This window comes from Schistocerca cancellata, chromosome 1, assembly GCF_023864275.1.
Source record: "Schistocerca cancellata isolate TAMUIC-IGC-003103 chromosome 1, iqSchCanc2.1, whole genome shotgun sequence".
NCBI lineage: Eukaryota > Metazoa > Arthropoda > Insecta > Orthoptera > Acrididae > Schistocerca > Schistocerca cancellata.
This window is the reverse complement of record NC_064626.1, coordinates 640298167-640442345: the sequence shown is the minus strand read 5'-3', so window position 1 is coordinate 640442345 and position 144179 is coordinate 640298167. Positions and strand designations below refer to the sequence as shown.

Genomic DNA, 144179 nt, shown 5'->3' with positions numbered 1-144179 from the left:
AAGAACGAAGTGCTCGGATTCAAAAGTAAGACAGAGATGTAGTCTTTCTACCCCTATTTTTCAGTTTGTACATCGAAGAAGCAATGATGGAAATAAAAGAGTCAGCAGTGGAACTAAAATTCGAGGTGAAAGGATATCAATGATAGGATTCACTTTCCTGAGTGGAAGTGGAGAAGAATTACATGAGCTGCTGAATGGAAAGAACAATGTAATTAGTGCACAATATGAACTGAGAGTAAATCGAAGAAAGACGAAATTAATGAGAAGTAGCAGAAATGAGAACACCGAGAAACTTAACATCAGGATTGACGATCATAAAGTAGATGGAATTAAGGTATTCTGCTACCTAGGCAGCAAAATAACCAACGAACGGAGCAAGGAGGGCACCAAAAGCTGACTAGCAATGGCAAAAAGGGCATTTCTGGCCAAGAGAAGTCAACTAGTATCAAACATAATCCTTAATTCGAGGAAGAGATTTCTGAGAATGTACGTCTAGAGTACAGCATTGTATGGTATTGAGACATGGACTGTGAGAAAACCGGAACAGAAGAGAATCGATGCATTTGAAATGTGGTGCCACAGACGAATTATTAAAATTATGTGGACTGATAAGGTAAGGAATGAGGACGTTTTGTGCAGAATGGGAGAGGAAACGAAAATGTGGAATACAGTAATAAGCATAAGGAACTAGATTACAGGACATCTGTTAAGACATGAGGGAATAACTTCCATAGTACTGGACGGAGCTGCAGAGAGCAAAAACTGTAGAGGAAGACAGATATAGCAAATAATTGAGGACATAGGTTGCAAGTGCTACTCAGATATGAAGAGCTTGGCACAGGAGAGAAATTCGTGGCCGGCCGCGTAGCCTGTTTCTGTTCCTGTGCTCTTTAACAACGTCGTTGGAAATCCTTTGCTCTTGCTGATGATTCTTATCTGACCGATTAAGGTCCCAGGAGATGAACCATTACTGGACCACTGAATGAACACTGTCGGTCTCTCATGGTCAGAGTTACGCCTAATATCGTTTTTTATATCTAGCTCAATGGCAGTTTTGACTTGAAATCGATCGATTTACGTTTTCGTTCTTTCCTGTAACTACAACTTCCTCATTTTTCAGGTCCAAAAAGCAGATATTGTAGTTTCTTTATGTTATCAGCTACGAATAGAATATCATCTACGAAGCACAAGTGTGTCAATCAGTTTACTAGAGTGTGCTGAAAATAATGCCTCCGATATTTTAAAATGAAAACTCTTAAAGCTTTTTAAACAAAACATATTTTACTGACGTTCTCCATGTTTATTCATCATGTCTACATGTTTGCAGTTCTCTGCTGCTAGATGACTCCGAATTCCAGCGTGTAACATGTCGGTTCGTAAGAAACGGAGTATACTGTAATTGAATTTCGAGTATGGAGGTTTCGTTCACACACTGAGCACCCTCTGCCTCAGCGTGACAATGCCACATCACACGCGAGTCCTGTTGACATCTGCAAAAATCGGACACTTTTGGTTCATTTTCACCCATCATCCTCCAAACAGTCTTGGCTTCAGCCCATCCGATTTTAACCTCTTCCCCAACCTTAATGAACACTTTCGAGGACTTCACGCCAGCCGTGGTGGCCGAGCGGTTCTAGGCGCTTCAATCCGGAACCGCGTGACTGCTACGGTCGCAGGTTCGAATCCAGCCTCGGGCATGGGTGTGTGTGATGTCCTTAGGTTAGTTAGGCTTAAGTAGTTCTGAGTTCTAGGGGACTGATGACCTCAGATGTTAAGTCCCATATTGCTCAGAGCCATTTTTTTTGTCAAACCCCTCTTCTGTGTTATCTAATTTATCGTTCAGTGTACAGAATGTATTGCTTAACATTTAGTTTTTAACTCGCTTTCTAAGTTTGTTGTATCAGGGTCTTTAATCTTCGTTGCTGTTTACTGTACAGTTTCATTCCTTGGTAGAAAATGATATTTTGGTTTTTTTCTTTATCAATATCATTGGTCACCGTCGTAAAGAAGCAGTCCTCATTAGTTACATAATCTACCCATCTATTCATCAGCATTCTTCTGTGGCACCACTAGTCGAAAGCTTCTATTCCCTGCTTGTGTACACTCGTCCATGTTTCATTTCCATACATGTCTACACTCCATACAAATACTTTGAGGAAAGACTTCCTTCAATTTAAATCTACACTCGATGTTAACAAATTCCTCTTCTTCAGAAACACTTTCCTTGGCATAGCCAGTCTACATTTTATATTCTCTGTACCTCGACAATCATCAGTTATTATGCTCCCCAAATAGCAAAACTCCTTTACTACTTTAAGTGTCTCATTTCCTAATCTAATTCCCCCAGTACCACCGGACTTAATTCGACTATATTCCATTATCCTCGTTTTTCTTTTGTTGATGTTCATCTTATATCCTCCTTTCAAGACACTGTCCATTCCGTTCAACTGCTCTTCCAGGTCCTTTGCTGTCTCTGACAGAATTACAATGTCATCGGCGAACCTCAAAGTTTTTATTTCTTCTCCGTAGATTTTAATTCCTACTCTGAATTTTTCTTTTGATTCCTTTACTGCTTGCTCAAAATACAGATTCAATAACATCGGGGAGAGGCTACAACCCTGTCTCACTCCCTTCCCAACCACTGCTTCCCTCTCATGCCCCTCGTCTCTTATAACTGCCATCTGGTTTCTGTACAAATTGTAAGTAGCCTTTCGCTCCCTGTATTTTACTCCTGCTACCTTTAGAATTTGAAAGAGAGTATTCCAGTCAACTTTGTCAAAAGCTTTCTCTAAGTCTACAAATGCTAGAAACGTAGGTTTGCCTTTCCTTAATCTTTCTTCTAAGATAAGTCGTAGGCTCAGTATTGCCTCACGTGTTCCAACATTTCTACAGAATCCGAACTGATATTCCCCTTGGTCGTCTTATACCAATTTTTCCATTCGTCTATAAAGAATTCATGTTAGTATTTTGCAGCCATGACTTATTAAACTGATAGTTCGGTAATGTTCACATCTGTCAACCCCTGCTTTCCTTGGGATTGTAATTACTATATTCTTCTTGAAGTCTGACAGTATTTCGCCTGTATCATACATCTTGCTCACCAGATGATAGAGTTTTGTCATGGCTATTAATAGTTCTAACTGAATTTTGTCTACTCCCAGAGCCTTATTTTGACTTACGTCTTCCAGTGCTCAGTCAAATTCTTCACGCAGTATGATATCCCTCACTTCATCTTCATCTACGTCCTTTTCAATTTCCATAATATCTCCCTCAAGTACATCACTTTTGTATAGTCCCTTTGTATACTCTTTCCACCTTCCTGCTTTCCCTTCTTTGCTCAGAACTGGTTTTCCATCTGAGCTCTTGATATTCATACAAGTGGTTCTCTTTTCCCCAAAGGTCTCTTTAATTTTCCTTTAGGCAGTATCTATCTGACCCCTAGTGATACATGCCTCTACATCCTTGCATTTGCCCTCTAGCCATCCCTACTTAGCCATTTTGCACTTCCTGTCGATCTCGTTTTTGACGCCTGCTTCATTTACTGCATTTCGATATTTCCTCCTATCATGAATTAAATTCATTATCTCTTCTGTTACCGAATGTTTTCCAGTAGCCCTCGCCTTTTTACCAACTTGATCCTCTGGTGCCTTCACTATTTCATCTCTCAAGGCTTATCATTCTTCTTCTACTGTATTTATTTCCTCTTGTCTTGTCAGTCGTTCCCTAATGGTCTCCAGGCCCCATCTCCATAAATTCCCACCTTTTTGCAGTTTCTTCAATGTAATCTATAACAATAATGTGCACTAGGTATAAATCAAATGAGGCAGCATTGTTTTAAGAAAGAGGCCTTGTATTGGCGACAGTTGAGGCACTAATCTACATTGAGCCAACATGTTTAAGGTTTTCCATGGTTTTCCTAAATTAGGTAAATGACAGAATGGTTCTTGTAGTATCGTCTACTATCGACACCACACCAGTCAGTCAACTTCGAGAGGTAGACAGCAACTCATGTGATTGGCATGCCAATAGGTGGCCGGCTCGAAGATCTACCCTCTAGAGCATGTTATGTCAGCGCGACCTCAGAGTTGGATTGAGAATACGCCGCACCGAGGCCAGCCTAGTCGGATAGTTCTTTCGCTGCATTAGAGGCCTCGTAGTTAGTCTCACCTCTCTGTTATTAAACACGATGAACTTGCCTGCCTTAAAGAATTTTAGAATACAACTGGTCATGCTGAACCGAAGGTTAAGTAACCCACAGGAAAGTTTTTCCCTCTACCGCAGCACCCATCTAACCCTCGGTATCCAGCTCTGGACCGATCCGTTAGTTCCATTATAAGAACATGGTCGACCACTTGTCCCATCCTTGTCATATTAGACTCTTAGGTTTGTAGGGTAATCTGGGAGAGTTGGAATACTGCTTGAGCCGACCACTGGCAATGTTCATAAATGCACCGCTGGAGAGCAGCTCCTGCTAGTTTCAAGTGAGCTCGTTTGTGAACAAACGTGATGCAGAAGTATTCCTGTCATTTTCGTTTTAGTTCTGGACGAAAGTAACATACCCTGCTCTGGTAAGTCGAAACGTTTTATCGCATGTTGCATGGTTTTAGTATTAAGGCTAAGTTTGCATAATATTGATGCAGTTTTATTAATGCAAGCTTTACCAGTATATGTAGGCGCGAAACTTACGTAAAATGGCCACCAAGCTCGCTACCTACAGACAGAAGTCCGTGTGGTGCATTTCTACTAGACAATCGGGAGAGATGGACCAGTGTTATTTAGGAGAGATGGATCTTTTTTTTTTCTGTGACAGAGATGAAGCACAATTAAATATAGCTTGAAGGCATGTACAATAATCTCGCAGACTATACTTTTGCAGAGATATCCGCAAAAGTTAAATTCTTTCACTGACCTAACTTTGGACTCCACTCCTGCTAGACCTAAATCTTTCAAGATTACAACCTCAAAGCTAACCACTCCTAAGCCAACACAGACAAAATTTTTGGAAGAAATATCACACCTCTTGCTTCTATTGATAAAATCATGAAATTTAAGAGCAAGGCGGCAGCAGTATCCAAAGGGCTAAACGCTACTGGAAATATTGAAACTGTAAACAAAAAGTGGTACAAACAAAGAAAGGAATCAGATAAAGGGACAAAAATATCATCAAAGCGAATAAAGTCGTGAAGAGGAAAACAGACTAAAGAAACTCAATAAGAAAAATCCTAAAAATAGCTCACTGTGTTCATCAGATGGAGACATTGTAGAAGATTATGAAAATAGCTTTGGTGAGTGAGCTGAGCGTGAATGTGTTGGCTGTAGTCAAATCTACTACCAAACTAATAAGAATTACGGTTGGGATCAGTGTGTTGCCCGAAGATTTATAATAAACTGATAAAACTATTTTGGAGTACAATATTTAGTAGAATAATTCTGTATTCATTACAACATATGCCAAACAAAAAAAAAAATGAAATTCTAATTGACTCTTTTCTTCACGTATAGATATTTTTTTATGGTCCAACTCTCCTAGTACACTGGTCCACCTATACACCTAAAAATGAGATGTGGGCTTTTCATGTATATTTTCATTTTATCATGTATCTTGTACATTAAGTGTCAGTACCTCAGTGACAAAAATGTTTCAAATAGCTCTAAGCACTATGAGACTTAACATCTGAGGTCATCAGTCCCCTAGACTTAGAACTACTCAAACCTAACTAACCTAAGGACATCACACACATCCATGCCCGAGGCAGCATTCGAGCGTGTGACCATAGCAACAGCTCGGTTCCGGATTGAAGCGCCTAGAACCGCTCGGGCACAGCAGCCGGCTCCCTCCAATGATATACTGTAGTTAAGGTTATGTGACGCTCCCTACGAACATGCTGCTAAAGTCAAAAAGGCTGAAAAACACACAAATTTCTTGCTGAAGAAAAGATGAAGTCCAACTATCCCACACTTACCCTATAATCTATACATGTGAATTACTTTATTTTTGTAGTTCTTAAAATTTACACATATCGTGTAAAAACAATTAGTGAAACATACACTGGAATGAATAACGGCCAGCGATTTCAACACCATTAAAGGCAATATATTACGCCATAAGAAGTGAGTTCTGCAGAATTAGTGAAATAATGTATAAGATTATTTTAATACATTCGAAGAAAAAAAGTTGTGGAAACCTAATTTCACAGAGCCAGTGAGATATTCGCAGTACATGAGGTCTTCAGAAAGGCAGCAGTACAGCTGCTCCGGATTGTCAGCAGGGAAGTGGGGCTGTGGTTCAGCTTCCCAGTAGCAACAGCGGACGTGATGGGCGGGAGGGACCCAGAGACGGCGAGTGCGGCGCTGAGGGAGCCGAGAGGGAAGACACCGCCTGCCCCTCCCTGCAGTGCACAGTGGCAGAGCCTGGCGGCAGGTAACCCAGTTAGCGCCGCTGGTGTGCGGCGTGCCGCAGCAGCGCCTGGGGCGAAACCAGGGCCTCCCTGCTGCAGGAGTGAGGAGCTGCGCCGCTGACAGCGCACAAACACCGGTCCACGCGTCGGCGAGAACCGCCAGTAGGCCTGCAAATGCCGTGCTCGGAGAACCTGTTAGCACCCGTGTTTCCCTTTACGAAACACCTACTACGGTTACAAAATACTGCAGAGGAGAAGGTGTTATTCAGACCAAATATCGACTAAACTATTAACGTCTGTGTTGAAAATACCCATTTATAAGGTTCACCGAAAGGAAAGAGGGTTTAGAATGGAAAACCATTAAAAAATTTGCGCTTTGTGGATGATATTCTGTTCGTAGGTTGTAACATAGAGAAATTATTAATGTGGACTTGCCCTATAATCAAATGTGATGTGACGCTTGAGGCCTGTGATACGTCTTCCTTTTCTTCTTCTTCTTCTTCTTCTTCTTCTTCCTCCTTTCTTCCTAGGGCAAAGGCTATTTTCTTGAGTACCCATCAGTCAACCCTGAGGCTGTCTCTCCATCTTTTCTTTGGACAGCCTGTAACGTTCGCGCTTGGTACACGATACTCTTTAAAGCCTGTACTATGGTAAGTTGACGGGCTTCACCTTATGAGAAAGGATTTTTGTATAGATATTGACCGCGTGTACCTGAATGGAGGCAAATCAGACTTACACCCACTCTGTAATAACAATGATACTTCAAGTAAGTCCGAAATGCAACTACACGTTAGGACGGACAAAAAGAAACACAGCAGATGCTACCAATTTGTTAATAAAACGGTCGCCAGCCTGATTAGGCATTAACTGAATTTCTTCCCTGTACAAGTTGATGTACGTTCATGCAAAACAACACGTAGTAACACTGCATAATATGGTAAATTTTAGTACCATAAAATCTACTGAACTGATAATTTTACTTTCTGTAGTGATATGGATAAACCATAAATACATAACACTGCACTATAATGTCTACTACAAAACTTCGTACTGTCTATTGATCTGATTAAAATTGGGCATAGGTTACCCTACAAATAGTACCTTCCAATCACACACACAATGTCAATTATCATAAAGATATTGACTTTAACTTTGCTGGTCAAATCAGTTTAGAACACTTCAGAATTCAAATGAATAAAAAAAGTGGGGGGGGGGGACCCTGAAACTGTTATGATCACTGTATAAAAAAAAAAATTTATTACTGAAATCATTATGTGCTCAAGATTTCCAATATATGAGTTACTACTCTTTTCATCTTATTTCCTGCTCATTTAAATACCATTATATCTGTCTCGAAATAATTAAACTTCATTACTAATTCGATATTAAAGTTATCTTCCAACTTTGTCAGACCTCCGTTATTCATTAACTAGTTCATTAACAAGACAGTTCTTTAAACACCATTCTAACATAGTTAGGTCTGCAGGTAATTATTATTAACACAAACATTAATTATTCATCTCGGGACACTCGGATTGCACAACATGTGGAAAGGACCCTGTCTAGGTTAGTTGTAGGGATAATTAAATGATAGGACAGTTCTGGTAAAATTTAAGTTCTTATTGAACAGTATGGAACAAAAGTAATACTGGTCCACACAAATACAGTACTAAAAGTTTCAACCTGTTCGTATCGATGCGGCGGTTGGCGGTGGCGAGATGGCGAGGCACAGAGCACACGTACAACCACAGCTATGGCTTTTGATGTATCGGCACTTTAATTCTACTTATCGTCGCAATGCTTTTCCATTTAGTGCCTATGGAATTTTGCCATGCTGTATGGGCGTTGTAACGGCATACCCGAGGCTCAATGAAACCACGTCTTCCAGGAGAGCCTCCTCGATCCAGAACGTGTTGCTCAGACCAAAAAAATGGCTCTGAGCACTATGGGACTCAACTGCTGAGGTCATTAGTCCCCTAGAACTTAGAACTAGTTAAACCTAACTAACCTAAGGACATCACAAACATCCATGCCCGAGGCAGGATTCGAACCTGCGACCGTAGCGGTCTTGCGGTTCCAGACTGCAGCGCCTTTAACCGCACGGCCACTTCGGCCGGCTGCTCAGACCAATGCCCAACTCCGACTACTACTGCTGAGCCCGTTATGCCGTGCAGTGCCCGTGCGCATTTTCCCGCGCTCGCTTGCCATCCACCTTTTACCGCTCCCTTACAGACAGGGTATTCACCCGAGGTTTTGCATTCTACATATCCTAATACATTGCCTATGTATGGACCAGACGCACAGTTACAATTTTAACATCTTACAACAGTCTCAACGTTTGTTACTTTTCAATTCTGTTACAATATTGTTTGATATTTGACATAAACATTAATATTCACATCGAAATTTATTTACAGTTTTCTTAACACAATGATATGAAACAAAAAGGAAATGAAATCAGAACATCGATTACACTAATTTATCGAAAATCAGAAGAAAAAATAATTATATGTGTACAATAGTTCAGCGTTGTTGTTGTTACAAGCCATCTACGAGTTCGTTCCATTCATACCCACTCATTAATGAAGTCCACTTAATTCCTTTTCAAATGCTTCCACTTCCCTCTGTATCTCTGAGGGCCTTGCCTGTAATCCTTTGCAGAATTTTCATTTACGCAGTTTCCTGAAGTCTCTTTGTTTTTAATGTTTCTGGTCTTGCTCAATTGCTTACGTTGTAATTGGTCTTACTATTGTTTTATGTATTCTTGCCTTTGCATCTTTTCCTAAATGCTTGTTTTTCCAAATAGTATTCTTTAAATACCCTGGCACTTTGTTTCTTTGCTATTTGTTCTGTGAGTCCCTTTTCGACATCTACACTGTTGAACAGATCCGCAGTAAAATATTTAAATGTCATTATCTCGTGAATAATTTTTCCATCCATTTCCAGTTTGTGTCTAACTGGTTGCACAGAAGTAGTGAACATCTGGTTTTCGAGTGAATGTGACCATAGTTAGGTTTTTGGCTATCACATTAAACTCTTGTAAAAGTTTATGCAGGTTGCCTGCTCTGTTTGCCTGTAGAACTGCATCATCAGCATAACAAATGATCTTTATTTCTTCGCTCTCCACTGTATAACCATTTCCATTCAGTAACTTCCTTATCACCTCGTCCGCGACTGTATTAAGAAGTAGCGGGCTCAAAGAGTCACCCTCTCTAATACCACAATTAACTGCTATGTAATTAGCTAACTTGGAACCAATTTTCGCCTGCATGAAGTTGTTGGTTTAAATGTCTTCAACTGTTTTATTAAGTTGGCAGATCTCCCTATAGAAGAACTGGTTTAACACATTTGTTAACTGAATCCTATCGAAAGATTTCTGTAATTCAATAAAACAAAAATAAGCTGGTCTGTTGTATTCAATGGACTTCTCTACAGCCTGTCTAAGAATGAATACTACATCTGTACATGATCTACCGGATCTGAAACCATACTGCCATACTGTTCCTCTGCAAGAGTTGTAATGCTTTTCATTTTATTTCCTGTTATTCTTGTTAAGGGCTTAAGACTTGAAGTCAGTATCTGTAGCTCTCAGTAGTTGGATGTGTCTTTATTATTTCCGTTTTTGTGCATAAGTATTGTAATAGTAGTTCACAATATGTTATGAATTATGTTACTCGTTATAACCTTGTTAATCAACGTGATTACTAGTGAAAAAGTTACATCTTCGTTTACTGTATATGGATCTATTATCTCTATTCGTTTCCTGGTGATTTTTTTTATCCTTATACAATTCGGTTAAATATTTAATCCATGATTCTTCATTTACTTCGTCCAATTTCAAAATTTCATTTAATTCTTTTCTCTGCTGTCGAATCGTTCTCCATATTTGTATCTGCAACCCAAAGGAGTAATATTCTAAATTTTTAGAAAATGTTTCCATCTGTTCCCTTTTAAAACGATTCACTGGTGATTTTGTCTCATTACGATTTCTTTTGTAATATTCATGAGACTTGTGTTTTGAGTGTGTTTCATATTTCAAATGGACACCCATGTTTTCTACATATTTCTTTATCCACTCTACGAAACCATGGTGTTCTTTTTGTTTTGCTCTCTTGCTTTAAAACAGGTGTACCTTGTGCTTCTTGAAGAGCTGCTTCAATACCTTCTTTGATTTTTCTCCCAAACCTGATCTACGTTATACTCTGCATTAAAAAAAATGGTTCAAATGGCTCTGAGCACTATGGGACTTAACAGCTGTGGTCATCAGTCCCCTAGAACTTAGAACTACTTAAACCTAACTAACCTAAGGACATCACACACATCCATGCCCGAGGCAGGATTCGAACCTGCGACCGTAGCAGTCGCATTAATGGGTTTCTCTTTTATGTAGCCTGGTTATCGTTCCTAAAATAATAATTTTGTAGGTTCCCTCTGTAATGACTCTATATTAAATTTTTCATCTTGGTTCTCCTGCAGTCTTGTTCCTTAATATGTGCCGTCTGATATTCACCATGAATGGGCTGTGATCATCCCCTATATTGGTAGTTAGGATTTTACACTACCAACATAGAGGATAATCACAGCCCATTCATGGTGAATATCAGACGGCATATAGGAAGGATCAAGACTGCAGGAGAACCAACCTTCAGAGATGAAAAATTCCTAACGTCTAGCACTGACTGAGGATGGATGTTCCTGTTTATAACAACGTAATCTGTTGTGGATTTATGACCACTGATGTTCTCAAAAGTGTATTTACACAGCTCTTTGAAGTCATAGAATGTACTATTTATTCCCATTTCCTTGATTGAGCATAAGGTGGCCATAATCTCACCATTCCCATTTAGAAAGTATTCATTAAATCTTTCGTTAACTCCAAGAATGGCACTATTTCCAATAACAGCGTTATAGTGCCGCGTTATGACTATAAGTTCGTTTGAAGGCATCAGACTGATAATTTCTGTACCTGCTCATAGAACACCTCCTTCTGTTCTAGCTTTACAATCCGTTGGCTCGTCGAGGGAGATCATGTTGAATTTGTGATGAGACAATTTCAGTTTTAGTAAAAGTAATTTCTAGAGATGTATTGGCACTCCATAATAAGATATTGGTATTTCTTGTGGATAAGTATCCTTGCTCCTGCTTTAGGTTACAAACTCTGCTATAAGTGACTTGGCACTGCTCATATTTCTTCTGCTCTTTGCCTTTCTTTTTTGTCGTCGGATATTACGCATTGAGATTTTATAATGTTCGAAATCTTCTATAAGCCCTTGGCCTGTTTTATTGGAGGATTTTAAATTCCATGTCCCAATTCTCAGAATATTTTTTATTTTTCACGTCTTAGACCTGCTCCTAGCCTTGGTCACCGTTTTCGTAATCTGTCCTTTCTGAGGCACAGTACTGGTACTCTGAGCAGGGAAATAACACTTAAAGTTGCTGTTGGCCTGGCTGTTGGCAGATTTGTTTTCAGGATATTAAATTGCTTCATCAGCCTTTACTTTGGAGTTCTGGCATCTCCTGGTTTCTGGTGCTCCAGCACGAGAAAGGCAGTAGGATGCACTGATTTTCTATACATGGTGTCCGTAAATAAACTTTATACTACAATTTCAAGAAAAAAGTCCTGATAACAGGTGGTTTTCTTGAAGATAATTCAGAAACTTTTTTTTCATATAAGCGATTTAGATTTGACAAAAAATGTAGACGCCACAGTAGAAAGCCCAGTGTGTAGCATCGGTCGTAGAATCCTGTAACAAATGCAACGAAAATTTCGGATGTAATATTAAACTGAAACAAGAAACAATTGTCGCTACCAACTATTTGAGCTATACATACGTAACGGGGGGGGGGGGGGGGGGGTCGGTCGGTAAATCATCTGTTTGAGACGCCAAGAAGGTACTGCAGCAGTTTGCAAGGAGTCGGACGAAATGAGTGTGCAGCTGTCCACCTACCTTTTTTTTATATTTTGAGTGATCAGGTTTCTGATTGGTCTGATGTGCCCATCAACGAAATCTTCTCCTGTGACAACCACTTTGTTTCACAGTAGCACTTGCAAACTATGTCTTCAGTTGTTTGGTGGATATATTCCAAACTCTCTTTATCGATACAAGGAAAGAGAGAACAGGACCAATAGTAATGAATAGAGGAGTACAGCAAGGATCCAGTCTCTCACCGACATTATTAAACATACACTCCTGGAAATGGAAAAAGAACACATTGACACACTGTGTCAGACTCACCATACTTGCTCCGGACACTGCGAGAGGGCTGTACAAGCAATGTCCACACGCACGGCACAGCGGACACACCAGGAACCGCGGTGTTGGCCGTCGAATGGCGCTAGCTGCGCAGCATTTGTGCACCGCCGCCGTCAGTGTCAGCCAGTTTGCCGTGGCATACGGAGCTCCATCGCAGTCTTTAACACTGGTAGCATGCCGCGACAGCGTGGACGTGAACCGTATGTGCAGTTGACGGACTTTGAGCGAGGGCGTATAGTGGGCATGCGGGAGGCCGGGTGGACGTACCGCCGAATTGCTCAACACGTGGGGCGTGAGGTCTCCACAGTACATCGATGTTGTCGCCAGTGGTCGGCGGAAGGTGCACGTGCCCGTCGACCTGGGACCGGACCGCAACGACGCACGGATGCACGCCAAGACCGTAGGATCCTACGCAGTGCCGTAGGGGACCGCAACGCCACTTCCCAGCAAATTAGGGACGCTGTTGCTCCTGGGGTATCGGCGAGGACCATTCGCAACCGTCTCCATGAAGCTGGGCTACGGTCCCGCACACCGTTAGGCCGTCTTCCGCTCACGCCCCAACATCGTGCAGCCCGCCTCCAGTGGTGTCGCGACAGGCGTGAATGGAGGGACGAATGGAGACGTGTCGTCTTCAGCGATGAGAGTCGCTTCTGCCTTGGTGCCAATGATAGTCGTATGCGTGTTTGGCGCCGTGCAGGTGAGCGCCACAATCAGGACTGCATACGACCGAGGCACACAGGGTCAACACCCGGCATCATGGTGTGGGGAGCGATCTCCTACACTGGCCGTACACCACTGGTGATCGTGGAGGGGACACTGAATAGTGCACGGTACATCCAAACCGTCATCGAACCCATCGTTCTACCATTCCTAGACCGGCAAGGGAACTTGCTGTTCCAACAGGACAATGCACGTCCGCATGTATCCCGTGCCACCCAACGTGCTCTAGAAGGTGTAAGTCAACTACCCTGGCCAGCAAGATCTCCGGATCTGTCCCCCATTGAGCATATTTGGGACTGGATGAAGCGTCGTCTCACGCGGTCTGCACGTCCAGCACGAACGCTGGTCCAACAGAGGCGCCAGGTGGAAATGGCATGGCAAGCCGTTCCACAGGACTACATCCAGCATCTCTACGATCGTCTCCATGGGAGAATAGCAGCCTGCATTGCTGCGAAAGGTGGATATACATTGTACTAGTGCCGACATTGTGCATGCTATGTTGCCTGTGTCTATGTGCCTGTGGTTCTGTCAGTGTGATCATGTGATGTATCTGACCCCAGGAATGTGTCAATAAAGTTTCCCCTTCCTGGGACAATGAATTCACGGTGTTCTTATTTCAATTTCCAGGAGTGTATATACTGACGATGCCGTTAGACAATGGAAAAAAGATGTTAACCCAGGAATAAACCTGAATAAAATATGATGACCAAGGCGAGGAATATGTCTAGGACGTGGAAAATTAAAGATATTCTGAGAATAGGAATTTAAAACCCTTTAATAAGAAAGACCAGGGGCTTATAGAAGAATAGGAACATTATGAAACTTCAATGCTTAGTATCCGAAGGCAACAAGGAAAGGCAATGGGCAGAATAAATATGAGCAGTACCTACTCATTCTCTGGTTTCCAGCCGCGTAGAGAGATTAACATTACACGCGCTTTCGGGCAAGTACTCCCTGACCATTATCAAGTGGTAAGCTGCTAGTGGGCTGCTGGTCCCCCTTATATACCTAGCTGCCGGTTGTGACGTCACTGGTGCTCGCGGCATGGCCATGTGTGGTCATACATTGACTAGGCCTCTGATGTGCCCGTTTCAACCACGCGATCGCTGGATCCCACACCTTGCTGAACTGGAGGCCACCATCTCTATTTAGAGCGTTATTGGTAGTTTTTATTTCAATGGCGTCTTTAATTAAGCAGTCCCAGAAGCCGTTAGCGCGTGCCTTGACGAATTTTCGTCAAATTTTATCCGGTGACCGTTTTGTAAAGCTTACTCAGCTAAAGCAGATTATTCTGGATACATAGGCGATAAAACCTTTTATGCTCCTTCCTGTGCTGTTCCACAGTGTGTACAGTTGTCCGACAGAAGATTGGGCACGCTAACAAAGGGTCCTGTAGACTCCACGTGTTCCGAAATATGCTGCGTCTTTACCTGGTCTCAATAATTGACGGAATTTTTGTTGGTGGCCTAAAGATCGATTTGACCTTGTGTCTTTTCAGCAAGCGGCTTATCTTTCGCGACACATTCCCACAGAACGGCATGAAAAAAAAATTTCTTTTTCTGCTCTACGTCTGTTGTCTTCCTGTGATTTTTGCTTGAAACCACTTCATTTATTTTATGAACATTATAGCCATTGTTCCTGAAGACGTAAGTGGCTCAGGCCATGGGACAGATTATCAGCATATGATATTATTCTTGCGCAATGCACCAATGTTTGTAAGAGAGTGCGATTCTGTGTTGGGTGATGATAGTTGATGGTGTACAAGTACAGATCGGTGTGGCTAGGTTTTCCAAAGGCGCTATGGCCAAGGAATCCATTTCGTTTGCGGTGGACGCAGACGTGAATGAAGGGCAGTGAATTGCCTTTTTCCACCTCCATGTTGAACTGGATGTTACTGTTAATGCCACTGAGATGATCAAGGAATTCGTAATGTATCTTGCAGCCTTGAAGCCAAATGATGAAGCCGTCGTGAACATATCGACAGAAACAATTACGCCTTAATAAGTCTAACGTAATATCGTCAAAGTTCTCGATGGCGAGGTTTGCAGCAGCTGGAGCTAAAGGGATTCCCACTGTAACGCCGTCCGTCTGATGGTAATACTGGCCGTTGTACAGAAAATAAGGAGACATAAGAGTGTGCCCGAGTACCTTGACCACGTCAGTTGTAAAAAAACTTGAATAGCAGCTCTAAAGAGTCTTTGATAGGCACATTCGTAAACAGCGCCACCACATCAGAGCTGGCCATAGTGTCACCCTAACCAAGCCGAAGACGGCTAATTCGGCTGATGAAATGTGTTAATATTTTACTATGACATTCGCAGTGTTCCACATGTGGAGTGGGGAGATTTCGCCAGCTTGCATGTTGGTAAACCAACGGTGAGTAGGATAAGAAGGAATGGCGTCCCATCTTTGTGGATCTTAGGTATAGCACAAGCAGGAAGTTGTCTAGATGCGAGTGAGAGAAGATTCTTGACCACACAGTCTCTCACGAAAGAGCGCTTGAAAAGTTCAAATGTCTTTCTCATTATTCTAGATGTTGGGTTGCGTAGGATTTGTTATAGTCCGCGTATTTCATAATTACGGTTGCATTCCCCCTGTCAGCAGGAAGGACCATAATTGCGTAAGGCTCGCAGGCCATTGTGCTCAGACATGGTACTCTCTGTTTTGTATCTCATTGTTCCCTCTAGTTTCTTACGCATATTGTATACTAATCGTCTTTCCGTATAGATTACTCCAGTTTTCTTCAAATTTTGGAACATATTGCATCATTTTGCTATGTCGAATGCTTTTCCCAGGTCGACAAATTCCATGATCGTGTTTTGATTTTTCTTCACTCGACTGCCAGAGAAATGGAAATGCCTCGATGAGTAGTGCCAAAGCTCTTCCGTAATGGATTATGTCTTTGTGTAATCAAGGTTCAGCCGCTTCAATCATGTCGTGAGAAAGGTATCTGTCTACAACATCTGACATCGAGGGAGCAAGTGAGGTGGCACGAAAACTCACTTGCATTCGGGAGGTCCACGGTTCAGACCGCCACTCTGTCATCCAGATTAGGTTTCTCGTGATTTGGACACAGATTTGCGGGCAAATACTGGGAAGACTCCTTTCAAAGCAGACCGCGACTTTCTTGTCCCACTTTCATCAAACAGAATATCTCCGCCAATGATTTCCGAAGTCCGTCTTCCTTCTTTCCGACACAAGAGGACCCGTACTCCGAAACATTTCTTGCTTCATTGGCAATGCACTACGCACTATTGCTTTATTAAAAGTGCTTTCCGGACACCAAACACCACACAAGTCAGTTATCGTGATTGTGTGTAAATGCGTCGGATATTTGAGTTTTGGCATCTATAAAAGTGAGTATATACTCAAGCTCCATAAATGCATCGTAAGCTACTGTACAGTACATGGAAAAGGATACCGACATCTTCGATTTTCTTTCGTATTCCATTCGCATACTAAGCGAGGGAAAAATGATTATCTATATGTCTCTGTATGCCCCATAATCTCCCTTATTTGTTTCGCAGGATCCTTGCTTGAAATAGGAGGCTTGTCCGATAGTTAAATTTTCCTATTTTATTAAAGAATTACACACAATTCATCAAGTTGAAAAATGTTATTAACACTGCTCAGTGCTTCTGTTACATTTCTACATAGTCACCATGGTTTCCGAAGCACTATTGCAAACGTGACACATGTTTTTCAAAACAGTTGTTGCAGTAGTTCGTGCCCCGTGCTCGTGACCAACTGTTCACTGTTGATGTGACTTCACCATCGGTGTTGGAGTGCTTTATTCCAAGATGACGTTTGACTTGTGAGAATATGTGCAAATTACTTGGGGGAAAGTCTAGTGAATACCGAGCACTTACCAGTTGAATGTTCCAAATCAACGTTGAACCATTTGAATGTTCATACAGCCTTCCCCAAAGATACAGGTTAACTCTCGTTGGATATTAACAGCGGATAGCTGTTTTTCTGCAAAAAAAAAAAAAATGGCAGAGAGCAGCTCACAAATGGTCACACTTTGTAACGGTAATCACATACTAGCTGGCATTATGCTGGAGACGTACTGCGGTTTGCATCGAAGTGAACATTCTCAACACAAAAATGGTTCAAAGGGCTCTGAGCACTATGGGACTCAACTTCTGAGGTCATTAGTCCCATCACACACATCCATGCCCGAGGCAGGATTCGAACCTGCGACCGTAGCGGTCTCGCGGTTCCAGACTGCAGCGCCTAGAACCACACGGCTACTTCGGCAGGCTTTCTGAACACATACCAACCGAAATCGCCAGCCCTCGCGCGTCATGAGCACAGTTTATTTCGCAAAGAAATAAAATAGGTAAACTTATTTACTGGAGGACCCTTATAAAAGACGGTTGCAAAATAAAGATCTCACAGTCGTCTTCGAACACAGGTTCTCAAACCACCACGGCTTCGCGGGAACTGCGTCCTTTTTTTTAGTCCCCATTTAGATTTCTCGAGGAATTCCATTACACTTTCGTTCTGCTATACCGTACAGTGACCAGTCCAGAAACGATTCGCTGAATTCATTTGACGCTTTTAATAATGTCGATTTGATAAGTGCACGAAAACTTGAACAATATTCTAGAACTGTTTTCACCAGCATCTTGGAAGCTATTTCAGCAAGGTGCTGCAGTTTCCCAGAAATCATCCGGCAAATCTAAGTTTTCTATTCGTCTTCTCTAATAGTAATTTTAAGTGACCCTCAAAAAGTGCATGAAATAATGTGCTCAAGATGTTCACTAGTAATCCTTCATTAAAAAACAGCCGGTTCTTTCGCTTCAGTAAAGGCATTCATCCTCATTTAAAGGGAACTGCCATATATTATAGCAAGTGGAAAGTTTGTCCTTATTTCCGCACTTCCTTCCCATCGTTGAACGACCACACTCACCTGTAAACATCTGCATCGTCATCGAACTCCCTCACTGTGCCGCTCATCATATCTGATACATGGTTTACATATTTTGAAAACATTAGAGGTTCTATTACGCTTCCTACGGACACTCTGGACGTTGTTTTGTTTCCTAAGATTCGCTGGCCACGTGAATAAACTTGGTATAATAGTAGCTTGTAGCAGACGATGTGGTACAGTGCTGAATGCCTAAGAAATCTAGGAAGGCGGAATCTACACATTAATCTTCATCTAATGGTTGATAGGCGTCGGATGTGAATAAAGCAAGTTGTGTTTCACACACCGACTCATACTCCGCAAGCCACCTAATGGTGTGTGGTGGAGGGTACTTCTGGTATCACTAATTGATCCCACCTATCCTGTTCGATTTGCGAATGTCGCGTGGGAACAATGGTTGTCGTCAAGCCTCTGTAAAGTTTCCAATTACTCAAATTTTCTCGTCGTAGTGATCAAACGAAATGTACGCGGGAGGACGTAATATGTACGATGCTGCAGTACCTGTGTTATACGGAAATACGACTCAGAGTTCTTTCGGACGTGCATGGATGTCCGAATTGTAATTCGGAATAACATAGGCACTGCAATATCGTATCATACTCAAGAATCTGTCAAACAAGCGCCATATAAGCCCCTTCCTTCGAGGATGAGTTAAATTTTATTAACAGTCTTCCTTTGAATCTCCGTATAGCTTTTACTTTTCCAACTGTTTGTTTTATGTGGACATTACACTTACGGTCGCTCTGGATAGTTACTCCTAGATTTTTTTCGGTAGACGCTGTTTCAGCACTTTCTCATCGATAGTATAGTCGTATAGCAGTGACTTTCATTTCCTATGTGTGCGCAATATGTGTCAGTACGTGTCCTCTGCACGTCACTTAGCAAATCGATAGTGTCTTGTGGTGCTGCTACTTTCTTATACACAACTGCATCGTCAGCCAACATTCGTGAAGAGCATTTGACGCTTTCTACTAGATCATTTACATGCACTGTAAACAACAACGGTTCTGTCACACTTCCTTGGCGTACTCCAGAAATTACATTTACATCTCTCGATTTCGTTCAGTTAGGATCGATGTGTTGAGTTCTATTTGCAGGGAATTCTTGAATCCAGTGTCATATCTGGTCCGATACTCGATAAGCTTGTTTTTTTGTCACTAACCGGCAGTGCGGGACGGCGTCAAATGCCTTCCAACTCAAGGAACATGACATAAGCCTTTTGTGTACAGTGCTATGGCTGTCATGGAGGAACATAGCGAGCTGATATTCGTAAGTTTATATTTTCCTTCTCCTTGAACGTAAATCATGTTCCATAATTCTACCACAGTGAGCAAAGTTTCGTAAAATCTCTGTTTTCGGAGTCCATATTGATTTTTAAAGAGATTTCCGTTTTCCGAAAACGTTATAATTCTTGGAATAAATGATGACTAACTGAAACCCTCAGCTGCCGGCAGGTGTTGTTGATATACCTCGATGTGGACAGTTGAAAATGTGTGCCCCGACCGGGACTCGAACCCGGGATCTCCTGCTTACACGGCAGACGATCTATTTTTTTTTTTTTTACTGATGAGGTGGCCATTGCGCCATCTATTTTTTTTGGCAGCTATCCCTCTTTTTTAAAAAAAAATAAAAAGAAAACAAATACTCCATTTATATTGGTTTCTCCTTCCAGTAAACACAAATTAGTCTCCTTCGTCTTGATGGCGAAGAAGCAATCTTGTGGAACAACAAAAAACGTTTCTCAAAGCCAAAATAAAATTTCATTTTCCTTTAAGAAGAAATTATGATGAATAATTAAGGAAAAGTTTTCTTTATTTTATTTTTTAATTTTTTTAATTTTTTTATTTTATAGAAAGTCGTCATGCGACTTGTAGTTAAGGACCAGTTCTTACAGGAGCGCCTGAAGTGTCTCCGCCTACAGCAGGCCAGCTCGTTCAAACGTGTCTTCTCATTGCGTAGGCGTGGGTTCTGGGTAGCAGATCTATTCAGTTTGGTTCGGTTAACACAGTTTTCAGCTTCTCAAGGCTTGGACGTTCCAACTACGAGGTGAGTCATCGAAGGTGCTCCGTAAGAAATTGGAAAAATATTGCTTATAGCGTGGGTTACGGATCAGGACGCAGTGTCGTTCGTTGAGATAAGTCCAATAGCCTAGCGTAGACTTGTCGCCAGAAGTAAAAGATAGCGGATCGTGTGGCCACAGATTCAATTCACAGAGCGAGTTTTGGCAGAGGGGTAGAAAGTCTTATCGGGGTAAAAAAGCATGTGGACGTCGATCTGAGCTGGTGTCTGTCGAGTAAGAAACGCCAAAATTCGCCGCGCAAGTGTCCAGACATCGAACGCTGTGCCACAGTGGAACCGGTGGACATCCGTGTCATCCACTCCACAGTGGGTGCAGAGGGATGAATCGGCGAGATGGATGCGGTGTAGACGATCTCGGTTAACTTGTTTGCCATTCACGGTGATGAACCACGCTGATTGAACGTCTGATTCGAGAAAACGCGCATGGATCGCCTTCCATATGAGTCGCCACACGTATTTTGGATACTTACGTTCGATGGGGTTGGACGGGCGGCACTGTTGTAACAATTCGGAGACTGTTTTCGTGAGGTACAAATGTGTAAGTGGTAAGGACCGTTAGACATAGCTGAACTCCAGGAAAAATCGTTGGATGTAATAAAATGGGGTTGGAATGGTCGATACCAGTATTGGGGCGGGCAAGGAGGCCGGCACAAAGTTGTGAAGCAGGAGGCTAGTAAGGCTCTGCGGGCAACGATGCCAAAGTTTTAGTTGGGAGCTGACGTAAAGTGCCTTGACACGAGTAGGCACGTGGATGAGTCCCACCCCGCCACGATCTCGTGGCAGTGCAAGGGATTCATACTGCACCTTGAATAACATCCCCGAGTTGACGAAGGAGCCGGAAGCCAACAACAGTCGTCGGGCCAGGAGATTTGGGACTGGTAGTACTTGAGCCACGTGTGGTATACGGGAAGCATGATACATGTTCACGTATTGCGCGCGTTGGATAACGTCGAGAGCTCGTAGCCAGTGATCTGCGAGGTTTGCTCTGATTGTCTGTAGCAAGCGTCTATCATTGATAGTCGCTGAGCGGCGCAGATCTGCTGCGAAATCAAGTCCAAGACATCGTATGGTGGCGGCAACACTAAGGGGGGCAACGCATCTCTCCGGCAAGCCCTCACCAATGAGCAGGACCTTTGATTTTGACACGTTGAGGCAGCTCCCCGACGCTTCGCCGTAAGTCGCCACCCATGCCAGTGCTGCTCGTATTTCATCTTCACTGCGCAGGTATAGTACTATGTCGTCTGCGTAGGCTGTACAACAAAAGCGGTGGCCGTGCACAGCCATACCTTCCAAACGTTGGCGCCTGCCCTGGAGCAGGGGTTCCAAGGCGAAAGTATACAAAATCGTGGAAAGGGGGCAGCCTTGTCGTACAGATCGTGCGATGACCAGGGGCGGTGTGAGGCGACCATTGTACATGATTTTAGAGGTTGCACTACTCAACAGGCGCATAACCACTGTGACAATACCGCCAGGAAATCCCATATGCTCAAGAACTGTCCGTAAATAGAAGTGGTCAACACGGTCGAAAGCCTGGCTAAAGTCCAGTGAAGCCAAGGCGCCAGGGAGACGTTGACAATGCGCCAATGCTATCATGTCTCTGTAACGACAAAGGGCCGTGCGGATGTTGTTGTCGCCTCCTAGGGAAGTCTGGTCGCAGGATGTGATGTAACGTGCGACCTTCTTGAGTCGCGATGCCAATAGCCGTGCGAATATTTTCATGTCGCTGTTGAGCAAAGTAATTGGTCGATAGTCCTGGACCCTCAATAACCCGTGCAGTTTATGTACGGGGATAATAATGCCATCTAGAAAGGCGCTCGAGACCACTGTCATCGGGGAAATCAGCTCTTGTGCGATTGCCGTCCACGTGGAAGCCAACAAATAGTGAAAACTTTTATAAAATTCGATGGGTATACCGTGAGGTCCAGGAGATCTGTTATTGGTACCCGGATTGATAGCATCTACCACTTCATCTGTGGTTACGTCGTCTTGGAGGTCATGCACTGCATCCTCCGGAAGAGTGTTGCTAGTAAGCTGAGCGACTTCTGTGATCAGTGCTGCAGAATGTGGTACGGCTGCGTATAGCCCGGCAAAATGAGCATGGAGAGCACGACTGATGCTTTGTTGGGTGTCGTGCCGGCGCCCTTCCACATCAGTGAGTACTTGGATCAGAGCTCGTCGTCGTCATTGTCGTTCCTGAAGGAGGTGGTACATCGACAGACGTTCTTGAGGGATACGATTAGAAGCACGAGAACGGACTACGGTTCCTTCCAAGTAACACCGCATGATCAAGGAGATCTGCGCCTTCGTGGGATGGACCATCGACTGCCGGGCTGGCGAGAAAGGCATCGTCGCACAGTCACGTAGTATGGTGTAGTAGAAGTGCAGGGTATCAGTTTGCCACGCCTTAAATTCCTTCCCATAACTCATCAGTGTCTTCCTGAGGGTCGGCTTTGCACAGGAGAGCCACCATGATAAGGTGGAGTCATAGGCTTCTCGACGATGGCGGCAGCGTGCCCACGCTTCTTCGACCATACGGCGACAGTCTGAGGAGGTCAGGTGAGCGACATTGAGTTTCCACAGACCACGACTATGCCGCACTCGCTGTCGGGCGTGAGTGACGTCACGGAGGTACGCATCATGGTCTGAAAAGGCCACGGGCCAGACTTCCACATGACGTGTGCCATCAGCAAGGGAGCGGGTAACGTAGATGCGATATATGCGGCTTGACGAGTGAGAGGTGTAGAGTGTATAGCCCAGTTGAATTCCGAGGAGATTCTTCCAAGTGTCAACAAGTCGTAGACGGTCGATGACCACTGAGAGAGATGCACAAGGTGAATGTCGCGGGAGTTGGTCCGCGGGCTCTTGTGTCGAGTTAAAATCCCCACCGAGTACCAAATCGTCTTGCGGACCTGTGAAGAGGGGTGTGATGCTTTCGGCAAAAAAAGTTTGTCGGTCATGACGGCGGCCAGTTCTGGACGGAGCGTAGACATTAATAATACGCACGCCGAACAGTGTGAGGGCCATACCTCGCGCAGTGGGGAGGTAGATGACGTCCTCTGCAGGGAGTCCGTCGCGTAGCAGGATTGCGACGCCGCTACCGGTGTCGGATGCAGGGGAAACATGGGCGTTGTATCCGGTGGGAACTAGGAAGTCAGCCACAAACACAAGAGTGCTATATCAACAGCCGCAGAGTAAATAGTGTCTCGGAACATGGCCAGTTTGTGGGGGGCACGACTCATCGTGGTGATAGGATATTGCTGTGTACGGCCATCCTCAGTATTTACCGAGCGTGCGGTAGAAGTAGCCGGCAGGTGGAGACCCGCCGGTGGTGCCGCGGTGGTGATAATTACTGGCGGGGCGCCAGCCCCAGTGTCGCCGTGGTGGACTCCTGTGCAGACACGCTGTCAGTCTGTTCCACTTCTTCTTCAACGTCATAGGCCCAGGAATCTGACGACGTGGACATGTGACGGTCACGTACTTCCGGAATGGGTGTTGTGGATTTCGTATCATGAGTGGCAGGGGGACCGCTTTCATCATTCGTTGACAACGGCGAGGACACGTCCTTGGCTGGGAGAGGAGGCGTCACAGGTGGGGTTCCCGTTGTTGCCACATCGCGTGACTGGACGCAATGTGGGAGATCACCGTCAGACATCAGGTCGACATCTCGCGGGGCCGTCTGAGAAAGGGCGTCATCGGAAGGCGTTAGTCATCGTTTCCTGTGTTTGCGAAGCGACCGATGTTTTCTGATGTGGCCTTCTGAATCAGAATGTGGTCGCCCGTCATCTGACGCCGAACCTGTATGGACAAAGGCAGACGTCGGCATGACACCGATGTCGACGTCCATGGTTCCAACAGGAACATCGGTTTCGGTCTGCAAACCGGACGGTCCTGAAGCGAGCACTGGAGGCGACGCCGTGCTTGTATCGTCGGCGCGTTGTGCTGCGGCGGGTGGCGTTGACGATGCTGCTGGGGCAATCTGGAGTGGCACGACGGGGTCCTGTGTAACCTTGGCGTAGGTGATGGGTAAGGACGTGACTGTCGAAGTCTGGGTCTCTTCACGTAACGGCGTCTGTATTAAACGGCGGTGTAAGCATTCGGAACGTACATGTCCCTCCTGGCCACATCCTGCGCACGTTTGTGGCTGTCCATCGTACATGACGATGGCCTTCACACCGTCAATCAGGAGGTACGATGGGACATGTTTCGTCACCTCAATTTTTATTTGCCGGACGCCATTTAGTACGGGGTAGGTGGTAAATGTTTGCCACTTCTCCGCGGCGTGTGCCAAGACGGTGCCATATGGTTGTAAAGCGGCAATGACCACATCCTGGGGCACCTCGAACGGGAGCTCAAACACCCGCAATGTCCGGAGACCGAATCCAGCATGGGCGACTGTCACTGCACCCATGTCTCCATCAGAGTGTTTAAATTTTAGTCCGGTGGCATGACGGTGAATTATGTCAGTGCAAATATCCTCCGTCGACATCTTGATTTAGACATCACTTCCAGTGATGGAAAAGTGTATGCCGATTACGTCCTGGGGGTTCAAATGTAGATCCTCTCGGATGAACTGTTCGACTTCGAAAGCCCTGGGTCGTGGATGTTCGGCCTGAAACGTTACTTTGATCGTTGCACGGCGGTATGAGTGCGCCATGGAGTGCGTTAGTACTGGACTCGATATACACAAACACCGCGACGCGGAAGTAAACACCACCGAGAGCGGAGCGTCGGACGGCGCGCGGAGCAGCTGCGCACGCTAACACGGCTGTGAGCCGACTGATCCAACTGAGCCACCGAGGACACAGAGGAATAGCGCGACTGCAGGGACTTATCCCTTGCACGCTTCCCGCGAGACTCACATTCCCAACTGTCCACAAGTCTACATATTTAATGTACCTTATAGACATTTGCCCATCCACTCGTTACTCGCGCACACTTTGGCGATTCCCGTAAGATTTCGACAACACCTGCCGGCAGCTGAGGGTTTCAGTTAGTCATAATTTATTCCAGTGAAAAGCTGCACGCTCATCAACAGCATCTGTTCTTTCGAGAACTGTTACTGTCTTCATATATATAGTTATAATTCTTGTCCATAAGACGTGCGTAGTTTTAAAACAGATTGAGGCCAATGACATAGGTCTATAACTGTGCATCTGTCCTAGGGGCCTTCTTGGAAACGGGAATGTTATGCGCTTTTTACCAGTAGCTAGGTACCTTTCGTTGCTACTGCAGCCTGCGATAAACTATTTGTAGAAGGGGAGCAAGTCCTTTCGATACTATTTGTAGAATGACGCCTTTCCACTAATAAGCGATTGTAGCTCTTTTTCTATTTCGCGATCGGCTATCTCAGTATCTGCCATTTCGTCATACGTACGATGAATGGAAGGAGAGCTGTTTGCCATCTTCGTCGGTAAAACTATATCTTCCGTTTCGGTGCCAGTATGGTCTCTGTGTCAATACGTAGATGATTTCGAATCCCTTACTGATTTTACATAAGACCAAAAGTTCGTAGCATTTTCTCTCGTCTCATTCGAAAAGTGATAGTTTCGAAGTCATTGAACACATCTCTCACTGTTCTCCTGACGATATATGACGGTAGTATCTGTTCCCGAAAGAAAAGTTACTGTGGATGACCACGCAGCTTTGCTAGAAATGAAATGACAATTAAATGGACACCCTACTTGTAAACAGGCGTTGATGTACTTCATTGGGGACATGTTGAAAATGTGTGCCTCGACCGGGACTCGAACCCGGGGTCTCCTGCTTACATGGCAAACGCTCTATCCATTTGAGCCACCGTGGGCACAGAGGACAGTGCGTCTGCAGGGACTTATCCCTTGCACGCTCCCCGTGAGATCGACATTCCCAACATGTCCACACCACTACATTCGTAGTGCGCCTAATAAATGTTTGCCCTTCATACTCATTACTCGTGGCAGATTATCAACAGGCGTTGATGTACGGGACTTGGTAGATTAATCTGCCACGAGTAATGAGTATGAAGAGCAAACATCTATTAGGCGCACTTCCAATGTAGTGGTGTTGACATGTTGGGAATGTGGATCTCACGGGGAGCGTGCAAGGGATAAGTCCCTGCAGACGCACTATCCTCTGTGCCCACGGTGGCTCAGATGGATAGAGCGTCTCCCATTTAAGCAGGAGATCCCGAGTTCGAGTCCCGGTCGGGGCACACATTTTCAACATGTCCCCAATGAAGTACATCACCGCCTGTTTGCAGCTAGGGTGTCCATTTAATTGTCATTTCAGCACTCCTGACGCTTGTTTTCACTTCGTTCTGCTTTTGTTTGCCAGTTATATTTTTTGTGAATCCGTAGTGCGAGAAATATTGAAGTTTAAGCCTAGGCTATGATCTGGAAACCAGCAAAAAACGGACGTTAGCGATGATGATCTATAATTATGTGCATCCCATGTATTACCGGCTTTTGTAAAAAAGAATGACATGTCATATTTTCCAGTCACACGAAACTCTTCATTACGCAAGTAATCCTCGATACAGGTAAGGAGCTAATTTCTGTTACGTATTCAGTCTAAAATCCAACAGGAATTCCTCAAGGCGTGGAGCGTTGTTTGTCTTACGTTGTTTTGATTCCAATCCGATACCTGGGCCGCTAGAGGCTATAATTATCATTCGTTTCTTTCTGCCTTTCTGAGTTGAAAAACACAAACTTTCGCAGAAGATTCGTGCTTTCTGCTGGTCATCGTTAACTACAATCGACGATATTTCTTCTGGACACGTGCTAGTCATCATCATATGAGTCGTCCAAGATGGTTCAATACGTTATACGAAAGGTAAAGAGAGCCACTGTTTCCATTTTTGTGGTAGTGTGTATGAGGTGGGAAGGTTCGGGAATGTTTTATCCGGCCTCTGTGGGCGGTGACGGGGGCGACAGTTTGACCACGTGGGCAGCGCGCCCGCCTCGTTGCCAGAGGGCAGTGTCACCGCTGACGACAGCTTGTCCGTGGTCGACGCTTCGCTTTCGTACCAACTCTGTGGCCGACTGACAGCGCGCTGGCGGTGGACAGATCTGCACGTCGGGCGTTCTCGTTGCGGAAGAGAAATGGCGGCACGACATCGCGCCGCTTTCAACGTTTAATGCCGGGCAGCTATTCCGACCACCTGGGCTCGAGCGTATTTCTGTGTGAAACTGCACACTCTCTTCTACTGAAGCCCTGCTACGGAATAAATCACAACGACCATTCGTCTACACTGTCTGATGAAAAAGTATTCCGACACCTCTATGTAATGTGGATCTGACCATTAGATTTCACGAGAGGACCCGTCAGTGTGAAAGGAGGCGGGGAATATCGTGTCATCAGCAAAGAAGCAGTAAATGCAGAATGGGCTGCAGATTCCTTGACTTGCGCCATCGCGTGGTGGATTTCCGGGTTCCGCTTAATAGGTCAGGATACCACTACACAGGTAGCGGGGACTGTGTGCAAGGGACTGGGCGGTTTTTTAGGTTAGAGGGTCTCAGGAAACGACAGAAAGCGCGTTCGTCTAAAAGGGGGCTGGCAAAACACAGTAAGATAATTGTAGCGACAATCGATGTTGTAGTTGTAAATTGTCGTAGCCGTGTTGAGAAAGAACCAGAGCTCGAAGCCCTAATAGAAAACACTGAAGCTCAAATAGTGACAGGTACGGAAAGCTGGCTAAATCCGGAAATAAGTTCAGCCGAAATTTTTGTAAACGACCGAATAGTGTTCAGAAAGGATAGAATAAATACAGTTGGTGGTGGACCATTTATTGCTGTAGGGACATCCAGGTAGATAGTTCCTGCGAAATATTATGGGTAGAAGTTATACTAGACAATCGGACTAAGCTACTAAATGGATCGTCTTACCGACCCTCCGACTCAGAAGATATAGTTGCTTGAGTCTCATTTCAAATAGGTACTCCACTCATACCATTATAGTCGGTGGTGACGTCAATCTACCTTCGACATGTTGGAAAAATTATACGTTTAAAGCCGGCGGCAGGCATGCGAAATTGTACTGAATGCTTTCTCAGAAAATTGTTTTGAGCAATCAGTTCATGAGCCCACTCGAAACGTAAATGTTAGGTGAAAGTATAGGGTAAGTCAGGGTGATATTGTGAATCGGGTGAAATGGTGAATTGCTTTAATTCTTTACTGGTTAAACCGATATCTCTGTCTGCATGCCAACAGTCTCTGATCATTCGTGCAGTGTGCAGGTGTTGAAAACCAGCTCCGTTTAAAAACCGTAAGTACTTTGTACCAAACTGTTTTTGACGGTAAATAATTTTTATAAGCTGCATGCATTTTTAGATGTTACTTCAGGTAGCGTAGTCCGCGGGGTATTTTTATATATTCTGTCTTCTTATACTGCTTATGTACTACATAACCAAGAAATCGTTGCGTCTAATGTTTTGAACTTCTTGCCGTGCTATTCACCGTTTCACCCACAGAAAATGGGAGAAATGGTGAACTCGGGCAGGGCTGATACGGCGAAGGACTTTTCTTATGTGTAAAGTGTAAAGCTTATATTTAGGTACATCCCAACCAGGGTTTTTGACAAGTCATGAAATAGCGTTTCCTATCCCATGCGAGAGTTATATTCTGTTTTATGCGACGTCTCGATACAATCGTTAATTTAAGAATTAATTTTTATATATTTTTTTGCTAGTAAAGTTTGGTTTGACAGTGATTAAAAAAGTAAATGTTCTAAATACCGCCATTGTTCCAGGCAAATATGCCTACATTTTACAAAAGACAAAAAGGATCCAGCCGTCCTGATTGGACAGAGGAGCCGTAAAAGCGGTGCAAAATGGAATGAGCCTGAATAAAGCCTCAAAGGAGTTTCACGTTCCATGGTCAACGCTGAAGAGACGATTAGCAAACGGGTGCTGTACGAAAAAACCTTTGGGTGGGTCGCCTGTACTAACACAAGAATGTGAGAAAAAGTTGGTAAAACATATCATAAAATTACAAAACTTCGGATTTGCACCGACAAGGACAGAAGTACGTACCATGGCATATAAACTAGCTGAGAAATATAACCAACATCACAAATTTAACAAAGAAAAGGAAATTGCTGGAATGGACTGGCTACATTAATTCTTAAAAAGAAAGCCGTAACTCTCAATTCGCAAATCGGAAGGAGTTTCACAAGCACGGTCAATGGGTTTAAGTACGAAAAACGTTTCAGACTATTTTTCATTGCTGCAGAACATCTTGGTAGAGCATAATCTCCTTGATAAGCCGGGAAATATATTCAACGTAGATGAGTCAGGACTTCAGCTGAGTAATAGACCAGGTTACGTGTTGGCAGCAAAGCGGTCTAAGAGCGTTCCAGCGATAACATCCGGTGAAAAGGGTCAAACCATATCTGTAATCGCTTGCTGCAATGGAGAGGGCATGTTTTTACCCCCAGCTTGTGTTTTGAAGGGAAAAAATTAAAAGGCCGAGTACAAGGACGGTATGCCGCCGGGTTCCACGATTTTCATGTCACAAAAATCGACGTACGTAACAACTGATATTTTTCTTCTGTGGCTAAGGAACCATTTTGCAACGAGTAAGCCTGAGGGAACAGTCGTGCTCATTTTGGATGGACATAGCTCTCATTGCACAGCGTGGTTTACATTAGAGTTTGCAGAATAAAAGAACATAATTTTGCTCTGTCTACCCAGCCACACGACACACTATCTGCAGCCGCTAGACAGAGCATTTTTTAAAGCACTGAAATCCTATTATTACAGTGCTTGCATTTCGTACATTAAAATGAATCCAAATATAAAAATTTCCAGCTAGTGTTCGGAGGACTGCTTACAAAGGTATAGGTACAAGCAGCTACGACAGAGAATGCAATATCTGGGTTCAGAAGGACAGGAATCATCCCGTTTAAACCTGATGTCATCCCCGAATACGCGTTTTTAACATCAGCATCAGATCAACATCAGGACAACAACGAACGACATGAAAACAGACCTACTTCACCTCGATCAAGTTGTTCGCACTGGCAGGAGATACCTAATCCCTCGGAAGAAGCAACTGCAGACGTAGATAACGATCAGGGACTTGAACACATACAAGCTTCACCACAACTGGGCTGTTCGCAATGGGCGAAAAATCCACAGGAAGACGTGCAGTCTTTATCAGAAGCAACAGATATGACCTCGACAGTGGCAACAGAGCAATCTCAAATAACCCCTGGCAAACTCTTGGACCATATTTCGTCGATACCTATCCTAGATAAAGATGCATCTGCGAGGAAGAAGTCTGGAGCTTTAGCTGAGGTTTTGACTTCTCCAGAAAACATCGACAACCTGCCAAACAGAAAACGTCAAAATGGATCAGTGAAGAGCAGAGCAAATACGAAAAAGAGGACCAAAGGAAAAACCGTAATCAAAGTAAAAACCGTAACCAAAGGAAAAACCGTAACCAAAGGAAACCCGTAACCAAAGAGATTACCAAAGGAATTATAAAAAAGAAGCAGACTAAGAAACGAAAAGCGTCTACCACTGACACCGAATCCGACACGTCGCTGGATATCCAACTGCAAGACGATGATGACGACGCAGATGATGATGAGTGTTGTTGTGTAGGGTGTGATGAACTGTACAAGTGCACTAAAAAGAAAGTGGATTGGATCAAATGTATTAGCTGCCAACGTTGGCTGCATGAAGGCTGTTCAAAATATGAATCTATGTGTGACGTATGTGGCAAAAAGCAGGGGAAATAAGTCCACCATTTCACCCAAAGGACATTCGCCACTTCACCCATACACATGAGTGAAATTGATAAAAATAAGTATTGTTTTTTTAAAACTTTTGTAGTGCCTTAAAGAGGATGTGGTACTGTTAATGTGTTACTTATGTATTTCGTGAAAGGAAGTGTTTTTATTTTGTTTAAATAAACAAATTCCGGTCTTCTACGAGGCCCAAACTTTTTGTTCACCATATCACCCTGATTTACCCTATTTGACCTTTTAGCAACAAATAATCCTGGGCACATAGGGAGTATCATGACGGATATAGGGATTAGCGACCATAAGGCAGTTGCTGCTAGCCTGAATACCGTAACATCCACAACCATCAAAAAGAAATGCCAAGTAAATCTATTTAAAAAGCTGATAAAAATGATGATCACGCCTTTTTAAGAGACAGTATCCGCTCTTTCTGAGCTGATCACACAAGTGTAGAAAATATGTGAAATGGTTTCAAAGAGATAGTTTCAACGGGAACTGAGAGATATCACGTAAATTAATAAGTGATGGTACTGATTCCCCATGGTGCACAAAACGGGTCAGATTGATGTTGCAGAAGCAACGAAAAAAGCTTGCCAAATTTAAATGAACGCAAAATCCCCAATATTGGCAAAGTTTTACAGATATTCGAAATATAACGCGTACTTCAATGCGAGATGCTTTTAATAATTTCCACAACGAAATTCTGTCTCGGAATCTGGCAGAAAACCCAAAGAGATTTTGGTCATACATGAAACACACTAGTGGCAAGATATAATCAGTACCTTCACTGCGCGATAACAACGGTGAAGTCACTGACGACAGTACCACTAAAGCAGTGTTATTAAACACGGTTTCCCGAAACTCCTTCTCCAAAGAAGACGAAGTAAATTTTCCTGAATTCCAATCAAGAACAACTGCCAAGATAAGAAACATAGAAGTGAATATCCTCAGTGTAGCAAAATCACTTAATAAAGGCAAAGCCTCCGGTCCAGATGGTTCCTCTCAGTGTATGCTGATAAAATAGCTCCATATCTAGCAATTATATACAACCACTCGCTCATAGAAAGATCCGTACCTAAAGACTGGAAAATTGCTCAAGTTACACCAATACCCAGAAATGAAAATAGGAGTAATCCGCTAAATTACAGGCCCATATCACTAACGTCCATTTGCAGTACGGTTTTGAAATGTATACTGTTTTCGAACAATATGAATTACCTAAAGGAAAACAACTTATTGACAAATAGTCAGCACGGATTCAGAAAATATCGTTTTTATGAAACACAACTAGATCTTTATACTCATGAAGTAGTGAGTGCAGGGGATGTCAAAATGATTCCATATTTTTAGATTTCTATATGGCTTTAGACATCGTACCTCACAAGCGTCTTCTAACCAAACTGCATGCTTATGGAATATCGCCTCAGTTGTGCGACTGGATTCGTGATTTCCTATCAGAAAGGTCACATTTCGTACTAATAGACAGAAAGTCACCGGGTAAAACAGAAGAAATATCCAGTGTTCCCCAAGGAAGTGTTATAGGCTCTCTATTCGTCCTGATATATATTAATGACATAGGAGACCTTGTGAGTAGGCCTCTTAGATTGTTTGCAGATGATGCTGTGATTTACCGTCTTGTAAAGTCGTCAGATTGTAATCCCTGGCACAGTACTCGTTAAGGCCTGTGCTATGGTAAGTGAGCGGGATTCACCTTATGAGAAAGGATTTTCGCATAGATATCGACCGTGTGTACCTGAATGATGGCAAATCAGACTTACATCCACTCTGTAATAACAATGACCCGTCAAGTAAGTTCGAAATGCAATTACACGTCAGGATGGATCAAAAGCAACCCAGAAGATGCTACTAATGTGATAATAATGCCTAATTTCAAGAATCATAAAAGAAGGTTGTATACCTGGAAGAATCCTGGAGATACTAAAAGGTATCAGATAGATTATATAATGGTAAGACAGAGATTTAGGAACCAGGTTTTAAATTGTAAGACATTTCCTGGGGCAGATGTGGATTCTGACCACAATCTATTGGTTATGAACTGCAGATTGAAACTGAAGAAACTGCAAAAAGGTGGGAATTTAAGGAGATGGGACCTGGATAAACTAAAAGAACCAGAGGTTGTAGAGAGTTTCAGGGAGAGCATAAGGCAACAATTGACAGGAATGGGGGAAAGAAATACAGTAGAAAAGGAATGGGTAGCTCTGAGGGATGAAGTAGTGAAGGCAGCAGACGATCAAGTAGGTAAAAAGACGAGGGCTAATAGAAATCCTTGGGTAACAGAAGAAATATTGAATTTAATTGATGAAAGGAGAAACTATAAAAATGCAGTAAATGAAGTAGGCAAAAAGGAATACAAACGTCTCAAAAATGATATCGACAGGAAGTGCAAAATAGCTAAGCAGGGATGGCTAGAGGACAAATGTAAGGATGTAGAGGCTTGTCTCACTAGGGGTAAGATAGATACTGCCGACAGGAAAATTAAAGAGACCTTTGGAGAGAAGAGAACCACTTTTATGAATATCAATAGCTCAGATGGCAACCCAGTTCTAAGCAAAGAAGGGAAGGCAGAAGGGTGGAAGGAGTATATAGAGGGTTTATACAAGGGCGATGTACTTGAGGACAATATTATGGAAATGGAAGAGGATGTAGATGAAGACGAAATGGGAGATAAGATACTGCGTGAAGAGTTTGACAGAGCACTGAGAGACCTGAGTCGAAACAAGGCCCCGGGAGTAGACAACATTCCATTAGAACTACTGATGGCCTCGGGAGAGCCAGTCATGACAAAACTCTACCATCTGGTGAGCACGATGTATGAGACAGGCGAAATACCCTCAGACTTCAAGAAGAATATAATAATTCCAATCCCAAAGAAAGCAGGTGTTGACAGATGTGAAAATTACCGAACTATCAGTTTAATAAGTCACAGCTGCAAAATACTAACGCGAATTCTTTACAGACGAATGGAAAAACTGGTAGAAGCGGACCTCGGGGAAGATCAGGTTGGATTCCGTAGAAATGTTGGAACACGTGAGGCAATACTAACCTTACGACTTATCTTAGAAGAAAGATTAAGAAAAGGCAAACCTACGTTTCTATCATTTGTAGACTTAGAGAAAGCTTTTGACAATGTTAACTGGAATACTCTTTCAAATTCTGAAGGTGGCAGGGGTAAAATACAGGGAGCGAAAGGCTATTTACAATTTGTACAGAAACCAGATGGCAGTTATAAGAGTCGAGGGGAATGAAAGGGAAGCAGTGGTTGGGAAAGGAGTGAGACAGGGTTGTAGCCTCTCCCCGATGTTATTCAATCTGTATATTGAGCAAGCAGTAAAGGAAACAAAAGAAAAATTCGGAATAGGTATTAAAATTCATGGAGAAGATGTAAAAACTTTGAGGTTCGCCGATGACATTGTAATTCTGTCAGAGACAGCAAAGGACTTGGAAGAGCAGTTGAACGGAATGGACAGTGTCTTGAAAGGAGGATATAAGATGAACATCAACAAAAGCAAAACGAGGATAATGGAATGTAGTCAAATTAAGTCGGGTGATGCTGAGGGAATTAGATTAGGAAATGAGACACTTAAAGTAGTAAAGGAGTTTTGCTATTTAGGGAGTAAAATAACTGATGATGGTCGAATTAGAGAGGATATACAATGTAGACTGGCAATGGCAAGGAAAGCGTTTCTGAAGAAGAGAAATTTGTTAACATCGAGTATAGATTTAAGTGTCAGGAAGTCGTTTCTGAAAGTATTTGTATGGAGTGTAGCCATGTATGGAAGTGAAACGTGGACGATAACTAGTTTGGACAAGAAGAGAATAGAAGCTTTCGAAATGTGGTGCTACAGAAGAATGCTGAAGATAAGGTGGGTAGATCACGTAACTAATGAGGAGGTATTGAGTAGGATTGGGGAGAAGAGAAGTTTGTGGCGCAACTTGACTAGAAGAAGGGATCGGTTGGTAGGACATGTTTTGAGGCATCAAGGGATCACAAATTTAGCATTGGAGGGCACCGTGGAGTGTAAAAATCGTAGAGGGAGACCAAGAGATGAATACACTAAGCAGATTCAGAAGGATGTAGGTTGCAGTAGGTACTGGGAGATGAAGAAGCTTGCACAGGATAGAGTAGCATGGAGAGCTGCATAAAACCAGTCTCAGGACTGAAGACCACAAAAACAACAATGCCTAATTAGGCATTAACTGAGTTTCTTCCCTGTACAAGTTGGTTTATATTCATGCAAAACAACAAGTTGTAACACCGCATAATATAGTAGAATTTTAGAGCCAGAAAATCTATTGAACTGATAGTTTCACTTTCTGTACTGGTATGGAAAATCATGAATACATAACACCACATTATAATGTTTACTAGAAAACTTTATACTCTCTATTAATCTAATTAAAATCGGGCATAGGTTACCCTAGAAATTGTACTTTCGTGCCACACACAAAGTGTCAATTTTGATATAGATAAAACACTGATAAATTTTGACTTTTATACTGACTTTAACTTTCGCTAGTCAAACCAATTTAGAACATTTCAGAATTCAAATGAATGAGGAGGGGGGGGGGACCCTGAAACTGTTATGATTGCTGTATTTAAAAAAAAAAACCGATTACTGAATTTATTATTCAATCAAGATTTCCAGTATATATGTTATTACTCTTTTCATCTTATTTACTGCTCTTTTAAATGCCTTTAAATGTCTCGAAATAATAAACTTCATTACTATATCAATACTAAAGTTATCTTTCGACTTCGTTAGATCTTCGCTTTTGATTTACTGGTTCATTAACAAAACATTTCTTTAAACACCATTCTAATATAGCTAGGTCTGCAAATTATTATTATTAGCACAATTTTTAATTTTCATTTCGGGACACTTGGTTGCACAACGATTGGAAAGGAGCCTGTCTAGGTTAGTTGTGAGGATAATTAAATGATGGAAAATTTCTGGTAAAATTTAGGTTATTATTGAACCAAACAAACACAGTTCACTCTCTGATCCATACGAATACAGTACTAAAAGTTTCAACCTGCTAGTATCGATGCGGCGGTTGACGAGGGGCAAGACGGCGAGGCACAGAGCACACATACAACCACAGCTATGGCTCTTAATGTATCGGCACTTTAATTCTTCTTAGCGTCGCAATACTTTTCCATTTAGTGCCTATGGAATTTTGTCATGCTGTGTGGGCGTTGGGACGGCATACCCGAGGCTCAGTGAGAGCCTCCTCGCTCCAGAAGGTGTTGCTCAAACCAGTGCCAAACTCCAACTACTACTACTGAGCCCGTTGTGTTCTGCAGTGCACGCTCGCATTTTCCGGCGCTCGCCTGCCATCCACCTTTTACCGATCCCTGACAGACCGGGTAATTACCCGTGGTATTGCATTCTACATGTCCTAACTCATTGCCTACGTATGGACCAGACGCACAGTTACAATTTTAAACATCTTACAACAGTTTCAACATTCGTTACAATTCAATTCTAGTACAATATTACTTGACATTTGACATAAACATTAATATTCACAATGAAACTTATTTACAGTTTTCTTAACATAATGGCATAAAACAAAAAGAAAAGAAATCACAACATCAATTACACAAGTTTATCGAAAAATCAGAAGAAAGGAAGTATTTATATGTACAATAGTACAGAGTCGTTGTTGTTACAAGATGGCCAAAGCGAATCGCAAAATGATTTAGATAAGATATCTGTACGGTCCGAAAAGTGTCATTTGATCATCAATAAAGGAAAGAGTGAAGTTATTTACATGAGTACTAAAAGAAATCTGCTAAATTTTAATTACGCGATAAGTCACACAAATCTGAAGGCCATAAATTCAACTAAATACTTAGGGATTATTATCACAGATAACCTCAATTGGAACGATCACGTAGATAATGTTGTGGGTAGAGCAAATGAAAGACTGCGATTTATTGTCAAAACACTTAGAAGGTGCAACAGGTCTACTAAAGGGACAGCTTGCACCACGCTTGCCCCCCCCCCCCTAATCCTGAAGTGTTGCTAGGTAGGATCCGCATCAGGCGGGACTGACGGATGACATCGAAAAAGTTCAAAGAACGGCATCTCGTTTTGTATTATCGTGAAATAGGGGAGATAGTGCCACAGACATGATGCGTGAATTGGAGTGGCAATTATTAAAAGAAAGGCGTTTTTCGTTGCGACAGGATATTCTCGTGAATTTCAATCACCAGTTTTCTGCTCCGATTGCGAAAACATTCTGTTGGCATTCACCTACGTAGGGAGAAATGATCATCACTATAAAATAAGAGAAATCAGACCTCGCACAAAAAATGTTACTGCTAGTTTTTCCTGCGTGCCCGTCGGGAATGGAACGGTTGAGAGACAGCTTGAAGGTGGTTCGCCGGCCGCTGTGGCCAAGCGGTTCTAGGCGCTTCAGTCCGGAACGGCGCTGCTGCTACCGTTGCAGGTTCGAATCCTGTATCGGGCGTGGATGTGTGTGATGTCCTTAGGTTAGTTAGATTTAAGTAGTTCTACGTTCTAGGGGACTGATGACCTCAGATGTTAAGATCCATATTTCTTAGATCCATTTGAATTTGAAGGTGGTTCATTGAACCCTCACCCAGGCACTTTATTGTGAACAGCAGAGTAATCACGTAAATCTAGGTGTAGGTGAGCTCAGTGACTTCGAATGGGGACTAGTCATAATATGTCATCTGAATGACAAATCCATTAGGGACAATTCAGCAGAATTAAAGCTACCCAAGTCGACTGTTAGCGATGTGGTGGTGAAGAGGAGTCAGCGAAGCAGCTGCCACTGCTAAACCAAGACCAGGCAGACTTCCAGATACTGACGGACAAGAACCACCGAGCATTGCTAAGGGTGGTTGTAAAAGATCGCAAGGAATCAGCAGAGGGAACCACTCTAGTGTTTTTTCCAAAGTGCTACCAGCAGCGCAATTAGCAGCATGATTGTGCTTAGACAGTAAAGAGAATGGGGAATAATGCTCGAGCAGCTCCTCCTAGGTCACAGATTTCGACGGTTGTGATGGTGTGATGAGCGACGGATATTTATCAACGCCTGTAAACAGATAATGGTCTGGATTTAATTGTAATTTCACTGAAAAGTGGACGACTAGAATCGAGTGATCTGGGGTGTCGTATCCGGCTACACCCTCTGGGAATCCGATGGAAGGGTTTGGGTTTGGCAAACGGATGGAGAACGTTACCTTCCATCAGGCGTGGAGACAAAGTAAATTACGGAGGAGATGGTGTTACGGCTTGGGTGAGATTTTCGTGTGTGTGGTCCCCTTTTTGGGCCTAAGAGAAGGTTAGACGCGAAAGTATATCAACGCATTTCACAGTATTGTAAAATTACCAGCGATTAAAAAACAGTCTTGATTGCAAATTTCCTTTAATCGGAGTGACCGGTTTCAATCCTTAAGGATTATCTTCAGACTCCAGAATGGCAGGTGGACTTCCATGGAGCAGGCTGCGCCGATCCAGTGCAGTTCAGCGTCGTGGATCGGCGCAGCCTGCTCCATGGAAGTCCACCTCCGTTCTGGAGTCTGAAGATGATCCTTAAGGATTGAAACCGGTCACTCTGATTAAAAGAAATTTGCGATCAAGACTGTTTTTAAATACCATTACAGTGTTGTGTACTGGGCACAACAGAGGCACACTTCGCACGCGATAATTGATTGTGTCACTATAACAGTGCACCCAGTCATAAAGCAGGTTCTTGAGGCGTTAGTTTGTCGACAATAATATTCGTGAACTGAAAATTTGACATATTTATCGCAGAGAATGAAAACGATCCTTATTTCTGCAAAACTATGAAATTTTTACAGTCTGTAAATGGCTGCAGATTTTCGTATATGACACTGAACTTACAGTTCCTGTAAATAACTGAAACACGTGATCTGTATTTGGGCGACATTGTCCGAAACCTGTAATTTGGAAATACAGATCAGCAATCTGCAGACTGAAAAAATTAGAAAACTTCGTTATCTTGAAATGGACTGTTCTGCTGAGAGCCCCAACTCCTGACCCCAGCGTCCAACGTCACTTCACTATCCTTCTTCAGTCGTTGAGGAAGAATGTGATGCAGTCGCATCACGGTCTTTTGATTAATGAACAGTTTTACAGTAAATCATTTCAGTGCGGATATTCTGACCAGTAGATGTTCCAGCTGTACTTAGTTACTTACATGTTCGATAAACCATTTCATCCAAATGATTGGTTATGAGTCGGTTGATAGGACGTGTATACATTATTAGTGTTAACACTAATGAATACGATACTAAAACTCATAACAATTTGTTCATGGCATAGTAGGAGTTGTCCAGGAGAGACAGTTTTAGATTAGATTAAAAATTTTGTTTGCTACCGGTCAGATATTTTATGTTATTGCGCAAGTGATCAAAGATTTTTGTTGCTCCGTATTGAACTGCTTTCTGAGCCTCTGACAGCTTTAATAATGGACAATAAAGGTCATTTTTGCCTTTAGTATTGGGGGCTTCACTGTTCTTCTCAAATCGTGGTAGTTTATTAATGATGAATTTCATTAGCGATTTTATGTTTCTTTTTTTTTCCAGCGCAGTTAAAATGCCTAGTTCCTTGGAGAGGTAGCTGAATGACGTCCTTGTGTGAAAGCCACATATTATTCCTGCTGCTCGCTTCTGGGTCGAGCTGTTGACAGTTTCAAATGCTGAGTATGTTGGTATGTTAAGCTACTATCTGAGTGTTTACAGCCTCTGATGATGTCTCCGTCATTAGGAGATGGAACGTCAGGCACAGATGCGTACTCTGAACCACGGCCCAATCGCCACAAAGCAAAAATCACCAAGAACTGACATTTCGATGGTAGGCAATGAAACTGACTTATCGATGATAGGCTATGAAAACCACCGTAACTCCATTTTATTAAATTTTACAGGAGAAGCAGCAGTGGTTTCTTAAAAACAATATAAAGTAATGTAGACGAAGTTGCTACTTGTGTAACTATATGGTAAAAGCCTAGTTATGGACAGATTAGAGAAATCCAAGCACTTTAAAATACCACTTTTATAATGGAGCTGCTGGTTATTGGAATTACGAGATTTTTACAGACCCATGGGATTATAAGGTTTTCATTGCCTGCCATCAATATATCACATTTCGGCTTTGATGAACAGTTATATGCTTCTGTATTAATGATAATCTCAAGATCACTTTGCAGGGTGTAAGGTACTTATGACTTGAGACAAGAAACACATTGAAAATTTTATCCCAGTGTATTCAGACACAAGTCAGTGTGTTAACGGACTAAGGTGGCGGATTTTTTTCTTGTTGTGTGGGTGAAAGCATCATCTGCGAGTCGCAGTCGTCGTATATATGGTGGCTTCTACCAGCTGGACTCTACCAGTCATCTTTCACCAGTGGCCATGATCGACATTTATCACAAATGATCACAACGAAACTAAGCGATCACCAGCAGAGTCCTTCCACAACCATTTAACAACAATTCTACACATCATCATACTTTCCTTTGGCCGCATTGGTACTGGGAGTTTTTTCACTCACACTGTCCAAAATCGTTCCTTCTAAACGCATTATGGAATAATACTTAATTTCGACAATTTTTATACTCAACATATATCTTGTTGCAAACTATTGTGTCCTATAGTGCCTTAGTGGTTTCAAATACCTAGACAGCCGGACCGTTTGTTGAGATAAGTCCTTCATTATATGAGACGCATCATTAAGCATATCCCTGTCTTCTGAGCAGTCTCGTAGAAAGGTGCATCGCAACAGACATTTTTAATTGAGGCACGCTGTGGGCCACCTTAGTGCTTACCAAATAATGTGATTTAAATGCCCATCCTCTTCAAGTAGATCAACATTTCCTGCCCAATTTTAAATATTTGCTGAAGTACATTACAATAAATCTCACAATTTTAGACCTGATACTGAGCACTATGTTAGGACACGGGACTTTATTCTACAGGATTTCCAACTCTTGTCCGGTTATCCCGATTCAGGCGTTCTGTATTTTCCGTAAGGAGTAACAACATAGTAGAATTATCAAAAAATCATTTTTATTGGCTTAAAATTGCTTTGAACCTTGTAATGTATGAGTCAAAAGGTCAAATGCCTGAAAGAAAATTGTTCTATGGAATTCCGACCTCCCTCTCTAACGCCTCAGATGTCCTGAAACGGCCTACCTGCGCCAATTCAATACCATATGTAGTGTCTGGGTATAGTTATAAGCATTTCAGAACAACAATACGTTAGTTTGGCGTCGGCAAGCGTCAGTAGGTGTACGAGAAAGACAATTATTTTGTTCTGAATCTTGATTTCTGTGTGCAGTATTGATTTCTTGTAGTTTATTTGTGGCCTTACGGAAAACAGTTTTGTCTTGCGAGTAAGAATGAATGGTAAGAAAATGTACTCTGGCAGAAAAGGTACGAAAACATCGTATCCAACGCGGTGTCGAAGCAGTATGTCATCGAAGCGTCCAAAGATCAGATATGAAGCTGATAGCAGTTCAGAAGGAATCAGTGCCTCTGCTAAGAAATTGCAAGAGAGGGACCGGGATTTTGATGTGAATTAAGGATTGAGCGGTAGGATTTTAGATTTTTCTGTCAGTTTTTCAATTACTTCTCAACACGTGAAATGAAAACCGTGCAGTGCAGACATTACGCTGCAGGAACGAAGTACTCGAGTCGTAGGGTTCTCAATAATTATTGCTTGTCCAAACTGCCCGGAAGTTTTTATACCAAGAACTAAGTTTATACCGGACGCATACGAAATGAACCGTCAAATAGTTCTAGTAATGCCCCTGCTTACAGTAGGGCTAAACGGAATTGTAAAGTTTTGTGAGTTCAGATAACTGCCGCGACAGATATTTCGATCGTTCTATGATAAACTAGTGGATATGATTTCTCTCGTAATTTCAACAATGCAACAGACCATTCCTGGAATAGCAGATTAATGGCAAGAGTTTTCTGAAAGTAGAATGTTTTCATTTGTTCATTTCTAAAACACATTTCAAAACATTAAATGCATCTTCCTCGAACAATGATTTTTCAAAACCGCACTCAGCATAACTTCAGCAAGTTTCAGTCTTTTTATCAGAAAATTTAAACACAATTTGGTCATAACATTTCAAGGTGAACCTCTTGGGGGTTTCCGATTAGTTAATTTAAACAATGTTCATTAACAAAAGACTGTCCCTTTCTGGTAAAAACTGAACGAACTATTCAAACAATAGCCAGTTACACAAAACTCAATATTTCTAAAATCCCGTACCTGTTTGCGCGACTGCTACGGTCGCAGGTTCGAATCCTGCCTCGGGCATGGATGTGTGTGATGTCCTTAGGTTAGTTAGGTTTAAGTAGTTCTGAGTTCTAGGGGACTGATGACCACAGATGTTAAGTCCCATAGTGCTCAGAGCCATTTGAACTATTTGAACCGTACCTGTTTTACCAGCTACACCCATGTAGATTACATAGTCTTTTTTGTTTGTTTTTTCAGAATCACTAGTTACAGTGAGTGCTGGAGATCACCTCACATGCCACGGGAAAATTGCTGCAGTGTCGCTATTTTATTGTGTTTTCTGACAAAATATTTTTGTAAAATGCTTAAATAAATGTTCAACAACTACCCCAAGTATTATTTCTCTATCGCCCTTCCTTCCACCCAAAAGAGATTGTCAAGAAGAAGCTTTTTTAGGCCTTTACAGTGGTGTTACCGCTTAAAGCACGTAGGCTAACTGCCCGATTAGGACTACAACTGGGAAATTCCATTGTCTTTCAAGTATGATAATTTTGTTTCATCAGTCTCGTTACTGACACTACCTTACCTTCTACATCTCCTTCTGATCTGACGTACTTCCTCTTACGTCACACTGCTGCTTTGCCCCTCATGCTTCCCTTCACACATCTACGGAGGCAGCTGTGGACAGATTGAGAGCGTTGATATGCTTAGAGAGAATAAATACTATTGGAAACATTATCCGTCATTGACATGTACTGCTAGCCCAAACGAACCCTGAACTGAATGCTAGGTGGCTATAAATGTTTAAGTATTGGACAAATTTTGTTCTTTTCGCCTTCCCAAGACATTTTGAGATAGATATTCTTGCCACTTTCCTCTGTGGAGCTTATAACATGACCGTAGAGTGCGTGCTGTATTATGACGATTCTTGTGCCTCTCAGTTCCATTAATTAAGAGGCAGCTATAATTCAGTGAGTGATGATTTGTGGAGGTGAATAATGAGGGGTACTACGAAGAACAGTACGACTTACTATTGAAATGCACCTCATAGCAAATAAGTCAAATTCTAAATGTACACTATACTCTGCCTACCACTACACGACCTCGATCTTTTCACATTCTAGCTCTCAAAGGAATTAATGCTGCTCGAATAATCATCTGCCACACAGATTAGCAACTGTAGTAGAACACTGCCGGCCAGCTCATATTCATACCGAGTCCACGACAGTGTTGCCAACTCTAAAAAACCCGAGTCGCTAGATTCAATATCAAAAGTCGCTAGAAAGTCGCAAAAACTGATTTTACTAGGGGTGTACTGAAAATTTCGTGCTGTGAATGGTGCAATAAGCCAGTGGGGGGGGGGGGGGGGGATAAAATGTTAATAAAAACTCTCATACGTAATTGCTATATTGTCTTAATTAAATGATGCATCGCTTGCAACAACATATATATAAAATACGCAAACGTTTAATTAAACGTGTTATCATAATTGACGCAACACAAATTGTTGTTTCAATCACAGTAGTCAAATATACTAGAAATATACAACTATATTTGCAACAAAAGAAAGCAAGAAAACAAATTAGGTTACAAAATATATACACACCGGTATGTGAGCTATTCATCGCCGTCACTCAGAAGATCGAAAAACTTCTGTTTCATGCTCTGACAGAACTGTAGTTGATGCAGAGGATTGAACGTCGTTCAAAAGATGATGTTGCAGTTCGACTGGTTTTTTCGCAAATGGGTAACTTTTGTTCGTTCCAACAAGCTCCAATACGTCTGACGGTATGTCAAAACACGCACAATCTTTATTTTGTTTCTTCAGCTGGTCTCAATATGATCAAAGCATTAATTGTCTTTAACGATAATCCGTTACGTTGTTTGGTTTTTATAATGTTCATAGAACTGAATATTCTTTCCATTTCTGCATTTTAATGCGGTAGGCATAGAACAGTCATTGCTAGCTGCGAAATCGAAGAAAAAGGATTCTCCCCTGTGGCATTTTCATACTGCAAAACCTCACTCCAAAATAAAACAGTGTTAGTAGTGTTATTCCACCTAATCAAGTTGATATTATGCCATTCTTGCAACATACAGTCTATGAAATCGCCACTAAAACCCAGTTCTTCGGCTACATCCGCTACAGCATTATTTTTATTCATTTTTAGTGTTTCTTCAACGTTCAGCATTGAAATTTTTTTCAGGATCGTAACATTACTTGGCAGTCTTTGTTGAATTTCTTTTATGAGTTTCAGGCTAAACTGAATGCATCTCTTCTTCACATAAACTTTATTTTCTTCAGACAAACTTGACTCAGACAATGTCTATAGTTAAAAATCTTAGTTTTGTTAATGAAAATACTGGCCCGAAATAGTTTTGAGTCGTCAGTACTCCAAAAGTCGCCAGATAAGTCGCTAAATAATTTTTGTCGCTAAAAAGTTTTTTTTGTCGCTAAGACGAAGGCAAAAGTCGCCATTTCTAGCGACAAAGTCGCTAAATTGGCAACGCTGGTCCACGAGGCAAGCGACACAGCTCTGCCTTCCGGATGCTAACTGCCAAGTGCTGTTAACCGCTCACGCCCAGTAACAACAATAAGATTTTATTTCAAAACATTGTCAGCGGGCAGCGATTACCTTAAAATTTACCTCTACCAAACCAGAGGTAGCTGCAACATAGTCACTGTGATTAACCAGTTCGATAAGATGACTCTCAAATACTGTAAATAACTTGACGTGTGCCGATATAGTATCCTTACATGTTGACACAACTACCTTCGACTGTGACTGTGACACGATCCATCGATTTATTTAGGATGATACTGGATGATCTTTACAATGCGTACTGTGATATAATAAGGTGTATTTTCAGTCCATCAACTGTACGTCTACTGTCTAATAACAATCATTTCATATATCCTTGAGAAGATCTCTCGGTCTTCCCCACACTCTTAACGTAATGACAGTTAAATAAAGCTTAAGCAGCAATTATTACTCAAAGTAATTACACAAAATTGGATCCTGTGTATAGGTTATGATGACATCTACTACATTTTGCATTAATAATTTTGGATATTTCAGTAAATCTCATTTTATGGTCGGATGTAATTGCTGTTGATGTATTTACATGGCTTCTGTAAGAACAGCATTTTTAAACAGTGATGATAATTGTAAAATACAAATTGAAAATATTTGCATAGTATAATTTATTTCTAGTGCTCATGCGGAAGTCGAGAATGTGAAATTCAGTTGAACACAAAATAGCTCAGACAGGTACTGTGTGCGAAATTACTCACTTTCAAGTCACATATATGTGGAAAAAATAAGTTCTGTGACTGTAATATTGTAACATATTAAACACAATGTATCTCTTTCTCTGGAGACTAATTTGAAGACCTTGTAGTACCAGGACATGATACCCCTGCCGAATGCCTAGCTCTGCAGTCCACATTGGGCGATGGGTTGAGCTTTCAAGACGGTAATGCGTGACCATATGGTGCCCACCTCGTGAATATCCTCCTCCAGTAGACAGGAATCAAGCGAATGAGTTGGCCTGTGGTGTCCGCAGACATTGAAGTATACGTGAGCAACAAGGCATTCTACGGAAAGGAAACAGGGACTATTTCAACAAGGAACTGGAAGTGTATGAAATCTGGAGCTGGCAAAGAACATTAAAAATTAACTGAGCAGACAAATTATGCAAAGAAGTGCTACAAATAAGATGTGATGAAAGTATGCTGTGAAAGGTCTTGATAGAAAAACGGGCAGGCATCCATGAATTGTTAACTCGGCTCTAAAAGAAACTGTGCAGCTTAAAATAATAGAAACACACAATAGGTCATGTATGTAGCACTAGGTGTCATAGTTACGTAGAGGTGGAAAGATTGTCAAAAGATAGGAAGAGATGAGGGACATCGTCAAACGAGTTACTAGGCCAAGCAACACTTACAAATTGGGTTTTTCTTCAAAGACGCAGGCCACTAAGCCACGGACAATAGAATCAAATTAAAAGCCCCAGGAGCACCCTTTTATAGTGAGCCATGCTGGCTCGTATTGACTGATGTTGTCCACCATTGTCAGCAGTAGTTACCAGTAGTTACCTAGCAGCAGCATCGGCCGTGTCCCACGACACGACACGACCTGTGCACCTGCAAGGCTTTTGCAGGGGTCGCCGCGCAGACTGGATTGATTCTGATTAGGCGTTCGGACTGGAGCAAGGGGGCAAGACAGCGCCTGCCGAGAACGACGCGCCGAGGCTGTGCTGACTTGCAGCAGGACTTTGTTTGCGAAAATGTATGATACTCATACTCAGAGAACACCAACAAGTGGCAGACAGACGCTGGATGGACTGAGGAAATCACTGCTGCAGACTCTATATCATCCGTCAGCTGGCATCTCAAGGGGATGCAAAACTGGTCAGTGCGTTTCTGAACATTTGCTTCCGACTTTCCTGCGCTCTGCAAACCGTACCTGTTGCCACTCATCATGGCCACTTCTTTTTGAGCTTCAAAGTTGCTTTAACAAGCTTCTAATATTGCATTAGTGGTATGTTTCTTGTTATAACAGATGCCTGTGAACGTCGATTAAATGAAGCCTATTTTGGAGCTTAACAAACTTCCGTTTTACTAAAGCTCAAAAATATTGTTTGATTAGTGTTGTTGGGTATTTAGAAGCTTGATAGATTGATTAAATTCAAATTGTTTTTTCTATCCCAAAGTTCAAAATCCCCCATGTTAATCATTCTATTCATTTCACTAGTTAAGGGGAGCGAGTTTTATTGTTTCTTATTAATCTGTAGTTATTTAAGTTATAACAAAGCTGTTCGCCCTGTTTATCTTGTGCAAAACTATTATTCCTAGAATGTAATGAAATGTTTTTTTTAAATGTTACAGTATGGCCAGTTCCTCCAGGAGCTCAACCGGGGAGTTGGGTAGTGTGGGCGTCCAAATTGATCACATGCCGGCTCCTGGTTGTATAGCTTATCCATTCTGTTGTTCTAGTGCTCGTATTTGGATTGTCTTTCACACGACGAGTTATTTGAAAAAAATGTTCAAATGTGTGTGGAATCTTATGGGACTTAACTGCTAAGGTCATCAGTCCCTAAGCTTACACACTACTTAACCTTAACTATCCTAAGGACAAACACACACACCATGCCCGAGGGAGGACTCGAACCGCTGCCGGGACCAGCCGCACAGTTCATGACTGCGGCGCCTTAGACCGCTCGGCTAATCCTGCGTGGCACGTTATTTGATTCTAAGCCTTTCGGCAGCAATTAGTGCATCATATTTCATTAATGCAATGCTAGCCTGAGTAAATAATATTTTTGTTTCTTCTGGGTAACTACGTTCTTTTTCTTTTCTTTTATTTTTTTAATGCGAGAATTCGAGCGTCAAGAGTTCCCAATCAACCTACCACTTGCAGCACGGTGTGGAGTGTCGGACAGCACACAAAATTCGAGAAAAGGAAAAGCGCGAAACATTCCTAAAATTTTCTCCGGATTCCAGGCAATGTAAGATACACCAAGCGGTTTGGTCTAACAGTCACAAGACGAATACCAATTACGCAACGACTTTAACTAAAAGCTGCCTTGAGATATAACACGAACTAATCAAACTCAACATAAAGGAAAGGTGTTATTCAATAATAGGGTACTCTATACTCTCTTTCAAAATCTAAAGGTGGCAGGGGTAAAATACAGGGAGCGAAAGGCTATTTACAATTTGTACAGAAACCAGATGGCAGTTATAAGAGTCGAGGGACATGAAAGGGAAGCAATGGTTGGGAAGGGAGTAAGGCAGGGTTGTAGCCTCTCCCCGATGTTATTCAATCTGTATATTGAGCAAGCAGTAAAGGAAACAAAAGAAAAATTTAGAGTAGGTATTAAAATCCATGGAGAAGAAATAAAAACCTTGAGGTTTGCCGATGACATTGTAATTCTGTCAGAGACAGCAAAGGACCTGGAAGAGCAGTTGAACGGAATGGACAGTGTCTTGAAAGGAGGATATAAGATGAACATCAACAAAAGTAAAACAAGGATTATTTAATGTAGTCGAATTAAGTCGGGTGATGCTGAGGGAATTAGATTAGGAAATTAGACACTTAAAGTAGTAAAGGAGTTTTGCTATTTGGGGAGCAAAATAACTGATGATGGTCGAAGTAGAGAGGATATAAAATGTAGACTGGCAATGGCAAGGAAAGCGTTTCTGAAGAAGAGAAATTTGTTAACATCGAGTATAGATTTAAGTGTCAGGAAGTCATTTCTGAAAGTATTTCTATGGAGTGTAGCCATGTATGGAAGTGAAACATGGACGGTAAATAGTTTGGACAAGAAGAGAATAGAAGCTTTCGAAATGTGGCGCTACAGAAGAATGCTGAAGATTAGATGGGTAGATCACATAACTAATGAGGAAGTATTGAATAGGATTGGGGAGAAGAGAAGTTTGTGACACAGCTTGACCAGAAGAAGGGATCGGTTGGTAGGACATGTTCTGAGGCATCAAGGGATCCCCAATTTAGTATTGGAGGGCAGCGTGGAGGGTAAGAATCGTAGGGGGAGACCAAGAGATGAATACACTAAGCAGATTCAGAAGGATGTAGGTTGCAGTAGATACTGGGAGATGAAGAAGCTTGCAGAGGATAGAGTAGCATGGAGAGCTGCATCAAACCAGTCTCAGGACTGAAGACCACAACAACAAACAACTGTAATACAATGCTTTGTAACTAATAAAGCAGACGAGTCTTATGGAATTCAAAGCTGAAAAAGGTACAGATGAACGATGAGGCCACCGACACCAATCATCAACTCTTCACCCTATTACGGCTGAGCCGCACAACACTACTTTGGCGATCAAACCCGTAGGGGTAAATTGCGCCAAATCACACAGCCGACTCGCTGCTCCTCGCCACACCGTGCACCGCCTGGCCACCAGAGAGCGCGCTAATACTGCAGCACAGCTGCTAGCTGCAGGTCAGTGCCCCACCACCACAAATCTGATGTTAGCAAGCAGACGCGCGAATTCAAGTCACTGGAAAGATGGACATCTGGGACAACAGTACAGTTTCAGTACAGCTACAATCATTTACTCATAGTCTGTTCAATTGATGTCGATAAAATTACGATGGTTGTCTGTAACTCAGTTTACTAATCTAAACGTATATGCGGTTTTCCAAAAACAATTCGTTCAAATTGATTCGGAAAGTAGAGAACATCAAAGCAAATATATTTGGGTGTGGTACCTATGGCCCCCAATGGTAAATTCTGATACTAGAAAATTATTTCATAGGAGGTAGTTCTGCATGCTAATTGCAGCAGTGGCATTGGCGTCAACTGCTCGAATGCGCGACCATTGGACTGTGTTCACGCAGTACATCGTCGGACCTTTGACTCTTGATGTACCGACAGTGGTATCAGCAGCGACATCAATTTAGGCGACGATTTCATGCGCCAGTTATTTCATATGCCCCCAGAGGAAGAAGTACAGACACGTAAGATCAGGTGACCTGGATGGCCATGCCACAGGACCACCTCCTTCATCCGTCGGCTCCCCAAGGTGGCTCTCAGATGGTTCCTTACAGCAATGCTGGAAGTAGTCCTGTTGTCTAACCTTCAGAGGTATGTCCACCAGCAGTTCTGGCAACACATATTCCACGAAGATGCGGTATCTCCGTTCGTTGACGCGGAAAGGAGGAATGCATCGCCCAGTCAATCATATATATATATATATATATATATATATATATTGATTTCTTTGTCTCCTGTATTTGTTTTAAAGAATAGTTTCGTAATATGCTGTATACAAATGCTACAGTTACGTTATATTTGTATCTGTTAGTATATGTGCGGATGTGTACTCAGGTTTGTTTTATTCAAAATTGTAGCTTGAGACATGCCCACGTACCATTTAATTGTAAGAATTCGTTCAATACTGATTTATTTTGACGAAACAGAAACGTAAGGAAGTAGTTACTCAAGTTTTACTTAAAGAATAATAGAGTAGGATTTACAGTATCGCAGTCAAGAAGAACAATGATAATGAGGCTATCATTCGTAAATACACTCCTGGAAATGGAAAAAAGAACACATTGACACCGGTGTGTCAGACCCACCATACTTGCTCCGGACACTGCGAGAGGGCTGTACAAGCAATGATCACACGCACGGCACAGCGGACACACCAGGAACCGCGGTGTTGGCCGTCGAATGGCGCTAGCTGCGCAGCATTTGTGCACCGCCGCCGTCAGTGTCAGCCAGTTTGCCGTGGCATACGGAGCTCCATCGCAGTCTTTAACACTGGTAGCATGCCGCGACAGCGTGGACGTGAACCGTATGTGCAGTTGACGGACTTTGAGCGAGGGCGTATAGTGGGCATGCGGGAGGCCGGGTGGACGTACCGCCGAATTGCTCAACACGTGGGGCGTGAGGTCTCCACAGTACATCGATGTTGTCGCCAGTGGTCGGCGGAAGGTGCACGTGCCCGTCGACCTGGGACCGGACCGCAGCGACGCACGGATGCACGCCAAGACCGTAGGATCCTACGCAGTGCTGTAGGGGACCGCACCGCCACTTCCCAGCAAATTAGGGACACTGTTGCTCCTGGGGTATCGGCGAGGACCATTCGCAGCCGTCTCCATGAAGCTGGGCTACGGTCCCGCACACCGTTAGGCCGTCTTCCGCTCACGCCCCATCATCGTGCAGCCCGCCTCCAGTGGTGTCGCGACAGGCGTGAATGGAGGGACGAATGGAGACGTGTCGTCTTCAGCGATGAGAGTCGCTTCTGCCTTGGTGCCAATGATGGTCGTATGCGTGTTTGGCGCCGTGCAGGTGAGCGCCACAATCAGGACTGCATACGACCGAGGCACACAGGGCCAACACCCGGCATCATGGTGTGGGGAGCGATCTCCTACACTGGCCGTACACCACTGGTGATCGTCGAGGGGACACTGAATAGTGCACGGTACATCCAAACCGTCATCGAACCCACCGTTCTACCATTCCTAGACCGGCAAGGGAACTTGCTGTTCCAACAGGACAATGCACGTCCGCATGTATCCCGTGCCACCCAACGTGCTCTAGAAGGTGTAAGTCAACTACCCTGGCCAGCAAGATCTCCGGATCTGTCCCCCATTGAGCAAGTTTGGGACTGGATGAAGCGTCGTGTCACGCGGTCTGCACGTCCAGCACGAACGCTGGTCCAACTGAGGCGCCAGGTGGAAATGGCATGGCAAGCCGTTCCACAGGACTACATCCAGCATCTCTACGATCGTCTCCATGGGAGAATAGCAGCCTGCATTGCTGCGAAAGGTGGATATACACTGTACTAGTGCCGACATTGTGCATGCTCTGTTGCCTGTGTCTATGTGCCTGTGGTTCTGTCAGTGTGATCATGTGATGTATCTGACCCCAGGAATGTGTCAATAAAGTTTCTCCTTCCTGGGACAATGAATTCACGGTGTTCTTATTTCAATTTCCAGGAGTGTAGTTATTACATTCATTCCGAGGAGGTGTGCGGGATAGAGAAGGCAAGTTCCTTGTATGCCATCCTTCTGCCAATGGTGTAATCAAATTGTATGCATTTTTAGGTTTATCCAAGACTTGCACTTTCATTTTCTGGTTCATGCACTGTTTGCGGCATTATTATTTGTGTGTGTTTCTAAATTACGATCCAGACGTAAAACTGAAGAACACGGCAGGAAGTTTTCAATCGTGCATTCGAGGTGGAATCCAAAATTTTTGGGACTGGTGCCGCTATCTGGAAAGTAGAAGTAGTAAATCTTTGCACCGCTACGTGGCGAGATCTGCATATCTGATGAGTCAGTGTGCGGAATCGCAGTCAATGTGTTGCGTGTCCACAGCGATTTCCGTAATACTCTGTGTTTCGTGTGTTGCTATTTTACAGCGTGTTGACGTGTGCACGGACTTTCGTCACACGGCATCTGATGATCCAACCTTCTTGTCACAGGTTATCACTGGCGACGGCAGCTGGATTTATGGTTATGACGCAGAGACAAATCAACAATCGTCCCAGTGGAAGAGCCCAGGCTCTACAAGACCCAAAAAGGTGAGATAGGCGAAGAGCAAAGTAAAGAGCATGACCATCATTTTCTTTGATACCAATGGAATTGTGCACAAAGAATTCGTCCCACCCAACCAAACAGTGAATTCCGCGTACTACTGTGACATTTTGCGACGGCTCCGTCAAACGTGCGGCGACGACGGCCCGAAATTTGGCGTCGAGGGAACTGGCTGCTGCATCACGACAACGCGCCGTGTCACACCTGCTTGCTCACCAGGACCTTTTCGGCAAAAAACAAAATGGCGGTTGTACCCCACCCACCATACTCGCCAGATGTGGCACCTTGCAACATTGTGCTATTCCCAGAACTGAAACTCTAGTTGAAAAGCCGTCGGTTCGACACTCTAGAGAGGATTCAAGAAGCATAGCTGTCGGTGCTAAACACCCTCAAAGAACAGGACTTCCAGAAAACATTTGACCAGTGGCAGAAGCGCTGTGACCGGTGTGTGCGTGCGGATGGGAACTACTTCGAGGGTGATGGTGACCTCTAGTCCAAAGCTAAGATTTTCAACAGATGGCAGCACCAGCCCCGAAAATTCTGCATAGCACCTCGTATTTCAATGTTACTTCAAAATCACGCATCGGCTGCAAAATTATCGTTAATACGGTAGCAATATGATATCAGTTATGAATTTTCTTATTTAATTGAGGCTATAAAGGTACGACATATCATTCTGCTCTGTTCCGTCATTTCTTATAAACAGCAAATGCTGCGTGCCCTACATCAAAATAGACTGAGGTTGGTGGATGTTTTTCATTTCCCAAACTTGAATCATGGTATACTTCTCGTATTACTAGTTGAATATTGCATTGATTTTCTCTTGGGGTTCTTTAATACCTTCGAACATCGTTGAAAAGAACACCAAGTCAACATGTTTCTTCCACTGGTATACCAAAAACGAAAATGAATTTGCCTTCACATGTATCAATATCTACAAATCTTAATAAACGTGTAAGAAAATCGTCGATTCTGTAAACAATCGAACTCCCTTGCATAGAACAGATTTGACTGCGTGATTACTTCACAAGTTAGTTACTGTGTTAAATGTGTGAGCGACAAGAAGTTTAGGAAATACCTGAAATGCTCTCATTATGAAAAAGTAGATGAACGTAGTCTGGGGATTTGAGCTCCATTTTAAACAAAAGCTAGTGTTTCACGCTTCGTAATATTTACGATGTCATATGTCCCGAACCATGTGCCATACAATGATATAACTAAGCAGATACATTCAGTGGTATATGTGTATACAGCCTAAAAGCAGTGTCGCATATAGAGTAAGTAATAAAGAAGTAACAAATGAAAACGTCACGCTTGATGCTGAAATCCGATCGCATAACAGAAAAAATGTAGTAAGCGATAAACTTTCTTCCTGTTTTTCATGTTGTGATAGTTGTTAGCTAGAATAGCCTTCGTAATGGTTTGAAATTATGTGTAAAACATGCTGACAGTCAAAAAGTACTCTCATTCAGAAATACTGGATGAATGAAATCCGGGTGTTCACTCGCTATCCGTTACGCTGCCTCGAAACAAAATAGACAGTTTCTAACCGTAATAAGTGCCTTGTCGTGTTAAACTTTTGACGTAAGATACACAGCTTAACGAGTAGAATATGACAACAATTAAAATTTTTATATTCGGTGAATAATTACGGGAAATGTTGAAAATCGAATTTTCGTTCCTCCTACGCTGCAACATGTAGCGGTTTCCAGGACAGAGCTTTAGTAACGTAGATAAGGAGGTGAGCTAGCATACATTATGGAAGAGCGTCATCTGCATCCCTCTAAGCCTAATAGACAACAGGTAGCCCAAGGTGCTAGGCAGTACAATGTTTGTAGAGCTCCATGCTGCTGTTGGCAAACGACCGCTAGCGGAGGCGGCCGGGCAGACTGGAAGCGGGTGCTCAGGTGTGGGCACGAGAGGCGGCGATGAGCCCGCCCCCGCCTTACGGGATGAGCCCGGCGAGTTATGTGTGCTCTCAGGCCGAACGAGGGGGCCGTCCAGGTACCCGCCGCCCACCCCACCCCACCCCACAGCTCGCCGAGGCCCGGCCCGGGGCTGACGGTGGAGCGAGCCGGCCGCTGCTGCCAGGGGCGCATCCCAGCCTACAGGACACGCGGCGTACCGTCCCTCGACGTTGTGGCTATTCACCCTTGCGCGTAGTCGATACCAGTATGAGATATCGTGCAGCATCAAACAGCTTAAAAGTGGTCAGATCCAGCAGGACTGAGATGTCACTAGAGTATCAACAAAAATCAGGCGGAAACTTTTTCCAAAATAGTCGATAAAGTAGTATAATCAAGAACAGTCTCACATTCAAGTTTTGGTTTGCGCATCAGTCCGTAACATTTTTCCACAATTTTCATACACACAACAGTTAAACATAACAGTGAATTTGGTCTCAGTAAAATACACATGTCAAAAAAAAAAAAAGGTTTGTATCACCTCGGTTCCGAGAGTTCCGGAACCTATACAGAAAATTGAAAAAGAGATCATCATAAATATCATTTCCACCACTTTTATTGCTCGTGAAAATCACATATGGCATATTGTACCAACATACAGCGAGACCTTCAGAGGTGGTGGTCCAGATTGCCGTACACGCCGGTACCAATAATGCCCAGTAGCACGTTCTCCTGCATTGATGCTAGTTCGTATTCGTCGTGGCATACAAGCCACAAGTTCACAAGGCACTGTTGGCCCATATTTTCCCACTCCGCAGCGGCGATTCGGGGTAGATCCCTCATAGTGATTGGTGGGTCACGTAGTCCAAACACACCCCTTTACAAACTATCCCAGGCATCCAGGCATATATGATAGGGTTCATCTCTGGAGAACAAGCTGGCCACTCTAGTCGAGCGATGTCGTTATCCTGAAGGATGTTATTCACAAGATGTGCACGATGGGGGCCGCGAATTGTCGTCGATGAAGACGAAAGCCTCGCCAACATCCTGCCGATATGGTTGCACTGTCGGTCGGAGGATGGCATTCATGTATCGTACAGACGTTACACCTTCCATCACTACCAGCGGCGTACGTCGGCCCCACATAATGCCACCCCAAAACAGAAGGGAACCTCCACCTTGCTGCACTCGCTGGACAGTGTGTCTAAGGCGATCAGCCTGACCGGATTGCCTCCATACACGTCTCTGACGATTGTCTGGTTGAAAGCATATGCGACACTCATCGGTGAAGAGAACATGATGCCAATCCTGAGCGGTCCATTCTGCATGTTGTTGGGTCCATCGGGAGTGAAGCTGCGCATCATGCGCACAGTTTGAGTCATCACACGACATCCTGTGGCTGCACGAAAAGCCTTATTCAACATGGTGGCGTTGCTGTCAAAGTTCCTCCGAGCCATAATCCGTAGGTAGTGATCATCCACTGCAGTAGTATCTCTTAAGCGGCCTGAGCGAGGCATGTCATCGACAGTTCCTGTCTCTCTCTGTATCTCCTCCATGTCCGAACAACATCGCTTTGGTTCACTTCGTGGCGCCTGGACACTTCCCTTGCTGAGAGCCCTTCCTACCACAAAATAACAATGCGGACGCGATTTTAATCGCTCTATTGACCGTCTAGGAATGGCTGAACTACAGACAACACGAGCCGTGTACCTCCTTCCTTGTGGAATGACTGGAATGTAACGGCGGTCGGACCCTATCCGTCTAATAGGCGCTGCTCATGCATGGTTGTTTACATTTTTGGGCGGGTTTAGTGACATATCTGAACAGTCAAAGGGACTGTGTCTTTGATACAATATCCATATTAAACGTCTATCTTCAGGAGTTCTGGGAACTGGGGTGACGCAAAACTCTTTTTGATGTTGGTATTATCCTTCAGTATTTACAAATCTGCCAACGACTATAGAAACTGCGTAGGGTTTGAAGGGCAGAACTCGTCCAGCCATGTTAGGAGCACATTTTCATCCGAAATGGAAGGTTATTCCATTGACAGCACAGAAGTTGAAACTGTGAGGGCGCAAGGTCAGGTGGAAATGGTGGTTGCGGGATGTGTCCCCAACACTGCTCCTGTGCACCGTTCTTTGTCAGTCTAGCTGAATGTGGACGGGCGTTATTGAAGAGTAGCATCACTTCACGCGGTGTTCCTGATAGTCGTTCTTCGACTGCGTCTGCAAGGAGTCTCAGTTATTGGATAACATTACCTTTTCAGGATTCGCGCTGCTCTTTGTGCGGGGAGTTGTTGCTTTGTTTGGACTCAACCATTTCCTTCTTTTCCTTATGTTAGCATAAAGTCATCATTTCTCGTCAACTGTGAAGATACGGGATAGAAATGGTCGGTATTGCTCACGAGCCTGTTGCTGACGAGGAAGCAGAGATGTACATATGGCCACCAACTGATTGTTGTGATTGTGGCTTAAAGCGCTCGTTAACAATACACACGATTTTTGAACCTGCCGCACGATATTGGAATGATCACAGTTCATCACATTTCCTAGTTATCGTGTACACTAACATGGATCATTGTGGATTAATGCGTTTTGGCAGTCTTCATACAACGCCGAGGGTCTTGCTGAACGTGGAGAATCATCATTGTCATATCCTCCTTAAAACAAGAACAGTTGTTTCCTTGCCGTATCCCCATACACGCCCAAATATTTCTAGCTGCCTCCGCTACTGTCATTCCTCTATTGAAATCAAACAGAAGAACACGTCGGGAATGTTCCGATTTCTCTAATTTGCTCTCCATTTTCTAGTGTCTTCGCTTGAAGATGATGGGTACGAAACCCTTCGAAACGTTGCGAGAAGACGACGCCTTTACTCGGCTGATCACCCGAGAAGATTTCACGAACCTGATACGTTATTTGATTTTCAAAAGCTGAGCAAAACTGAACGTACTCAAGACATTTCCCTCTTTACTTATTCTGATCAACACTGAAGTGACACACAATATTTTTAGCGCAACGCAATCTGACTTTCAATAATCCCAACAAAAGAATGGCCCTGACTAACAATAACCTATACCTTTCATGAATCACTTACCTCACAAAAATCTTCGTTACTCGAACTTCTGCAATACATCGAGCGCCAATACTGCCAGCTAAATAAAAGATTCTAACTACTGAAGGCACTAACTACTGAAAGGCATAGTTAGCAAATGAAAGATTTTGATGGAGAATAAACAATGTATTTACCTTAATAGTGTTCAAAAGTCATTATATATATATATATATATATATATATATATATATATATATATATATATATATATATATCACTTCAGTCTTACAAATTTCCTTTTTCTGACGGACACACGTCCAGATCCCCCGCTCTCAAAATTCTGCCATCTCTCTCCCCACATCCACTACTGCTGGCGGCTCACCTCCAACTGCGCAACGCTACGCGCTGTTCACATCCATCTGCCCAACACTACAATAGCAAATATTCCAACAATGCAAACCAGCCACTGACTGCACACAGCACAGTCAGTGATTTTTATACAGAATGCTACGTGGCGTTACCAACATAAAAACCTAAACAGCCTCCTTGCATATATTGTACTCCAAACATACGTTCCCAGATATTTCTCCCTCTAATTAAGGCTTATGTTTGATAGCAGTCGACCTCTCTTGGCCAGGAATGCTAGTATTGTATATGGTACTAGCGTCATAATGATTCTCATTAGAGAGAAACCAACAGAACTGATTGTTAACGATGTTTTTCAAAGAATTGTTTAGTGGTTGGCTGAAGATTGACTCTCCGTTAACTTAAAAAAACGCATTCTATTTAGTTATGTACTACAAATTCTTACCAACAATTGATTTTGCATATGAACAGGGGTCAGGAAGTAGGACAGAATACTCCAAATTTTTGAGTGTGCATACTGATGAAAACGTGAGTTGCAAGATGGGTATTACTGGGTTTCTCATACAGTTAAGTTCTTCTATTTTTGCTCTTCCTTTCGCTGAATAATGTCTTAAGGAATAACTTTCTGGAATAACTCACTACTTAAAAGCAGTTTATTGACTGCAGGAAGGCGAATGATATGAATAATATGTGGCTTTCACCCACGGGCATTTTAACTACGTCGTGACAATAAATATATTCACTAACGAAATTTTGCCATTAATAATCCGTAACAATCTGATAAGAACAGTGATGTTCATACCTACAACACTAGATGGAAAAATGACCATTATTATCCATTACTAAAGCTGTCAGTGGCTTAGAAACGAATTCAATACGGCGAAACAAAATTATTTGTTCATTTGGGCCATAACGTAAAATTTCTGACTTGTAACAAAGCAAGTTCTAATGTAGCATAAAATCATTCATTACCTATGTACGCATGTCCTGTAACTGAGTCATTTATCATTTCAATGAAAGACCTGTGGACCATTTAGCTAACTAACGTACTCTTGCGAGTGGAGAGCTCTCAACGAGAGTAAGGGGGAGGGGGGGTTGATGAGGGGTGTCGTGTATACGAAATTTCACGATTATACAGGAGAGGTTGACAATCAGTTACGCCAGTCCAAACCTAAGCGCGGTTCACCTTTTAACATGTTTAATACGCCAGAGGTGGTGTCAAATAATGCGTTAAGTATGATCTACGAGTTTTCGTTTCATATGTTGCAAAGGGTGTCTTTCCTTAGCGTGTTTCTGTATTCCTCTGATCGCCCGAGGTTAGCGAAAATCCTACAGGTCAGAATGACGTCTTGTGTGGTGTGTTCTTGCTCACATGTGTAGCTTGACTCATTGCTCTGATATGTTCGGTGTAGATGCGTGGAAAAAGCTGCTGAAGTCAAACCAACAGCGATCTGATTTACAGAGTCTGTAGAAGACTTCAGAAACGGAAAGTGGGTAACAGGTAGCCACATACAAGGGTTGGTCAAAGATGTGAAAACAACGTGAGGAATGTGCATGCCTCAACATTAATTCAAACGCTAGTCAAGCCCACAGCTTGCACTGTTGTATTTGACCACTAACGACACAAGTGAAATGTCCTCAATAAGTTGCGAGTGCTAATCCCAGTCAGAACCGTGTTCTGTATAGCTGCAGTTCATTACGTTTGAGCTGGCTGGATTAGAACTTGGGCTGATTGTTGCTGTTCATATTATGGGCGATTCTGTAACAAAGGTAGTGGAAGTATTTGGTGTTTCAAAAGGGACCACATCGAAGATATGTACCACATACAGCCAAAGCGGAAAGGCATGATCCTCTCGCAGCACGACGGAAGTGGCGAAATACACTACTGGCCATTAAAATTGCTACACCAAGAAGAACTGCAGATGATAAACGGGTATTCATTGGACAAATATATTATACTAGAACTGACGTCTGATTACATTTTCACGCAATTTGGGTGCATAGATCCTCAGAAATCAGTACCCAGAACAACCACCTCTGGCCGTAATAACGGCCTTGATACACCTGGGCATTGAGTCAAACAGAGCTTGGATAGAGTGTACAGGTACAACTGCCCATGCAGCTTCAACACGATACCACAGTTCATCAAGAGTAGTGACTGGCGTATTTTGACGAGCCGGTTGCTCGGCCACCATTGACCAGATGTTTTCAATTGGTGAGAGATCTGGAGAATGTGCTGGTCAGGGCAGCAGTCGAACATTTTCTGTATCCAGAAAGGCCCGTACAGGACCTGCAACATGCGGTCGAGCATTATCCTGCTGAAATGTAGGGTTTCGCAGGGATCGAGTGAAGGGTGGAGCCACGGGTCGTAACACATCTGAAATGTAACGTCCACTGTTCAAAGTGCCGTCAATGCGAACACGAGGTGACCGAGACGTGTAACCAATGATACCCCATACCATCACGCCGTGTGATACGCCAGTATGGCGATGAAGAATACAAGCTTCTAATGTGCGTTCGCCGTGATGTCACCAAACACGGATGCGACCATCATGATGCTGTAAACAGAACCTGGATTCATCCGAAAAAATGACGTTTTGCCATTCGTGCACCCAGGTTCGTCGTTGAGTACACCATCGCAGGCGCTCCTGTCTCTTATGCAGCGTCAAGGGTAACCGCAGCCATGGTCTCCGAGCTGATAGTCCATGCTGCTGCAAACGTCGTCGAACTGTTCGTGCAGATGGTTGCTGTCTTGCAAACGTCCCCATCTGTTGACTCACATCAGCCATGCGGATAAGATGCCTGTCATCTCGACTACTAGTGATACGAGGCCGTTGGGATCCAGCACGGCGTTCCGTATTATCCTCCTGAACCCACCGATTCCATATTCTCCTAACAGTCATTGGATCTCGACCAACGCGAGCAGCAATGTCGTGATACGATAAATCGCAATCGCGGTAGCCTACAATCCTACCTTTATCAAAGTCGGAAACGTGATGGTACGCATTTCTCCTCCTTACACGAGGCATCACAACAACGTTTCACCAGGCAACGCCGGTCAACTGCTGTTTGTGTATGAGAAATCGGTTTGAAACTTTCCTCATGTCAGCACGTTCTAGGTGTCGCCACCGGCGCCAACGTTGTGTGAATGCTCTGAAAAGCTAATCATTTACATATCACAGCATCTTCTTCCTGTCGGTTAAATTTCGCGTCTGTAGCACGTCATCTTCGTGGTGTAGCAATTTTAATGACCAGTAGTCTATAAGAGGACGACAACTGCTGAAGTCACTGCGGAACTGAATGTCGCTCTCCCGAATCCTGACAGCAACAAAACAACGAGAATGGAGCTGCATAAATTGGAAATTGCAGGATCAACTAGAAGTCCAGAACCACTCATCAGTAGTGCAAATGCCCGTAACAGCAGATAGGGGTGCCGAAGGCATAAAAGCTGGACTACAGCGCAATGGAAGAAAGTCATTTGGTTGGATGAGTCTTGTTTCAAACTGTTTCGAACTTCCGGTCAACTTTACATCTGGCATACGGCATCCCAAGACCACGATGCAACCTGCTTGCTTCCAAGAGTGGAACAAGGCGGGGTTCGTGATGATTCGGGCAGCAATATTGTGTTATTCCATAGGCTCTATGGCGCTCTGCAAGGTCGTATTACTTACACATATTATATGTCCACTTCGGCTGATCGTGTCCTTTGCATAGCACAATATTTTTTCCCCATTGGTAATACTGGGATCCGAGAGGAAGACGCCACCGTTCACACAGCTGCCATCGTCCAATATTCAATTCTGAGCACATAAATGAATTGTCGCATCTCCTCTTGCCACCATAGTTACAATATCTCGACAGTTTTGAGACCTTGTGGTCTACTTTTGGGAGAAGGGCGTGTGATCCCTATCCACTACCGCAGTCGTTACCTGAACATGCCAGTAAGATTCTACTCGAAACAACACAAGGCCCGGATTTATCCATACAGCCACATTAGGTACTGTGTTAAGTTTTTGGTGTTTCCTTATTTTTGTCCACCTGCTGTACATTAAAACTAATCAATTCTAGCAGAGGTTGAAAATACTGTTTCAGTCGTAAATTACTTTATATTTACACGACCGGTTCCCGACTGTTAGAAGACCATCATCAGGTGTCGTAGATGTTATGTGGTCCCCGAGCGCCGCGTGCACCAGGCGCGGTGTAATCAATTCTAATTTAATTTGGATTTTACATGAAATTGGGAAACGAAACAATTGTTCCGCACATCGCAGTGTTGATTGAGTTAATCCTTTCTAAATGATTGGTAAGTAGCTGTCAGTCGAAAAGCGAGTCTCATGTTTATCCTGTGAGACTTAAAAAAGAATGGTTCAAATGGCTCTGAGCACTATGGGACTTAACATCTGAGGTCATCAGTCCCCTAGAACTTAGAACTACTTAAACTTAACTAACCTAAGGACATCACACACACCCATGCCCGAGGCAGGATTCGAACCTGCGACCGTAGCGGTCTCGCGGTTCCAAACTGAAGCGCTTAGAACCGCACGGCCACACTGGCCGGCTGTGAGACTTAACGGAGATCACATGAAACAACTTGCTACCCTTCTAGCCATAGTTTATCATATGTCGTTACAGCAATGAAGATATGCTAGCCACTGGAAGGAAGCGCATGATATCCACGTGCTCAAGAAGAAAAAATGCATATACTTTCGGACCGTTATCGCTGATATCAGTCTATTCTTGAAATATACATGTTCCATGCTCACGCATCACGACATTCATGGATAACGTAAATCACATCTGTAAAGTGAACACTGTTTCCGCATATAGAGATCTTGCGAAACTCAGCTTACTTTGTTTGTCCGCGAGATCCACAACGCAGTAGTCATTGGAGCCCGGTTGCGGCCCTGTTGATTCCGCACTGACTTGTAGTAAAAGATAATACGAGCTTACTGAGTATCGGACCAGATGTGGGACTGCATTCAGAACTTCCTTGCAGACGGGAATCTAGGCGTCGCTTTTAATGGAACAAATTCGACAGGTGTAAATTTCAGAAGTACCCCAAGAAAGTTTGACAGGACCGTTACTGTTTTCAGTGCGCAGAAATGATCTAGCGGATAACTTCTTTAGATTTTAAGGCTGGTCGCATATGGTGCAACCGTCTACTGACAGAAGACTACGAACTGCAAGAAGACCTGCAGAGAATTGGGGGTTGGCGAAGGCACAGAAGGTGTACTCTGAGCGTAAATAAAAGTAACGTACTGCGCAGAAATAGGTGAATAAATCCACTACTGTACGATTACACTATTGGCGAAATGTAACTAGAAAGTACTGCAAAACATCTATAAGTAATATCCGGAGCGGTCTGAGTTGGAACTGTAGGAACAAGAGATGCTAGGCTGAGGATCGTTGGAAGAAACTGAAGGAAACGTAACTCAACACAAAAGGTGTCTGAATTTTCAACGTAAATTATTATCATTACTTCTCAGGAGCCATATAAACCCCTGTACAGTGAAAATCGGTTGTATCCTGTGCTTGGACTTAATTTCACGCCACAGAACGTGGTAAAATATTTGGGAACGGCCTTGGTTCAAGAAAGTCTTGGAATTCGGCAGGTATCCAGAAAGGAACTCTGGAGTACTACGAGTTTGCACCTCCCCCTTGAATGAGTTTTCGAGAGAATTCTATTGGTGCTCTACTGAATGCAAGAATCACACACACCATGACATAAAAGTTTCCAGTTTATTCCTACCCGTTTAGTGCATCTTGGGATAGTTGTAAACAGAATAACACTATGTTGGCAAACGAATTATGTTGCTTTCTCTCGCCCTTTTTTCTTAACTGTGCCAGGGTCCGGTTTCGATAAGCCATCGATAAGCCATATACATGAGTTGGTATTTTTTTTGTTGTTTACTACTATATCCTATGTCTTCCCTATCTCCACGAACGTTGATTCCCTAAAATGTTCGAACATGTGAGTGAAACATATTTTTCCTGTTCGTACACGTAATTTTCCTGTTTCTCTTTTGCCTGTCTGAGGTGGCGATGGGAAAACTGTCCCACATTTGCCTGGACACGTGTGTTAAGTCTCCTAAAAACCATGGCAGTGTACCAGATCAGAGATGTTAATGTTGCACGTGGGTTGGATCTGGTTCGGATACACCATCTACCTGTCTCGTAGGCAGACACACCGCTTATTCACCAACACGAGAATGTGAGACAGTCTTATGTCACGAAAATTAAGTTCCTTAAAAGTTGTGCAAGTGAAGATAAATTTCTCTACAATTGTGAAAGAGTATTTACGTAACGTATGCTAATTTTGGTAACATCAAAAGGCCACTTGAAGTCTAGAGATTACTGCGATCTTATTTCCCTAACTCCGGCTACAGATGAGGATACTGACCTTAGAAACCAAGGTTTTAGATGAATCAGATGTCGGTGATTAGAAACTGGCAAGGTTTGTTGAATACATCAAGGCCAAAGACTGACTGCTAGAGATAAGCAGGCACTTTGCTAGTGACAAAACTGGTAAAATAATCTGGATTCCACAGAATTACATTAGGTTACTAATATGTCACAGTGGAGAATCTCAATCATATCAATGAAAGCGACTGTATAACCGCAGGGAAGAATTGTCAGACTCCCTCCCTCCCTCCCTCTCTCTCTCTCTCTCTGTCTTTCTCTCTTGATATTTCGTACGTGTCTATTGTTAAATACGGTGGATAAATTCTGTGAGTTCGTTTCTCTGCGTTCAGAGTACTTAGAGGTAACATAAAGACTTTTCTGAACTGTATAGAGCACCTGGAGGAACGTTCGCGGCTGCCCACTCCAGTACCCTCACGAAGTAAGACGGTTGAAGTCAATTAAAATCTCCAATAGCGGATTCGTATTGCTTAGATGATCACTGACAGTAGACACTGTACTTTAAATCAATTAATTAATTTGGCAGTAAGTTCAATAGTCAATTTATGTACTACAAGCAGTTTTCCCCAGCCGACTGGAACTACCGATACCAAAACTGATTAGAGAAACATCGAATGATGGGTGCGGAGAAATTTTCATTTTCACCAATCAATTGACACAGAATACTTACAAAATGACGAAAATCTGTAGGAATTCGGGTTGGTACTTTAAAATGGAAGCTGCAATCTCGGCAGGACCACCTAAGAACACTAGCTCTACATGTTTTCAGACAACTGGCGCCTTTACAGGGCCATCAACCTAGCTGCTCCTGCGGCCATAAGCAGTAGGAAACGTTTGCAGTCACGTTGGCTGTAGAGTCCTTTCTGTGTCGGAGGAGACACTGTTGGACTGTAGCTGACGTGACAAAGCTACAGAGATACGTTCTCCCTGCCCGTTTCGCTGCAGTTATCTGTAGGCTTTACTTGTTACATCTTATTAATAGTAGTGCGGGAGTTGCTGCAATTTTATTGTACATGTGTAGACTTCCGTCACTTGGGGTTAATGACTCCTCACAGCCGACTACATTCTTTCGCAAACTTATCTCTGTTTTCTTCCATTATTGCTCTCTCTAGGGACTGGGCGAACTGTCTTTTTCTCTCGTTTCATTGTCATTGTTTTTCGTGAATACACCATTTCGGCAGATTGCCAGACAGCTCAAAATTGCTGGTTGATTAAATTCCATTCTTTGCCACAAGGCTACCTCGGATTTATACGATTTTTCGTGAACATTATTGATTTAATTTTAATTCGCTGTCTGTTACTGGTTTGTAGCTTTCCTTTTTTCCCCTTCTTTAATTCATGTATATAGGCAATAGCATATCCACCCGTATAAGCGTGCGTATTAACGGATTTGTTTATGTAAGAAGGACATTTTCTCTTTATACTCTAATGCTCTTAGGCATTTTTTAATGATTTTAGACGGAAGATTTATACAAAAATAGGCACACATTTCCAAAATTTTATTTTTTACTCTTGGCTTCTTTTTATGGAAAAAATAACTAATTTTGAAATATTCACTGCTGTAATAAATAAACTGATCATTCACTAGCAATCATGCAAAATAACAACAATAGCATTCAATTATACAACGAACTATAAATAAGCAACCACTTCCACATATTCTGGCAGTCACCAGCTGCAGCGTGCTGCAACATTGACTTGTTTTATAGTGATGCCCAACATTTGGTAGCACTTGTGCGTAATGAAAAGACTGAACATTCACAAATGTGTACATGAGGTTTCCATTGGGGAAAAATATTTCTCTGGCAGCTAAGACACATCAAAAAATAATGTACACAATTGTAGCCGGAGCGTCTGAAAGAGTTAAAGCGTTGCTTCCGGGGCGCGGAAGTTTGCCGGCCACCGCTGAAACCCGCCCGGCGGATTAATGATGACGGTCGGTGTGCCGACCTCTCTGTATGTGGTTTTTTGGTTGTTTCCCATATCGCGCTAGGTAGATACCGGCGTGGTAAGCACGTCCCCCCTCAGGTACACGAATTGCAAACATTTTTAACATGGTGATGACAGGAAGGCCATTCGGGCACCCCTCGAATTAACTAAACCAAATTCGTTTGTAATCAAGCTGACCCTGAGTCGATGTACGACAAAGGTATAAGAAAAAGAAGAATCCCCTGTTGCAGATGATTAATGCTAGTGTGTCCACGGGCTGGGAACAGAAGATTAATGGGTGAGACTCCTCTTGTCTGCTGATGGGGAAACAGACTGTACGTCTCATTTCCATCCTATAAACCTACAGCCCCATATCAGACCAAACACCAAGATGTAGAAATGTGAACATGAACGATGTGTGCACATATTTCCACTCCCTCCCAGCAGCTCGTGATGAAACGCCAAACTGAATCTTTATTACTAAATATTAAGAAATTCGTTTTAGATGTACAAAAGGAAATCTCTTAACTTTGCTTAAATGCTACCAAAGACAAGTTGGAAATTGGGTGGCCGCAAGCTTTAATGCGATTATTTTTAAGGAGGCAAATCTTCAAAGCAGAACAAAGATTCGCGGAATCACTTTGCCTAATTACGAACTTCCGTTTTTATCTTTTAAATACCGACTTATTCGATTCAGAGTCCTGGACTTTATCTGAAAGTAAAACCTGCTGTAGGGAAAACGGCGTTCATCTTATTTAGATAATTTCAAGTATACGAATGAACTTCAACTAATATCAGAGACACTCATGATTGCATCGTTGTAGACATTCTTTGCCAAACTGTGTTTCGTTCATTGTACGTGCCCTATGATTTCGGTGTTGGGGAGACCGTGGTGAAGTGAGCATAGGGGCACAGTGAGCAGTTCGTTATAAAAAAAATGGTTCAAATGGCTCTGAGCACTATGGGACTTAACATCTGTGGTCATCAGTCCATTAGAACTTAGAACTACTTAAACCTAACTAACCTAAGGACATCACACACATCCATGCCCGAGGCAGGATTCGAACCTGCGACCGTAGCGGTCGAGCGGTTCCAGACTGAAGCGCCCAGAACCGCACGGCTACACCGGCCGGCAGTTCGTTATAAGAAACCTATGTTTGAATGTAGGGTGACGTAATTTACCCAAGAGAAGGTACTCTTATGCTGCTAACACTAACTGGTTTTGCAAGATGGCCTCTCTCCAAGGCTTCCAATCAAACATCGCTCGGGCATCTGAACTTCGTTTCTTGCTAGATTTCCGTGAAATAAAAACGTTTCTACCGGTATAGCTTGTTGTCGTGAGAAATTGAAAGCAATAAGCAAAAATGTACCACGTTTAGAAATGATATTTAAGCCCTGAGATCGATCATACATGTACTTGTAATTTATTATGTAGTACGTTTTGCGTACACAGTGGGCAATTGATGCTTAGGGCACAGTGGGCATAGTGTGCAGTGCGCCCCGCTACCATTGCAATTATTGCTCTGTAGTCTTACCCTGTTTTCTCTCTCATGTTTCAAGAAATATGATCCGGAATTTGAAAAGGATAACTAATATTGTTATGACACCTAAAGACAGGATGAAAGAACTGTACAAGCTGTCCTAGAAGATGGTTATGCTGTGTCTGCAGCATCTAGGAATATGGGATTACTAGACAGATACTTACACGGTATGTTAACATTATTAATCTATGGCCAAATTTGAAAATACAATACGAAAGAAGTATATAGCTCTATGCTAATTCACAAATGTATTTTTCCAGATATTTGAACAAATCAAAGGCCGTACCTAACTTCTAAGATGTTCGAATTTATTTAAAGTATAATTCTAGACAAGTTTTTACATTGCAGTAAGAAAAACTTTCACGTGAGTATGTCACGGTATTTGCCAACATTCTGTATTTTATTACCATGCGCAGCTTGATGAGTTGGCATATGAGACCGCAACTAGCAATAACAGAAGAATGCCAGGAAATTGGGAGACAAATAAACATGCTGGTTCAGATTGGCACTAGGAGTTTTTGAGACGATATCATTCACTGAGTTTGAGGGAGCCAGAGCTTATATCGTTGTCAAGAGCAAGGTTCAACCCTCACAATGTGGGAATATTCATTGGGAAAGTGGTGCAGATCTTCAATCGCCATCTATATGACCCTGAATCCTATACAATTTGGATTAGAGTGGAGTGACAACCGTGCAGCAAAAATCATTGCTCCAAAAGGACAAAAACAGGTAGGCCGCTGCACGTTAAGCCGAACGTGGCCAAATTGTTACCCTACCTCCTTATGTAAATACGCCGGAGAACTCTATTCCAACAATATTCCCTAGAGTTTGTTGTGCTGGACGCATGATTCATGGTACATCACCGTAAGGACTAGGGTTAGCTCATAAGTCAGGGTGGCTGACAAAGGAATATTTTGTTCATTACATGAACCATTTTGTTAAATATTCACGTGCATCAGCTGACAACCCAGTTCTGTTGATTTATGAGAATCGTGGGTGCCATTTCAATATAGAATGTATTGACAGAGAAAAGCAATATAGTGTAACAATTCTGACACGCCCACATCATTGTAGCCAAAAATTGCCACTTTCAGAGAAAAGTGTTTGTGGTCCTTTTAAGAGGTTTTATTACTGCATTTGTGATAAAAAAAATGTTACAGCACTTATTTGAAGTGCATATCTGATGGCATTCACAGTATCCAATGTTACATCAGAATTCCAGTATACAGGAATCTACTCTCTTAACACAGATATTTTTCATAGCAAGATTTTCTGTCTGCCTCTGCAACGCACTGTGAACTAACTGAGGAAAATGGAACTCTAATGTAATTGATGACAAAGTCGATAATGTCAGTGTTTCATCAACCTTCGTTGAGTCCAGGAAACTGTAAGAAAGTGCTACACCCGGCTTTTTAAGTGACGACACCAGTCGCGCATCATGCTTGTCTGTCACACCTCAAGAAATTGACCCCATCCCCAAAGGCACCAGTAAAGAAAAGTTCAACTGCCAGAAGGAAAAGAGGCAAAACACTAATCTTGACAGACATCCCAGAAAAACAAGAACTCGTAGAAAAAAAGCAGAAAAAAACAAAGAGAGCTGCAAAACATATCATTCCTATGGAGCAAGCAGTAAGAGCCAAAACGCAGCTTGTTTTTGAAAGCAATGACTCAGATGCAGAAATACTAATCGAGTTAAATACCACGGACGGTAACACTGATTTTTAGCCATAGTAGCGATGAAGAGCACAATGCTCACTGAAGATCCCAAAAAAGATGATTACGTAGTGGTGAAACTGGAGAAGCTGCAAAAACAGATTCCTTTTCGTCACTTTGTTGCCGTAATCGGTTCTACTGACAATGAGAAAAAAATCGCAGTAAAATCGTACCTGAATAAAACACATAAAAGTGAAAACCATTTCATTATACCTGAAAATCCAGCAAAAACTGTCATGCACTTCAGCTACATCGTGTGTAAACTATCGAAACCCCAGCCTGTTGGAGGTACTAAGCGTTGCAGTAACTTCTAGTTTTTCCAGTCTCCTTGTGCAATTGTAATGTTTGGTAAAAATGTACAAATATTTGTCTAATAAAAAGATGTGTTAATTATGAGAGAAGGGAAGTTTTATGTCAATAATTTACCTTTTCAAATGTGTTCTGTTGGTGCCTCAAGCTCAATCTGTCCTCTTATGGGCCACAGTGAACACGAGAGACAGAATTCTACTTTTCCGGTATTTATCCCAAAAGTTTTATTGTGAGGCAACGATAAAATATACAGATACAACTGGTGTAAGTGACTCGTGGGTATTGTTTCAACTTTTACTGCTATTACTGCATCGGATAAAATAGTGAGTTTTGTGCTCACTGTGCTCTAGCTTACCCTACTTGAAGTTAATTACGAGAGTATGAAGAACAATTATAAAATGAGTGAACGCTGTATTGTATAAGGTAAGATTTCTCAAAAATCAGATAACGAGGCTTACAAACTTCTCTGAATAAACTTTCGGATGCTTTTTGGAAGCAATACAGTTGTCTTTGGCCTAAGTTGTCAGACTTTCAGCACTTAACGAACAACGTAACACTTTCACCTTTAGGAGAAATTTGTTTATCTTTCTGTATCAGTACGCGCTTACATACCTGTCTTACATACCCGATGCTACAGGGTACCTTAAAAGAAGCAATCTCATTTGGTGGGACAATATACGTCGAACTGAATTATGAAACAAAACGGTAATTTCTTTTGAAATTTTCGTTTTGTGCGTTCAATGAGAGCTGTTCAGAATGTTAGCCGACATGGTACTTTTACCTTCGCTATCATTCCAAAATCTCTTCATGTGATTGTTCTTTTTTTTCTTCTAGTACAAATTTGCCGTCAATCTCTGCTTGCGTACTACACCAAGTCGTTATTTATCTGAATTACAAGGAAACTCTTCAATCATATTTATTGACACTATCACAGTTGCAGTTTGTTTGTTGAACACGTTAGTGAAAGTTGACTATTTCCGTTCATAGAATGTAGGATTGCAGTGACTGTTTCTTTTATTGTTCATCGAAATATCTTATCACACGAGGACAAGTCTCTTTTATTGCATGAAACATCTGTAAATAATGAGGAACGTGGAAACAGAAGTTTGCTCAAACTATTAGTTGGTGCAAATGTTCTTAGCGTTTCTGCTTCGCATGTCGGTATTCAGGTTGTTATTGATTTATTTATCGGTCTTCATCTTTTATTTGTAATACGGTACTGCAATGTGAGTTTACATCTTCTCATTTTGTCACTTGGAAGTAATGACTGGAGCTGCGGACGCTAGAAAGTGGAGGTGCAAAGTAGAGAAATCGGAATAATTCTCACAGTTTTCTTTTCTGTTTGATTTCAGTAGAGGGATGACAGTAGCGGAGTAGCCAGATAAATTTTCGCCGTGTATGGGGATATTAGACATAAAATGGAAAGAAAATGGTTTTTCTGGTTTTAAGGAGGTTTGTTTTCACATTAGTGACTCTCCGTGTTCAGGAAGTCTTCTAGACTGATGAATATCGTTCAAGTGCATTAATCCACGACAATGTACGCGACAACTGCCAAATGTGATGAACCGTGATTATTCCACCATCGTGCGACATTTGCGTGCAGTGGGGAACGTTCAAAAATCGGGTTTATGGATACAAAACGCTCTCAGCCAAAATCACAACAATCAGCGGGTTGCTATACATGGACCTCTGCTTTCTTATCATCAGCTGATCCGGGAACGACACCGACCATTCCTATCCTGTATTGTTACTGATGGCATATGGTCTCTTGATGCTAACATACGGAAAAGAAAGCAGCAACTCCCTCATCCACAAAAGATGATGTTATACATCTGGTGGAACAGCGACGGTTTGCTGTACTCCGAATTGCTTCCCTGAGGTGTAACCCTCACTGCTGACATTTATTTGCAACAACTGAGACGACTTGCAGACGCAGTAGAAGGACAACGACCAGGAAGACTACGTGAAGCGATGCTATTCCTCGCAAACGCCCGCCCGCGTTCTGCTAGACGGGCGAAGAACGGTACACAGGACTTCCGTTGGGAAATCATTCCGCACAGACCTTTTACAGCTGACCTTGCACTCTAAGACTTACAGCTTCTCCGCTCTCAATCGAACAACTTTAAAGAACTTACTTTCTGGGTGAAAATGAGCTCCGAGTGACTCGATGAGTTCTTCGCCTCGAAACCAGATGATTTTCACAGTCACGCAATCGAAAAATTATTCCAGTGTTGACAGACTGTTGTAAATAGTGAAGGGGAATTTATTACTGAAGACTAAAGTCTCTTTCATGCAAAGCTGTTAAGTTCAATAAACTTGCGGAAAATCGCTAGGAACTTCTGCACAAGCCTAATACATAGGATCCTTAATTATCAGTTTTGGTCGTAGAAAATTCTGTTGCAACAATATCTACCGTAAATCGCAAGTGCTGTCATATTTCTTAAATCGAGACAATATGCATTCCATCACATCAAATTCGGATTTTGTGCCCGAGTTAAGTTTGTAATTAACTATACAGCTGAATAAAAAATTTCTCTTACGTGATAACATCAGTTTTCTCAGCGGGAACTTTATGTAAGTGTCCAATACATATAGAAACTATGAATGCCATTCGAAGATGATATATAGTTATTAATCTAAAAAGTTACTGCTAGTGTTAGTCGTACTCATTTCGGATGGCCGAAAAAGTTACTGATATATGAGGATATGCGTGAGCTTGATCGAGGCGATCCAGTATTTGTGAGAGTATTGTAGAAGGTCTTCTATGGACGTAATTCTCAATGAGTAATTTCTGTGCGAAAAACCGAGTGAAGTGGACTCGTATTGTTTTCGATCATCATCATCATCATTTAAGACTGATTATGCATTTCAGCGTTCAGTCTGGAGCATAGCCCCCCTTATACAGTTCCTCCACGATCCCCTATTCAGTGCTAACATTGGTGCCTCTTCTGATGTTAAACCTATTACTTCAAAATCATTCTTAACCGAATCCAGGTACCTTCTCCTCGGTCTGCCCCGACTCCTCCTACCCTCTACTGCTGAATCCATGAGTCTCTTGGGTAACTAACCTTGCTTCTCCCATGCGTGTAACATGACCCCACCATCTAAGCCTGTTCGCCGTGACTGCTACATCTATAGAGTTCATTCCCAGTTTTTCTTTGATTTCCTCATTGTGGACACCCTCCTACTTCCCATCTACTAGTACCTGCAATCATCCTAGCTACTTTCATATCCGTAACCTCAACCTTGTTGATAAGGTAACCTGAATCCACCCAGCTTTCGCTACCATACAACAAAGTTGGTCGAAAGATTGAACGGTGCACAGATAACTTAGTCTTGGTACTGACTTCCTTCTTGCAGAAGAGAGTAGATCGTAGGTGAGCGCTCACTGCATTAGCTTTGCTACACCTCGCTTCCAGTTCTTTCACTATTTTGCCATCCTGTGAGAATATGCATCCTAAGTACTTGAAACCGTCCACCTGTTCTAACTTTGTTCCTCCTATTTGGCACTCAATCCGTTTATATTTCTTTCCGACTGACATTACTTTCGTTTTGGAGATGCTAATCTTCATACCATAGTCCTTACATTTCTGATCTAGCTCTGAAATATTACTTTGCAAACTTTCAATCGAATCTGCCATCACAACTAAGTCATCCGCATATGCAAGACTGCTTATTTTGTGTTCACATATCTTAATCTCACCCAGCCAGTCTATTGTTTTCAACATATGATCCATAAATAATATGAGCAACAGTGGAGACAGGTTGCAGCCTTGTCTTACCCCTGAAACTACTCTGAACCATGAACTCAATTTACCGTCAACTCTAACTGCTGCCTGACTATCCATGTAAAGACCTTTAATTGCTTGCAAAAGTTTGCCTCCTATTCCATAATCTTGTAGAACAGACAATAACTTCCTCCTAGGAACCCGGTCATATGCCTTTTCTAGATCTATAAAGCATAGATACAATTCCCTGTTCCACTCATAACACTTCTCCATTATTTGCTGTAAGCTAAAGATCTGGTCCTGACAACCTCTAAGAGGCCTAAACCCACACTGATTTTCATCCAATTGGTTCTCAACTAATACTCGCACTTTCCTTTCAACAATACCTGAGAAGATTTTACCCACAACGCTGATTAAAGAGATACCTCTGTAGTTGTTACAATCTTTTCTGTTTCCATGTTTAAAGATTGGTGTGATTACTGCTTTTGTCCAGTCTGATGGAACCTGTCCCGACTCCCAGGCCATTTCAATTATCCTGTGTAGCCATTTAAGACCTGACATTCCACTGTATTTGATGAGTTCCGACTTAATTTCATCCACCCCAGCCGCTTTATTGCACTGCAATCTATTGACCATTTTTTCCACTTCCTCAAATATGATCCTATTTCCATCATCATTCCTATCCCATTCTACCTCGAAATCTGAAACATTACTGATCGCATTTTCACCTGCATTGAGCAACTCTTCAAAATACTCCCTCCATCTGCCCAGGGCATCCACAGGATTCACCAGCTGTTTTCCTGACCTGTCCAAAATACTTGTCATTTCCTTCTTACCTCCCTTTCGAAGACTGCTAATTACACTCCAGAATGGTTTTTTAGCTGCTTGACCCATAGTCTCCAACCTGTTTCCAAAGTCTTCCCACGATTTCTTCTTGGATGCTGCAATTATCTGTTTGGCCTTGTTTCTTTCTTCAACATAACTTTCTCTGTCTCCCTGGGTGCTGGTATGTAGCCATTTTTAATACGCCTTCTTTTTCCTTTTACAGGCTGCCTTGACTGTATCATTCCACCAAGCTGTTTGCTTCATCCTACTTTTACACACCACTGTTCCAAGACATTCTTTAGCCACTTCTAGTACTGTGTCCCTGTACCTCGTCCATTCCTTTTCCAATGACTGTAATTGACTACATTCAACTAACTGGTACCTTTCTGAGATCGCTGTTATGTACTTGTGCCTGATTTCCTTATCCTGAAGTTTCTCTACTCTTATCCTCCTACATATGGACCTGACCTCCTGCACTTTCGGCCTCACAATCCCAATTTCACTGCAGATTAAATAATGATCAGTGTCATCAAAGAATCCCCTGAATACACCTGTGTCCCTCGCAGCCTTCCTGAATTCCTGATCTGTTATTATACAGTCAATGACAGATCTGGTTCCCCTGCCTTCCCAAGTATACTGGTGAATGTTCTTATGTTTAAAAAAGGAGTTTGTGATTACTAAGCCCATACTGGCACAGAAATCCAAAAGTTGTTTCCCGTTCCTGTTGGCCTCCATATCCTCTCCAAATTTACCCATAACCTTTTCATACCCTTCTGTTCGATTTCCAATCCTGGCGTTAAAATCACCCATGAGCAGAACACTGTCCTTGTCCTTTACTCTAACAACTACATCACTGATTGCCTCATAAAAACTATCCATCTTATCTTGATCTTGTTTTCGATAAACAAGTTATTTGATAGTCGTAATTATGATCGTGATTACCAGATTCTTCATCATCAACAACAGTAAACACGTAGTCACGACACAGTCTAGGTGCACCGACTACAGTTGCAGCTCTGCGGCGTTGGGTGAATAACCAGTGTCAGTGGAGTTCATTTGAAAGACTTGCAAGAACCAAACAGCCACATGACAATGGCGCATGTATCTAGTACAGTTTAAGCAGCCGGAGGGATACTGCTTCAATATCAAATGAAGGTATATTCCGTCGAGCATGAAAGGAAAATGAATGGATGTCAGATTTGTTACTGGCATTAATGAAAGGCGTGTTTATGAAAATTGTCATTACCTTCAAAATACAAATTTGTAGTCAAAGTAACAGTAGAATTTGACTGTCGAATGACTGAAGGAATCACGACAATAATGACACATGCAAATTTCTGAGAGACTATTAGCGAAGTTCGAGTGTAATAAACCTCGAATTTCCAGTAACTCAACTGCATCATCTAGCACCACGAACCATTGCCATGTGACTACTACTGTGTGTGTGTGTGTGTGTGTGTGTGTGTTTATGTGTGTGTGTGTGTGTTTGTGTTTGTATGTGTGTGCGGACACATCATCATCATAAGTTCCCAAAAATGTAATGAATGGTAGGCAACACAGAATTACTCCGCCCGTCGTCTTGCTGGCTGGAAATTATGAAATTTCGTCGAATTAATTTCTCGTGTGTGTAAAAATATTAACAGTCTTTTTTTTACCTTTCTGTCTTCTTACATCGTACTGTAACAAAACTTTGCTTTCGTATAGAATACGAGAATAATCAAAAAAGAAAACTAAGAAGGAAGAAGAAATTTATTGCATAAGAGAGAAGTGTCACAGTCAAACATCCTCCACCCACGCTGATTTAGTTTTCCCTGTCTTCCTAAATCAGGTGATTTTCTGGATTAACAATGGCAGCATCTCGTCTTGCAAAGTTGCTATTAAATTTTATCTGTTATTTGTTGTTTAATAAATTTCTTTAAACTGACATCTTATTACATTAAACTGCTAATTTTTGTTTTCCAATAGAGTGTCCACATATCTCCACATATAAGTTTCGTAATTAATGTACGAATATATAGAATTAATGTTTGCCATTCTCTGTCATTTCACATTCGCGTACGAGGGAAAAAATACTTTTTTTTCTGTTTCCATTTGAGCTTTAATCTGTCATATCTTATTTTAGTAATTTCTACGCGGTTATAGGATGGGTACAGTAGAACTGATGAGTAGTCAAACTATCTCGAACACCGAATAATTAATTTACCCGCTGCCCAAAGCGTTTATCTTCCAGTGTTTCCCAGTTTAGTTTCTACTCTCGTGTGAGCTTTACCGACAAAGAGTATCGAAATAACTTTTATATTATTGTATCTAGACTCCAAAGGAGAAATGTATTACCAAATAAATGTCACCAGACTACGATATATGAGTTCATTGATCAAAGTATTCTTGAAAGTTATGAAGACGTGGAAATGCCAGAAATGTGTATTTGGAAAGTGTTCAGTCCCCTCTGCTATGCCATTCAGTGATTCCTATGTCTTCGGACTTATTGCAGGGAGTTTCATATTGCTTCCCCACTAAACTCACTTCTTAGTGTAACAACAGAATGCAAGTAGGTAGTTGTAGCTCCTGAGTTGAAACGTATTCAGTACCTTCTGCAGCGTGTCATCGCAAATATCTGCGGAATGCAAATACCTGTGACAGACCTTTCTGAGTAACCTTTGTATGAGGCTCATACTTAAACGCACCGTGGCCAGTAGTAATAGCATTTCCTGATACAAGAAGCGTTTAAAATGTCCTCCTCTCGTTTCCACATACGCACGACTTCCCACGATATTATTGAAAAGGTACAAATCATTGTAGTAAAATTAGGCTAGCAGCATAAACAATTTAAGAGTAATATATGGAAATTACGTGTGACTTCCCACACGTCCTGCATGTTCTGTCTACAAGGGATTTTTTCAGAACACTCTTCGCAACTAGCTTCATGATCATTCCTGCAAATAACTGGAAGCGTATGGTTTGTGCGAGGCGTGCCTCTACCATGGTTGGCTCATATTATGTGAATTGTAAAGAGTGATTTGACAGGGGAAAATTGTAGAAGGTTGGGAGGGGGCGGGGTGGGTGAGAGGGGAGGAGTGCACTGTAATTGTGCGTGGTTGGTGATGGTAAACATTCAGTATATGAATTTCGCGGTAAACGAGAAGGTTTCTAATTATTGCTGTCCTCTTGTAAGTCCTACAAGCAACAAAAGGAACAAAAAGATAGGCACCATTTGAGTTGTGGAACGCTGGAGTGAGAGATAAATAAAACTAGACAGTTTCTCTCTCTTTTTTTTCCAGCATACAGAAAATTTAAGAGTAATGTATGGAAATTACGTGTGACTTCCCACACGTCCTGCATGTTCTGTCTACAAGGGTTGTGGAACGCTGGAGTGAGAGATAAATAAAACTAGACAGTTTCTCTCTCTTTTTTTTCCAGCATACAGAAAATAAGAAGGTAAGCTTACAGTTGTTACTGCATTCAAACCTGTAATTCATTGCATCATTGCATAGCTTTGCTTCCCAAATGTAACAATTTAACAAACAGAACCTTATTACCTTAGTGTGTAAGAGCAGATGGGAGCAATAGTGAACTGAAAGAGTGCAGGTGCACACCCCCGCGGGAAAGGAAGCTGAAAGAAACTGAAATGAATATGGAAATCTTTATAGGAAAGAAACATATTGATTTGAGTCACAGGAAAGAGAAATTTGTAAGTGGCTGCTTCACTGTGCAGGCAGAAAAGAAGAAAAAGGAAACCATGAGATTCGAGGAAACGTCATCGGAAATTCCGGCATTTGTGATAATGACGACGACGATTACGATTGCGATTTTGCTGCCACATTGAAATTACTACCAACACATACTAAAGGATCTAATGACCTATGTGCCTATTTTGCAACTATGGATAAGCAGGTAAAGGTAAGAAAATTGATACAAGTGTCTTGGGTGCTGCGTATACTGAAGAATACATCCATATACTATTTTTGTGGTAGCTGCTCATCCAAGAAATGGACATTGTACAAATTTTTGATTCGTGGAAATGAAAGCGATTATAAATTAATTTCAGTTTCCTAATTTCTTAGCAGAAAATGACAAATGATTTAAGAGGCGATTATTTTCAGTGATGTATGTACATGTAATATTGGAATCCATTATCAACCGCTGTGGGTAGTTACCCTATGGTGTGCGAAAGCATGTGCATTCACATCTCTGTGATATTTGAAGATAAACATCAGTGTTTATTTTGGATTTAAATTTATGTAGTATAATTAAAGTAGAGCAATCACAGCAACCTTACCTACAACCGATTTTATGTTACTTATTATGGATTATTAAGTATAATTTTTTTTATATTTGCACACTATTGCCCCATACTCATCTACCAGACAGTTAACCAGTAGGGCATAATGAGAGCTAAGGTATCTTTTTCCAGGGGTCCATATTTCAGTAATACGAGCATACCTATTACACCTTCATACTAGTGTCGGTACCCGTGGTCTAGGGGTAGCGTCTTTGATTCGTGAACAAAACGGCTTCGGTCCCGGGTTCGATCCCCACCACTGCCTAAACTTTGATAAATAATATGCATTGGCGGCCGAAGACTTCCGGCATAAGGAGTCAGCCTCATTCTGCCAACGGCCTTGTCAAAGAGGGCGGAGGAGCGGATAGAGGTTCAGGGCACTCTCTTGTCCTAGGGATGGGAAATTGATCCTAAGGGCGGAAGAATCAGCAATGATCAACGACATGAGGATGCAGAAGGCAATGGAAACCACTGCATTAAAGACACGTAACGTGTATCCACAGGACATGTGGCCTGTAATTACAGAAGTGTCATGATGATCTCTCCATTGGCAAAAGATTCCGGAATAGTCCCCCATTCGGATCTCCAGGAGGGGAGTGCCAAGGGGGAGGTTACCATGAGAAAAAGTGTGATTAATCAACGAAAGGAGTCGGGGCGTGGAATGTCAGAAGCTTGAACGTGGTAGACAAACTAGAAAATCTGAAAAGGGAAACGCAAAGGCTCAATCTAGATATGTCCGCCGCTCGTGGTCTCGCGGTAGCGTTCTCGCTTCCCGAGCACGGGGTCCCGGGTTCGATTCCCGGCGGGGTCAGGGATTTTCACCTGCCTCGAGATGACTGGGTGTTTGTGTTGTCCTCATCATTTCATCATCATCCAGGAAAGTGGCGAAATTGGACTGAGCAAAAATTGGGAAATTGTACGGGCGCTGATAACCACGCAGTTGAGCGCCCCACAAAACCAAACATCATCATCATCAATCTAGATATAGTAGGGATCAGTGAAGTGAAGTGGAAGGAAGACAATCATTTCTGGTCAGATGAGTATCGGGTAATATCAACAGCAGCAGAAAATGGTATAACAGGTGTAGAATTCGTTATGAATAGGAAGGTAGGGCAGAGGGTGTGTTACTGTGAACAGTTCAGTGACCGGATTGTTCTAATCAGAATCGACAGCAGACCAACACCGACAACGATAGTCGATAGTTCAGGTATACATGCCAAGGTCGCAAGCTGAAGATGAACAGATAGAGAAAGTGTATGAGGATATTGAAAGGGTAATGCACTATGTAAGGGGGGACGAAAATCTAATAGTCGTGGGCGATGGAATGCAGTTGTAGGGGAAGGAGTAGAAGAAAAGGTTACAGGAGAATATGGGCTTGGGACAAGGAATGAGAGAGGAGAAAGACTAACTGAGTTCTGTAACAAGTTTCAGCTAGTAATACCGAATACCCTGTTCAAGAATCACAAGAGGAGGAGGTATACTTGGAAAAGGCCGGGAGATACGGGAAGATTTCAATTACATTACATCATGGTCAGATAGAGATTCCGAAATCAGATACTGGATTGTAAGGCGTACCCAGGAGCAGATATAGACTCAGATCACAATATAGTAGTGATGAAGAGTAGGCTGAAGTTCCAGACATTAGTCAGGAAGAATCAATACGCAAAGAAGTGGGATACGGAAGTACTAAGGAATGACGAGATACGTTTGAAGATCTCTATTGCTATAGATACAGCAATAAGGAATAGCGCAGTAGGCAGTACAGTTGAAGAGGAATGGACATCTCTAAAAAGGGCCATCACAGAAGTTGGGAAGGAAAACATAGGTACAAAGAAGGTAGCTGCGAAGAAACCATGGGTAACAGAAGAAATACTTCAGTTGATTGATGAAAGGAGGAAGTACAAACATGATCCGGGAAAATCAGGAACACAGAAATACAAGTCGCTGAGGAATGAAATAAATAGGAAGTGCAGGGAAGCTAAGACGAAATGGCTGCAAGAAAAATGTGATGACATCGAAAAAGATATGATTGTCGGAAGGACAGACTCAGCATACAGGAGAGTCAAAAGAACCTTTGGTGACATTAAAAGCAACGGTGGTAACATTAAGAGTGCAACGGGAATTCCACTGTTAAATGCAGAGGAGAGAGCAGATAGGTGGAAAGAATACATTGAAAGCCTCTATGAGGGTGAAGATTTGTCTCATGTGATAGAAGAAGAAAAATGAGTCGATTTAGAAGAGATAGGGGATCCAGTATTAGAATCGGAATTTAAAAGAGCTTTGGAGGACTTACGGTCAAATAAGGCAGAAGGGATAGATAACGTTCCATCAGAATTTCTAAAATCATTGGGGGAAGTGGCAACAAAACGACTATTCACGTTGGTGTGTAGAATACATGAGACTGGCGATGTACCATCTGACTTTCGGAAAAGCATCATCCACACAATTCCGAAGACGGCGAGAGCTGACAAGTGCGAGAATTATCGCACAATCAGCTTAACAGCTCATGCATCGAAGCTGCTTACAAGAATAATATACAGAAGAACGGAAAAGAAAATTGAGAATGCGCTAGGTGACGATCAGTTTGGCTTTAGGGAAAGTAAAGGGACGAGAGAGGCAATTCTGACGTTACGGCTAATAATGGAAGCAAGGCTAAAGAAAAATCAAGACACTTTCATAGGATTTGTCGGCCTGGAAAAAGCGTTCGCCATTATAAAATGGTGCAAGCTGTTCGAGATTCTGAAAAAAGTAGGGGTAAGCTATAGGGAGAGACAGGTCATATACAATATGTACAACAACTGAAAAGTCCCCTTAGAAAAATTTATACACGGCTGAGCTTAAACTGACACACAATATTTTTAGCGCAACGCAATCTGACTTGCAAAAATCCATACAAAAGAGTGGCCCTGACTGACATTAACCTGTACCTTTCACAAACCACTTACCTCACCAAAAATCTTCGTTACTCGAACTACTGCAATACAGCGAGCGCCACTACTGCCAGCTAAATAAAAGATTCAAACTACGGAAGGCACTAACTACTAGTAGGCATAGTTAGCAAATGAAAGATTTTAATAGAGAACAAACAATGTATTTACCTTGTTGAAAAATCATAATATACATAGGAGTTCATGACATCCAGTCTTAAAAAATTCCAAACTCCGCCATCTCTCTCCCCACATCCACCACTGCTGACGGCTCACCTCCAACTGCGCAACGCTACGCGCTGTTCACATCCAGCTGCCCCTCTACAATGGCAGACAACAATGCAAACTAGCCACAGGCTGCACACAGCACAGCCAGTGATTTTCATACAGAGCGCTACGTGACATTAACAATAGAAAAATCTAAACAGCCTACTTACATAGCCCCCATGCTCCCCACAAAAATTTTTACAAATTGTTTTGGGCAGTGGCCAATAGTGATTTGATAAAATTTTTCATAATTACAATAACAAAGAAATCAAATGCACACACTTATTGATACAATGTTGGTCAAAAGCTAAAATTTTCTCACAGTCCATAAAGACAGTCCAGATTGTTCAACACAGTAAAATTTCAGTGGTTTTTTTTTTTTTATAATGTCTGAGCAGTAAAAGACAATGCACACGGAAGTAGTGGATTTCCATGGAGTCTTGAAGAAGTAGTGCTGTCCTTCCAACGGAAAGACAGTGCTGACTCTTGACATGCTGATAGGTAACGGGCCACAACAGAGCAAACCCACAGCAAAGTCATTCGAACTTTGGAAGAATGTAGGTAGGTAGGTCATCACAGAGTAGACCCACTGTAGTCCTGGTAGAGATTACAGTATTGGTGGGCCACCAGAGGTGCAGACCCACTGCAGTCCTTGTAGAAATATTGGTATTGGTGCGTCATCAGAGATGCAGACCCACTGTAGTCCTTGTAGAGATGGCCAGCAGCGGGTGCACAATCACCATTGAAGAGCCTTGCAGTTAATATAGCAAGTCCATAACCACCACTAGTGCACTCACAAAGTTTTTGGAATTGTCCTTAGAACCAGCAATGCTGTTATCCAGTCCCTTGCTGAATTATCAACACACGTGCAAACACTAACAGTCCCTACTTCTCACATATTGTCCATATACTATGACCAACAGAAACGTGTGCAGTGAAATGTAACTTACAAGCTTTTTAATTTTATGAACTGGTGTCAATTACAATTTTATAACATAAGAATACAATAACAAAGGTACATAATACATCATTAAAAACATAATAATACAGATAACATTTTAGTAATACAGGCTGTACAAAATAATAGAACTAAACATATACATCGGTGTCACAGGAATTATGAGATAAGTAGATACATAAAAGATCAGAATAAATTTTGAAACATCAACTTCACACATGAGCATTAAAACAAAACAGAATAAATAATGTCTAAGCATATTTACAAGGTAAATAACATATTATTAATGCCAATTATATTTGAGGATAACAGTATTCCTCATCATAGTGAATGTAGCTTAGTACACTCCTGGAAATGGAAAAAAGAACACATTGACACCGGTGTGTCAGACCCACCATACTTGCTCCGGACACTGCGAGAGGGCTGTACAAGCAATGATCACACGCACGGCACAGCGGACACACCAGGAACCGCGGTGTTGGCCGTCGAATGGCGCTAGCTGCGCAGCATTTGTGCACCGCCGCCGTCAGTGTCAGCCAGTTTGCCGTGGCATACGGAGCTCCATCGCAGTCTTTAACACTGGTAGCATGTCGCGACAGCGTGGACGTGAACCGTATGTGCAGTTGACGGAATTTGAGCGAGGGCGTATAGTGGGCATGCGGGAGGCCGGGTGGACGTACCGCCGAATTGCTCAACACGTGGGGCGTGAGGTCTCCACAGTACATCGATGTTGTCGCCAGTCGTCGGCGGAAGGTGCACGTGCCCGTCGACCTGGGACCGGACCGCAGCGACGCACGGATGCACGCCAAGACCGTAGGATCCTACGCAGTGCCGTAGGGTACCGCACCGCCACTTCCCAGCAAATTAGGGACACTGTTGCTCCTGGGGTATCGGCGAGGACCATTCGCAACCGTCTCCATGAAGCTGGGCTACGGTCCCGCACACCGTTAGGCCGTCTTCCGCTCACGCCCCAACATCGTGCAGCCCGCCTCCAGTGGTGTCGCGACAGGCGTGAATGGAGGGACGAATGGAGACGTGTCGTCTTCGCTTCTGCCTTGGTGCCAATGATGGTCATATGCGTGTTTGGCGCCGTGCAGGTGAGCACCACAATCAGGACTGCATACGACGACCGAGGCACACAGGGCCAACACCCGGCATCATGGTGTGGGGGGCAATCTCCTACACTGGCCGTACACCACTGGTGATCGTCGAGGGGACACTGAATAGTGCACGGTACATCCAAACCGTCATCGAACCCATCTTTCTACCATTCCTAGACCGGCAAGGGAACTTGCTGTTCCAACAGGACAATGCACGTCCGCATGTATCCCGTGCCACCCAACGTGCTCTAGAAGGTGTAAGTCAACTACCCTGGCCAGCAAGATCTCCGGATCTGTCCCCCATTGAGCATGTTTGGGACTGGATGAAGCGTCGTCTCATGTGGTCTGCACGTCCAGCACGAACGCTGGTCCAACTGAGGCGCCAGGTGGAAATGGCATGGCAAGCCGTTCCACAGGACTACATCCAGCATCTCTACGATCGTCTCCATGGGAGAATAGCAGCCTGCATTGCTGCGAAAGGTGGATATACACTGTACTAGTGCCGACATTGTGCATGCTCTGTTGCCTGTGTCTATGTGCCTGTGGTTCTGTCAGTGTGATCATGTGATGTATCTGACCCCAGGAATGTGTCAATAAAGTTTCCCCTTCCTGGGACAATGAATTCACGGTGTTCTTATTTCAATTTCCAGGAGTGTATTAGAAGAAGAAAATATTCTATGAAACTACACAGAGACAGGAAGAAAACAAATACACAAGGGTACACAAACACATAGTGGGATAACACAAAGGGAAAGGACAGGGTTCGTTTTCAGTGTAACATTTGGTACTGCAGTCCAACCCAAAACTTCATTCCATAGATCTTTCGTCTTATGTCAACCTTTGCTTCCACCAAAAAAATCCTATCCAAGCATGCTTTCTATATTCTGTTCACATCCTCTTTCAAAAATAGTTTTTCTCCACTGTGCACTACTTTTTTGGCCAAACTATTTTCTTATAGCTTCTTAATGCATTTCTTCCAATTCATCATAGTTAGTTTCTTATATAGTCTACCCCGTCTTAAGCTAACTTAAATCTACTGAGCTCAGATATATATACCAAGGGATGAGGCAATGCAGCAGCATAAAACAATTAATACAAACAGCAATGACAAAAAATGGAAATTGGTGAAGCAACAATATTACAACTAAGATAAGGCACTGTGCAGCAAACAAGAAAAATAAATCAGTAGTATAACTAGTTTAACAAAGTAATACAAAGTGAAATTTAGTAGCACTATGCCTGGCAAACAGCAGTAACTTATACCTAAACATGACATAGCTCAAGCAGAAAAAATATTACAGTAAAAACAACAATGCAGATAAGGGAAATGTATATTCACATCTTAATGTCTATGTAATTAAGGTGGTGCACCACAAAAACTAATTCTACAAAAAATTACCAAGTACTTGAAAAGAAAATTCTGTTTGCAGTTATTGTTATCAGTCCCTTCGTATTGTTCTTTCCATTCCAAGAACTCCTGTTTCGAAGAATGTGGATCATAAAATAATTATTTAATAGATCTGTTGACAGAAAGTGTTCACATTAGCAAATGCATTTTATTTTATTTTATAAAACCAATGCTGCAACACAGCTGGAAGCTAGATATCAAATGAAATAAGCAACTATGAAAAGAAAAGCATAAAAATATCATTCAATAGTCATGTGACATTTCATAGTTTCATAGTTAGTAGAAATTCTCTCAACTCTCGTAGAAAGACGCTTGTTATAATCAGGTGTGCAGATGTAAGTATCTTTCCAAGTAATGATCGTGTCGTATTTGTGATGCTTTCTCTAAAGGACTGTCAATGGCGAAGATAATAGCCTCTTTTTTTCTCCACCTAATGGCTTTCTTTTGTCAGATGACTACCTCTCAGCTGGGCGCCCAAAACGCATTATGTCAAGGTCACTTACCTTTCGTACTGAAATATTTACGACAGCAGTTTCTGCTAGAGTGACAGTCTCATATAAAAATTTCACAGGTCAACAATTTACTTTACAAATGTGTAGAAACAAAATCCTGTAAATATATCAGTGTCCAAAAAAATTTCGCCGGCATTGTGATACATTCATGCATTTACACACATTTCATAACTCTTAAAGTACGATTCTTGGTTTCCAACAACCTTTATCACAAGTCAGAGTCCCTAACCACTACTCATTATTCCTTACCTTATTACACATATAGATATTTGTCGACACTTCATCAATATTTCATCATAATAAATACATAGCATAATCAAATTCCTCATATAGCATCAGCTTATTGATCATAAACATACCTCAACAGCATAATACACATCGTCGTCGTAAAAATAACATCATGACACCTCAGTCAAATCTCAAAACGTCGTAGCTTTCTACAATAATGTCAAAACCTAAAAAAAATTCTCTGCTCATTGCAATAGTGTCATCTACCTCAAACGTACTTTAAAATCATGCTCCCTTACCAAATACATCATTCAAAGCTCTCATAGTATCACAGTGGTTCCGAAAAAATATGAACAGTTCACACAGTACAGACAAAATACCATTTCGTAAGTGTGAAGTTATTCAACTGTGTAATTACGTAAACATGTGTCACTGATGTAATAAAAAAAATGTTTATCTCTCAGTTAAATGATCAGATAGGTGTGTAATTTGTGTGTTAGAGAAATATGGTACCGATGTGCAAAGTTGTATAAGCAAATACCATATTAGCTAGGGCTCCTTGTGCTCGCTAAACACATGATACACAAAGTAGGCGTGTACCCCCCCTGAGGATTAACGTAATTATACCCTCAGGTGTTACAGATTACAGCAATGGAATGAAATGTATCACGGAAAACCTTTGTATCATTGTACTTCAAATATCTTTAAAAATAAATGTTTTAAGTACAAAATTAATCAATCAAATACGTGTACTATAGCGCTAAACTATGCGTCTTGTTGTAAGATAATATCTGTGGAAGTGTCGTAGTTATCGTCCTCTGAAAGCTAAGTTCTGCGGAAGTCAATGTACCTACCTCATGATAAACAAAAGTAAAATGCTTTGCGTATAAATATCTTAGTTATTACGCTTATTGCCGTGATGAAGAAAGTACTGTGCTGTAACGTATTGTTGTGCTACGAAAAAGGCTTTCTCATTGTAGCTATACCACAAAAGTTACTACTAAAACATGTTTTATTTTCCAGGATAATGAATAAAAGCTGTGCAGATATAAAACATTGGCAAACAATCTAAACAAGAACCCTAAAAAGTTTTGGTCATATGTAAAATCGGTAAGCGGATCTAAATCCCCTATTCAGTCACTCGTTGACCACGATGGCACCGAAACAGAGGACGACCGAAGAAAGGCAGAAATACTGAATTCAGTGTTCCGAAACTGTTTCACTGCGGAAAATCGTAACACGGTCCCTGACTTCAGCCGTCGCACGGACGCCAAAATGGAAAATATTGAAATAAACGAGATCGGAATTGAAAAACAACTGCTATCACTTAGTAGCGGAAAAGCATCCAGACCAGACGAGATACCCTTAAGATTCTACAGTGATTATGCTAAAGAACTTGTCCCCTTTCTTTCAGCAATTTATCGTAGATCGCTGGAAGAACGTAAAGTACCTAGCGACTGGAAGAAAGCGCAGGTCGTTCCCATTTTCAAGAAGGGTCATAAATCAGATGCGAATAATTATAGGCCTATTTCGGTTACGTCAATCTGTTGTAGAATAATGGAACATGTTTTGTGTTCTCGTATTATGACGTTCTTAGATAATACAAATCTCCTTCATCATAACCAACATGGATTCCGCAAACAGAGATCATGTGAAACTCAGCTCGCCCTATTTGCCCAAGAAATTCACAGTGCCATAGACACTGGCGAGCAGATTGATGCCGTATTCCTGGACTTCAGGAAGGCATTTGATACGGTTCCGCACTTACGTTTAGTGAAAAAAATACGAGCTTACGGAATATCGGACCAGGTTTGTGATTGGATTCAGGATTTCCTAGAAGAAAGAACACAACATGTCATTCTTAACGGTTCAAAATCTGCAGATGTAGAGGTAATTTCGGGAGTACCGCAAGGAAGCGTGATAGGACCTTTATTGTTTACAATATACATAAATGACTTAGTTGTCAACATCGGTAGCTCCGTGAGGCTATTAGCAGATGACACGGTTGTCTACAAGAAAGTAGCAACATCAGAAGACTCGTACGTACTCCAGGAAGACCTGCAGAGGATTAATGCATGGTGCGACAGCTGGCAGCTTTCCCTAAACGTAGATAAATGTAATATAATGCGCATACATAGGGGCAGAAATCCATTCCAGTACGATTATGCCATAGGTGGTAAATCATTGGAAGCGGTAACGACCGTAAAATACTTAGGAGTTACTATCCGGACCGATCTGAAGTGGAATGATCACATAAAACAAATAGTGGGAAAAGCAGGCGCCAGGTTGAGATTCATAGGAAGAATTCTAAGAAAATGTGACTCATCGACGAAAGAAGTAGCTTACAAAACGCTTGTTCGTCCGATTCTTGAGTATTGCTCATCAGTATGGGACCCTTACCAGGTTGGATTAATAGAAGAGATAGACATGATCCAGCGAAAAGCAGCGCGATTCGTCATGGGGACATTTAGTCAGCGCGAGAGCGTTACGGAGATGCTGAACAAGCTCCAGTGGCGGACACTTCAAGAAAGGCGTTACGCAATACGGAGAGGTTTATTATCGAAATTACGAGAGAGCACATTCCGGGAAGAGATGGGCAACATATTACTACTGCCCACATATATCTTGCGTAATGATCACAACGAAAAGATCCGAGAAATTAGAGCAAATACGGAGACTTACAAGCAGTCGTTCTTCCCACGCACAATTCGTGAATGGAACAGGGAAGGGGGGATCAGATAGTGGTACAATAAGTACCCTCCGCCACACACCGTAAGGTGGCTCGCGGAGTATAGATGTAGATGTAGATGTAGAAAACAGATACACGCAAAAGCAACAATGTAAACAGTGTCACACATTAGTAGCGTCGTGATATAGTCGTGTAGCTGTCAAATAAACTAACCACTGTGTCATTTGGTATCTCTCAGAAAGCACTTTAAATCCATAAGGTATTTTCAAGTAAACCCAAACATTGCAGTAAAATCTCATTAGCAGTATATGTTCTAAGTATGTAAGCCTTATAGTCGTTAAGTAATCGTGCAACTAACAAGCAAGAATGTACACACACAATAATACTGTGACGCCTGTTCACTATAACAATGCACTCGTAAATACTGTCTAAATATGTTCCCCAGGTTATAGACTGGATAGTTAACTTTAAACATTCTTGCATGGTAACAGTTTCTAAGTCTGACAATGCATACTAGAAATGTGAAGTGAAAAGTTTTATGGCAAAGGCAAAGTTAAAAAGCATATTATCTTTCAATAAACGGTGTTACATGTGAAATGTGGTGTAAACCTTTACTCTCCCCAGTACGCAGAGTTTCAACTTGAACGGAATTATCATGCGGTATACGTCGGTGAGGAATGCTAAAATTTTTCTCAAGGTTAGCGTTTATGTTATTTTTCTCTGAGCCAGCCGGCGCACGTGGCTGCCTGCCGGTGTGAGTCATTGTCTGTTTCTTTGTTGGCGCACGTCATTATTAGGATTAGGAGGCCTAACTTCTACAAATTCACTTTGTCGAGAGTGCCCTGCTCTGTTTGAATCCCGCCAGTTCTGATGGAATTCAGGTCTGTGGTTTTGTCGGTAGTTTATGTAGTTTTTTGTTTGTCGGTCATGTGGTGGAGAATTTCTCCCGGAATCGTAGCTGCGCGCTGAACTGTTACGTCTGAAGTTATTCTGTCTCCCTTGATAATAATTGTTTTCGTTACCATATTGTCTGTTTCTATGGTTATCTCTGTCATATTCATTACTACGGAAATGCGATCTTTCTTTGTAACTATTACTCTGCCAGTGGTTGTCATATGGGTGGTGTCTGTTTCGTTCACGATTTGCGTTGTAAGAATAGACTTGACATGTCCAGTAATTGTTTCTGTCATCACGGAATTGTGACGGACGTGACCTGTAGTGATTGTTTTCCTGTTTTCGCATCCCGCGACTGTCTGTGTTAATTTCTAATTCATGTAAGAGTCCCTGAAAAGCTTCAATGTCGTCTTTGCAACGTCCTGCCAAAATAATATTTCTTAAATGTTCAGGCAATTTCATTAAGCAAATGTGGATGAGTTCTCAAGGGCTGTATGGGTTTGAAATATATTGATTCTTATGCAACATGTCTTCAAAATATTTGACAAGACTGGAAAATTCAGATTGTTCAAAGTGTTTCATCATCATGATGCTATGTTTTACTCGGTCTTGTGTAGCTTGAGACCAATATGCTGAGAGGAAGGCAGGATAAAATTCTCCTTCACTGTGGCAATCGTGAATGACCGATTGCATTCTCACAACTGGTTCATTCTCTAAGTATCCACACATAAATTCTAATGTATGCTCTAATGACCAGTTGGAAGGAAAACAATGAGAGAATTGATGGAGCCACGCTTGTGGATGAATGTCGTTGCCAGAATTCTTGAATGTTTTAAATTTACGTGTAGTAATGAACAGCTTATAGTCAAAATCATCATGTCGGCGAGTCGCATATCGGTCATTGTTACGTCGTTTCGGCGGTTCCATTTCAAAATTCGGTGCACCTTGCCAATTTCTTTCATAATTTCCGAAATGTCCTGTGTTATTATTTTGTGGTTGTTCCGTATTTCTATGTCCCTCTTCCAGTCCTAGAGTGCGAGTGTCCTTTGAAATATGTAGTTTTTGTATTACTTGTGCCAACTGATCTTGTACTTCCCGGATGTCTCTTTTGTACTGTGTATTGATTTGATTTTGATTTTGTTTGAATTTTCTAATTTGTTCATACTCTTCAGTGTCCGTGAAGGCTACAGGTCTTGCGTCATTCAGATCATCATCTACCTTTGTAGATAAGTTAGTGAACTGATCTGAAAGTTCGGCTACTTTATCCGATAGTGAAATTATTTCCTCTGTGTGTTTTTCTGAACCAAGTTTCAGAGTGTCCATTTGTGTTGAAATCGTATCTACTGTGTCCTTTAAGTTTTCCTGAGTTTTTGCAAGTTGCGTAACCAAATTGGTAGATGCAACTGAGTCAATTTTAGCTTGCAAGGTCTCATGATTTTCATGAACAATGGTTTGCAGTTCTTTTATGGCTGCTTCGTGATTCTGTAATACATTTTCATGCCGCGAAAAAATAGGTTCGAAATGCTCACAAATTTGTGTTTTTACGTCATTACAGACTTTTTGACATTTCGATTCAATGTTATGTAACTCAGTAGTTAAATCTTCACGTGTTTGTTCAAGTGTGGTGTCTAACTTCCGAAGATTTTGTTCCATTGTGTCTAACTGTTGCTATGTTTGTCTTTGGTGTTGTTCCATTGTGTCGAACTTTTGAAGCTTTTGCTGTGTTTGTCCCATTTGTTGTATTAATTGTAATAACAATGCACTGGTATCTGAAACATGTTCCTCAGTGCTTTTCGGCAGTGAATTTGCATCGGAAACATTCACATTTTGACAAGCAGAAAATGTGTCTTGACTTATTTGAGAAAACGGTGAGGGCACAAAACCTGAATCTACAGTATTTGCAAGATTGTGCCCTGTCAATTCGGATTCCTGAGGCGAGCTGTTGCCGACCGATCGATCGATAATGCTTCCCTGTTCACTATTTGTTTCACTGCCTACGCCATTATTTGTAGCCCGCTCCATTTCCCTATGCACAGTTACCAAATTACTACTTTGAAATTAGTTAATTCATTACTCGGCGGCGCTAACGCACTGCTTTCGTCTTCACTGTCATTTGTCAGTTTACTTTGGAGCCTAGTATTGCGTTTTCCACACGCCATTATTGTCACAATATTTCACACGATAACACAGAAAAGCACAATTTGAAGAGCAAAATAAGAAAACACGTTAACATAGCACTGAAAATAATATCTAGTTAATTGCAAGCGCAGCTGTGAAATACTTGGTGCAAATCTACATGCATGCCACAACAACAATGAAAGACTGCAACTACAAAGGAGATTCTCTCTACAATTACGCGCTAGCAATAAACAATAGCTACACTAATTACACAAACTGCAAGAATAAAATCAGAAGATTCCAGTGAGATATCCTAGGCTAAGGGTCGACATATGAAACGTCCCCTTAGAAAAATTATACAAGACTGTGCTAAACTGACACACAACGCAATCTGACTTTCAGAAATCCCTACAAAAGAATGGCCCTTACTAACATTAACCTGTACCTTTCACAAATCACTTACCTCACCAAAAATCTTCATTACTCGAACTACTACAATACAGCGAGCGCCACTACTGCCAGCTAAATAAAAGATTCAAACTACGGAAGGCACTAACTACTAGTAGGCATAGTTAGCAAATGAAAGATTTTAATAGAGAACAAACAATGTATTTACCTTAATAGTGTTGAAAAATCATAATATACATAGGAGTTCATGACATCCAGTCTTAAAAATTTCCAAACTCCGCCATCTCTCTCCCCACATCCACCACTGCTGACGGCTCACCTCCAACTGCGCAACGCTACGCGCTGTTCACATCCAGCTGCCCCTCTACAATGGCAGACAACAATGCAAACTAGCCACAGACTGCACACAGCACAGCCAGTGATTTTCATACAGAGCGCTACGTGGCATTACCAATATAAAACTCTAAACAGCCTACTTACACAACCAAGAGGGAATAATAAGAGTGGACGATCAAGAATGAAGTGCTCGTATTAAGAAGGGTGTAAGACAAGGCTGTAGCCTTTCGCCCCTACTCTTCAATCTGTACAGCGAGGAAGCAGTGATGGAAATAAAAGAAAGGTTCAGGAGTGGAATTAAAATACAAGGTGAAAGGATATCAATGATACGATTCGCTGATGACATTGCTATCCTGAGTGAAAGTGAAGAAGAATTAAATGATCTGCTGAACGGAATGAACAGTCTAATGAGTACACAGTATGGTTTGAGAGTAAATCAGAGAAAGACGAAGGTAATGAGAAGTAGTAGAAATGAGAACAGCGAGAAACTTAACATCAGGATTGATGGTGAGGAAGTCAATGAAGTTAAGTAATTCTGCTACCTAGGCAGTAAAATAACAAATGACGGACGAAGCAAGGAGGACATCAAATGCAGACTCGCTATGGCAAAAAAGGCATTTCTGGCCAAGAGAAGTCTACTTATATCAAATACCGGCCTTAATTTGAGGAAGAAATTTCTGAGGATGTACGTCTGGAGTACAGCATTGTATGGTAGTGAAAGATGGACTGTGGGAAAACCGGAACAGAAGAGAATCGAAGCATTTGAGATGTGGTGCTACAGACGAATGTTGAAAATTAGGTGGACTGATAAGGTAAGGAATGAGGAGGTTCTACGCAGAATCGGAGAGGAAAGGAATATGTGGAAAACATTGATAAGGATACGGGACAGGATGAAAGGACATCTGCTAAGACATGAGGGAATGACTTCCATGGTACTAGAGGGAGCGGTAGAGAGCAAAAACAGTTGAGGAAGACAGAGATTGGAATACGTCAAGCAAATAATTGAGGACGTAGGTTGCAAGTGCTACTCTGAGATGAAGAGGTTAGCACAGGAAAGGAATTCGTGGCGGGCTGCATCAAACCAGTCAGTAGACTGATGACAAAAAAAAAAACTTGTGCCAAGTTGTTACAGCCTTAGTGCATTTGATGTCTATTCCAAACGCTGGAATAACAGAACTCGTAGCACTAGCGTCTTCTATGCAGTTTCCATTACTTTCTTGGAATCCTTCGGACAAGTTTTACCTTTCCATTCATATTCCCTTACATTTATGTTACGTTTTAGTGGTTTAAGTGCTACCTCAAAATCAGGTGTCGTAACATTAATAGTCGCAACTACTGCAACTTACACAAACTATACATGTTCTTCAAAGTAGTCAACAGCGTTGTGTATACCCCGTTTCCAGCAATGTGTTAGTCGTAGGATGTACTTAGTAGTGCCATTTGTGTTGATATTTCCAATGCAACGGTCTATTGCTCAATGACTCTCTGTAACAGCTGTGAAGCAAATGCCATAAAGTGCTTCCTTCATCTTAGGAATCAAGATGAAGCACAAAGGCTTACGTCCGGAGGGGGACTCAGCTTGCGCGATATGCTCCTGAGCGTCTTTCTACAGACAGATGGGTGGATCCTACACCAGTTCATTTTTTGAATACAGGTTGCGACCAGCTTAGAGAAAGAAGAGGTGACACTTTCTGCAGGACAGCCTTCGGCTGTGACTGATTTGTTCGACCGATGGGATTGGTCCAAATGGTTCAAATGGCTCTGAGCACTATGGGACTTAACATCGGAGGTCACCAGTCCCCTAGAACTTAGAACTACTTAAACCTAACTAACCTAAGGACATCACACATATCCATGCCCGAGGCAAGATCCGAACTTGCGACCGTAGCAGTCGCGCAGTTCCGGATTGAACCGGGTAGAACAGCTCAATCACTGCGGCCGGTTGATGGGACTGCAAAGTGCTGCACCACCCACCACACTTCCCGGACTCCCTTGTGACTTCAGTATGATTTCATGGTATTCGCATCAGAACTTTTACAGAAATTATTTGGGCAACAGACCGCTCCACTCGAACTATCAACAGAAGTGACGATGCTAACGGTATCCCGCGACATCCACATCGCTGGAAACAGGTTATACACAATGCTGGCCACTTCTCTGAAGAACAGTGAAACTTTGAAACATGAAAAAAGATGTATCTATCTAATGTAAGTTGTAAAGAAATTGTTGCCACTATTGAAGTTCCAATTCACAAAGTGATGTGATATGACTCGCTTAAGCTGTTAACAACCGACATTCTAATCAGATACCATGTATTCTATCTCTATGTCATACACATAATCTTCCAATTATCCATTATCTTACAAGTGCAAGTGTGCTGTCATTCATTTCAGCAAGTGAAAATTTCGTCCGAGATTTTTAAGATGCGAGACAAATCCCTGCACACGTGTTTCTCTATAAATGTGGGTTACGATTGCGGCTAACACTGCAACAAATTCGTACAGTAATTCAGTTTGGGCTTTGCCTTAAACAATGTTTAATTGGTAGACAAAGGGAATGTAGCGTCGAAGCAAAATAGCATATGGCGATCGACGTAAGGACGACATAGAAAATAGATGATCCTAGGCAAGGATGGCATTGCTGGCCAAAAGACATCAACTAGCATCAATCGTCGGCCTTAATCAGAGGAAGAAACTTTTGAGGATGCGATTTTGGACCACAACATTGCACTGGAGTGAATGATGCCCTATGGGAAACCGGGTAAGAAGAGAATCGCAGCCTCTGACATATGTGGTGCCACAGAAGGATGGTGGAAATTAGGTGGATAGCTAAAATAATAAACTATGGGGCTCTCCACAGAATTATTGAGGAGAACACATCAAAAACTTTGACAAAGAGAAAATGAAGGACGATAGGGTATATAACAAGACACCAAGAAATATCTTCCACGGCACTTGAGGGAGCGTTATAGGACAAAGACCGTAGAGGAAGACAGAGATTAAAATACATGCAACAAAAAAAGTTTTGCATCACCCCCGTTACAAGGATTCCAGAACATAGAATTTGACTGTGGACATTGTATCACAGACACAGCCCATTTGACTGTTCTGACATGTCATTAAACCCGCCCAAAGATGTAAACAATCACGCATGAGCAGCGCCTATTAGACGGTGGGGGTCCGACAGCCGATCAGTTCGTCATTCCACCAGGATGGAGGTACACGGCTCGTGTTGTCTGTAGTTCAACCATGCCTTGACTTTCAATACTCGTACCGCACTTCAACCGCGTCCGCATTGTTACTTTGTGACAGGAAGGGCTCTCGACAAGGGAAGTTTCTAGGTGTCTCGGAGTGAACCAAAACGATGATTTTCGGACGTGGAGGAACTATCGATCACATGCCTCACTCAGGCCGCCCAATGGCTACTACTGCAGTGGATGACCGCTACCTACACCATGCAGCACGGTACAGATGGGCCCAACAGCATGCCGAATGAACTGCTCAGGAATGGCATCACGTTCTCTTCACCGATGAGTGTCGCATATGCCTTCAACCAGACAATCGCCGGAGACGTGTTTGGAGGCAACCCGGTCAGAGAGTGCAATAAGGTGGAGGTTCCCCACTGTTTTGGGGTGGCAATATGTGGTCCCGACTTACATCGATGGTGGTCATGGAAGGCGCCGTAACGGCTGTACGATACGTGAATGCTATCCCCCGACAGGTAGTGCAGCCATGTCGGCAGCGTACTGACCAGCCATTCGTCTTCATGGACGACAATTCCGGCCCCCAACATGCACATCTTGTGAATGACTTCCTTCAGCATAACGACATTGTCTAGAGTGGCCAACATGTTCTCCAGACGTGAACCCTATCGATCATGCCTGGGATGGATTGAAAAGGGCTGTTTATGGTCGACGTGATCCACCAACCACTATGAGGGATCTATACCGAATCGCCGTTGAGGGATGTGACAATCTGGACCAACAGTGCCTTGATGAACTTGTGGATAGTATGCCACGACGAATACAGGCATCCTAGAGGACGTGCTACTGAGTATTAGAGGTACCGGTATGTACAGCAATCTGGATCACCACCTCAGAAGGTCTTGCTGTACAGCGGTCCAATATGCAGTGTGTGGTTTTCATGAGCAATAAAAATGGCGGAAATGATGTTTACGACCAATTTTCTGTACAGGTTCCGAACCTCTCCGAACCGAGTGATGCAAAAATAACTGAGGACTCTGGGTGCAGGTGCCACACTGTGATGAAGAAGCTGGCATAGCAAAGTAATTCATGGCGCTCGGGATCAAACGAGTCAGAAGCATTTTCATCAAGTTTAATCAAAGGAGGAAGTCAGATAGCAAGATAAAATAAGTAAACTGTCTGAAAGATGTTACATTATTTTTTAGCTGTAGTCAACATCATGACTAGCTCTGTATCATGAATAGATTATAGACGTTATTGGACGAATGGAAAATAGAGGTCATTGAGGAAGAATTCCAGATATCCCATTTCATAGAGATACCGGATAATGTTCAGATTTTGTTCTACAGTTGACCATTATTTTCCATCTGTCAGAAACGTTTTGCGAGAAACGTTTTACTAACTGGTCATAATACAGACTAGAGGGAAAAAGCAGTGTAATAACTTTGAAAGTCTTTGGTTATATTTAAGTGTGAAAGAATAATCCAAACCAGTGCTTCTGAGTAGCTACCAACACTAAGGCAACAAAATGATTTTGCGATATATTCTCCAACAGAAAGAGGTTCCTACTCAATGGTCTGAAGATGACCACAGTAGTGGTCGAAACCGGTCACCTTGTTAAATAAATCGTGATCAAGACTGTTTTTAATAGTAATTATCCCAGGCATGTTTGATAGGGTTCATGTATGGAGAACATGCTGGCCGCTCTAGTCGAGCGATGTCGTTATCTCCGGCCGTTGTGGCCGAGCGGTTCTAGGCGCTTCAGTCCAGAACCGGCGCTGCTGCTACAGTCGCAGGTTCGAATCCTGCCAAGGGCATGGATGTGTGTGATGTCCTTAGGTTATTTAGGTTTACATTCCATAGTGCTCAGAGCCATTTGAATCATTTGATGTCATTATCCTGAAGGAAGTCATTCACAATATGTGCACGATAGAGGCCCGAATTGTGGTCCATGAAGACGAATGTCTCGCCAATATGCTGCCGATATATATATATATATATATATATATATATATATATATATATATATATATATATATATATATATATATATATAAGAGAATAGAACCTTTCGAAATGTGGTGCTACAGAAGAATGCTGAAGATTAGATGGGTAGATCACATAACTAATGAGGAAGTATTGAATAGGTTTTGGTAGAAGAGAAGTTTGTGGCACAACTTGACCAGAAGAAGGGATCGGTTGGTAGGACATGTTCTGAAGCATCAAGGGATCACCAATTTAGTACTGGAGGGCAGCGTGGAGGGTAAAAATCGTAGAGGGAGACCAAGAGATGAATACACTAAGCAGATTCAGAAGGATGTAGGTTGCAGTAGGTACTGGGAGATGAAGCAGCTTGCACAGGATAGAGTAGCATGGAGAGCTGCATCAAACCAGTCTCAGGACTGAAGACCACAACAACATATATATAAACGTTGTTACCAAAAGTTTCGGAAAATACTTGAATAAATTATTTCATAGTTCTTGGCCAATTTTCTTCAGATTTCTACATTCAAATGAAACAATGAATAAATTAATGAAAGATTAAAAACCTAACAAACGAAATTACAACGGCAATACTCGTCTGGGAGGTAGTATCATCAGATGTCACTATATCGCGGGATGAGCGAAAGTTCGAGAACTTGACTTATTGATTACTTGCCCTTTATTACATACGACATGTACTCTAGAAGATGTTTTATTCCATGTTTCACAGTTATTTTAATTACTAAATTCTGTAATGTCGTACAAATTCTAAAGATGCTCGTGAAAATAGTACCAACAAAAGTCATTAGATCGCGGGCCGATCAAAAGATCGAACAGAATCCGAAATTTCCCGAACGATGACTTAAGCTGTTCGAACAGTTCCAGTCGTGCTCAAAAACAGGTCTAATTATAACAGTGAAAACTGATCTGAAATCATAGAAGACGAATTATCCAAAAACGCAATGAGATACTTATCGCAGAATGTAACGACAGACGGTGTAACTAATCATCTTTTCATAGAAGTGAATATGTATTTATTCGTCTCATTCCGTTGACATCCCGTGATTTAAATATGCCAGTCGGTTTAAAGCGATTGCTGTTGCCCACACAGTTCGCATTCACTATGAGTGTAGACAAGGCACAGGGTCAATCACTCTGTGTGGCAGACATTAAAAATTCCAGGCAACGCCACGCACTGCAGCCAGTACGAAATAATTCTTCTAACTGCGAAGTATGATGACTTACAATGTCGAAACGAAGAGCTACCAGAAGCAGAGCAGAAGAAGAAATCTTGCCTTATAAAAGAGCTTTGTACGGAAGTGAGATGATCGTCAGAAATCCAGAGAAACATTTACAGTGCAGTGCTGTGAAGCAAATCAAATGGACAGATAAAATACGAATTGATGACGGGTTCAAAAGAACAAATGAAGACAGAAGTCTACGGGAGGCCAATACCAATAAAAGAAACAGGCGAGAGAGTCGTCTACGATGTCCATCAGGAATAATTAACCAAGTGCTGAAAGGAACTTAAAAGGGAAACTTAGTATAGGGCACAGAAATAATAGAATGCAGGGAAAAACTGGATCCAGTCGACGAGGTCTTCGTCTATATCTACATTAGGGTGGCCCTTATTATTCAGCTATCAGAAAGCTTAGCTTTCACCTCCCCCGCCTCTATTTTGTTTCAGTCAATAAAAACACGACATACTCAAAATTTCAGTTCAGTCGGAAAACTACAGGGCCATCAAAGAAATGGGATATAGCTGGCAAAATTCAGGCAATTTGCTGTGATACGGCAGTAAGCGATACAGGTTAAGTAAATGGCAGCTCTACAAATCTAGAAAAATTGTTCAGTTGTGTTCTATTATACCTGCTTTGCCATCATCACATTTCTGAATTGGTGTAGAGGACCTATTTCGAATCACTAATGGAGGCAACTTCGGCCCAGACATGAGAATTTTCAAGAAATTTAGAGTAAATTGGTCGAAAGTAGACAATAATGGTTACATAGCCGTTAACAGTGACGCACCTCGTGACTTGCGGTCTGTTATTGTGGTATTTCTAGAAAACTAAGTTTCTTAGCGGAAAAAACAGCGAGATTGTAGTTTAAAGAATGGGATATCGTTTCGCATCCCAGAGTTGTAAGTCATTACAAGTGAATGGCAACGAACATATATGCATTCAAGTTACACATGTCTCAAGATCAATTTCATTTACCTAATGTGGAGAAGAACTTATTGACAAGAGTACGTATTTGTCTTGGACGCGTTTAAGTCCGAGCATGGTTTCAGCCAACAGAAGCAAATAAGGAATCTTGTCACAATTTCCTGACAGGAGTCAGCTGATAAATTATCCGGATATTGATCTAATAATCAATAAGACTACTGCAAAATCAGTTTTGAAATTGCCTCTGATACTTAGCTCTGTTTGATGACAATGCTCCAATAAAGGTCAAAGCAAATACGAGAAAACTACATTTATCTCGGAATTAGAAAAAGATAAAGAGGAAGAAGAAAAAATCAAATGGAAAATGTATTATACACCAAATTATCTTTCTTCTTTTACGAATTCCGACTCTCATCTTTTGTAACACATGTTACAAAAACATTCATCAGGAGGTTTTCTGTCAATATCGATTTTCTCCACAAGATCCTTAACATGAAAAGATGAATTTCGTTACAAACGTGGAATCGAGAAACTTGAGGAGATTGCTGATTTGAACGATGTTGCAGAAAGAGGTGCCGAACTGATTCAGAACTACAACAACATTCTCATTAAAGACGAAACTAAGAAGCAAGTCGTTGTACATATTGTTGTTGGAAGACCAATAAAAACACGCAGGGGCTTATAAAACTTCTCCTACTGATAAAAAATGTTCAGTGTTCATTCAACCAATCATCTGATTTTACAGAAATGAATTTTGCAAAATCATTATTGTAAATAAAAATGTTTCGAATTGAGAATATGTCTATTACAGAAAGTAAATTTAATATTTGTTAAATTTTTCGTATTATATTTTTGAATTCATCGAATGATCTTTACAGTAATATGATTCAAAATGATTTTAAATCATTGCTGGAATTGCTTGAATGTATCACACACATTACTGTCGCGGAAGACAAGTATTCAATGGAAATCAGGAAGAACACAACGGAAATAGGTCTTTCGAATGCTATTTAGAACTTCAAAGCGTTTGAGTGTCGTTTAGAATTCGTTGGATTGAGACGAAATTTTTCACAAACTGTTTTTTTCTGTGAAATGGAACATAGCGAGCGATGGGAAAGGTAAAATTGTAACTTTAGAAAGTTTGGTTATTGATAATGGTCACTCTAATATACTTACAAACCATGCAAGATATCATGCTGTGAAGGACGCGGGATACATCGTACAAATATTTTAAATTTTTCTTCCTATTCCACTGGCGTTTTGAACGAAAGCAAAATGCCTTTATACCCCATTAAGATCTTATTCCCATAATACCTACGCGAGATGTTCGATGATGGCAGCATAATGTTTGTACAGCCTTCTTAAAATACATATTCTTTAAATTTACCCAACACGGTTAAGCGAGAACTACGTTGTCCTTCCAATGATTCCCACTGAAGATACCCGAGCAACTCTGTTGCATCCATGTGTTGGTTATATCGACCTGTTACTCTCGTAACTGCACGTCTCTGTAGCCCAGTGTCAAGTCGTAAGGACACCAAATACTGGAACAAAACTCTAGGATTGGTCACAATAGTGTCTTGAATGCAGTTTCCTTCGCGAGTTCATAGTGTTTTCTCAGGATCCTTCAGATAAATTTATGTCTTACATTTAGCTTTCCAGTACTAACATTATGACATCGTCCCAAATGTTACTTCTTCTTGGTTTTCCCCTTAATACTTACGCGTTCTGGTGTGCTGAAGACGTTCACCGCTGCTCTTGAAATCGGGCACTATGAGGTTCCATCTGTTGTAGGCACAATAGTACAGTAATCAACAGTTTAAGAGAGTTGCTGTTTATTACACCAAATGAATATTTTTGACCGCCCCCTTTGCAATTCGTTACTATGGTCAGACAACGATACGTTCCTGGAGGCAATGAGACCCTTAGCGAATAATCTTATAATTCTGCCGGTGTCATCTGATAAATGTTATTTTTTTTTTCGATGACACATTCACCATGCAGCACTACGTACTTTGTTCTCTTAGTTATGGATGCATTCACACGTTTGCAAAAATGCTTCGTGTGAGCGAATCTTGGTACAATGTCGAACACACTTCGGAAAGACAGGACGACAGAACCAGCGTGTTGAACAGCGTCCGTTACTTGACAACATGTATGCATAATTCAAGTTGCTTTTCAAGCAAGAACTTTTCCTCATTCTTTTCACCGACTTGAAGTGGAGCATTGATGTCCCGAGTTGTGGCGCCCGGAGTAGTGGTTCCGGTGTGGCAAACGCAGCTGTCACAGCCGGAGGGCATGTAGCCGCCGCCGGAGAGAGCTGGGCCAACAGCGACGACAGGCCAGCGCGCGCGTCCGCTGCAATTTCATTAGCCGCTAGTTACGCCGCCAGCCGCCGAATGAGGCTAATTGGCGCAGGCCGGCGGATCGCGTGCGCTCCCAGAGCCGCAATTTTGGTCGCCAGGCCGTGCCTCACTGCGTGCCGAGCCGAGGGTGGCCGAGGCGGCGGCGCCCCCTCCACCGAGCGCGGCTGTCCTTGGCTAATCGCATATCAGTGGGGCCCAGCTACAGCCACGGCAAACGTTTGTGAACTCACCAAGATAGCTCTCAGGAAACAGGGACACTCCGAAACGGGGCCTGTTACACCAACACTTGTAAATGTTTCTGTTTCCGGAGGAAACAGACATTTCCAGTCGTTACTGGTGTCCGTAATAACAAGTCGGTGCTGACCGCAGCAGAGCAGTAACGGTCCGTATTTGATGGATATACCATTAGTTTAGAGAAGGGATAGTCATGACGCACCATACAGATTCACTCTTTACTTTTTTTGTTTAATCTGGTTTCCGACTGTCTTGATACAGCCCGCCACGTATTCCTCTCCTGTAGTCAGACCAGCATTTGCACCCAACGGCCTCAATTATTTGTTGCATATATTGATATCTGTCTCTCCCTACAATTTTTATCCTCTATAGCTCATTATGGAAGGTGTTTCTTGATGTCGTAAAACGCTACATTCATCTTGTCCCTCCTTCTGTCAGTATTTTAAGGATGGCCTGAATGTTATATACCCAGTAGCAGGTCGCGATGACGTTGCTGGATCGTAGACAGGGAAACTAACCGCAACTTCATTTAACAGAATTCATACAGCAACCGAGGCCTCAACCAGATGGCAAGCAAAGGCTTGAGAGCCCGTGGCGGCGCAACACCAGCAGTGCGCTGGCTGTGCACGGCCACCAGCGATCGGAGTCCCTCACGTCAGTGGTCTTGTGGCTGTCGCAGAGCTAGCGGCTCGCCAACAGCAAAGTTTCAAAAGAGCCGAACGCCAACAGCCGGCAACAGCTGGTCACGAACGGGAAGTCCCCCAGTGCTGTCGGTGCACGAAAGCCACCAGTCGCGCCCTGAACTCTGTAGAAATCAGCTATCAGTACGACCCCAAATGCAAGACACCAGTCCAGCTCACAGCAGCCAGCTGAGTGTCTGATAATAGTAGACTTCATTCTGCGCGGTATGCCTTCTTTCCCTCCGCTAGTGTGTTTCCGACATATTCCTTCCTTCATCATTCAGGAGTAATTTTGCTACGGAGATAGTGGGATCCCTTTAAGTGTTCTACTTTGGTGTCCACATCTCTGACTTCACGGTGATTTTTGATACTCTTCATCACACTCTTGTCCCTTCGGTTTTCCTCCAGTCCATTGTATGTGCTTGTTAGACTGTTCCTTATGTTTAACATGTCCTGAAGTCCTTCTTCACTTTCAGTGAGGCAAGCAAAGTCTTCAGCGAGTCTTATTGCAGATACACTATCTGATAAAAGGTATCCGGTCACCTGACTGAAAATGACTTACAAGTTAATGGCGCCGTCCATCGGTAATGCTGGAATTCAGTATGGTGTTGGCACACCCTTAGCCTTGATGTCAGCTTCCACTTTCGCAGGAATACTTTCGATCAGGTGCTGGAACGTTTCGTGGGGAATGGCAGCCCATTCTTCACGGACTGCTGCACTGAGGAGACGTATCGATGGCGGTCGGTGAGGCCTGGCACAAAGTCGGCGTTCCAAAACATCCCAAAGGTGTTCTGTAGGATTCGGGTCAGGACTCTCTGCAGGACAGTCCATTACAGGAATTTTACTGTCGTGTAACCACTCCGCCACATGCCGTGCGCTATGAACAACTGCTCAATCGTGTTGAAAGATGCAGTCACATCCCTTAATTGTCTTCGACAGTGGCAAGGAAGAAGTTGCTTAAAGCATCAATGTAGGCCTCTGCTGTGGTAGTGCCATGCAAAACAACAAGGAGTGCAAGCCCCTCCATGAAATATACGACCACACCATAACACTATCGCCTCCGAATTTTACTGTTGGCACTAAACTCACTTGCAGATGACGCTCACCGGGCATTCGCCATAACCACACCGTCATCGGATCGCCACGTTTTTCCACTGTTCAATCGTCCAATGTTTACGTTTCTTACCCCAAGCAAGGCATCGTTTGACATTTACCGGCGTGATGTGTGACTTACGAGCAGCTGCTCGACCAATAAATCTGTAGTATCACCGCCAGACACCACACTTGCTAGGTGGTAGCTTTTAAATCGGCCGCGGTCCGTTAGTATACGACGGACCCGCGTGTCGCCACTGTCAGTGATTGCAGACCGAGCGGCGCCACACGGCAGGTCTAGAGACACGTCCTAGCACTCGTCCCAGTTGTACAGCCGAATTTGCTACTATTAATTCCCTTCAGTGGATTACTCCTTACGACCCTCTCCAACTGTCGGCGGTCACTATCAGTCAACAGACGAGGTCAGCCTGTACGCTTTTGTGATGTACGTGTCCGTTCGCGTTTCCACTTCTCTATCACATCGGAAACAGTGGAGTTAGGGATGTTTAGGAGTGTAGAAATCTCGCGTACCGACGTATGAGACAAGTGACACCCAATCACCTGACCACGTTCGATGTCCGTGAGTTCCGCGGAGCGCTCCATTCTGCTCTCTCATGATATCTAATGACTACTGAGGTCGTTGATACGGAGTACCTGGCAGTAGGTGGCAGCACAATGCACCTAATATGAAAAACGTATGTTTTTTGCTGAGTCCAGGTACTTTTGATCACATAGTGTATCATTCCACCACGAATTTTAATCTCACTCTCGAACATGTTATTTCCGTCATTGCTGCATTGAAGTATATACTAAACAGTGAGCATGAGAGACTGCAGCTCTTTCATACACTCATTTTAACACTAGTAGTTCGTCCTTATCTGTCAATTCTTATTTATCTCTCTTGGGTTTTGTTCATTTTGTTCACTGATTAGCCAGAACATTGTGACCTCCTATCGACTGTCGATGTAAACCCGTCCAGGCGATAGAAGCATCACCTGGAGAGGAATGACTGCTAGTCCGAAACCCGGACGGTGTATGTAGAATCAGTGAGCGTGCGGTCCGCGTCTAGAGTGGGGAATGCGCTCGATCTATCTGATTTTGACCGAGGGTAGATAGTGATGCCACAGAGGCTCAGTACGAGCATTTCGGGAACTACAGAACTTGTCGGGAGTTTGAGGAGTGCTGTGATGAGTGTCTTCAACGCGTGGCGAAATCAAGGTGAAGCCACGTTTAGACGTCGTGGGGTTTGGCGTCCACCCCTTATCATAGATGTCGGACGTTGTCGGTGGGCGTACTGGCTAAACAGGACTGGAGCGAACTTTGGCGGAACTGACATCACACTTTAATGCTAGGCAGCGTACAAGTGTGTCTGAATACGCAGTGCACCGAGCACTCCTAAAGAAGGGCCTTCGAAGCTGACCACCCTTACGTGTGTCAGTGTTAACACGACAACATTGGCAGCTATGACTGAAATGTGTACGTGACCATTGGGGTTGGACGTTTGAGCAGTGGCAGAGCGTTGCATGATCTGATAAATCCCGATATCATCTTCATCATTCCGATAAGAGGGCGATAATCTGTCGATTTCCAGGGGTGCAGCTCCTTCTCACCTTTACTGTGGGATGGGGAGAAGCTCGCGGCAGCTCCGTTATCTCTGGGGAGCACTGCGTGGCTATCCATGGGCCCAGTTGAACGCGTGAAAGGCACCATGACGACCAAGGAGTATCGTACATTGGTTGCAGACCACGTACACCCATTTATGACGATCTTTTTTCCCTACTGCTGTGACATTTTGCAACAACATAATGCGCCATATCACAATGACACGATTGTGATTCGAAGAACGCAGTGGTGGGTTCCAATTGATCTGCTGGCCCCAAAATCGCAGACTGAACCCAATCGAACACATCTGGAATGTGGTTGAACATGGCGTTAGAGCTCATCGTCCCCCTCCCCAGAATTTACTGGATTTTGATGGCGTGTGTGCAGAAGTAGTGTCAGCTCTCTCCAGCAAATTAACAAGACCTCAGTTTTTACATTCAACGACGCATCGTGCTGGTATCCGTGGCAAAGGTGGTCATACCGGCTATTAGTTAGGTTTTTCGAAAGTCTTACTTACAATATTTGAGGAAAACGTGAGAATTGCACCTCTATCCTCTTTAGTTTTGCTGAAGCCAGACTAACAGTCATCTGACAGATCCTCAGTTTTCGTTCCTATGGAATATTTATTTCAGTCATCAACCCTACTAGCCTGATAGTGTGTTCCACATCCGCTTGTTTGGTCAGCGCTATGTAACTACTAAACATAACATCCTCTATAAGCTACTTCACTACTTCCAGTCTCTCTCCATCAGTCTGTGACACTGGAAAAGGCATATATCTGAGTGGAATCTGTTCTGTCAACATGTCCGACAGAACAAACACAAATCTGATATATACATTTCACAAAATGATGGGAACGGTGTAAGTTAACCCTGTGGGGCTCTTATAAAATGATTAAGTATGTATGCAAAATACAGTTTACTAACAACTTACAAAGACAGACATAAATTATGCTAAACAAGTTATACATTGAGTACTGTAAACAACTAACAGTTGGGTTAAGAGTATAATGGACAAGGATACTGGGTGGCAGAAGTGAGTCAAGTACTCTGGTCCTAAAAATGTGGATAACGCAATCTGAATTGATTTGATGCACAGCAGACTTCGACTTATTAAATCTACTGTGGTTTCACTACATACGTTCAGCTGAGAGGAAGTGGGGATTGAGTTCTGTACACCCTGACAAGGCCGGAGCAGGAGTACGTAACCCTGTTTGCTTCATGCAGCAATGTAACTTGCAGCTGGCGAGATGAGTGCGGCAGAGGTGAGAAAAGGGGTGGCACCTGTGAATCGATCGCGGCCACAAAACAAATGCAAAAATCTCTTGGTCTAGTGATCAAGCAGACGGATTGCAATTTACTCTCTACCAGAGCCCTGAAATCATGGTAGATCTGAGTGTGTGATACACCCGTTCGCTGGTCGTACCAAGGAACAATTTGGCTCACTTATATGACAGAGCACACAAGGATACCAAATGTCAAGGCTGGTAAACCAAAAACGAATAAGTGTGCCCTCTGCAAACGAGTAGTCCGAGACATTCGAAGTCTCACTACCACTACTTTAAGAACTTCACCACAGGCTGCCCAGTCTAAACTACTCACAAGTGAAGTCAGTCTCAGGACAGGTCCCAAGCACCAACCACACATGCCAGAGCATCGACTATAAGTCTCCTACCAGATCAAAGTCCAGCACCAAAGTGCTTCGCACCTCTCCAGCAAAAAAAAAATCGTTTTTCCACCACCTTTTCCAGGCGTTAAATCTCCCCTTCCACATGATAGCACTAACTCCTGTCAGACCAGGGCAAGAGTTAAGAAACCTGCATAACTGAAAAAAACGCCTATTAATGGCTTTTTCTAAGTTTTTGTGGAGGGGGAAGACGTTTTTCTCCGAAGTCGTGTCGCTTCCCATGGTAAGAAGTGAACAAATACCATCTTAAAGATCTTTATCTAAATCCCCTGTCCCTTGGAGCTTTTTAATCCTAGCTATGAGGTGTAATAAAAATTCTATCTCTAAACGTTTCTCAGACGTCAGAGTTTATTATAAAACCGAGGCAGCCAATGGAAGTGGGTCACAGGCCTATTTGCAGTATCGGCGAACATGAAAACTTGTAAATTTTTATTACGCATGGCTCTACACACAATGCCCAATTAACGACTCCACTGTGTAGACACGTTCCTTCATTCCATGGCCCACAGCCCAGGTTTCCGCTGGCGCCAGTGCAAGTATCGTGCATTGTTCTGCTGGATACCTGTCTCAATGAGGGGCTACTCTGTCTGCTCTGCATGACTGTGGGCCTGTCTGGCAAGATTTACTGAGGGATGGGCTCGCCGCCAATTGCTTCCAACTCCCAAAATGCCGCTTCTACGAGCTAAGGACCATAAAAGTACTTCATGCTTTTAGTGCCCTACCAGGCTCCATCAGCGTCTGCTCAGGCCGTTAACTTTCTACAGTCTCGCTCTAGGTGCGTCAGGTTGTAACAAAATCTTTAATGATTTTCCCTTTACGAATAATAGGTGAGAGAGTAACTTGTCCTCTCTCATGTCTCCTTGATGATTCTTTCAGTGTCAATCCACAAATGTCGCCCTAACTCCTATGACATTGAGAATTTGCGAGTACAGTGTTTACTGGGCGAAGAATGTTGCATTTCCCATTAAGGATCGTGCCTGGATGGCTGAATCAGTAGTAGTTAGTTGCCCTCTGTAATAAAAAGCTGTGTGAATGGATCAACAATGAAAATGAACATCAGGGGACGTCTACCCCAAACAACCAGTAACGAACAAAAATAGATTAACAAAAAAAGAAAGTAGTTAAGACAACAGCTCATAAGAGGCGATAAATCCGGATTCGACCCTCGATTCGGCACAATATTTCACCATTACATCACCACACTGCCCGGTGTGGCTAGCCGTCACGATTTCCCATCCATCCTTTCCATTTCCTTCTTTTTCCTACATGTTTACATATGGAAAAAGGTCGCAGGTAACTCCAGTTAACGAAAGGAATAAAGATTGCGAGGCACAGAATTACATAGTCATATCGCCGACGTACCTCTCCTGCTGGACATTAGTGCATCTAAAAATGGAATAGTGTGACGTTCCCCTAGAACTTAGAACTACTTAAACCGAACTAACCTAAGGACATCACACACATCCATGCCCGAGGCAGGATTCGAACCTGCGACCATAACGGTCACGCAGTTCCAGACAGAAGTGCCTAGAACCGCACGGCCACATCGGCCGGCTCTTTGCATCTCCATTTCTTGCTACCTGTATATGTTGCCGTCCATGGCATCATCAAGGATATGGCATCTCTTCGTCATTCACCTCCGCTTCGAGATACAGCTCTTAAACCTATTTATAACCGCTTTTTGTTTCCTAATATATGTCCAAAGCACTTTCTTTTCCTTCTGTTTATTACAGTCACTAACAGTCTTTGCTCACCTAGTTTTCATACTTCTTCCTCATTTTTTACTCTCCCCATACATCTTAATCTTTCTAATAATCGCCATTTCCAAATCTCACAAGCCTCTGCTTGATCTTTCTTCCTCAATGTACACGTTGCAGCAATATACAGGAGAGCAGTCTACACGGTCCATCCACATTACTGTGACCACCGCCTATGTTCGATGTCAACGTGCAGTAACGTCTCACAGACAGAAGGCGGCAGCACTAGTGGTGGAGGGCATATAAAGCGTGTTGGAGGGGCGTGTGACATGGGAAACAGTGAAGTCGTTGTCATAATGCGGTAAGGGGGCGATTTATCTGACGTCAAAAAAGGGCATTGCCTTTGAGTCGAGGTGGAAGCATTTTCGTTGAGGAGACACTGTTGTGAGCTATCTGTGTGCTGCCGTAGTTAAAGTATACCATGTATGGCAAAATGGCGCTGTCCAAAGTCGGCACCAAAATAATTGTGGTGCATAGATGACAGGAACTAACCAAGGGGCTACCAACAGTGTCTCCTCAACGACTGTCACATGAATGTTGCTGCGTATGGGCTTCCACAACAGGAGCCCGGTTCACGAGCCCATGCTGACTACAGTTTATCAGCGGCGATTTTTCACGCCAATATCGCAACTGGACGTCCTCTCAGGTGGCCTTTTCAGATATTATGTGCTCTATCGAACAGATGGTGGTTGGCATGTATAGCGCGAAAATCTAAAAGCAAACGGTCCATACCGGATGAGGGAGCATTAGTAGTAGTGAGATGGAAGCGCCATCCCATTTTTGATGACAAATCGATATCAAATTGATGTGTCTATTGATTAATTAATTCATCAATTAATTACCCCCACACCAAAACCACCTCCCACCCACCGCCACACTTTCCCCAGATTACGTCTTGAGCTATCCTCTGCCATTACGTGGGTCCCCGCCGTCCCTCCCTCCTGTCACTACAGTCCACCAGCTTCTCATTTTCCCACCTACCCTGTAGGTGGGTATTTCAAATTTTGCCTGGAATTTTGAATTTTTGTGGGAATTTCTCTGCCCCAGTGCTGTGTTCACGTACCACCCTATCCCCCACCTGGGAATTGGCTGGAACCTCAAAATGATGGTGCGCTTTTTGGGACTCGAACCCCGGTCATTCTGGACAGAAAGCCCAAATGCACACCCCACCATAAAGAAAAAGTCCAGATGCAGAAGAGGAAGGTTAGGTTAATGTACTTTATTTATTTTAGTTAGGAAACTGAAGTAAAGATTGGTCCTAATTACTTAATTAATGATAAGGTCGGTCCTAATGCATAGCGCTACACAAATACTGCCTAAAATCGTAATACAGCTCCAAAATTGAAGATGTCATACAACTGATGTTATCCTGATGGGAAACAAATTCACAGTACCACTCGAAACTAGTGGCAGACACACTCAAACTCTACCCTTCACCTACAAGCTGGTGGAAAAAGGAATGGAGTGGAAGGTGCTATCTTTACTTTTATCGTGGGAAGTATGTTCAACTGAAGAGACTCTGTTGTTGCACAGAGAGGAATTTAATAAGTGTGTTACCTGTAAGCTTACAGCTCTTTGAGTTCAGAGATTGCTAGCGACGCCTGCTCCACAAACACCCAGGTAATCGAGGTCAGTAAATGCTACCACAACTTATGTCCGCCCCGATAGCTGAGTGGCCAGTCTGCCTTCGGCAGGGCAACAGAGCGGACGCGTACGTGTTGACTTCGTGCGGCGCGCGAGCTCGCCTTGTTTACTTTCTGACGGCCGTTGCTTAAGTGCCGGCTTACCTTGTACGATCCATGGCGAACCGTTACCGTAAATCAACACTCCGATTTACTTTCTGCAACGATTATGCCCGACCCAAAGCACTCGAGGTGGAGCGTTTTCTGCGAGAGGAAGTGAAGATCCCGGCGACCGATATTATCGGCATACATTTGTCCATCGTGAGCAGCACGGTCTATGTGAAAATCATTAACGACGCGGCGTGCGAGCGCATACTACGTGAGACCAAACAGGGGCTCCGCTTCTGTCACGCTGATGGCAATGTGGGGGAGGTAACCGTCGACCACGCAGGCTTAGGTATGCGAACGATACGCATTTTCGAATTGCCATTCGAACTTCCAGCTGAGGAAGTCGTCGCGGCACTACGCCCATACGGCACTGTCCACGGCCACACTGCGGAGAAGTGGACACAGTTTCAGACGTATCCTGTCCTAAACGGGGTCCGACAGGTCACCATAGATCTCCGAAGCCACGTCCCGTCCTACTTACAGATCGCCGGATGCCGTGCCATAATTATATACGATGGCCAGCCTCGGTCCTGTTCCGGGTGCGGCAAAGAAGGCCACCTTAGATCCGAATGCCTACAACGGCGTATTACGCAACTTCCAGCTGCCGAAGAACCACCCACGTCGCAACCTACAGTGCTACCGGTGACCTATGCCGCTGCTCTGGCTTCTCCTACCACTTTGCAACGTCGCCCGGTCACCACAAACGACGCCACCAACGAGCCCGACCAGACACCGACGGAGAGCGCCTCGGACGGCCCGCCGCCTCGGCCGGCCATTGACGCCGCTCCGAAGATGCCGGCGCAACCAGACGCTGACCCTGATATCGGAAACACGATGGAGATCGACTCGCTCATCGTTCCTACAGCGGCCTTTCTGCCAGAACGACGCGACTCCCTTCCGTCGTCGGACACGGAGGGTCGCACAAGGAAACAACGTTCCGCGAAACGTCGCAAGCGAAGACGTCGCACCGTTTCCGGCCAAGAGGAGACTTTACAAGTCGAGGAGGACGTAACCGTCGACCAGCACGAGGCCTCAGAACCCGCTCCTGCTGACGAAGACGTACTGAGCGCGGAGACATCTATCGGTGTGCCTGCGCCCCGTGCTGACGCTGAACTAAATCATGAACGTATCACAGGCGACACTACACCACGCACAATTACAACATCTTCTGCAGACAAAATGGACGATACACCAGTTTCCGCTTCCACGGCGTGGCACGAGAAGGAGGTCACGGAGCAGGAGCCGTTACGGGACCCTGCGCCGTCAAGGCCGCACCACTAATCATACTCTCCCCAGACTCCCCTGCGGGCCAGCGGGATAACGTTCCGCTGCGACGCCCACACCCTTGCGCGGACGGCGGAGTGGACCAGCCTCCAGCAATCCGACACCAGGCCTACCGGATAGCAACCATCAACACCAACAACATCCGTTCCAGGGTGAAAATCCGCCTTATGCAGGAGATGTTCTGGGCTTCGGATATTGATTTCGCCCTTCTGCAGGAAGTTGACTTGGCTAGTCTCCCGGATATCAATGGCTATACCGCCCACGCCTCCGCGAGTGATCCTATGGGCCGCGGGGTGGCCATTTACGTCCGCCACGGGATTTCTGTGATCGATGTCGCCTTCCTTCCATCAGCTCGGGGCATGGCACTCACTGCCATGGGGACACGCATCATTAATGTCTACGCTCCCTCAGGCACCGACCGACGGCATGAAAGAGCCCAGTTTTATTCCGAGGAAATCGCTCCCCTTTTTTTAGGGCGTTATGACCATTGCCTACTAGGAGGTGATTTTAACAGCGTTCTGCATCCTAAAGATCAGATTCCCCACTATACTACATGCCAGGAGCTACGTATAGTGGTGCGAGACCTCCTGCTTAACGATACCTGGGAAGTACAACACGGCGAACTTTCTGGCTATACCTTTCTTACAAGTCATTCCGCAAGCCGACTAGACAGGATATATTCTCACAAACTCTTAGATCTGCGATACGGGGCGCCGAACGCTGGCCTTTTCCGACCATTGCGCTTACATCTGTACGGTCCTCCTTCCGCCGCAATCAGTATGGCGCAGCCGTGCGCCATGGAAACTCAATACCTCACACTTGCATGACCTGGAGTGTCGCCAACAAGTCACTGAAACGTGGACAGCATGCGAACGACGACTTCCCCGCTACCACTCGACATTGACATGGTGGTTGGACTGTGCCAAGCCGGCGATCCGGAGGACACTGATGAGATACGGGAAGGACATGGCCGACTGGCATCGCACCACTGTTGACTTCTATTACGCGATTCTCCGAGATCTGGATGCTCAACCGCCAACCCCGGTCAACCAGTTGGAACGGCAAAGAACTAAGGCGAAGATAATTGCGCTGGCACGCCGGAAACTGCAAGGGGTCGTGATACGGACGCGGCGCCACGATCACGCGGATTTAGAAATTCCATCCATGCATGATATAGTGTCCGACAAACGAAGGCGTCGTCGGCAGATCATCAGCACTCTGACCACGCCTCATGGAACGCAGGTGACCACTCAGAATGACATCGTCCGCGCATTCGTCGAGCACTACCGTCGTACTTATAGTGATGACGACGCTGAAACTGCAGCAGACGACCCCATTTTGCATTACGTCACGCGCACCCTCCCCCACACGGAGGCGTATGCTTTGACAGTGGCGGTCACGCTAGACGAAGTCAACAACGCAATCGCCAAGGGTGCAGTCAACAGATCGCCCGGCATTGACGGCTTACCGATTGAGTTTTACCGTACCTTTCGGGACCTCATGGCCCCACGGTGGACGACTATGTATCAAGAACTGATAACATCTGACCAAACAATCCCACCCGCCTTTGCTGAGGGCATCATTATACCAGTCCACAAACCAGCCCGCGGTTCGATGGTCACGAGTTACAGACCGCTCACCCTACTCAATGCTGATTACAAGATTTTCGCGCGCTTACTGGCAATGCGGCTCCGAACTACACTCCCTCATATCCTCTCGCCAGAGCAAACGACGCCTGGCGGACAGATTAACATACAGACTGCCACAGGGGAATGCCGCGACTTAATTGCGATAGCGGCGGCCCGCAGGCTCCGGGCAGCGGTCGTCGCTATAGACTTCGACAGCGCCTCCGATAAAGTGCGCCATCGTTTCCTGTTTTCGGTGGCAGCCAGAATGGGCATCCCCCCTCCGTTTCTCGACGTCATCCGGCGTCTTTACGACAGTGCCAGTTCACGTGTCCAAGTCAATGGACGTATAGCAGGGCCGGTACCTATCTGCCGTTCGATACGGCAGGGGTGCCCCCTCTCTACCCTCCTGTATGCTATTGCCCTTGAGCCCCTTATTGGGGGCTTGACGACCAAGCTCTCTGGCCTCACCCTACGCCAACACACTTTTCGCTGTCGGGCATATGCTGATGACCTCCTCCTCCTCATTCGCTCCGGCTCTGAGATTCGGGATGTCCTCGAATTGATTACCCGTTATGGGGCTGCCGCTGGCAGTGCCATGAATGTCGCCAAATCTTCTGCAATGCACATTGGACGAGGCCTCCAGGTGGGTGAAGTGGCACCCCTGCCGCTTGTGCGGACTTTCCGGTACCTGGGCATTACCTTTACCCCCACGGTCACACGCACGGCGGCAACGAATTTCCGTCGCCTGTTACACGTCATCCGCAACGACGTCAGCCAGAACCTCTTGCGCCGCCAGGACACACTTCAACGGGTTGCGTTTATTAATCTTTATGTGGCATCAAAATTGGTTCACATCGCGCAAGTTCTCCCTCTGCCAACTGCAATTGGGCGCAACCTTCAGGCGGCTTTTGGCTATTATCTCACGGCTGGTTCAATGTTTAAAGTCCGTTATGAGACACTTACCCTGCCCTCACGTTATGGTGGCGTCGGGCTCGTCAATGTCCGTATGCGAGCTGCAGCCTTGTACATGAGTACCATGAGAAAACAGTGGATGGGCCAGGGTACATCTCTAACACGCAGCTTGCTTGAGGTCCTCCTACCTGCTTCCACCTCACCACCGGTGTCTGTCGGCCATATCGTGCCTCATTTGTCCCATATTTCGACCTTTTTCGTCGACTACAGTTACATACATACCAGTTTCCCAGATACACGCCCACCTAGGACTAAGGATTTTTACAGCCTGTTGCTGCGCTGTGTTCCCCGGAATGTGATGGAGACCAAACACCCCTCCATCCAGTGGCCCATAGTGTGGACTACCGTCCACCAGCCCTTCCTCCCTACACACGTCCGGGCACTGTGGTATCACGTAGTCAACAGGAAATTTGCCACGAAGCAGCGCCTGCACAACATTGGCTTGTCAGAATCCCCTATTTGACTCCTTTGCCAGCAACTGATGAACACCGTCTGACATGCGCCTCATCGCAAGATGTATGGCGCTTCGTGCAGCAAATCATTGCCTGCTATCTTCGGGTGCCACCAGACACAATCGAGCCTCGAATGTTTCTATACCCGGAGGACCGACATTTTCTCGCCGCCAAATGTCATGCTATTACGTGGGTCAAAGGGTGGGCGGTCGCTTATCTCTTTCATGAGGGACCTCAATCCCGCCTCGACTTCTGGACCTATTTACGAACAGCCCATGCAGCTCTCGAAAACACGCCACGCTACCGAACATTATTTGCTATCTATCTTCGAGCGGTCTTTGTTAGACCTCCACTGAGTTGGGGGGTGCCTGGCACAGAGGGCACCCACCCCTCCTCCCCCGGCGGTGTCTGAGTTTCAACCGCCTACGATCTATTCTACTTCTGACCTCCGCGGATGGGAGAGCGCGTCGCAGATTGCGCGGATTTTATTTCTTTTTGCTTTTCCTTTTTCCTTTCTTTTTCTTTACCCAGAATTTATATTTCTTTTCTCTTTCGCATATGTGTTCCCAAATTTCATGCTATTAGTGAATATTACAAAAACACATGCAAATAAATAAATAAATAACAAAAAAAAGTGGTCAGCGTGACGGATTCGCGTCCTACGGGCCCGGCTTCAATTCCCGGCTGGGTCGGAGATTTTTCTCCACTCAGGGACTGCATGTTATGCTGTCTTCATCATCATTTCATCCCCATCCGGCGCGCAGGTCACCCAATGTGGCGTTGAATGTAATAAGACCTGCACCAAGGCGGCCGGACCTGCCCCGCAAGGGGCCTCCCGGCCAATGACGCCAAACGCTCATTTCCATTTACCAAAACTTATGCACAGTGCTTCAATGATCTAATTACACATCGAACTTTTAAAAGAAACCAGTTCTCATAATCAACAGATCATAATACAACATATGCATTGGGGAAAATATTTGTCCCAAAAGACTGAGGACTGGCGGCAGTCGAAAGTAGCGTTCTCCTGGATGTGCGACCAGGAACTAGCGAAATTATCGGCACTCCTACCTCCCCTCAAGCCGCCTCCTCCTTCTCACCGTCTACAGTGCCACAGGGGAGGGGGGGGGGGGGGACGCAGTTTTCAAATGGTCAACTACTACCGACGGATTCTCTGTTGCATACCGCCCTTCCACCGGCAGATGGTCGTCACCCAGCCCGGCTTGAGGCAACACTCCAGGCATCGGCCCTCCACCAACACGAAAGAATGTAAAGACAACTAAACAATAGGAGATAAATGAGGGCCCGCCCAAGTGCTCTTTTTTACCGTCTAAAATGTAGCGGCACCACACAGCACCCCCTCCCCTCCCCCCTCCCAAACAAACTTCGCCCCCTGGCCGGAACGAGCTGTGTCGACGCAGAAAAGGCACGCTCCCAGCAACAACCGTTGCGTGATGAGGAACACATTTACTTTACATCAAGACATCTCTTACAATCGAGTATCTTTTAAAAAGGAAAACACAGTACGGTGATAATAAATGCCCTCTTTCCACAAAATTGGTTCAAATGGCTCTGAGCGCTATGGGACTTAACATCTGAGAACATCAGTGCACTAGAACTTAGAACTAATTCGAACCTGCGACCGTAGCTGTCACGCGGTTCCAGACATAAGCGCCTAGAACCGCCCAGCCACTCCGGCCAGCCCTCTTTCCACAAAAATAGGCACAGTGCTTTTTCTTTTAGTTTTATCAGCAAAATCAGCATAGTCTATATGTTCGATTGCAGATTATGCAAATCGCATGTCATTACTTTTCAACATCCAGCGAAGTGAAAAGAAAAAGAAACTACAGCACTGCGTTCGATTACAGAAGATCACACTGCAGAGGTCGGTGCAATACACCTGTCAGATGTATTAACTTATTTTCATCTCCTATACATGTTCACACTGCGTAAAATAGGAAAACATTTTCCTATTTTGCTGCTAAGACTACCAATAACTGCAGTGTCCTTGTTATTTCGAAACAATCATCGGAGTAAAGAAAAAGCAACAACTTAACCTTCAAAGTGAATACATTATGTTAAGCAATTTTTTTCAGCTTGATGGACAAATTACACGACCTGAGAGCATCCCCTGCGTTCAAATAAGGGTCCGTAAATAAATTGTCAAGCACCTGTATACTATAAGCATTTCAAACAAGTGAAATAACATTACAGAATACACATGGCCGTACCGTAGATGCAACCACAACGGAGGGGTATCTGTTGAGAGGCCAGACAAACGTGTGGTTTCTGAAGAGGGGCAGCAGCCTTTTCAGCAGTTGCAGGGGCAACAGTCTGGATGATTGACTGATCTGGCCTTGTAACACTAACCAAAACGGCCTTGCTGTCCTAGTACTGCGAACCGCTGAAAGCAATGGGAAACTACAGCCGTAATTTTTACCGAGGGCATGCAGCTTTACTGTATGGTTAAATGATGATGGCGTCCTCTTTGGTAAAATATTCCGGAGGTAAAATAGTCCCCCTACTCAAGAGTACGTTGTTATCAGGAGAAAGAAAACTGGCATCCTGCGGATCGAAACGTGGAATGTCAGATCCCTTAATCGAGCTGGTAGGTTAGAAAATTTAAAAAGGGAAATGGATAGGTTAAAGTTAGATATAGTAGAAATTAGTGACGTTCGCTGGCAGGAGGAACAAGACTTTTGGTCAGGTGAATACAGGGTTATAAATACAAAATCGAATAGAGGTAATGCAGGAGTAGGTTTAATAATGAATAAAAAAATAGGCGTCCGGATAAGCTACTACAAACAGCATAGTGAACGTATTATTGTGGCCAAAATAGACACGAAGCCCACGCCTACTACAGTAGTACAAGTTTATATGCCAACTAGCTCTGCAGATGATGAAGAAATTGATGAAATGTATGATGAGATAAAAGAAATTATTCAGATAGTGAAGGGAGACGAAAATTTAATGGTCATGGGTGACTGGAATTCGAGTGTAGGAAAAGGGAGAGAAGGAAACATAGTAGGTGAATTTGGGTGGGGGTTAAGAAATGAAAGAGGAAGCCGTCTGGTAGAATTTTGCACAGAGCATAACTTATTCATAGATAACACTTGGATCAAGAATCATAAAAGGAGGTTGTATACGTGGAAGAATCCCGGAGATACTAAAGGTATCGGGTAGATTATATAATGGTAAGACAGAGATTTAGGAAGCAGGTTTTAAATTGTAAGACATTTCCAGGGGCAGATGTGGACTCTGAACACAATCTATTGATTATGAACTGCAGATTAAAATTGAAGAAACTTCAAAAAGGTGGGAACTTAAGGAGATGGGACGTGGATAAACTGTCTAAAGCAGAGGTTGTACAGAGTTTCAGGGAGAGCATAAGGGAACAATTGACAGCAGTGGGGGAAAGAAGTACAGTAGAAGAAGAATGGGTAGCTTTGAGGGATGAAATAGTGAAGGCAGCAGAGAATAAAGTAGGTAAAAAGACGAGGGCTAGTAGAAATCCTGAATTTAATTGATGAAAGGAGAAAATATAAAAATGCAGTAAATGAAGCAGGCAAAACGGAATACGAAGGTCTCAAAAATGAGATCTGCAGGAAGTGCAAAACGGCTAAGCAGGGATGGCTAGAGGACAAATGTAAGGATGTAGAAGCTTATCTCACTAGGGGCAAGATAGATACTGCCTACAGGAAAATTAAAGAGACCTTTGGAGAAAAGAGAACCACTTGTATGAATATCAAGAGCTCAGATGGGAACCCAGTTCTAACCAAAGAAGGGAAAGCAGAAAGATGGAAGGAGTATATAGAGGTTCTATACAAGGGCGATGTACTTGAGGACAATATTATAGAAATGGAAGAGAATGTAGATGAAGATGAAATGGGAGATACTGTAACGCCCGAAATGCATATCCTCCTATTTCCATCTATTGTACTATAAATTTTTTTCCTTATTTTGTTACCTGAAGATATGACGTTTCTGTGTCTTTGTATATTGTAATTGTTTTTCTATTTGTATATACATTCATTTATGTCGATGTATAATTGGTTTGTTTTGTAAATACTATTTGTATATTTACGCTGGGGCTTACCTAGGGAAAACTATGCTATCGAACCATTACATCGATAGGTCGTGTGGAGAACCAAACTGTTTAGGATCTTTGGTAGTGGGAACTCTGCCGCGCGGAGCGCGAGCAGAGAGAGTCTGGCTGGAGTAGTGCGGTTGAGCAGGTGTGTTGTGTGACGCTCCCGCGAGTTGCCGCGCTTTCGGGGTTTGGCAGCATGTAATTGCGCTATGATAGTTTCTGACACGGTGTCGCGGACGGGAAGCATTAGCTGGCGCACATCAAGAGCCCGTTTCGCCTGGTGACCGTGTCGAGAAGGAGGCGCGCCAACATCCAGCTTCTGCAACAGCGATGGCCAACGATGAGTGACTGTCGACAACTCCTCGACCGACGAATTCAAACCTTCAATCAACCAACAACGAAGACTGGAAGCACGTAAAGTTTTAGAACTGTATGGCAGACCTCAGCTTTTAAAATTGTTGCATCACAAAATTTCAGCAACTTAGCAGGAACCTTTGTTGCTCATTGTCCCAATTGCATTACCAAGCAGGGTCCCTTCCTTTTCCGAAATGAACCCGATTGTCGTTGAAATTCAGATGCCAGCATTAAAGTAATATCATTCCATTTCACTGCTTTAATTTCAAAGTTCAGTTAAGGTATTCATAGCTGGCTACAATATTTAGATTACACAAGCACAAATTAAGAGTGCGAGTTTTGTTAGCATATTGTAGCTTACCTGTGACTGCAGCTCAGCTTGGTATGTACTAAATGTTACTATTGTTAATTGCCCAGAATAATTTAATTCAAGTTCAAAGTTAAATCTCTTATATCTAAATTGCATAGATTCAAGTATCTTTTGAAATGATTGTTGAGGTAGCCCAAGACTCAAAAATGGTTCAAATGGCTCTGAGCACTATGCGACTTAACTTCTGTGGTCATCAGTCGCCTAGAACTTAGAACTAATTAAACCTAACTAACCTAAGGACATCACACACATCCATGCCCGAGGCAAGATTCGAACCTGCGACCGTAGAGGTCACGCGGTTCCAGACTGAAGCGCCTTCAACCGCACGGCCACACCGGCCGGCTAGCCCAAGACTAACCTTATTTTACTGAATTTCGTGGTGCTTCAGAAACAAATCTCACTATTAATTTCACTCACTAAATTAACTTTCAATTTTCTGGTTTTATTAATTCTTTTGCTAAATTAAGTCAGAGTGTAGGGAAATGTATTACTTCTGACAAACATTTAGGATTCACACAACACGTGTCAACCTTCAGTTGCCACGCTTTTAGTGCTAATTATATGTGCAATAACCTTTCTGTTTCAGTTATTATAGTAGTTGTCCATAGGACTGGCGACCGTAAATTTCCCCAAATCTCAAATATCTAATTAACGCCAATTAATTGTAAACGTTACGACCACACATTTATTTTCTTTATTAATTTTACCCTTTTCTCAAAATTAATTTTCACCAATTTCATTTGCATTTTTCCTTTCATAAAGATGTAACCCTTTCCTCCCTCTTTACCGACCGATTAGCCTTCGGTGACGACTGCTTTTCCCAAATTTCCATTAGGTACACGCGGTTTACTTTTTCACTGTCATTAAGGTCGATAAGTGAGGAAGAGGTTACAATAAGATACTGCGTGAAGAGTTTGACAGAGCACTGAAAGACCTGAGCTGAAACAAGGCCCTGGGAGTAGACAACATTCCATTAGACCTACTGACGGCCTGGGGAGAGCCAGTCCTGACAAAACTCTACCATCTGATGAGGAAGATGTATGAGACAGGCGAAGCACCCTCAGACTTCAAGAAGAATATAATAGTTCCAATCCCAAAGAAAGCAGGTGTTGACAGATGTGAAAATTATCGAACTATCAGTATAATAAATCACAACTGCAAAAATACTAACACGAATTCTTTACAGACGAATGGAAAAACTGGTAGAAGCCGACGTCGGGGAAGATCAGTTTGGATTCCGTAGAAATATTGGAACACGTGAGGCAATACTGACCTTACGGCTTATCTTAGAAGAAACATTAAGGAAAGGCAAACCTACGTTTCTGGCATTTGTAGACTTAGAGAAAGCATTTGACAATGTTGACTGGAATACTCTCTTTCAAATTCTAAAGGTCGCAGGGGTAAAATACAGAGAGCGAAAGGCTATTTACAATTTGTACAGAAACCAGTGGGCAGTTATAAGAGTCGAGGGGCATGGAAGGGAAGCAGTGGTTGGGATGGGAGTGAGAGAGGGTTGTAGCCTTTCCCCAATGTTATTCAATCTGTATATTGAGCAAGCAGTAAAGGAAACAAAAGAATAATTCGGAGTAGGTATTAAAATTCATGGAGAAGAAATAAAAACTATGAGGTTCGCCGATGACATTGTAATTCTGTCAGAGACAGCAAAGGACTTGGAAGAGCAGTTGAGCGGAATGGACAGTGTCTTGAAAGGAGGATATAAGATGAATATCAACAAAAGCAAAACGAGGATAATGAATGTAGTCGAATTAAGTCGGGTGATGCTGAGGGAATTAGATTAGGAAATGGGACACTTAAAGTAGTAAAGGAGTTTTGCTATTTGGGGAGCAAAATAACTGATGATGGTCGAAGTAGAGAAGATAAAAAATGTAGACTGGCAATGGCAAGGAAAGCGTTTCTGAAGAAGAGAAATTTGTTAACATCGAGTATAAATTTAAGTGTCAGGAAGTCGTTTCTGAAAGTACTCGTATGGAGTGTAGCCATGTATGGAAGTGAAACATGGACGATAAATAGTTTGGACAGGAGGAGAATAGAAGCTTTCGAAATGTGGTGCTACAGAAGAATGCTGAAGATTAGATGGGTAGATCGCATAATTAATGAGGAGGTATTGAATAGAATTGGGGAGAAGAGGAGTTTGGGGCACAACTTGACGAGAAGAAGGGATTGGTAGGACAAGTTCTGAGGCATCAAGGGATCACCAATTTAGTACCGGAAGGTAGCGTGGAGGGTAAAAATCATAGAGGGAGACCAAGAGATGAATACACTAAGCAGATTCAGAAGGATGTAGGTTGCAGTATGTACTGGGAGATGAAGAAACTTGCACAGGATAGGGTAGCATGGAGAGCTGCATCAAACCAGTCTCAGGACTGAAGACCACAACAACAACAATGGAACGCAGTCGAATTAAATCAGGCAATGCTGAGGAAGTTTAATTAGGAATTAGACCTGAAAGTAATAGATGAGTTTTACTATCGGGGCAGCAAAATACGAATGATGGCAAAATTAGAAATCATACGGACTGGTCGTAGGAGGAAAACCATTTCCGAAAAGGAGGTATTTGTTAACATCTAACACAAACTGAAATGTGAGTAAGTCTGTCCGAAAGGTATTGGTCCGTGGATTAGCCTTGAATGGAAGCTAAATGTGTGCTGTAACAAAGCTTAACTAAGAGAAAGGATCGAATGCTAGAACAAAACCTAAGGTATTAGAGAGTCGTCAATAGTCAGCAAAGTTCGGGGAAAGGAGGTGGGGGCGGGTAAAAATTATAGAGGGAGACTATGTGTGCAATAAACAGGTTGAAACGGATCTACTGGGTGGTTGTGATTAAACTACAATTACTCACTGACGTCAGGCGTGGGCTGTAATTACCTTATGGCTGCGAAACTTGATAGATTCGTTAATTCGTTAATGCGGAACCGATTTACGATGGGAAAACAATTATTTCCAACTGTGACCAACAGATGAAAATCTGGAGCTATATATAGATTTGCTGTATGACGCAATGAAATCGACTCTCTCATTTGATGAGCCATAACGCAAGTGAAAAATACCGTTATCGAGAAAAGAAACCATGCGTTATTAGTGAAACTGTTGTACGTGACCACTACCAATTACAGTGCTACAATGAGAGATCATCACCGACTGAAAGGTTTCAGGAGAGACCCTTCGTCTTTAAATTGTCTAAAGAAGATGATAATTAAAATTCGAAAACACTGTTGAGCTTGGTGTGGCAACTGGAAGGGTCAGACGTCCTATCCCAATGGGAGTTATTGACGAGGTTGCTGTTGCTGTAACTGACCATGCAGCACGTGCTCCGCGCAGTGCTAGTGCGCGTGCAGTGTCACGAGAATTGTCCATCTCGTGGTCAGCTGTAAGGAAAGTTTTGTAGTCTATTCTACGCTGGTACCTGCACAAGATCCAGAGGCTTCAGCAACTGAAACTTCATGATCCGCAGAAACGTTCAGAATTTGCTCTTCGGTTACTGTTATGGATCAAAATTGATGAAACGTTGCCGGCCAATATTCCATAGATTGACAAGGCAGAGTGCGACGAATACATAGAACTGCATAATTCGGGGTACTGTTAAACAGCGTGTTGCTCACGAAGAGCCACTGCATTCACTGTATGTGACTGTGTGGTGTGAATTCACAAGCATCTTTATTCTCGACCTGTTCTTTTTTGAAGAAAATACAATATGAGAGCTCGTCAGATGTACCTGATGTTTGCATGTCATCGATGGCTCCTTGTACATAACGTGATACCTGATTTGCAAGAGCGCAACTGTGTGGAAACTGCTATTTTCACACAAAAAGGGGCAACATTTCATGTCACTCGCCCATTGAAAGGTATGCTGAATGCAACCTTCCACGAACGTATTATCTCTAGAGGTTTTCCAGATGCATGATCTGAGAGACCACCTGGACTGAATCCACGAGACATTTGGCTCTGATGACTAAGACAACGCGTTTACCAGGGACATGTTCGGACTCCACCTGACCTGAAGGCCATTAGACAGAAAGACGTTACTCACATTCTACTGGAGCTGCCGCGAGCAACGGTTGATTACACAGTTTTACGGATGCACCATCTGGTCGACGTCTCCGGCGCTCCTACTGGACAAATTCTGTAAGTGGCAATTAATTACAAAATTACCAAAATGCCTTCCTCACTTGTTTGAACTTTTCTGCCCACGTCTCGATCATAATCGATTACATACGGGAATATTTCTGTACTTCTTTTTTACATTCACAGCGCTAGGTAGGCACCTGGTGGCCAAAATTGGAAAAAAAAAATTTCCAGTATAAACCTGTTCCGCGTCAACGAATTAGTATACGTACCGAGATTCCGTGTCATACGATAATTACAGCCCACACTGGATCTCTGTGAGTAGCAGCCCTTCGATTATAACCACGTTGTTAAAGGTTGTAGTAGTTACTGAGAGTGGACGAGGTTTGCACAGGACAGACTAGCGAGCTGCATCAAAGCAGTCTTCGATTCGACGACCATGTGCAGGGTGACAATTATGCAACTATACGAAAAAAATCGTAAATTAGATACAAATTTCGACGTGCACACATTTCATTCAACATGTAAACGTCACTGCAGATGATGATGATGTTTGGTTTGCGGAGCGCTCAACTACACGGTCATCAGCGCCCATACTAAGTTCAAAATGTTCAAATGTGTGCGAAATCTTATGGGACTTAACTGCTAAGGTCATCAGTCCCTAAGCTTACACCCTACTTAACCTGAATTATCCTAAGGACAAACACACACACACGCACACACACACACACGTCCCCGAGGGAGGACTCCAACCTCCGCCCGGACCAGCCGCGCAGTCCATGACTGCAGCGCCGTACTAAGCCCCAATTTGTTCAGAGTCCAAGTTTTTGTGACAGTCTAACCTAGCCACTGTCACGAATGATGAGGATGATGATGAAATGATGAGGATAACAAAGACACCCAGTCCCCGGGCAAAAAAAAAATCCCCAACTCGGCCGGGAATCGAACCCGGATCCAGAAGTAGCAATGCTAACCACTAGACCACGAGCTGCTGACTACTTTAGATATTCGCGTTTAGGTTGTTAGATGTTCGACATGCCTGCCGTCACTGGCGATGATATGGCGCCGACGAATAGCGAAATTCTGCATGACCCACTGAAGTGCCGGAACATCGACGTTGTCGATGACCTAAATGGCTGTTTTCAGCTCAGCAATGGTTTTGTGGCTATTTCTGTACACCTTAATACAGCCCCACAAAAACGTGTTTGGATCCGAACAATATGGCGGCCAATCGAGACCCATTCGAGAGGCCTCTGGGTACCCCAGAGCGAGAATACAGCCCCCAAACTGCTCCTCCAGGACTTCAAACACTCTTCTGCTTCGGTGGGGTGGAGCTCCGTTTTGCGTGAACCACATCTTGTCGAAATGAGGGTCACTACGGATAATGGGGACGAAATCATCTTCCATTCGGCAGTCACTGCACCATCAATGAATATCGCACCGATTATTCCGTGACTGGACATTGCAGACCACAGAGTCACCCGCTGAGGGTGAAGAGACTTCTCGATTGCGAATTGCGGATTCTCAGTCCCCCAAATGCGCCATTTGTACTTATTGACGAACCTATCCAAATGAAACAACAAGGCGTGTGCCAACGCGCGTACTAATTCCCACTGTGCCCACGGCCAACCGCGGACTTTGAACGCCCTAACGCAAACCGTACAGAAACCATGACGATTTTGTTTCATATAGTTCAATAACTGTCAGCCTGTAGCACGCAGAAGTACGAAATGGCTCTCTCTAGGGAGCCCATAAGAATTAAGAATTTCGGAATAGGCCAGTAATCTGTATTTACTTGATTTGTCTGTAATTTTAATGATCACCCAGGTTTCTCGCTACGGTGTACTTTTAATTAAATAGAGAATGGAATACCTCGCGTGAAAATTTGGTGTGCCGTGTGCTTTATCTCACTCGGCTTCTCGTGCGGCTATGCAGGTCGCGAAGAAATTCCATTCCGGCCGGGGCTGCACAGCGAGAGAAGACGGACTTGTGGGCGGCTGCAAGAACCGTGCGGCGCTGCTGTGCGCCCGTAAATTGCGTCGCCTCGCAAACAAGAGCGGCGCGGCTTGTGCCCTGAATAACACAGCAGCCCGGGCCGCGCTGGTCGGTCTCTGATCAGCGTGGGAGGGCTACACACTCTCTCTCACTATCTCTCTCTCTCTCTCTCTTCTCTCTCTCTCTCTGACCGCAAGAAACACGACGACACACTCACACCGCAGTCAAGTAAAAGACTTTCGCCTTGATAGCGACGCTTCTTGTAACGGCCGAGAAAACTGCATGACCAAGAAGGACGTACGTGACTGAGAACAAGTGTACATCGCAGATCAGGTAGCAGATGATAATTATTACACAACCATGCTTGATGTCTCACTAGAAATATCAGTCTCCAATGGAATAATCACTGTTTTGATACCTCTTGATATCACTACTATTTATTAGCGTCAGAGTGTAACACCACAGCTCTTATGCTGTATGGATTTATTTTGTTTTTTTGCTTTATTTAATGTTACATTGTTGATCGTCTGTAAATGTGTTTGTATAAACTTTGATGTCATGTTTTGGTTCTATGCAAAGTAGTGTATCTGCAATATATATTCTTTGTCCCATTTGGAGGGAACAAAAATTACTGTATATGATTGTAATTTTGTGTGAATAATTTTTTGTAGAAGTGTCAATATGTGAAAATGTTCTGCCTTATTTAATATATTTGGTTGCTGTTATGTAAATTGCTGATCCTCACTTAGGGCTCTTAGTTATTCTGTATGTAAAAGGTGTAGTGGTTCCCCTCGGGAACGGAACTGAGTAGCGCGCGCAAATTGTGGTTGGCATAGGTGGAAAAGGTGGATAGTCAGTCGGCGACGAGCCAGCAGTCGGATACGAGCAGTCAGTCGGAGACGAGCCAGCGGTCGGAGACGAGCTACGAGGCCGTGCACTGCTAGTATAAAGGTGCATAATGTGATGATTCAGAGAGAGGCTTTTCCTGCTTCTTTCCAAGGCCTCGGATGGATGGATAAATAGCTGGAACTTTTCTGGAGTTTGTATCTATCATCGCCACCAAGAAATGACAGAGTCCGGCAATTCTACCTGCAATTCCACCTACCAACATGCAGTTGCCACCACGTTGCGCAATCACTGTAACGTAATACTACATTGATGTACAGTGAAGGATCAGCCTAAAGGATGTGTTAGAGTGCTGAAATATAAGGTAATTCATATCTGAATTCATGTACCTACCTTGATTTTACTTCTCATCATAACACCTCTCAGGGTCCTCTCCGTTTGAAGTAAAGTGATTACCGAGTGTCCTTACTGAAAGTACATTTATGACCAGAGTTTTGCCAATTAATGCCTCTTGAAATTAGTAAAAGGAAAGTTAAAATTAATGTGGTAATAGAGTGAGTCAAAGTAAATGTTATTTGTTCTAAACAATTTTTCCTAGTAAAACTGCTTACTAAATTGCTGTTACCAACTTCAAACTTAAAAGTTCTTAAGACTGAGGCTTATAAAGTAAATGATCACGTTGTTGTCTGTGGTAAATTCTAAAAGGTGAGTCAGTTTCTTGCAATTTTGTCAACTTTGTGTTTCGCTGTAGTAAAAAGTAGAAAACTGCATAGTAGGAAATTATATGTTCATGATCACTAAGTGTTTATCTCTCTTGTGTGCATATTAACAGTATAAAGACCATTCAGTTTGTGTAAGCCCTGAAAGTGATAGTGTTTTTCTGTACGTGTTATAATTTTGCAAATAGTTTTCTGTGCTGCTCCAGTTGTTAGCTTCAATCTTAAAACATATGTGTGTCAGAGTTCATTGCACTGGAGTGTGGCTAAGTCTAGGTTGTGTTTGTCCATTATAGTTACTTATACCTACTTTCATAAACGAAAACATTAATCTTTCTCTTGCCTAAGTAGGCTGGCGACCGTTTCCCTTATTTTATAAACAGTATAGCTAGGCAAAAGTTTGGTTGTTACTATACAAATATTTACGTAATTCTGACTTTCATTTCCGATAAGCCACCTCCGTTAGGAACAACACGGTCAAACTAACAAAATTCCTCTCAGAGGGTAACACTGCTCTGTTGCTTTGTGCCATAGTTGCTTTAACAAAATTGTTTTATGTTACAACCTGGTTCTAGCATTGAGGTTATGGTACAGTAGTAGCAGATAGGGAGTGTTAATAGAGCTATCAAGGTACGTCTCACGTCCCGTCTTCACAGTTCCACATCTGCCAAAACTGATAGTTCCTATTAAGAGCACTGGAAGGAGTACACTGAAGGCTTCTATGACGGGAGAGGACGTGTCTGATGATATAACAGAAGAAGAAACAGGGGTCGATAGAAAAGAGATGGGGGTCCAGTATCAGAATCAGAATTTAAAAGGCTTTAGAAGAATTAAGAGCAAAAAAGGCAGAAGGGATAGATAGCATTCCATCTTTGGAGGAGAGGCAACAAAAAGACAATCCACGTTGGTGTGAAGAATGTAGTCTTGCGATGTAGCATCTGACATTCAGGAAAACAGTATTCACACAATTCCGAACATTGCAAGAGCTGATAAGTGCGAGAATTATCGAACAGACAGCGTAGCAGCTCATGCATCCAAGTTTCTGACAAGAGTAACATACAGAAGAATGGGAAAGGAAAACTGAGGATCTCTTAGATAACGATGGCTTTATGAAAGGTAAAGGCACCAAAGACTGTTCTGATGCTGTGATTGATAACGGACACATTCGTAGGATTTTCTGACATGAAGAAGACTTCGACGATATAATATGGTGCAAGGTGTTCCCAATTACGAGAAGGATAGGGGCAGACTGCGGGGAAAGCCGGTTAATATACAATATGTACAAGAACCCAGTGGGAAAAATTGCAGCAGTTGACCGAGAACAACGTGCTCTGATTAGAAAGGGTGTAAGTCAGTGAAGTAGATTTTCGTCCCTACTGTTGATTCTATTCATCGAAGAAGCAACGATGAAAATAAAAGAAAGGTCAAAGAGTGAGATTAAAATTGAATGTGAGAGGATATCGAAGATTAGCTGAAACCTCTGCTGTTCTCAGTGAAAGTGAAGAACGTTTACAAGCATCTGTTGAATGGAATAAACTATCTAATAAGTACAGAATAAGGATTGAGAGTAAATCGAAGAAAGACGATAGAGATACAAGAACTGTCGAAGACATGCCTCGCTCAGGCCACCCAAGGGCTACTACTGCAGTGAATGACGGCTACATACGGATTATGGCTTGGAGGAACCCTCACAGCAACGCCAGTGTGTTGAATAATGGTTTTCCAGCAGCCACAGGACGTCGTGTTACTACTCAAAACTGTGCGCAATAGGCCGCATGATGCGCAACTTCACTCCGACGTCCATGGCCAGGTCAATATTTGCAACCACGACGCCATGTAACGCGGTACAGATGGGCCCGACAACATGCCGAATGGACCGCTCAGGATTGGCGTCATGTTCTCTTCGCCAATGAGTGTCTCATATGCCTTCAACCAGACAATCATCGGAGACGTGTTCGCAGGCTGAACGCCTTAGACACACTGTCCAGTGACTGCAGCAAGGTGAAGGTTACCTACTGTTTTTGCCGGCCGCTGCGGTCGTGCTGTTCTAGGCGCTTCAGTCTGGAACCGCGTGACCGCTACGGTCGGAGGTTCGAATCCTGCTTCGGGCATGGATGTCTGTGATGTCCTTAGTTAGGTTTAAGTAGTTCTAAGTTCTAGGGAACTGATGACCACAGATGTTAAGTCCCATAGTGCTAGAGCCATTTGAACCTACTGTTTTGAGATGGCCTTATGTGTGGCCGACGTACGCCGCTGGTGGTCATGGAAGGCATCGTAACGGTTGTATGATACGTGAATGTCATCCTCCGACCAATAGTGTAGCCCTATCGGCAGTATATTGGCGAGGCATTCGTCTTCATGGAGGACAGTTCGCGCCCCAATCGTGCACATCCTGTGAATGACTTGCTCGACTAGAATGGCCAGCATGTTCTCGTGGCGGGTCGCATCAAACCACTTAGAAGCCTGAAGAAAATTAAAAAAAACGTAGAGCCGGATAAGTGCAAGGACCCTGTGTCGAGTCGCGGTCCGGAAGAAAGTATTAATCAACATGAAACTAGTTGCTGCCGACGAGCACGCTGTCGGCCTGTTACGTCGGCAGCCGGCCTAAGCGTGGTACTGTCCTCCTTACTGGATATACAACATTTCGTATCTGAGCAGGAGGATGTTTGGTCTGCATGTTTGCCTTTCTACTCAACCATCGTAGTATATTCGGATATGGTAGGCGGACTGATCGTTCGGACCAACCCTGTTATTGGTTGCTCCTCATATCTGACTCGCTACGTAAGAGTCGACGTCTTATATTATGTCTGTTTCCGCCCAAACATTTGTGCCTGTAATTCATCTACGCCTTTTCTTCAGTGCTGGCTGTTTGATTTGACTTCGACCAGCAGAGAAACTTCCGAAACGCCTACATTCCGCCGAACAGCTCGCCACTTAACGGCTTCCAAGAGCGCACTGCAAGAGTTGCTATGTGTGGTGCCGACACAATGGCACGAGTGTCACTCGTCCAGGTCGAAGCAAGCGGCATCAGACTGTTAACACTTCAGAAACCTCTGCGGAGTCCAGAAAACTGGGGCTAGTAGGGGGTTATTCCACCTCTCTAAAAAACTTGTCAAAGTCGTTTTTGTTCCATTATTTATTTTAATGGAACATTCAACGCCATATATCACCAGAGTTAAATGTCCTATGCTCATGAGTCGTTCCATGTGCTAAATTTTGGAATTTGTATGTACTACCACATACACTCCTGGAAATTGAAATAAGAACACCGAGAATTCATTGTCCCAGGAAGGGGAAACTTTATTGACACATTCCTGGGGTCAGATACATCACATGATCACACTGACAGAACCACAGGCACATAGACACAGGCAACAGAGCATGCACAATGTCGGCACTAGTACAGTGTATATCCACCTTTCGCAGCAATGCAGGCTGCTATTCTCCCATGGAGACGATCGTAGAGATGCTGGATGTAGTCCTGTGGAACGGCCTGCCATGCCATTTCCACCTGGCGCCTTAGTTGGACCAGCGTTCGTGCTGGACGTGCAGACCGCGTGAGACGACGCTTCATCCAGTCCCAAACATGCTGAATGGGGGACAGATCCGGAGATCTTGCTGGCCAGGGTAGTCGACTTACACTTTCTAGAGCACGTTGGGTGGCACGGGATACATGCGGACGTGCATTGTCCTGTTGGAACAGCAAGTTCCCTTGCCGGTCTAGGAATGGTAGAACGATGGGTTCGATGACGGTTTGGATGTACCGTGCACTATTCAGTGTCCCCTCGACGATCACCAGTGGTGTACGGCCAGTGTAGGAGATCGCTCCCCACACCATGATGCCGGGTGTTGGCCCTGTGTGCCTCGGTCGTATGCAGTCCTGATTGTGGCGCTCACCTACACGGCGCCAAACACGCATACGACCATCATTGGCACCAAGGCAGAAGCGACTCTCATCGCTGAAGACGACACGTCTCCATTCGTCCCTCCATTCACGCCTGTCGCGACACCACTGGAGGCGGGCTGCACGATGTTGGGGCGTGAGCGGAAGACGGCCTAACGGTGTGCGGGACCGTAGCCCAGCTTCATGGAGACGGTTGCGAATGGTCCTCGCCGATACCCCAGGAGCAACAGTGTCCCTAATTTGCTGGGAAGTGGCGGTGCAGTCCCCTACGGCACTGCGTAGGATCCTACGGTCTTGGCGTGCATCCGTGCGTCGCTGCGGTCCGGTCCCAGGTCGACGGGCACGTGCACCTTCCGCCGACCACTGGCGACAACATCGATGTACTGTGGAGACCTCACGCCCCACGTGTTGAGCAATTCGGCGGTAGGTCCACCCGGCCTCCCGCATGCCCACTATACGCCCTCGCTCAAAGTCCGTCAACTGCACATACGGTTCACGTCCACGCTGTCGCGGCATGCTACCAGTGTTAAAGACTGCGATGGAGCTCCGTATGCCACGGCAAACTGGCTGACACTGACGGCGGCGGTGCACAAATGCTGCGCAGCTAGCGCCATTCGACGGCCAACACCGCGGTTCCTGGTGTGTCCGCTGTGCCGTGCGTGTGATCATTACTTGTACAGCCCTCTCACAGTGTCCGGAGCAAGTATGGTGGGTCTGACACACCGGTGTCAATGTGTTCTTTTTTCCATTTCCAGGAGTGTATTAATGACCGTGTTGTTCTTCTACTAACCTACTATGTTACAATTTTGATAACATATACCTTCATAAAATAAACACAGCTGAAAGAATATTCATGACTATAGCTTTGCGGGGTGTTCTGTATCAACACGTAGATGTTCCACAATAATAGGCTGAATAGTTGTTGAGAAAACGGGGCATATATATCGAGAATGGACAAACTATGAAAGAAGCATTTAAAATTTCCATATGATATTTATTATACTCATTGTTACCTGGTATTAGTTAAAAACACTCTGTTCCATTTTCTGGGTGATATTATTCACCATTGTTATCAAGTAACAACTCTGTTCTCCTTTTTAGCGAATACGCTTTCCGTTGACACAGCTTTTCTTACTCTCGCCGTGTACATTTCCTGAACTCCTTTTACTGCGTACTTCTAAAAACTCAATTTTAGTTTCTCAGTCATTCTCATCTTCAACCGCTCCACTATTACAAATAATTGTCCCAACACATACAAATGTAGTGCTAACACGTGGTTAGGACGCTGTTATTTTCCTTGCTGCTAAAACTCCATTGTTACTCAACCACAAAAAGAGAATAGCTCACTATTTCACTCTGAACACGGTTTAACATATGAAACTTCAAAGTTATAATATTGACCATACCGTTCTCTACAGTGGGTGCCTCATTAACGTCGAAGTCCACTATCTTTCTTGAAGGACGGAGGGGAGTTCGCAATGCGCTTGTTTTGTCACAGGAGTAGCTTGTGTTATTCTCCGTCATACCTTTTCAGTATCACCTACAAATTGCGGTAAAACCCTCTTACCAATAATTACTATAGTTACATTTTTTTAAAGACTTTTCTTATCCTAGTCATTACTTTTTTGGAAAATACCCACAATACTTGCTAGCCTAACCAAAAACAGTCAACGATTTTTTTTTTTACGTAACTTGCAGAACCATTCGAACAAAGATCTCCAAAACACTTTGTAGCGTAGGTTGTCTGCCAAGAACAACGAATAGCACAGCCTTTTAGAGAAAATACTTTTGGGAGAAAGACTAGTAAAATAAACCGAATTAATTCGAGAAGAGTCAAACTGACCTGCATTTATTTAAGAATGATGCCATAAAACGAACAGGAACCTGTTTACTCCCAACAAAGTAATGTAAAAAATGTAAAGGAGATGCTACAATCTTAATAAAACAAGCAAACTGAAATTGTTTTTTTTTCTTATTCTACCTCGAGTCTCCCCTTATGGGCGCTCTACAGATTGTTCATTACCGTTCGTTCCTGTGCCACACAGCACCCACTGCTGCTTTCCTGAAATCTTTTTTTTATGACATAGTTCCATTCCTATGCATTGTCAAACACAAACACGCACACATACTCACACACAAAATCGTCGCATCACAGAGGAATTATCCGAATGGGACGGAAATCTGTAGATTTGATGTACACGAACAGACAAAATAATTTCAGAAAAATACAGTTATTTATTGGAGACAAAGATCCTCACAAACTGAGTGAGGTAGTAACGCGTTGGTCCACCCACCTCTGACTCCTACGCAAGCAGTTAATCGGCTCCACACTGAGTGATAGAGTTGCATGTCCTCCTAAGGGATATAATGCCAAATTCTGTCCAAATGGCTGCTTGGATGTCAAAATCTCGAGTTGGCTGGATGGCCCTGCCCGCATTTCTCCCAACTTTCTCAGTTGGGGAGAGGTCCAGTGACCTCACGAGTCAGCGTAGGTTGCGGCAAGCACGAAGATAACCAGTAGAAACTCTCGCCGTGTGCAGACGGGTATTATGTTGCTGTAATGTAGGATCAGGATGGCTTACCATGAAGGGCAACAAACCTTTGCGTAGAACGTCGTTGACCTACCGCTCTACTGTGAGGGTGCCTCAAATGACAAAAAGCTGCCCTGGCATGAAAAGAAACAGCACGCCAGAACCTTCACTCCTGGTTTTCGGACCGTTTGGCTGGTGACAGTAAGGCTGTCTGGAATGGTCTCCAGATAAGTCTTCGCTGGACGTTGGATCTCATTTCGAAGCGGGAATCATCACTGAAGACAATTCTACTCCAGTCAACGAGATTCCAGTCTGAAGATGTATCTGGGACACCCAGGAAGACGACGTGATACCAACCCGATGGTCCCCTGCCATACCAGGAGTGACGGTCTGGAGTGCGACTTCTTTTCGGAGCAAGACACTTACAGTACAGCGGTACGTCGACGACATCCTGCGCCTTGATTTGTTGCCCTTCATGGCGAACCGACGTGGGGTTAAGAGATTTCAACAAGATAATGTCCTCCAGCACAAGGCAAGGGTTTATACTGCTTGCCCAACTCTAACTTTGTCAGCAAGGAAACCGGATCTCTCCCCAACTGAGAACCTTTTGGAGCATTTTGAGAAGACTCTCCACTCAGCTCGAGATTTGGATGATTTAAAGCGTCAGTAGGGAAAAAGTTTGCACAATAACATTTAGAAGGACATCCAACAACCTATTAATCAATGATAAGCCGAATAACTCCTTGCATAAAGTCCAGAGGTGGACCAACGCATATGTGGATTGCTAAATTTGTGAAACTCTTTCCCTTGAATAAATCAGCCGATTTTTCTGAAACAGAAAGACATTTTTTTGTCCGTACATGTACAACGCATGTAAAGATTCCCGTCCCATTCGGCTATTTCCTTCATAGTGCGTCATTTTTTCATCAGGGTATATATATGTTTTTTTCCTGTTGTCGTTTCCAAACTGATTTCAGCTGATAGTTTTAGTGCTTCTTTCAGTGGAACCGCATTTACGCTTCATACATAAAGAATTCTCACTGAATCGTATGCAAGAATTTTCGTTTCTTTAGTAAATTGAACTGTGTGATAGTGGCTGTATAAAACGTACAATTTGTTGCAAGTAACCAAGTTGTGTGATAAAGTCTTTTACTGTTGTGGACTCTCACCTTTCCTAGATATCTAACCTTTTACATGCTCCTGATAACAGGCAATTTGAAATATACATATCTCAGTTTCGCTTACGTTGGAATTTTTTCATCTCATGTTTCAGTCTCTCCTACTGTCTCAAGTGTGCTTTTGCATTTATTATTGATAAACATCTTAAGCTCACTTCAGAACTATCTTTCTGATTCACAATTTATTAATCGCACTGTAGCCGTCCGTTATTCTAAAAGGCAGGTTGAAAGCAGAAGTACTTTATTTTAGTGATGCGATTCAAGGGGCGGAAGGGAATCTAACTTATGTGTTATCGCAACTGTAAATTATTCTTTAAATTAATCAAATAGAACTATCACTTCAGTATAAGAGGAAAGTATAGAGTGTATCAGAAAACAGTCTAGAATCTTTGAGTCTAGACAATTCAGACAATTCACGAGTCCACAGCCAGTAGTGAAAGTCAGGAAAGGTCCGTGAAACCTGCATCCTGAGACTGTGCGGCTGGCGCGGCTTTATTAAAAGTTGGTCCCGCCAGCAGATTACGCCTGGGGCGCCTTCCGGAGAGCCGTAACGGCGCCGCCTGTGCTGCAATAACGGCAGCTCGGCTGCCAGAGTGGACGCAGCCCGCCACCTGCTGCACCACACTCCCCCCTCTCCCCCCTCCCCACCACAGTTTTGACAACTCCTTTCTTGTAGCAGCCTTGCGTCTTCTTTTATTTTGTTCCACTTACACTCCTATGCTTCTTGATTCTGGTGAAAAATGTTCGCTAATACGCTACTCCTGTTCTAGGGGATAGACTGACAGTGAGGTCGTGGTTCTTGTGTGCTTTTGATGTGACTTTCAAACAACGGCACATTGGCAAGTTCTCGAGCCACATTTCATTTTGTAGTCTGCTACGTTGTTGCTGCGGAGGGAGAGCAAAAGTACGGCCCTAAAGTAACAGATAAGGTGTGGTCTGACATAAAGATAGGAGAGGAAAATGTGGGCAGAATAGAGATCGATCTATTCGGTAAAACTCTACCTAATTCACTTAAGAGTTTTGTTGAGCCTGGACAAAAGCCTGCAGGTGGAGGTTAGAAGGGAAGCAAATTTCATAGAATGATTAAGAACTTCATGATGATTTTACCAGAGGTGAAGGACCTGAAGGTCGAAGCACCTACGGAGACAGGTTTGCTGATGAAAATTTCAAGCTAAAGCACTATGGAGCAGGTTGGCTTTCAATGGCCAATGCAGGAAAGGACACAAATGACTCTAAGTTCTCCATCACAACAAATCAGACACCACGGCCTGGTGGGAGACGTGTTGTATTTGAAAAAATGTTGAAGGGAATGGATGTTGTCAGGAAGATTGAATCCACACCTACGGATGGCAGCGAAAGGCCAAGCCAAAATGTTGTTATAGTAGACACTGGCGCAGAGACTGTATCTGAAACATTTACAGTGGCTAAGGAAGATGCCACTCAATGAAGACGTGTAAGTGGAACTCGATATGAACAAACATCACAGAAGCAGAAGTTACAGAGAAGTCAGTGGGCAGATCATTCCATAAATGTTTGATAAATGCTCTTTGTACAACTTTGAACATTTGTATGAGTGTGTTTTTACAAACAAAGAATAAAGATATTTTTATTAACTGAATAACAGGGAGTAGCTTCTTTGAGTGGAAATGAAACTGTTCTCGGTCCCGAGTTCGAACCCCGCCAGTGCCTACATTTTGAATAAAAATCAGAATTGACTGCCGAAGACTTGCAGTGTAAGAAGTCACCCTCAGTTTTCCATTGGCCTTATCAAAGGGGCCGCAGCACTGGACAGAGGTTCAGGACCTCTCTTGCCTTTCGGGTGGGCCTAAAGGCAGAAGAATCAGGAATGATCAACAGTATGAGAATGCAGAAGGCAATGGAACCCACAGCATTAAAGGTACATAACGTGCGTCCACAGGACATGTGGCCCGTAATTGCAAGAATGTCATGGTGCTCTCCGTTGGCGAAAGATTCCGGAATAGTCCCCCTCTCGGGTCTTCGGGATGGGACTGACAAGGGTTAGGTGATCGCGAGAAAAAGATTGCATGAACATCGAGAGGTTAACGTTTTACGAGTCAGGACGTGGAATAACGGAAGCTTGAATAAGGTTCAATAGCTAGAAAATCTGAAAAGGAAAATGCTGAGGATCAATCTAGATATAGTGGGGGGTCAATGAAGTGAAACAGAAAGAATTCAAGGATGAGTTTAGGGCAATATCAACAGCAGCGGAAAATGGTATAACGGGAGTAGGATTCGGTGTGAATAGGAAGGTAGGGTAAAGAGTGTGATACTGTGAACAGTTCAGTTATATGGTTGTTCTCATTGGAATAGACAGCAAATAAACACAAACAATAATAGTTCAGGTACACATGCCGACGTCGTATGCTGAAGACGAAGAGATACAGAAAGTAAACGAGGATACTGAATGGGTAATTCAGTATGTGAAGGGAGAAGAAAGTCTAATATTCATGGGAGACTGGAATACGATTCTACGGGAAGGAGTAGGAAAGGGTTACGGAGGCTATGGAATTGGTACTATGAATGAGGAGGGAGAAAGATTAATTCAGTTCTGCAATAAGTTTCAGATAGTAATAGTGAATATTCTGTTCAAGAATCACAAGAAGATATACATGAAAAATACGGGAGATACGGGAGTATTTCAGTTAGATTATTTCTTGGTCAGACAGAGATTCCGAAAATAGATTCTGCATTGTAAAGCAGAGCAGATGTAAACTCGAATCACAGTCTGGTAGTGATGAAGAATAGGCTGAAGGTTAAGAGATTAGTCAGAAACAATCAATACGGAAAGAAGTGAGGCACGGTAGCACTAAGGAATGAAGAGATACATTTGAAGTTGTCTAAGGAATAGATACCGCGATAAGAAATAACTCAGCTAAAGAAGCTAACTGCAAAGAAATACTTCACTGGATCGATGAGAGAAGGAAGTACAAAAACGTTCAGGGAAATTCAAAAATACAGAAATGTAAGTGGCTGAAGAATGGAGTAAATAAGAAGTGCAGGGAAGCTAAGATGAAATGGTTGCATGAAAAGGAAATGATTGTCGGAAGAACTGCCTCAGAAAAGTCAAAACAACCTTCGGTGAAAGGAGAAGCAAGGGCGATAACATTAAGAGTGGAACCGGAATTCCAGTGTTAAATGCAGAGGAGGGATCTGATAGGTGGAGAGAACGCGTTGAAGGCCTCTGTGAGGGGGAACATATGTCTGATATGATTGAAGAAGAAATAAGTGTCGATTTAGAACGGGTAGGGGATCCAGTACTAGTATTAGAATTTAAAAGAGGTTTGAAAGACTTAAGATCAAATAAGGGATCAATACCATTCCTTCAGAATTTCTAAAATCATTGGGGAAAGGGGTAACAAAACGACAATTCACGTTGCTGTGTAGAATGTGTCTGGAAATATAACATCTGTCGGAAAAGTATCAGCCAAACAATTCCGAACACTGCAAGGACAGACAAGTGAGAGAATTATCGTAGAATCAGCATCCAAGAAGAATCAGCTCATGCATCCAAGTTGGTAACAAGAACAATATACAGAAGAAAGGAAAAGAAAATTGGGGATGCCTGAGGGGATGATCAGTTTGGCTTTAGGAAAGTAAAGGCACCAGGGAAGCAATTCTGACGTTATGGTTGATAATGGAGGCAAGATTAACGATAAATCAAGACACGCATAGGATTTGTCGACCTGGAAATAGCGTTCGACAATGTCATACGATGCAACACGTTCGAAATTCTGAGGAAAATAGGGGTAAGCTACAGGGAGAGACGAGTCATATACAATATGTACAAGAGTCAAGAGGGAATAATGAGAATGAAAGACCAAGAACTAAGTGATCAGATTAAGAAGACTGTAAGACAGGAATGTAGACTTTCGCCCGTATTGTTCAGTCTGTACACCGAAGAAGCAATGATGGAAATAAAATAAAGATTCAGGAGTGGAATTAAAATTGAAGGTGAAAGGATATCAACGATATGATTCGCTGACGATGTCGCCACCCTCAGTGAAAGTGAAGAACAATTACATGATCAAGTGAACGGGATGAACAGTCTAATGAGTGCAATATATGGATTGAGAGTAATACGAAGAAAGACGAAAGTAATGAGAAGTAACAGAAATGAAAACACCGAGAAACTTAAGATTCGTTTTGATTGTCACGAACTAGATGAAGTTAACGGATTCTGCTACCTAGGCTGCAAAACAAATGACGGACGGAGCAAGGATAAGATTAGCACTGTTGGGATGAGCATTCCTGGCTAAGAGAAGTCAACTAGTATCAAACACAGCCCTTAAACCCTTCGCTACTCTCGCGATCGTTTTAACACCATTACACACACAGGCGGACTATTAGTCTGTATTACATTTACTAACTGTTTGACGAATAATTTTAATAGTTTTGTTAAGAATTATAATATGTTTGATCATGGATGGTAAAAATAAAGAGCTGAATTCGTAAATATTATGTATTCGAGCATCTATACCGTAAAAAAACTATGTTTTCTAGGAATTACCCTTAAACCTAAAACAACATTCGCTATAATCACAGAAATTACTGTTCATTCTGTTTTTCCGCTATTTTTAAGACTGAGTATTAAGCAACAGTTACTTTCCGTAAAAAGTTCATAATTTTTTCAGATAAATGGTGGTTTATGGTACACTGTCTATTTCAGGCAAATCATTCAGCGTGGGTGCTATTGTCACTGCACTCACTCTTCAGGTATGCAGCGACCTTTTCCAGGCACACAGATTTTCCGCACAGCTTGCAACAAAAGCTTGCTGGCCTGTTTTTCTTCCTATCACAGAAGTGGCGTCTTCCTCGAATAATTGCTTGTGCAGCTCTTGGAGTGAAATCTGGTTTCGGTAATACCAAAATTTCCGTGGTACGGTATTCAGTTGGTTTACTTTCACTGACAAATAAACCTGCAAGAATTTTCTGGCAAGAATTTTCAGGTAGTCTTTTCTGGGAATGGTTGAGTTTGAATTCGTCTTGTAAATTACGTATCCATCGATTCCAACACTATTCAGAAGAGAAAAAAATTATAAGTGGCCTTCTTCTGATAATTCTCGTCACAAAATACGTACATTTCATCTCACCTCATCTACACATCTATGTGATTACTCTGCTATTGACAATAAAGTGCCTGGCAGAGGGTTCAATGAACCACCTTCAAGCTGTCTCTCTACCGTTCCACTCTCGAACGGCAAGCGGCAAAAACGAGTACTTAAATTTTTCTGTTAGAGCCCTGATTTCTCTTATTTTATCGCGATGGTAATTTCTCCCTATATAGGTGGGTGCCAACAGAATGTTTTTGCAATCGGAGGGGAACTCTGGTAATTGAAATTTCATGAGAAGATCCCGTGGCAACGAAAAACGCCTTTGTTTTAATGATTGCCACTCCAATTTACGTATCATGTCTGTCACACTATCTCCCCTATTATCAACCTTATCCACACCACATTTGGTATCATTATAAAATGTGATGATTTCTGGCTTGTACTTTTCCGAATCACCGTCAAAATACTGTCTTCATCACGTAAAGTAGATACCGCCAGAACAACTTTCTCCTTCTTAGGCTTGTAAGAAATGTGTCATATTCTTCCTAAACGCAAAAATGCTAGATTCGAGAAGCAGTCTATTGCCGTTGTCATAAATGGGGAATATCTCTCTTATTCCTTCGAATTGTTTCAACCATTGTCAGCTTGTCGTTTTCAAACAAGTCAACCGCAAGCGCGATTGATGTGAGCCAGTTATCACATGTTACAGCACTACCAGATTTAGATATGCATTTCACCAGTCTTTTGACCATAGCATGAGGTGTGTTTTCACAAAAATATGGTCCATAAATCTGCTTTCCATAGTATGTTTCTAAATTACTTGTATAAAAGATCTTCGCATCAGTAAGTGCAAACATGTTTATAGTGGATTTTACCGGTTTTGATGGAATCTATTACATAAATGCGCATCTGCTCCTAAATGCATCCAATGTTTCATGTACTGAAATTCTTTTTGATAAACTATAAGGCCTCTTGCAGTTTTCATCGAATTGATCGATCAAGATTGCGAGAGCGGTTAATTTGTCTGCTTCTTTCCGATGAGCTCTCTTTCTGATTTCATCAAATCTGAGGCATGCTAGCGCTAAAAATAAAAAAAAAATAAAAATAAAAATAAATAAGAAAGATTAAGCCCATTGAAAGTCTGAAGTTCTCTACTCCAGTACCACTTGCAGCCCAGACCAGAGCTCTAGTAAATTTGTGTGTGATGCTCCTAGAACATCCGCAAGAAAAGAAGTCCTATACATGCTTTGACTTCCGTAATGTTGGTGTTTGCAGCATCCCTTTCTCTGGAATATTTACGACGAATGATAGATATGTAAATATAAGTCCAGTGAGTAATTTCTTCTAAAATATCGTCTGTGAAAAAAAGCTGTGAGCAATCAATTGGACACTTAGTCTTTTTTTTGTTGTACCTATGACTCCCGGTAAATCGTTGAGAAGATTATGTTGGCCTCTTCTTTCTCGCCTGTTGTGAATCAGAGGCTGATGACTCCACTGCATACAATCTTTCTCAACATATAAGTCAAATTTATCGATTCTGTTGTTTTGGCCCAGAAACTACTGACTTCCAGAATTCTGATCACTTTCAAAGATTGACTCTGCAGCACTACAACCTTCGTTATCAAACTCTTCGTGCAGCCGTTTCAACAGCTGCTTTTCACCAACCATTCTTCTCAAAATAATAATAAGCAAAAAAATATTACCAGAAAAAATAGCCTTATACCTGCTGTACACTATATAAGAACTGAAGACAGAAGACACTCACAAGAATGCACGATCGCGGACTGACATACCGCACCGCATTAATTTGCTGCTTCAGATGGTAATGACTGTCTACAATTGTTGCCAGTGATTCGTTAAGGAAGGAGGGAAAGGTAGAAAATGCCGCTAACTGAAATTTTCAATTCTTCATTCAATGTTGATCAGAAGATAAAACCACGGATTCGCCGTCCGGGGTGCGTGGAAATGTTTGAGGAAGAAATTTCTGAGAATGCACGTTTGGAGCACAGCATTTTATCGTAGTAGAATATGTATTGCGGGAAAACCGGAACAGATGAGAGTTGAAGCATATGAGAGGTGGTAGTACAGTCGAATGTTGACAATTAGTTGGCCTGATAGGGTAAGGAATGAGGAGGTTTTGCTCAGAATCGGAGAGGAAAAGAGTGTGAGGAAAACACTGACAGGAAGAAGAGACAGGGTGATAGGACATCTCTTAAGAAATAAGGGAATAACTTCTATAGTACTAGAGGGAGCTGTAGAGGGTAAGAACTGAACAGGAAGGCAGAAACTGGAATACATCCATCAAACAACTGAAGACGTAGGTAGCAAGTGCTACTCTGAGATGAGAAGGTTGACGCAGGAGAGGAATTCGTGGCGGGCTGCATCAAACCAGTCAGAAGACTGATGACACAAGAAAAACAGAAAAGAAAGACGCTATTGCCGCATCATATTGTCCAAATCCCTCAAAATTTCGTCGTTACAACTGTTCGACATTTCAGGGGATGGTGGCTGCTGTTGTCATTGTTCCAGCTAGTATCTTACAGCAGTGACAACAGCAACTACCACAATCTGAAGATGTCAAACAGTTTTATGGACGAAATATTGCGGGATTTGGCCAATACAGTCCGGCGGAAAACCCGATAATTGTATTTGTGCAATCAAGGTGGCGCGCAGCAGCGTTCAGACTGGCATGAAGTGTACCAAATCCTTGGATGCAAGTAATTAGCATTTCAGCGCAACTGTACACCGCACGTACAAATAGTGCCTTGTACACTCTTTGCCTAAGGAGAGATTACGCAGCGGGGTTCTCTTTCAGAAAACATGTTTGCAGACTCTTTATACGTGAAACACGTAACATGAGCCAGGAAACAAGTCTGACTGCAGCTAGACACATACTGCGACAAAAGTTATGGGATACCTCCTAGTATCGTGTTGGGTCTGATTGTTCCTGTCGAAAAACCAGTCGGAAGACCCTGCAGAAGTACTGATCAATGCTGCCTCATAGCTGCTCATACTGCGAAAGCATTGGCGGTGCAGAATCTTGGGCACGACCTAACTTCTTGATTACGTCCCATAAACTTTCAATGGAATTCATGTCGGGTGATTTGGGTTACCAAATCATTCGCTTGAACTGTTCGGAATGTTATTCAAACCAGTCGCAAACAATTACACTCCGGTGCCATGTTTGGGAACATGAAGTCCACGAATGGCGGCAAACTGTCTCCAAGTAGCCGAACATGGCCATTTACAGTCAATTACCGGTTCAGTTGGATCAGAGGATCCAGTCCACCCCATTATGGAACTTGTACAGTCAGTCCCTTGTTGGCAACTTGGGTCCATGGCTTCGTGGGGTCTGCCCCACACTCGAACGCTAACATCAGCTCTTACTAATTGAAATTGGTACTCATGTGGCCATGCCACAATTTTCCAGTCGTCTAGGGTCAAACTGATACGGTCACGATCCCAGGAGTTGCGCTGCAGGCGATGTCGTTCTGTTAGCAAAGGCACACACGTCGGTCACTTGCTGCTGTAGCCTTTTAACTGCAGATTTCTCCAGTCTGTCCTGACGGGTACGTTCGTCGTACACCCCACATTTGTCTGCGGTTATTTCACGTAGCGTTTCTCGTCTGTTGGCAGTGATAACTCTACGCAAAACCCGCTGCTATCGGTCGTTAATGAAGGCCATCGGCCACTGCCATGTCCGTGGTGAGAAATAATGCCTGTAATGTGGCATTCTCGACATACTCTTGAACTTTTGACAATGACGTTCTCAAAATGTTGAATTC

At 43.1% G+C, this 144179-nt stretch overlaps 1 pseudogene; it reads left to right on the top strand.

Moving 5' to 3' along the window:
* Positions 1–54377: 54377 nt before the first annotated feature.
* LOC126091029 (peptidyl-prolyl cis-trans isomerase 5-like) lies at positions 54378–136769 on the top strand (annotated as a pseudogene).
* Positions 136770–144179: the final 7410 nt, after the last annotated feature.